General features: G+C 40.5%; 2 protein-coding genes and 2 long non-coding RNA genes across 19 annotated transcripts; 1 reads left to right on the forward strand and 3 right to left on the reverse strand.

The window, feature by feature from the left end:
* Positions 1 to 46,871: 46,871 nt before the first annotated feature.
* On the reverse strand, positions 46,872 to 61,050 carry LOC119491957. The gene is made up of 2 exons (XR_005207687.1): positions 60,914 to 61,050; positions 46,872 to 47,094 (listed from the first exon to the last, which is right to left on the reverse strand). It is a non-coding gene; the product is annotated as an uncharacterized LOC119491957 (long non-coding RNA).
* Positions 61,051 to 70,280: 9,230 nt separating this feature from the next.
* Positions 70,281 to 81,208, reverse strand: LOC119491015 (protein sel-1 homolog 3). The gene is made up of 23 exons (XM_037774578.1): positions 81,076 to 81,208; positions 80,525 to 80,990; positions 78,986 to 79,112; positions 78,777 to 78,898; positions 78,570 to 78,685; positions 78,411 to 78,472; positions 78,181 to 78,313; positions 77,963 to 78,098; positions 77,714 to 77,851; positions 75,865 to 76,070; positions 75,594 to 75,773; positions 74,877 to 74,996; positions 74,520 to 74,660; positions 73,643 to 73,705; positions 73,337 to 73,510; positions 73,126 to 73,253; positions 72,949 to 73,032; positions 72,764 to 72,854; positions 72,597 to 72,684; positions 72,413 to 72,510; positions 72,168 to 72,295; positions 71,967 to 72,069; positions 70,281 to 70,852 (listed from the first exon to the last, which is right to left on the reverse strand). Exons 1-23 carry the CDS (start codon positions 81,127 to 81,129, stop codon positions 70,763 to 70,765), a joined length of 3,048 nt encoding a protein of 1,015 aa, XP_037630506.1. The 5' UTR covers positions 81,130 to 81,208; the 3' UTR covers positions 70,281 to 70,762.
* A 290-nt stretch (positions 81,209 to 81,498) lies between these two features.
* Positions 81,499 to 113,800, reverse strand: stim1a (stromal interaction molecule 1a). Of its 16 annotated transcripts, none has more exons than XM_037774991.1 (16): positions 113,561 to 113,800; positions 113,086 to 113,220; positions 112,679 to 112,811; positions 107,591 to 107,721; positions 104,304 to 104,418; positions 102,313 to 102,424; positions 101,720 to 101,835; positions 98,051 to 98,228; positions 91,470 to 91,647; positions 90,533 to 90,568; positions 89,869 to 90,036; positions 89,388 to 89,488; positions 87,243 to 87,472; positions 86,233 to 86,313; positions 84,777 to 85,173; positions 81,499 to 84,361 (listed from the first exon to the last, which is right to left on the reverse strand). In XM_037774991.1, exons 3-16 carry the CDS (start codon positions 112,797 to 112,799, stop codon positions 83,860 to 83,862), a joined length of 2,466 nt encoding a protein of 821 aa, XP_037630919.1. In that variant the 5' UTR covers positions 112,800 to 112,811; positions 113,086 to 113,220; positions 113,561 to 113,800; the 3' UTR covers positions 81,499 to 83,859. The 16 variants fall into 16 exon arrangements, with proteins under 16 accessions (XP_037630919.1, XP_037630924.1, XP_037630920.1 ...); XM_037774996.1 differs by lacking the exons at positions 113,086 to 113,220; positions 113,561 to 113,800 and adding an exon at positions 112,911 to 113,036 and having other exon boundaries at positions 84,777 to 84,887; positions 85,110 to 85,173; XM_037774992.1 differs by lacking the exon at positions 113,086 to 113,220 and having other exon boundaries at positions 112,679 to 112,801.
* On the forward strand, positions 92,481 to 117,264 carry LOC119491221. Its single transcript, XR_005207563.1, has 3 exons — positions 92,481 to 92,720; positions 93,020 to 93,258; positions 117,176 to 117,264. It is a non-coding gene; the product is annotated as an uncharacterized LOC119491221 (long non-coding RNA).
* The last annotated feature ends 26,915 nt before the right edge of the window (positions 117,265 to 144,179 follow it).

Raw genomic sequence — 144,179 nt, forward strand, 5'->3', positions numbered from 1 at the left:
AGATACTGGATAATCTACTCGCTCGCGGCATTCCTAATCCAACCATCCATCCCCATTCACTCCGCCCATGTGTGTCCCAGCACAGGACAGGGGTGTAGTTTGGAAGTCTATAATGGAATAGATTTGGCTGTTTGTCTCTCTTGAAATGACTGTTGTGCAGCAGTGAAATGATCATTTCTCCCGCAATTTTAACCTCTGTGTAATGATTAACGTTCTAATTATAATCAGAATCAGAGCCCAGCAAGTTCCAATCAGATAATCAGAGGTAGAACCTTTCTTTTGTTAGCAGGTGAATGCCGTCTTTTCCCTGAATTCTTACTAATATTGGCACAGCAAACATATCAAAGCTAGGACATCCATGCCAGTCGGTTTGTTTGTGTTTTTATTCTAACTTTCGCTCAAAATGTACAGATTATGGTCGACAAAGCGACACACTTGAATAGAGCACTACTCCCAGTATGGCTCCTGGCAACCACATGCTATAGATCATAAGCAGATTATGTCTCTGTCAGCCAATTCAAATCAGTAAACAAGCCAGACTAGAAAGGGGCATTGCTTGTAGAAAACAATTAGTAAATATGATTGCTATGTACATACTGTATGTGCCTGGCTCGTCTGTCACATGACTGATCACTGTGAAAACTGGAAAACATAGCAGCTTGTAAAGCAATCCATTAAAAATATACTGCAGTTTGATTTTGATTAAAGGTCATGCTAATTCTTAATTACAAAATTACATAAACAAGTTAACTATCCCTATACAATGGACTGTTATATCATTTTTAGGGCTGTCAAAGTTAATGCGATAACGCGTAAATGCAAATTCATTAACTGCACTAATTTCTTTAACGCATTAACTCAACTGATTTTTCGGATGTCGTAGCGGGCGAATTAATATACCGGCATCATATGAAATTAGAAAAACCTCAGGAATCCATCGGTACCAACCATCTTAAACTAGCTTGTTGCGAAGGAGGTTAAATAACGCTCCAAATCTGTGCCAAATTTTGGCGAGGAAAAACTTTCATCGTCATTTTCAAAGGGGTCCCTTGACCTCCGACCTCCAGATATGTGAAAGAAAATGGGTTCTATGGGTACCCACGAGTCTCCTCTTTACAGACATGCCCACTTTATGATAATCACATGCAGTTTGGGGCAAGTCATAGTCAAGTCAGCACACTGACACACTGACGGCTGTTGTTGCGTGTTGGGCTGCAGTTTGCCATGTTATGATTTGAGCATATTGTTTTATGCTAAATGCAGTACCTGTGAGGGTTTCTGGACAATATCTGTCATTGTTTTGTGTTGTTAATTGATTTCCAATAATAAATATATACATACATTTGCATAGAGCAAACATATTTGCCCACTCCCATTTTGATAAGAGTATTAATACTTTTAGTCTCCCTCTAAATCTCCCTTTAAGGTACATTTTGAACTGATAAAAAAATGTGCGTGATTAAATATTTGAATCAATTGCCAGCCCTAATAATTTCCCATTAAATCAGTTAGAATTCAACAATTGCTGTGTTTGTAAAAAGGAAACATAGGTGCTCCCTTCAGACTCGATATAGATGATCTCATTTTGTAAACTAATCAAAAATGTATTGTGTTCTGCACCTCCATAACACGTTGCCCTAAACAGCTCCTCCATCAAATTGCCCATACAGGCATCCATATGTAAATTTTATATGTAACCATTCAGAAACAGGCTGGGCTTGTTATAATGTACATGAAAACAGCAATTGAAGTCAAAAGTGTGGCGCAAGCTGAAGGTGCAATTACATCTGGAATAAATTCCTTTACAATCAATCCTTTATACGGCATAAACTTGGGCACAGAATGTGTCTGTGAATGGTCCTGCAAGTCAAAGAACAGAGAGGTAATAAGAATCAGAATGAGTTAGTGATGGCTGTCATAAAATATGGCAGGAGCTTCTATTTACAACCTGTAATAAAACTGCCTCTGCCGCGATTTATGGAGATGCTTGCCCCACAGAGCTAAACCCTTTTTGCCAAGGGCATGTTAATAACCTCCATAGTGCATTCTGAATATATTGGCAGATGGACATTTTGTCTAATAGAGCATTGCAAACCAGAAAGCAGGTGCTAAAAAAAGCAACAGTGTCATGCTTATATGGTATTCTTGTGGCAGCGTGACTCCAGCCTGAGGTTTTCCTCCATCTTTGAGATCCACCCAAACTGCTACTGTGTGCTCAGCTTTTCTTTTGTCATCAAGCCTTTGTCCCCCTTTACATCAATCTTTTATCCTCTCAACAGCCAACTGGCAATGGTAAAACCTCATTAAAAGGGATCACACTCTAGACTTATGGACAAAAATGTCACATAGAATATGGTATTAATATTGATATGGGGTGGACACACATTACAAAGCTGGTGCAAGTTTGCTACAGTCTGGTCAAAGATAAAATGTCACAGTGTTGGTTTAACAAAATTATTTTAACAAAAGGTCCACTTATTAGCACTTTAGAGCTTTCAGCCATATCTTAATTGGCGAGTGGAATTTGCTGTTATCATGGAGATGGCCCAGCTGTTATCCCTTGACTGTAGGAAACATCAATCATGTGATAACAGGTGGTTGTATATAGCATACTGTAAGTGTTTGAGGTGTGGGTATATACAGATACTGTATGCCTCCAGATTCAGTTGTTCAACACCATTTTCATTGAAATTATTTTGAACACATTTGATTTTTATGACTATAGCAACGAGACTACCGACATCACAATCATCATTAGAAATCATTAATAAGCTAATTAAAGATTGTGCCTTTTCAAAACTATAGTAGAGATAGTATATAGATTTTAAACTGCACTGCACTGTGTGGAGGAAGAATATAATCAATATCAATGTATAAATATTAATTTCACGGAACTCAATATCTGCCTACTTATTCATAGTTTTACATTATTTCAGATACCAAATAATTTCTGTTATTTACTATTTCATTCATCATGTTTGCAGTGCATTAGATGTCTGAGGATTACCAATATTCATTCAGAATAATTCATCATCACTATTTCCATTAGTACATGTGATCATGCAATACTATAAAGAGGACTTATTATGCTTTTGTGCTTTTTCCCTTTCCTTTAGTGTATTGTATAGTTTTTAGTGCATGTAAAAGGTCTGAAAACTTACAAAGCCCAAAGTCCAGGCCAAAGGGAGTTCCTCTCCTCCACAGAAACACTGCTCCTGAACTGCCTGAAACGCCTTGTTCGAAGTCCCTCCTTTTCTTCGGTAATGTGGTGATGTCACTAAGTAACACATTTGCATAACGGCTAGTTTGGAACACCCTCAAACAAAGCTAGTTAGAGCGGAGCTGGAGCAGAGTCCAAAAAGAGTAGGCCAGCTGACCAATTAGAGCAGACTGGGCTTTTCAGGAGCGCGGGGCAGGAGCTCAAACAGCGCGTTTCAGACAGAGGGTGAAAAGAGGTGCTACAGCACAGCCGGTATGAAAAAAGTAAAACGTTTTTTTTAACATTAAAGCATGTAAACATGTTCTAGTAGAAACCTAAAATACAAGTATGCACCTGAAAAAAAGCATATTAGGTCCTCTTTAACTGCTGTAGCAGTGCTGTCACCATTTCAGGGCCCTGCACACCCGCACAAGTGTTCACCTGACTCTATGTAGCACTAAGAATGATAAAGGTGTCATTTGTTCTGCCCTAGCAGCTGCAAAAAAAGCTACAAGAAGAGTAAGGAACTTGCCAAACGCAGTCTGTACACTCCTTCACAGTCCTGAGTAGAGAATCAATCAGCCAAAATAAGTGAAAACACAAAAGTAACAGGAATGTTGGACCTTTAATATTGTGATCTTTTAAGTCACATCATAGTATGTCAGACAAAATTGTTACCAATTTGTACCATATTGTAAAGCCTCTAACTATGCCAGGGTTATAATCAGATATTTTTTTTTTTCAATTAAAGCTTTGACAGTCACAACATTTACAGTAGACAAAACCTTCATGTTTTTAAGTTGGTAGCTCGGCAATGAAATACACAATACCAAAATATTTTTAATCCTGTGTACCACACATGCATAGAAAAGATGTAAATGGGAAGAAAGTCTTTCAACAGGTAGCATGAGACTGGAATTACACACAGGGATGCTAAATAATGGCGTAATAGGATTAGTATGATTGATTATACCATAATGGTAAAGGTGCAGGATATTAGCATAGCATTTTAAATACTCATAATCAGCTGTGTTAGTGAACAACAGAGTTTAACAACAAGTTATACCCAAGCCAAACAAAATTTGACCATGTCTACAGGATAAAATCCCAAGAAAAGAAGGTTGAAGTGACATTGTACTTCAGGGGACCTAGGAGAACCAGAGCAGATATGTGTTGCAGACATTAACAGAAATAATTTGTGCCCTGCTATAAGCCATTACAGCATGAACATTGTTTGTTTACAATCACAATGCACAGGCTGTGCTACAATTGAAGTGCATTATGAAACTGTAATGAGAAGAATCAATTTATTGCTACTCCAGTCTCCATTAGTGGGGTGGAGGGGAGCGCTACATGGACAGATACGGACGGCGCTCCGATCCCCATTTCGGCTGAGGAGTTTCACCTGATGACTGGTCTTACTGGTGAAGGTCACCTGCTCTTCAGACCAACAGCACATGTATGCTCTAAATCACACACTCAATTAAATAACAGGTTTCAACATACCCAGCTCTCAACTCTCTCTCCGTCTCTTTTTCTGTGTCTCTCTCACATCTCAAAACACTATCAAATCTCAATTACAGTCAGCTGTGGTCTGCAGAACAAAATTTCTGTGTGCATATGAATAGAAAACAGTAATACAAGTTTGCTATTATTCACTTGTTTTTCACAAAGTCCTGCAAGATGCTGGCATAATGATGCTATTAAAATGACAGTGACATACTGTCACATTTTACAGTATACACCATTATAATCATAAAGCTATCACAGATTGCAGTTATGGTAATAGGAATGATAACTAAATTAAACTAAATAAACTAACCTTCCATGACTGTAATGTGACTACAGGACATGATCCAATAATGGTTTTAAATTGTCCAAATGTTCCAAGAATATAACGTTTAAACGCAGTACAAATTGTACAATGAAGTTGTATTATATTAACCACAGTATTTCAAAATGGAGGAAAACGTATAAAGGGGAAATGCCAAATTATGTTTTGGAAGCATTTCAACTGGGAAGGTGACATGTTGCTGCATTAGCCACTGGACTGTGCTAACAAAAGACAAGTGGCAAGTGCAGCAGCACAGTCTGTGAATACATTCCCCAGCCTGTGATGACGGAGACCCTTAGAAGCAGGGCCAAGCTGTCACAGTCACCACCCTCAGAGGAGCTGTGAAGTTCTGCTTAACTGACCTGCACAGTTTAGCACAACCATAGGTGTGGTAGAGATACTGCATCACTGCATTAGTGGTGGTACTTAACATGTCTTATCAATTATTCTCAAAAATAATCGCAATGACATTCAAAAGTAGTTGTCCACTTATTACAGTGAACGAACTACCGATAACACAGTAACATATGACAAAGATACAAATACTGTATCTGACAGTGCGTACATTATACTGTGGAGGTCTCAGTCTCCACTAACATTAGAGTTTTACGGATATTCAGATCGAGATTTATTCATTTTTATTGGCAAAAGCTGATTGAATTTGCTGGAGACATTTGTCAATTTATCTGATGGTTTCCAGGTAAAAATATGAAGCTTGATAATACTAACGTCTTAACAAGCATCGTGTGGAACTGCTATTTGACCCGAAAGAAAATAACACTTGAGGACGTCATTATGGCTTTGACTTTGCTTTACTTGTATTGTGCAGTGTAAGATCAGTGCAGAGTGCAGAATATTTGCTCTGCTTCTCATTTTAAATCATTAGTATTTTCAAGTTATTGCTAATTATGAATACATCAATAATTGGATTCAGCCCTACGAAGTTATACCATTATATCCCTTACCCTCTGTCGTTTAAAAGTTGTACCATTCATGTTCTGAATTTGATCATTTTACTGCTTACAGGTACACAACACAGTACATGTACCCATTCTACCTATCATATACTGGTACATCAAGTAGAAAAGAACCATGATATGTAATGTTATGGAAAGGTGAGAAATGGGTTGTACTTATTTGAAGTCGGCGTGCTACTAGACATAAATCATTACCTCAGTTCAGCTTCAGGCTGTTGCACAGTCTCATTCATTTGAATACTGTATATTTGCAAACTACTAGACTGTTGGCCAATCGATCATCAGCTGTATACAGTCTGGAGGCTTGTTTGCTGTAAGAATATAAAGTAACTCCGCTGGGGTTATTTATTATCGAACATAAAATAACCGTGGCAGAAATGCCAAAAGGTGGTCTGGGATCAGCAAAAGAAGCTCTCATTATAAAAAACACGCACCCAAAGCATTGTGGGAGTGCTATTTAGTCAGATGGATGGAGTGAGACACAGTCTCTCAGACTAACTTTCTGGAGGTGTTTACAAAATGAGATCCCCAGCTACAGGCAGAGGAGAAGGAGAGACTGCCAGTAGATTGAAAGCTATACACATCCATTACCCCATATCATCAGCAACAATCACATCATCTCCCAGACACTTCCAGGTAGACTTGAGCCCCCTCAAGCTTTATTGGAGCTGCCAGCCCAGCATCCAAGCAGTCACCTAAGCCTACAGCTCATCCTTCCATTTCAGTAACACTTTTGATCTCTGCAAATTGAATGAGCATAATAAGCCAGTCAATATGAAATCCACCCTCTTATATCCAGTTCAAAATATGACTATGTAGAAATAACAGCAGGAGAGAGAGATGCACTCAGACTGTAGTCAGGAGTTTCCATAATGATATCCTTTTTTTTTCCTGCACTCTTTTGCTCTTTTTCTATAGGGAACAAAATATTAGAAATGTGTCTGCTTTTAAAACATTGGTTCCAGAGAGATGTTTAGGTCCGACTGATAAATACCAGTAACTTGCTGAAGTATATATACTAGGGATGCTCATTTTGAAAAATGTTCTTAACTGATAACAGACACTCGTTAACCGATTATTAACCGTTAACCGACAAGATTTGTGCCTCGCATGCAGCGGTGCGCCAGCTGCAGGAGCACAACAGATATTGGTTGACGGGAGTCTAAAGTTCACCGTCCGGGAGCGTTAACTTAGCAGCTACGATGCTGCGTGTAGTGTCGCGGACATGCAGCCACTTTCCCAGTAAAAGTCTCCACCGCACATTTAGTTTAGTTTAGCAGGTTGTCAGCTGTGTGTCTGCCCGGATTAACGATACAGAGTTTCCAACAAACAGTGTGTGTGTTTGTGCTACGTTAGCAGCTCTAGCGTTGCGGGAGGCTTTGTGCTCGCCACCGCACACGTAGTCTGAGTAACTTTAGCAAGTTTCCAACAGACCGTGTGTGTGTGTTGGCGGTGAGTGTGAGGTTGTTGGTGGCGTTCTAGCTGTGATCGTAGGTGTAGCAGTGTGTGTACAGTTTATTTGTCGGTGAATAAATGCTACGAAACTACAACTCCTCCGCTCCGCTCAAGAGAGCCAGAGACCGGAGCCGACTTACTGTATCCCGCAACTCCGGCTCCGCCTCTTAAGGTGGGCTGTTAAGGTGGACCAGCTCTTCTCCTTAAAGAGATGAGCCGCTCCTCTTTTGAGTTAATTATTAACATTTCTTTTAACCGTTTTAACCGATAGCGTTAAAGGGACTATTTGTAACTTTCAGAAATGCTTGTTAACAGCGACACCTGTGGCCGTTAAGTCAACGAAAGTCAGTGTCGGGCTTGCGCTTGCTCGCCCTAAATAGACATGAACGAGCATCGCTCAAAACAGTGAGGCAACACACGTCAGCTAAAACCACAATATCACTCTATATTTCAGCTGTTTGGCAGTAATGTTAGCTGACCAGACGAAGGTCTCTCCATGAATCAATGCTGATCCTAGTGTTTGCTATTCCTGCTTCAGCGTCGGTGTCGGGGCTCTGAAGCAGGAAAAGCGGGTCGCTGACGGAGCTCCGCAGCGAGACACGTTTTCGCCTCCCCAACCAGGTGCCAGTGTCTCCTGACTGCGCCCGCAGGGAAGACACCGGCACCCGGTCGGGGAGGCGATAACGTAACTTGTTGCAGAGCCCCGTCACTTCACAAGACACGGAAAACCTCTGTTGGTCTGGAGGGGCTGCAGCAGTTATTTCTGCACAAACGTCCACTGTACATTCACTAAATAATCTCAGAGCTAAACAAACTCTGCTGCAGTGTGGAGTGAGCGCGCGTTCACGTCTAGAGGTGGAGCGAGCTGAGCGAGAACGCTCGCGGCTTGTGTTAGTGAAGGCAAGCAGGCAGAGGAGCAGTGACTTCAGCCACACGCGAGCGCGCATGTGTCCCGACCCGGTACATTTATACGCTTACAAAGTTACAAACAGTCCCTTTAATCGGTTAAAATGCTTAATGTCGGTTAACAATTAGGCGGTTAATTATTGACATCCCTAATAAACTGGGGAAAAAAAGTTCGGAAACTTGTGTTTGGTGGATTATTTTTCTGTTGTTACAATGCTAATTGGCATTGTATTTTACATCATTGGAAAGCCTGTTTATTTACCTTCACAATGATGTCCAACTTGTAAGGATCATGCATTTGTGGGATGAGCAGCACAGCTGGTTATGTGGGTAGCGCCCAAGAAAAATTTGCCAAAATGCTCTGCCAATGGTAAACAGTGTATTGTCATAAGGCTACCAGGAAGCCTGCAATGACTGCCCTTCACCGTCAGGCCCGTTTGCGCTGGTGTCGACAACACAGACAATGGAACCTGAACATGTGGGGGAATGTCATGTTCAGTGATGAGTCCAGGTTCTGTCTGCCAAAGTTGGATGGCAGGGTCAAAGTATGGAGACGACGCTGAGAATGCTATGCTGATTGTTGCACCGATGGAGTAACAGCTTTTGGTGGGGGCAGTGTCATGGTGTTTCCCTCACTGGCAAAACAAGGCTTGTCATCATTGAAAGCCATCTCAATGCAGTGAGATATCGGGATGAGATTCTGCAGCCAGTGGCGATCCCATATCTCCACAATCTGGGACCTAACTTCATCCTCCAAGATGACAACGCTCGCCCCCACAGAGCCAGGGTTATCACAGACTACCTCCACAATGTGGGAGTAGAGAGAATGGAACGGCCTGCCAAGAGTCCAGACCTCAACCCAATTCAACACTTGTGGGATCAGCTTGGGTGTGCTGTACGTGTTAGAGTGACCCACACAACCTCGTTGGCTGACCTGCAACGAATCCTGGTTGAGGAATGGAACGCCATCCCACAGCAACGTGTGACCAGGTTGGTGACCAGCATGAGGAGGAGGTGCCAGGCTGTTGTGGCTGCGTATGGATCTTCCACCGCTACTGAGGCTCCTGAAGGTGGATTAAATGAATCGTTATGTCTTGTTTGTTCCTTGTTACTGATAGAGAGTTCAATCATCCAATCCACCAAACAACTCAAAACAAGAGTCAACACCAACAGGAGAATACACTGTTTACCATTGACGGAGCATTTTGGCAAATTTTTCTTGGGCGCCACCCACATAATCAACTGGTCTGCTCATCCCACAAATGCATGATCCTTACAAGTTGGACATCATTGTGAAGGTAAATAAACAGGCTTTCCAACCATGTAAAATACAATGACCATTAGCATTGTAACAACAGAGAAATAATCGACCAAACACAAGTTTCCGAACTTTTTTTCCCCGGTTTATATACTGTATATTCTGCTATTGAAAAATGTTGATTGACTGTCAGGTAGCTCCTGACGAAATTGACAATAATGCCAATTGTAAACACTCAGAGCCAGTAAACTGTCAGTGATGTATTTCAAACCATGCTTGTATTGCCATGTATCTAAATCAACAGCATTAGCCCAGTGGTAACACACAGTCTTGCATTGGCTTTCAATAAACAGCCAGCTTCCACACAGTCACTGACACAACAACCTCACATGATCTTTACTGCAGTCTAAATAATCTCTTGCTGCTGGAGAGAATGATTGCAGCTCCAGTAATGAGGTGCATAATATGGAGCAGGGCTTCAACTAAAGATTATTTCCATTATCGATTAATCATGCAATTATTATTGATAAATGAATCAATAATTTGATCTATAAAATTAAAATAGAATGAAAGACAATGGTGAAAAATGTAAGGCTGTCAAAAGTTAAAGCGATAATACGTTAACGCAAATTTGTTTTAACATGACTAATTTCTTTAACACATTAATGCAACTTGCAATTTGTAGGTTAAAGCTAGAGTGAAGATGGTATGTATGCAACTAGAAAACATAAGGAATCCATTGGTACCAACCATGTCATACTAGTACCTGTGAGGGGTCATTGTTGTGTTGTTAATTGATTTCCAATAATAAATATATACATACATTTGCATAAAGCAGCATATTTGCCCTCTCCCACATTGATAAGAGTATTAAATACTTGACAAATCTCCCTTTAAGGTTCATTTTTGAACAGAGAAAAAGTGTTATTAATTTGCGATTATTTGCGATTAACTATGAACAATCATGCGATTAATCACAATTAAATATTTGAATCGGTTGACAGCCCTAGAAAAATGACAATTTCTCCAGTACCAAGGTAATATTTTCTTTATCTTGCTTGTTTTGTTCAACCAACAGTCTAAAATCCAACTATATCAAATTTACACTGGTACAAATCAGAGAAAAGAAGGAAATCCTCACATTTCCTCACAGTCATTCTGAATCGATTACTCAATTCATTGTTTCAGAGCCAACATGGAGCATTGCATTAGTTTATGCAGAGACTTGTCACACTTTCTTCAGCTTTTTAGCCTCAAACACTTAATTTATGCTTCACCATCATTCGTTCATCCATCAGCTGCTCGGGTACCAGCTGACTAGTAACATCCAATCATACGAAAACAGGTGTACATGGTGCCTTTATAACTTGGCACTCGCTGCCTACTCTGCATACACCCTCAGGACAACCCTGTTAACAGGTGCAGCTCTTTTCAGCATTTTATTATTATTTTTTACTTTACAAAAATGTAATGTTCATTTACAGTTTGTGCTTGTTAGAGTAGGATATAGGAGTTCTCAGCAGAATATTTGTTCTGCTCAGATTCTTGGAGAGCTCCCTGAAAGAGAAGAGCCTTTCCAGCTACATCAACCAGTATATCCTTTTGCAATAAATGGTCAATTCCTTTATGCAAGTTACTATAAAAATGTATACAGTATAATAGATAGATTTCACATATTTCAATATTGAAGCTATGAACTTATGCTATTGAGCTACATTTGAGAATATGCAGTTCCATTACTACAGTGAAGGAATACACCATCTATTATGACCTAGTGTTGGTTCCTGTATAGCAGTGGCAACAAATTCCTGACACATAATTCCTATTCAGATCCCTTCAACAGGAAGCCAAGAGGTCAAATTGCTGACCTATAGAAACATTTTGGAGGGAATTCAAGGTCCAGCTCCACAATACCCCCAACCTTGGTCCTTTCACACAGACAGAGAGAGAGAGAAATACACCCCTTGATGTGCTGGGGTTGGCCCATTGCTCTTGGGAGTAGTGTTGGGTATTAAATCTGCCTGGCGATGAGAAAGAGTGGCAGCCACTCAGCTAGGGGGCCTCAAAACACATTTTAAATTTTGTCAAGATGACATGTCTCGTCCATCTCTCACACTGTGCTGACAGGGGTGACAGTTAGCCAGCTTTTATGAGTCCAACTTGAAGGTTGCAGGAGCTCACTTGCAAAGCGTGGAAATGTTTTGGTTTTTTTTACCAGTGGGTTACCTCCGGATCCGGGGGGTGAAGCCAACTTGCATTCTTTCTAATAGCCTTGTTTTATTATCTCAGTAAACATTGTAAACATGAGTTTATGGTCTCAATCGCTAGTTTCAAGTCTTCTTCAATACAGCATGATGTTCATTTAGTAAATTATGGTTCCATTTAGAGTCAAACAGACAATAAAGCAGGGTATGTTTTAGGTTGTGGCTACTTTGTGATTGACAGGTCACTACCACGGAGCTGTCAAGGCTGGGAGTTGTCCGTGTTTTTGTTTTCGTCACTTCTGGTTGCAAAAAAACAACATGGCGACAGCCAAATCCCAAAATGGCAAGACAGCCAAAATGCCGAACTCGAGGCTTCAAAACAGCAGTCTACAAACCGATGGGTGACATCACGGTGACTACGTCCACTTCTTATATGCAGTCTATGGTTTTTACACGTGTTTTTCTTTTTGGACTTCAATGTTTTTGTTTTTATTAAAAAGCTTATATGTGCAAAGATTCTAAAGAAACAACTATGATTAGTATATAAATTCCATTCACAGTAAGAAACTGCCAGACACAAAGCTTACAACAGTGCATTTATCACATGGACTGCAGTGATGATACATGGCAGAATATGAATGTTTTAGAGATAAATTGCTTGTCACCTGGTCATAGTTGGCTGCAAGCCAGCGCTCATCATGAGTCTGTGTTGTGTGTTTGTCCCTGGCTGAACCTCAACTAACTGTATAGAGATGTCAACCAATGTTTCCACTGGTTGAAAGCAACCTATTGTTTGTCTTTCTCCTTCAACACAATATCAATGCAGTATGCTACAGAGAGTGGGGGCAAGAAAGAATGAAACAGGGAGGGCAGGGCTCTGATAAAATACTATGGTAAATGGAGACTGGATGCACACTTTCATACACCAATGGGGGCGGATATGGAAGATATCTAAATCCAAGGACCAGGGTCACACTGCATTGTATTGATAGGTGATGATTGATTCTGTGGATCAATTTTGTATTAAGAATTTATGTTCTCATGTGGTAACAAGCCCCGCAGACACAAAAATCTCTCTATTAACTGCAATGATTGAACTGCATCAGCTAACAGGGGAAGGCATTCGGGGGGGGGTCTCAAGTGCTACAATTCTGGGTAGTCAGCTAGGATGTGGACAGGTGTTCAGGACCCCAGCCTTGTCCAGAGGTGAGAGGTCACAGCAGTTAGAAAGATGAATGAAATCTGGTGGAAATGACTACACTGTAACAGAATGGAAAGATCATTACAGCGAAATAGAAGGATGAGTCTAACCATGCCAGCAAATCATGGTTAACTGATCAGTGCGGTGACGGTTTCCTGGTGCTATACAGTGCCACTGAAGGGAATGTATAAGAAATTCTCGGGAGGTTAAAAGAGCACTATGAAATGTGTTTATCCACCGTTTTAGAGCCGCTCCTTTGACCACGAAATATATCCGATCACTATCCGATCAGGGAGGTCGTATTGAAGTGTCAAGTGTGGACACACATATGCTGACACAGCTGAGCTCCGATCTGCTGCATCCCATCACAAAAGTCACATTGAAAGGACACTTAGAGCCAAAGTTATATATTTCTAATAAAAACACCTAAATAAAAATAATTATACCATATGGAAACAAGTTTATAAATGGTAAATTGATAGTTAAGTATTTGTTAATGATTACGAAATGATTTGTAAACCTTTAAGAAATTGTTTGTGAAATATCTATAACTTAACATAGATAGACCAGGTCGTAACACCTTATTAATGGTTTCTAAAAGGTTTATAAACATTTTTTGAATGGCTATTATAAAGTTGCAACTGATTATTATAATACCGTGGTAAATTGTTAATAAATACTTTGTAAAGCATGAATATTATTCTGATATAGTTGATACTTTGTCGATGTTTAATAATTTGTTTCTGCTCTATCTATCTATGTAATGTTTATAGATTTTTTAAAAGTTTACAAATAATTTGGTAATTATTAACAAATACTTAATATAGTATATAAAATGTTGTGTGCAACAATAAACTGTTAAAAAATAAGTTACTAATGTAATCATAATGTAATTGTTATCGTCTCTTATTTTGATACAATATATAATGTATAAACTAATTATTTCATATTACATAAACTAATGATAAAATAACAGAAATTATAGCATTACTAATAATTAGTAAACATTATTAATTATCAATTAATTGTTTGTTAATGGTAAAATAACTATTAACAAAGTTTAATTAACTATCAATTTACCATTTACAAATGATGGTTGTTATAAACCTTTCTCAGCATAAATACTGTCTTATGATATTTGCAAACTGAAAAAATTAAATAGATAGCAGATCAACGGCAAGCTCTTCCTTCCATGCATTCATTGAAAGAACTTTCTTGAAGGTTAGCCAAATTATTAACGGAAATGTACTAGTGCATTGATGGACAGGGGCATAACATTTAACAATAGTACTTCCTTTGATTAACGAGACAAGCTGGTGTGATTAAGACGTCTCTGATTGTGCTGTCAGTCTTCCAAATGGACAGGACCCCGGTGCTCACCTCCCTGCCATTCCAGTCCAAATGGCTGGGTGTGGAGATGTGTCTCCACATTTCTAGCACTCACTCATTTAAAAGACCCCTTCACTCATCACTAAATCTTCCTTGGCCCATCTGGAGATAGGGTTTTATACAGGACAGAAGTCCACTCAGGCTAGCCATCACCTTTACTGTCCCCACTGATACAGCCCGCCATTAGCATTAACACCAAGGTACGAGCCGAGAAATCGAAGATGAGCTTGAGATACAGCGGTAAGAGAGGTGGACCGCTCTGTATTTGAGAATTGCATCTTAGTGTAATGAATACAATTAAGAGAATATTCATATATGTTTTGATTATTTATGTTGCATCAGTCTTAAGGCATTTCCTATTCCCGCAAGATTTGTTATTCTCAAGTCATTTCTGACCAAGTACCAGTAATCAAACTCAATTGCTTTCAAATCCTTGGCACACAACTGATGCATAAAGACATCCTAACATGCATCCTAACAGATAGATCAAATAAACCAGCACAGATATGATCTACAAAAATGTGTGACAGAAATGTTATCGGTTTGCTTTATGTGCTGCGAGACTATGAAATTGTGCATTCTGTTGTGCTCGAGAGGGCATGCTTCATTTGAAAACGACGCACGAAATGATTCTTCAAGAATGAATGGGCACTGACAGATTAGTCAATTTATTTTCTTTCTCATGCAGATGTGTGGTTAGTGTAAATACTGGCTGATTAATCCACCTCATTGTTTAATTTTTGTGCCCCTCAAATCAAAAAGGTGTGTGTTTGTTGGATAAAAAATGGTAGATAAAGTGTAATTCACTCAGCAAAGTACAACACATATTGGAATATTGTATTGAGATGCACCACATTAACTAGATTTTGCCCAAAGGACAAGTGTCAATGCATCTGTGTATGTTCTGCATACATGTACTGCACATTGGAGTTAAAGGGTGTGTGAAAGATACAAGCAGCGTGTTTTTTTTTCTAATTGTGTGACTTATTACACAATGTTGGCATTAATTATTATCATGCTGTTGTTATTTGAACTATAATACCTGCAGCGTATTTTGTTGATAAATGACATGTCCATATGTTGTTTGTTCACATACAAACTCTGCAAAAAGCAATTAATCAAATTAAGCTGAAAAAGCTATGTCAATTAATTATCATGACATTATGTTAGGTAAGAAAATCACATGAAAAACACTGAGATTTAGCAGACGGAATATGCTCCAGCGGTCCTTATGAAACAAATACAAAATGCAATGTGATGAAAAAGATCATGTATATATAGTCATACCTAGTAATAACTAATAAACAAATTAGAACATTTGCACCAAATTTAGTACATAGCTAGGGGGGGTTGAAAAACACTTCCAAACTGTTTTTCAGAAAAATCTGATCTGACAGCCAATAGTGAAAACATTTGCAATGCAATTTGCAAAACTGATCTCAACTGTATGCCCTGTTGTCCAAGATGAAAGAATATCGAGCAAGCCTGCGGAGGCTTTTTTTCTTTAATCAACCTATAGAGGGACACAAAAGAAAAGTTCACAACCGTGTGAGTGATGAGTCAATGAATTTGAGATCACATTAATGGCCATGACCTGGCTAATGACCAATTGTCTCACAGCATGTTCTTGCCTACACCGCTGCTCCCATAAAATATGAATTGTGTATGTAATGCTGTGTATAAACCAATTAACGAACTGCACGGTGATGATCGTTTAGTAAAAGTTGAGACAGAAATAAGATGAGGGGTTGAAAATTTAGTGTAAACATCCTGTTTGATAAGACATCTAACCCACTGTAAAACTAGAATTTAGGGCTGTCAAAGTTAAAATGATAATGCAATTTCGTTTTAATGCCACAGATCTCTATAACGCATTATCGCAACTTGCGATTTTTAGGTTGTAGCGGGCTCATTTTTAAAGCTAGAGTAAAGTGAAAACCTAAGGAATCCATCTGTACCAACCATGTCATACTAGCTTGTCGCAAGGGAGGCTAAATGACGCTCCAAAGTTACGCTAAATTTTGGTGAGGAAAAACTGACATTTTCAAAGAAGGTCTCTTGACCTCCGACCTCCAGATATGTGAATGTAAATGGGTTCTATGGGTACCCACGAGTCTCCCCTCCAGACATGCCCACTTTATGATAATCACATGCAGTTTTGGGAAAGTCAGATTCAATTCAGTACATTGACACACTGACAGCTGTTGTTGCCTGTTGGGCTTGACATATTATGATTTGCGCATATTTTTTTTTTTTATGCTAAACACAATATTTGTCATTGTTTTGTGTTATTAATTGATTTCCAATAATAAACATATACTGTACATACATTTGCATAAAGCAGCATATTTGCCTACTCCCATGTTCATGTATTAAATACTTGACAAATCTTCCTTTAAGGTACATTTTGAGCAGATTAAAAAAATGTGCGATTAATTTGCGATTTATCACGATTAACTTTGGACATTCATGCAATTAATCATGATTAAAAATTTCAACTTATTGACAGCACTACTAGAAATATAAACCCTTAGAGTAGAAGTGAGACAATGAGACTGTCCTGGAATGAGGGGAACTAAGGATACAGACAAGATGGATAAATACTGTAGAAGGATGTGGTATGTTGGAAAGACAAGCGCCCTAGCCAAGCAGCTACATGATTAACCCTGTACTGGTGATAGAAGTCAGTGAGTCAGTGAGAAGGTGAAGGAGAGGAGAAAGAGTGACAGCAGAGGAGTAGAGGATAGGGACAAAGGAAGTGTCAGCGTTACTTTAGAAGGCAAAGAGAAACACAGGCTGACAGGTGAACCCGTGAGGATTGACCGGCCTACATCCAGCTGTCAGTGAGAGCTCATCTGGCACCAACAGAGCTTATGTGTCAAACAGGAGAAAGACAGGAGGATCCCCGCATATGGCCACACATGTACAGCTGTGGCCCGGCCCCACACTAAGCAGCTTTAATGAGCAACATGTAACAACAACAGAGGACACAAGGACATAAGAGTGATTATCATCTCACACTTGGTGGTGTTCAAGTGGTTGCTATGCCTGCACAGCAAATCTTCTTTGAGAGTGAGCACTGCTCGAAATCTGCATGCAATTCCAATTAACTGGATCTGAAATTTGAAAGGCAAAAAAAAGGCCAAAAAAAAAAGATTGATTAAAGGTTTGAAGTCAACATATTTTTGTATGAAAAATAGATAGATGGCAGGGAGAAATGAAAGTCTGGCCCTAAAACTGTAAATTATCTTTTTCAGCAATGGTTATATTTTTTAACATAATTGTTCTATAGCCTTTTTATGTCCTGGCCGTCACAATACTATCTAGAATTTCTTTAAAACGTGTGCTATGGAAAAATCATAGAAAAGGCTGACATTGTTCATGAAGCTGTTTACCTCACACTTGACAGTGTGCACCTAAATCTTACTGATTCTCAGATTAGGTTGCATATGCATTGGTGCTCACATAGAATAGCACTTCACTTCACTGTTCATTACTTCTCTACAGATCATAATATGCAGGTTTTGTACAAAGATATGAAATGAAAGATGAGTAGGTGAGTAGGGGTGGGAATCTCTGGGAATCTAACAATTTGATTCAGGATCAATGCAGTAAATATAAAAAGCAGCTCTATATTCTGACTGACTTGAGTGCACTGTATGCCAAACCATTCACTTGTGTATTTAGTCCACTAAACTGCAACAAAAAACATACCTGGCAGTTAAGCTAACTGGTCTGGATGAAGGTCACCATGTGACTGAACAAATAAAGCAAAGAAAATTGTGGTAATGGGCAGCTTTTTTATTTGAAAACGTAACCAATAATCTGTAAACACGTTACAGTCTTGTGGCTATATAAAGATAATGAAATTATGTGAATAATAGCAAGAACTATGTCGATTTGAGACAAGAATGCAGCGGTTTCCTAAAAAAAATAGAAACACTTTGTACAAAAACAGAAAAAACTGCAGGAAAAAAATGCAAATTAACAAAAAACAAGTGATCAATGTAGCTTTAAAGTTCTGTAACAACAAACTTGTTCTGTGAACAAACGAGATTTGGACTACGTTTAGCTGAATGAAATGCAATTATTGCCTTTTGACTTACCGAATGGAGTGTAATTTACTGACCACCATTACTGACTGGAATGTCTAGATGCTTTGTGATGCCAGTGTGAAGACAGAAGTTGGTTCACAAGCTCTGGATTGCTCTGCTGTGCTATCGCTTTGTCCCTAGTAGTAGACAATATATACAGACTAGGGGTCGAACGGTTCACAAAATTCACAGTTCGGTTCATATCACGGTTTTCAGAGGAGGTCATGTTCTGATTTCAACATGCTTTTCATTTATTTGGCAAAAATAAGTTAACAAATGTTTGCCTTAACAAAAGTATGGCTTACATAAAGAACAAACACTTCTTCTACAGTAATTAGTGGAAACAAAAAATGCAGCTTTCTTATTTTCATATAAATATGATGTAATTATAGACTAAGGCCATCAACATAAATTGAAGCATAAACTCAACCAGAACTATACTAATAAAAAAAAGAACATAATATATGTCTCAGTTCCCTGATTATCAGCTCTTAATTGAAAGATTAGTTTTTCCACTCATAAAGTGCAGTATTTGGAGGAGTACGGTTGGATTTCTGTACCACTGTGTTATTTAAAAATAATGAATAACTATAAAACACATTACAGGGGTTGTGCTGTTGCCCCTCTCCATTTTCCAATCTGTCACTGCTTGTGTCAGTGCTTTAGAGAGATGCTCACTGTGTTGCTCTCATAAAGGCGGCGCGTCTGTAAAACAAACTTATCTCCCACTCTGAAGTGACGTGGTGGGCAGCCGGTCACAGTTCAGTAATTTTCAGTAGCCCTGGATGTCCATCCGTCTGTAGTAAGAGCTACATGGTCTGTGTTGGACAATTCTTTCACAATTCCTAGTCACGTCTGTTCAGGAAGTACTGTGTTGCTTAAGTGTATAGCGCGGCTCAAGTAACGTTACGTTAATCATATGCTGAAATTCAGCGTCCTCCACGACTGCATAAAGCTGCATATCTTTCACTATAAACCTCCCCGATGCTTTAGATGTGTTTTTTTGTCCTGTCTGAGTCTGAGTCTGAGTCTGAGTCTGAGTCTGCATGTTGAGGCTGTTTAAATGCTGCGTGGAGAAGGAGTTGCTCTTTCCTACCAGACTCTCTTCTTCTTGCGCTATCAACGGACACACTGGAGTGATGTCTTCATAAATGGCTCATCATATTGGAAGTGTTGCCGCTAGCATAAACCACACATGTTGCACGGTGCTCACGCAGTCGCCGTTTTATCCACCACTTTTTTTCATCATTTTCATGGTAACACTAAATCCATAATGCTCCCATACAGCAGAGCCAAACGATGCTGGTGGATCCTCTAACTGGACTTTATCGTGTCCACTTCGTCTAATCCTTCCAAGCAGTTGTGACACATAGGGCGGCTGCAGAACTCACTGAGCAGCTAGGTTGAGGATACTTGCAAAACACATTATGTGTTTGAAGCATAGACTGCATATAAAGATGGACCACCACTCCCCAAAAGTGAAGCCAAAACATCTCTATCGCACCCTGGTGGCTGGCTGCAGTATAGGTCATAAAGTCCGCCCCCAACATGTTAGCGAATGGATGGTTTCTGTCATATTAGGTAGTTCTTATCACGCTGATGTATGTTCAAGTGTTCATTTTTCTGATAAGTTTGGTTTTAATTGGTTATTTGATGATATAAAAAGGGGGTGAGATGTCATGATTGACAGCTGCTCTGAGTGAAGTAGATGCGCAGGTGGAGGCTCGGGAATTGTACGAGAGAGGAGATGTAACTTTAATTTTCCTGGCCGTCACCAGTCTGTGTAATAGAACATGTGTCAATTTCTATGCAAATGTAGTTAGAGAGATATTATGGTTAGTTGTTGTGTTCGTCTAGCTAAACAGCCACCATGGTGCTAACATAGCAGCTAGGTGGCTCATGCTAGCAAGCTGTGACTGTGCTCGGCTCGTGATTGGGTGGGTTGGGTGTGTGGGCGGGACCTTGATACCGCAGCTGCAGGAACCCCAATCCTTACAGCGCAGACTCTGGTTCCAAATGACGTCAAAATCTCAAGATGGCAGCCCCTGTAGCCGGGATATTTTGGCTTCACTTGACACGTTGTCCATCTATACATACAGTCTATGGTTTGAAGCTGTGCAGCCTCTAGTATGTTAGCACCGTCATCACAGACAATTACCAGATCTGTGGTTTTAAGCTGCCGCTCATCTGCAACATGGTGAAATTTTAACTCCTGAACTTTTTCATCTGCATAGCGTTGGTTAATTAATATAGTTTGTAGGCTCCGGCTGCCAGTCATCTGTTGTCATCTGAGTTGCTCATGATGATCACACATTACAGGTGACTGCTACTCTGGTGGTTTTCCTCAAGGCTTCCCTGAACTGTCCCTATGTGTCCCAGTAGAATTGTGTCACCACTTTCTCAGTTCATACCTGGGGAGATAGCATGGTATGACTGGGCTCTATTGTGCGAATAATTCATCGACACCCCACTGCATGGACGCTGATATATTGAAATGAAACAGGCTACGGACCAAGTTATTTTCTTCGTCCTAATCAGAACTGTATGGTAGTTTTGTAAAAAATGCTGCTAATGGAGTTTGCTGCTCCCCCCACTGACATTAGTCTCTGAATGATGGCATACGATGACAACCCTCATGTTTGTAGTATTCCTAAAATACCTCACTGTTTATTCTTGCAAAGCTCGCATATTGTCTGAGTCATGTCAACCTCCTCCTTCCCCGGGAGATTATAAAATCAAAAATGCACCCAAATACTTATCTCATTGAAGACTCTGGAGATTTAATTACATTTTCCTCTCAGATAACAGTGAAAGCTACACAAAAAGCTAGTGTGTGATTTTTGCATTGATGTGTCCAGTTTTCAATTTACTGGATTAGACCAAAAACATACATTTCCATCTGGTTATTTCATCTATAATTCATTTTTGATTACATTTTTAGTAAGCAAAATGTACTATACTACAATATAAATTACGATATACACCCAATTTCCAGTGTATTAGGTACACCTCGGTAAAACTAACGCAGTCTAGCCCTGCAGCAAATCTTACTTCCATTATGATGATCAGTTTTTGCTGAAAGATGTTTAGAGAGTTGTTGAATCATTGTTTATGGTCATTTTAGAGGCTGTAGTTCATTGTGCTGTAGAAATGTATTTTATAGTATGAGGTGTAATAAGGCTCACTTGACTTGACTATATACTGTATAGTATACTGTACAATTTGCATCCTGGAAAACAAAGCTCCAGTTTTGATAAGAGTTGTGTAGGGGTTCTACTTTAGTAGGTTTTGGTTATTAGCAAAATAATTAATAAATAATAATAGAATTATTAATATTAATAAAGATTATCAATAAACATCAATAATAAACGGGGCACCACCCTGGAATCAGGGACCAATGACCAAAACGTTAATATAGTCTCATTATATATGCTAAACTATCAATTTGGAATGTTGATTAATAATTAAATTAATAACTATAACCAAAATAGATAGTAAAGGTTGAAGGATATCGGAGTTCTTGACATAGCAGAGGTTGGCATTATTCACTCTTGTGCAACATTAAAGAGACCAGCATGTATATTCCACAAACATTTATTTACAAGATAATAAAGGTTCAAAACACAATATTAATCTAACTAAATAACTAAACTAAACAAACCAAACAGTGTGTAAGCATGTGTGTGTGTGTGTGTGTGTGTGTGTGTGTGTGTGTGTGTGTGTGTGTGTGTAAGAGAGAGAGAGGGAGAGAGAGGGGGGGGAGACAAGATGGGTTCTTGTCTCAAAATGTCTGTATGGCCTACAAACAAAATGGCGGGCACTGTAAAACTACAAAGATGGCTGAATCAAAGATGGCGGAATCAAAGATGGCCATCAGCATGTCACCACATGGCCTCTTTGTTCTTCTGAACCCATGTGCTCAGGAAGGACAAAGAAGGGGGGTGATGTGGGGGTTAAGATTATCTGAAGCTGTATGTTTATGTTTAACTAATTCACAGTTTCTGTATGTGATCTTAATGTGTGTTAGATATGCAGTGGGTTAGAAAAGATGGTTAGTTTGCATGCAAGACCTTGTCTATGTGAAGCATAAACTAAACACATCAGATGTGGCGAAGCCAGTTACCCAAAAATCAAATACAGATAAATCAACACAGTCAAACTCAATGAATAACATTAAACCAAATCAATACAAGTACTTTCTAGAAATCAAAGTTGGACAGTCTTGCTCAGCCGTGTGCGATTGCTAATGCTAAGGCCCGGTACGTTACCAATCCATGGAAGAAAAGGGTTTGTGATTCCATGTGTTGAAGTTGTGGTTCCAAGTCAAAGAGGTCGTCTTTGCTGTTAGTTTGGTGCTTTCTTTGCTTGATAGCTTGAAGTTAGCTGGTGGAAAGGGCAGAGCACTCGCGTCGTCTGCCGTTTGGTTCCTTGGTTGCAATGGCTGTTTCCTAACAGGCCATTGATCAGAACCAGAACTGTTTGCAAGTTCTGGACTTGAGAGCCGTTCACCTCAACCAGGTCAGCCTGGGTTGAGGAGATGAAGAGCAGAGAGAGCGCAGCAGCTCACCTCTGGCACGTCAGGAGAGATGAGCAGATGAGAAGAAAGAGTCGAAAGGGGAGGAACAAAGGACATTCCTCTGGTTTTGTTCTGTGTGAATTTCACACCTCTGGGTGAAATGTTACTGTAGCCAATGAGAGCTGAGATGAGTCCTGTGGTCAAGGATCAGGTTACTGAGGTCATGAGGTCACTTGAAACCAGCCAGATGCTGGGTCCCTACATCCCCCCATTTGGTCTTTAAGATGTGTAACATCCTTCAAGAGCAAATCAGAAGGTTGAACAGTTCACAGATCCTTGGAAACAACCTGGAGGTTGTACAGTCCAATCCCTGGGGACAACTGAAAAGTTGTTAAATCCATGATTGAAAAAGTTCATTCAACAGTTCATTCCATTTTGTAACGTCTGGGCAGTTCATTAACCAATTGGGCATTGGTTAAGACTATCTATCCTGGCTAAGCAAGAACAGTCCCTAAGTTACAAATAAAACCAGATGAACAAAAACAATAGCATTGTATAAAATACCTAACTATGTTTCTCTGTTATTTATAAGGTTAGTGAAGAACAGGAATGTTAGAGGTGTTAAGTTGTTAAGGTGAGAGGCGGAGTGTCACCTAAAACAATGCGGACAGGTGTATGACTGTTTTTGTACAGTCATAATGTGGTGTCCTAAGCTAGTGTGTGCACTAGTGATCTCTAAACAAGATACTACTAAGGAGTTGGTCCAAGTGTACTTGTAAAGTTGGACAGTGGTGTCTGAGTTGAGTTTTTGCTGTTGCTAACAAACTCAAGTTTTCCCTAGTATCTGCAAAAGAGGAAAGGAAAATTAAGGCACCGTGATCTAGCGTCAGTCTCACTGTTAGCTAGGTGTAGCTAGTACCGTGGGAAGGTAGCTCTGGATCTCTGATGCTTACCTCGTGGCTCAGGGCTGTAACGCTCCAGGTAGCCAGAGGCAGAGAGGCACTCAGAGTAGCTATCACTGTATGCTAGATTATGTCCATGTTCTGAACCTTGTTCAGAGTCTGAAATGTGGTCAGAGATGCTGTGGTCATCGTCAGACCGGTCACGCCAATTCTGGGACAGAATTTCAGCATATGGCTTTCTAACACTTCTGTTGTGTGAATGCCTATCTCTATGCAAATGGGGAACATGGCGGTTACGCTCAGTGTCCTTATGCCGCCTCTTCTGACCCCCCTTCGACCTGTTGTGAAGGTGGGCTTTTGAGGTGGCAGATCTGCTTGACACGTCAGTGTTTGAGCTGGTGGGCTCAGTTAATTTGCCCCCCTTTTTGGAAATGACCAGAGTTTCCCAAGCTATCTGTGTCATCTTCCTTATCTCACACAGTGAGGGGTTACCCTCATGCGTCCTCAGTACGACGTGAGTGCGTACACAGGGATGCAGATTCTGCAGAAATAAGGACTTGAAGAAAGAGTTTTCTTCTAAGCCTGGCGCATTCTTGCCTTGGAAGTATGCATGCCTTAAACGTTTGTAGTAATCTCTAGGATTCTCACTACGTGAATGTTTAATTTGAAGGGCTGCAAACATCGCTGAGGTCTCGTCAGCTGTGGAAGAGAATTCTTCTATCAGTGCATGGCGAAGCTCACAATAGTCATTTCTGACACTGGGAGGTTGTGACTGTATAAACTTGTGCACAGCTTTAGAGCTGGTTTTCCACACAAGTTTAACCTTCTCCCTTTGGGTGGCGTGTGTTAAGTCAATTAGATTGTGATCTAATTCCTTAAAATAGTCATCAATGTGTTGATCACAGTTGCCTGGATCAAAACATTCAATGTCCTTAGCTATGAATTCCAGCACTTCATGGCGTGGACCCTGTAGGGTCCTCTCTGGCTGAGAGGCAGAGGCTGGACAGCTGTCATCACCCTTGTGACAGAGTGGGAAGCAGGCTGAACTTTTGGAGGGAGGAGCACAGAGGAAGGTGTCATTTCTCTGTGGCTGAGAAGAACATGAGGCAGGATATCTTCTTGAAGATAAACTACATGTGTCTTCACTGTCCGTTTCAGAACAATAAGTAGTCAGGTAGCTGTTCACTCTTTCTCTCAGCGGAGGTTGAGGATCTGACTTTATTCCCAAAGACTTTGAGTCGGTTGGAAATCTTTCACTTCTGAGTGGAGAGGGAGTTAAACTCTCATCACGTGAGGAGAGTGAATCTGAGTAGCCAGAATCACAGTGACTGACAGACTGTGGTGGGGAAAGACATTCTAGTCTAAGCCCTAACAATTTTTCTTTGTACTGAAAAAGAGCTAACTCTGCTGAATGCAGGTCTTCTAAGTAACGCATGGCTTTCTTATCAGCTGTCTGAACTTCATGGAGGAGACTAGCACTTTGCGTTCTTAGGTTATCTACCTCTTTTTCCAGGGCTGTTTTACTCTGAATGGCAAGACTGGTCTGCCTGTGGAAAATCAGAAGCAAGCATTTTAACAATGAATCTTTGGATGCGGTCTGCGCATCACACCTGTCTGTGAGGAGCGATTCCACTTCTTTCCTGCACTCACTGAAACTCAACCTGCTGATGAGTTCAGGGCAGCCAGGGTTTAGGCTCTGTGCTAGGGAAGAAATAAAAAACTCAACACAGGGGTTCTCCATTGTTAAACCTGGAATGGAGGGTGAAACTAAACAGGATGTCTAATACAAAACAAAACAATGTTGTTGGCTATGGTGTTGCGTTGGCAGACACCTTGTGGTGTAGTTTGGGAGGTACACTAGCCTAACAACAATACACTGGCATACACTATGGGGGGTAGCTCCCTGTGGAGTAGCTCCTGTGGAGGAGGGGACCAACTAGTGACTCTAGTGGGCATCAAACAAAAGGCCAGTAAAGTAAACAAGGTTTACAAAAGAAGTTTGCTTACACACAACATGCACTAACTGAAATGCACGGCAGTAACAGTTGTGATGATGTTTCTTAAAGGTGACTCAAGCTGGACACGTGGAAGTAACAGCTAGGTTGCAAACTTATATCACAGGGCTGTTTAGCACACTGTGGCTCTTATCTTAACTCAGGCTGTGGAAAGCTTGGCAGTTACACAGCAGGGTACAAGCTCTCTATGTTACACAGGGCCGGTGGCACGCTGTGTCATTAAAGGAACACTTAGATTAACAGCAAAATATGACAACTAGACTAGATTGCATTGAATACGTGGTATTCAAATGCTGAACCAAAATTCTCTCTAGTTCTACAGCGTAGGTCAACTTGAATTAGCAGCAAAAGCAAATTATTAACATTAACACTATAAAGGCTTAAAGTGTTAATACTCAAAATCTCTCAAATAAACAATTCTAACCACAATGTACTTGTTTAAAAGTACAGCTGGACTTCTACTCCTGTGGAAGACTAGTGGTGTAGAATGTAAACACTTTTGGTTTGTTTAGAAGTGGAATATGAAATTTTTGTTTTTGACCAAAAATGATGCTGAAAATTAATATTGTACAATTATGAACATTTGCCAACAAGAATACTATGCCTCACACGGGGCACCATTATGTAGGGGTTCTACTTTAGTAGGTTTTGGTTATTAGCAAAATAATTAATAAATAATAATAGAATTATTAATATTAATAAAGATTATCAATAAACATCAATAATAAACGGGGCACCACCCTGGAATCAGGGACCAATGACCAAAACGTTAATATAGTCTCATTATATATGCTAAACTATCAATTTGGAATGTTGATTAATAATTAAATTAATAACTATAACCAAAATAGATAGTAAAGGTTGAAGGATATCGGAGTTCTTGACATAGCAGAGGTTGGCATTATTCACTCTTGTGCAACATTAAAGAGACCAGCATGTATATTCCACAAACATTTATTTACAAGATAATAAAGGTTCAAAACACAATATTAATCTAACTAAATAACTAAACTAAACAAACCACACAGTGTGTTAGCTTGTGTGTGTGTGTGTGTGTGTGTGTGTGTGTGTGTGTGTGTGTGTGTGTGTGTAAGAGAGAGAGAGGGAGAGAGAGGGGGGGGAGACAAGATGGGTTCTTGTCTCAAAATGTCTGTATGGCCTACAAACAAAATGGCGGGCACTGTAAAACTACAAAGATGGCTGAATCAAAGATGGCGGAATCAAAGATGGCCATCAGCATGTCACCACATGGCCTCTTTGTTCTTCTGAACCCATGTGCTCAGGAAGGACAAAGAAGGGGGGTGATGTGGGGGTTAAGATTATCTGAAGCTGTATGTTTATGTTTAACTAATTCACAGTTTCTGTATGTGATCTTAATGTGTGTTAGATATGCAGTGGGTTAGAAAAGATGGTTAGTTTGCATGCAAGACCTTGTCTATGTGAAGCATAAACTAAACACATCAGATGTGGCGAAGCCAGTTACCCAAAAATCAAATACAGATAAATCAACACAGTCAAACTCAATGAATAACATTAAACCAAATCAATACAAGTACTTTCTAGAAATCAAAGTTGGACAGTCTTGCTCAGCCGTGTGCGATTGCTAATGCTAAGGCCCGGTACGTTACCAATCCATGGAAGAAAAGGGTTTGTGATTCCATGTGTTGAAGTTGTGGTTCCAAGTCAAAGAGGTCGTCTTTGCTGTTAGTTTGGTGCTTTCTTTGCTTGATAGCTTGAAGTTAGCTGGTGGAAAGGGCAGAGCACTCGCGTCGTCTGCCGTTTGGTTCCTTGGTTGCAATGGCTGTTTCCTAACAGGCCATTGATCAGAACCAGAACTGTTTGCAAGTTCTGGACTTGAGAGCCGTTCACCTCAACCAGGTCAGCCTGGGTTGAGGAGATGAAGAGCAGAGAGAGCGCAGCAGCTCACCTCTGGCACGTCAGGAGAGATGAGCAGATGAGAAGAAAGAGTCGAAAGGGGAGGAACAAAGGACATTCCTCTGGTTTTGTTCTGTGTGAATTTCACACCTCTGGGTGAAATGTTACTGTAGCCAATGAGAGCTGAGATGAGTCCTGTGGTCAAGGATCAGGTTACTGAGGTCATGAGGTCACTTGAAACCAGCCAGATGCTGGGTCCCTACAGTTGATTGGACTGCTAATGCAGGGGAGTTCATAACATTGTTATGACAAAGGATTAATAGGTTGTTTTCAGACACCAGCTGGGGGACTTGCCCTCTTGGTCAGTAAGCCATCATTTGAAACAAAGACAGTTGGGCTGTAATTAGGCAATTAATGAGCAATGACAATGGATGCCTTTGTAAGCATTTATACAATGTTAAGGTGTCCTAAGGTCACAGAGAATCCTGTTGAGAAGCTTGACAAGCAAAAAGTACTTTTTTGTTGTCCACCTATGATGGAGAGACTTGCTTGTTCTGTGTGTGGGCAATAAAATCTACAAAAAAAAATTTAATTAAACCTGCAGAAACAACACTGGCTCTGAGCAGATCTCTACACAATCTTGCTGGTTTAAAGGCAGGGTTGACAATGTTCTCCACTACTTGTTCTATTGGTTGAAATGGTCTTTACACCCTGACAGCGATCCATTACTGATGAGCTCGGAAAAAGGACCGGAAAAGAGCCGTCATCTGTAGCTGTAAAAACGTCTACCAATCACTGCCTCGCGGTCCACTCTGAAAGAACCAATCAGATGCATCCCTGCCTCCCTGCTCATACTCTCACCTTGGCTTGCACCAGCCTGAACTCAAAGCGCGTCGCCGCCGCACATTTACTGGAGAATGGAAGAGAAAACTCAGCCCTGCAGTAGCACTGCCGCGGTTACTTGTCATGAGGTAGCGTTGTTGAGTTGAGGTCCTCTCTCCGCTCTGTCTGTGAAGTAGTTACGATGCGGCGGTGCTCGTGCATATGTGTGGGGGGGCGTTGCCTTGGAAGGAGCCCCGAGGGGGCAGGAGGGGGGGTTTGGACGGAGCTCCTGAGGCCTTTGCTACTTTCAAATTATGCTAGCTTTCCAACATCGTCCACCCTATCTTTAACTCCATATATCAAAATTAGATCATTTCCATATTTAAGATTTAGGATTTACCTTTAAACATTCAGATATGTTTTTTGTTGCCGTTTGTTTTTTCAAGGATGGGACTTGCAAGATTTTGTTCAGTTTCTTATGTTCACACTTTGTTGTCTTGTTCTCCTGTTAATCAACAGGCTGTAACACCGGTTCTAACAATGTGGAGCTGAAACACAGTAGGGGCAAGTGTAAACCCATCATCGGAAGTGTCTTGTCAGCTTGAATTTTGCCTGTTACAATGCATTCCAATGGTTAATAAAAGTATCAAAATTATACGAAAACTTCTCAAGATAAAAAACTCTCCTGCAAGATAATCAACCCTCAACTATATGGCTAAATATGCTTCTTCAGGTGGAGATTTAGAGCAGTGTGACTGTTTGGAACATACTGAGAGCATGGAGGGATGCAGGAGCAGTGGATCATGCTGCAGGAGGGGTTTGAGAGGTTTGTATGGCCATTTTGTTAGTTATTTTTCTGCCACCATTGTCACCATTGGAATTAGGGCTGAAACGATTCCTCGAGTAACTCGAGTAATTCGATTACTAAAAATCAGGGATTAAACGAAGCCTCGATGCGAAGAATTTCGAGGCTTTGTTTAAAATAATAGTCGTTCATTTTCAGAGATTTGTCATATTTTCTCTTTTGAATATTTACTATTGCTCCTTAAACCTGAAGTAGGCGAGATTGGAGCAAATACGATTTAAAAAAAGTAATTTTTATAAAACGGTCGCTATATCGTGACAGTAGTACATGAAACAGATAACCTGAAAAAAATCATGTGCCTCTGTGTCCTCCAGTGCCTACTGCCACTTTAATAAAGCAAAAGTATTTTTTATCCAATTACTCGATTACTCTATGGAATAGTAAATAAACAAATAATTGATACCTGTAGCCCTAATTGGATCCATTTTACTGGCTGGATTCAAACCGTCTGTTTTCCCTCAGTAAGAAAACTTTAAATGTACCTTTCAAGCCAACAGGGATAGGTGTTTATTATACAAAAGATAGAAGTTAACACTACAACAGTGTTATTGTAACTGGAGCCGAATAAATTCTCGTATCATTCATGACATAACACATCATAATGCAGACATGAATTTTAGTTTCTCCCTAAAAATTCAGCTGGAAAAGGTACAACTCTAACTCCATCTGCAGATATTGCAGTCTTCCAACAAACAATGTATTTGTGCTGCACCAGCCTCTTTTCCAATGTGCACCATGCTGTGCCAGATTTGCAGTTAAGCGTCTGTTTACCAAAATTGTCAAAAATGAGTTGGTGACACTAACATGCACATGCACCACATGATTCAACTAGCAACTGCCACCAGTTTCAAGTTAGAGGCCATTGCTTTAGCATATGGTAGGGCTGGACCAATGGCCAAATGTACATTTAGACCAACTTCAAACCAAGACTCAAATTTAGCTCAGCTACACTAAGCTACTGTACTGGAAGTGACTATCACTTAAGACTTCAGGTGGCAGATAGGCAGGAGAAATCCTGGTTTAATTACACTTTAGGTGATTGGCTAAAATTAATGTCACTTTTAGCTTCACCTTTTTGAACATATTTTTACAGAACGGTCATTTTATTTTTACCCGTCTTACTTCCATGATTCATGACTTGAGTTAATTTTTCTGTAATCATATTTGAACCCTATTTTAATGCCTAACATTGTTATAGTTTATTTCCTTCTTGTTTAATTATATCTCACTATAAAATCTTGACAGCGCTACTAAAAGAGGCTGTCTCTGCTTTCACTGAATGACAGAAGGACATTGTGAAACTGTTTGTCTGTGCACTTAAAAACTTTGCAGAATAAAAAACTGACTGCACTCAAGAGGTGTTGCTTCTTGTCATCTTCTGTGAACTTTCTCTTCATACTCCCACAAACTCTTGATGCACACAGCCATCAGAGATGAGTTAAAAATGCCCCGCAAACATCCAAACACTGCTATAATCACTCACTCCACTTACTGTAGGACAACAAAACTGTGACCATGTACAGCACGACCATGTACTACAGACAATCAATGTGAAAGACTGAAGAAGCTGACATTTTAAAATGACATAAAGTGAATAATGAACATATAGTGCAACCCGCATTACGTCGTGCCTACACAGAAAAGCTGTGTTTTTCAGTCGTCTATCTCCCACATATCTGACAGAACAGCTAGCTTCTATTTTAGAACCACAGTGATCATGTGTTGGGCTCCGAGTGCTGCCAAAACGCAGGTGACCTACACAATACCTCGCCTAAACGCATCTTGTGCAGACACAGATGGAGCACTGAAGCTGCTGCTCTGCTAACACGCTGTTTAGGACGTCTTTATTTACTGTAGTTTAGTCAAATACCAATTATACTGACACATTATAGACATTCAAGGTATAACTGCTTAGAATTAAACACCTTATCCCACACGTAATTGTTTGTAGCTTTAATATCATGACAAATCCCACCTCCTTTAATGCAGGTTAACACCCATGCCACATATCAAGTACACAATTTTCTTTCCTGCCAGCTGTGTCTCAGTGGGCCTTCACACCAGGATAACACAATCAGACTCAGCAAATCTGTTTACCCAGGTGAATCCACCATCTGGCAAATAGATGTGTGCCAGCAGGTAGTTCATGCTAACTTGTTAACTTCTGCCTTGCATTAAACCATCAGTTACATGAAGAGATGGGTAAGTGTATCAAGTCAGAACATTTCAAGTATGGGGTTTGTGTAGCCTATATGTAACTGCTACAAGGACCACTATCCAGACGCTGGTAGCTAGGTCATGACCACAGGCAAAATGCAAACTAAAATGCCTGAGATGTTGCAAACGTTGCATCTCCACAGAACATTTTTGATTGAAACACTGACTTCTCTCAGCCATTTTGCTCTCGGAACACTCTGAGGGTATGTCAGTGCTCACTGGGGGGGCAGTGCCAGAACTCATTTAATGCTGGTATTTTTTTCTATATCATAATAGCAATACATTTTTTAACATTTCTTCCACTAATTTTATATTTTCTGCCATTTTAAAACAAAACAAAGAAGTTGAAAAGGTTTCGGTTTCATTGCAGCACTAGTAATAAGCCAACATTTAAAGGTCCGGTGTGTAGGATCTGGCGGTATCTAGCGTTGATTGCAACCAACTGAAGCCTCTCCCGTGTGCCCAGAATGTTGGAGAGCTACAGGGGGGCCGACGTGAAAACACGAATGGCCCTCTCTACAGCCAGTTGTAAGTAGGGATGTCACGGTACCAGAAATGTAGTAGGCAATACCAATACCAGTGAATTTCCACAATTCTCGATACCAAAATCGATACCATGGTAAAAACAAAAACAACAACAATAAATCCCATGTAATTTAACACGTATTCTTTTATTAAAAACATTTGAACATTACAAAAAACAGAGGCATGTAGCCTTTAAAGGGACTGCTTGTAAGAATCAGAAATTGCATGTTAACAGCGACACCTGTGGCCGTTAAGTCAACGAAAGTCAGCGTCCTGTTGCTCGCGCTTGTGCTCGCTCTAAATAGACATGAACGAGCATCGCTCAAAACAGTGAGGCGACACACGTCAGCTAAAACCACAATATCACTCTATATTTCAGCTGCTTGGCAGTAATGTTAGCTGACCAGACGAAGGTCTCTCCATGAACCAATGCTGATCCTAGTGTTGGCTTTTTCTGCTTCAGCCTCCCGACCGCGGCCGGAGGGAGACACCGGTCAGAGACGATAACGTTTCTCTCTACGGAGCCCCGTCACTTCACAAGACACGGAAAACCTCAGTTGGTCTGGAGGAGCTGCAGCAGTTATTTCTGCACAAACGTCCACTGTAAATTTACTAGATATTCTCAGAGCTACGAAGTCTTCTGCAGTGTGTAGTGTGCGCGCATGCACGTGAGAGGTGGAGAGTGCTGAGCAGAGGAGTACAGCAGAGACTTCGGTCCTGGACACCAAAGCTACGGTCTCCCCCGCGTACTCAACACTGTTTTGCAAGACGGGCTTCACTAAATATAACTTTGCAGTTTTGGTGCTTCCGTGTAGTTTGTGTTGGAGTCTTGTCTGAAAAGCGTGCGCACACGCGAGCGCGCATGGGACACCGACCCGGGTGATTTATACGTGCAAGAAGTTAAAACAGTCCCTTTAAGGAATAAATAAAAATGATTGACCCATTTTGTTCATTTTGGTGTATCTGCGGCATGCTATCAATTGATAGTCAGACCACGGACACTACATACTGACGGCATCTGGTCCGTCAGCTCAGAGTAGTAGGAGTAGGAGCAGGAGGCAGAGGATTTGTTGTCGAAGTGAAAAAATATGCACCTATTTGGCAATATTTCACGTTTAATCTCAATGCTATAAGGGAACCATAATGTTAATGAGGTTATCGCCGCGAGGTGGATGGAGCTGTCAAAGCCGGTGTGCACGGAGCAGCGGTGCCAGGTAGATCCCCACAGCGGAGCCCCGCAGCAAAAGCGCTACCGGAGAGGCCAGACACACCGCCACCCGACAGTAAAGATCAGAGTCAGCGCTCTGCACATGTTAACCGTCATCTTTTCTTGTAAAATGTCCGGTGTAATCGGTGATACTGGTGTTGTCACAAGTTTATTAACTGGTGGGAAAATGTTCCTCACTGTCACATCCCTACCACTGACATTACAGGCATCGTACGGTACCTTCGGTACTGTAGAAAAAGAGTACCGTCACTTTTTTAGAATTTTGGCATCGACTTGGTATCGAAGTATCGGTTCTTGTTACATCCCTAGTTGTAAGTAGCATAGGAGCATTTGGAGCAGAGCCAGTGCATAGAAAGTGTGTGTATGTCAGAAGTGAGTGGTGAAGCAAGAGAGAGAGAGTGCCGCAGACGGGAGCGAGTAACGTTATCGACCTCGGCCCAAGCAGGAAAAGTTAACAGAGTTTGGTTTGTCCGTTCTGGGCTACTGTAGAAACATGGCGGTGCAACATGGCGGACTCCGTGGAGAGGGGACCTGCTCCCCATGTAGTTCTTAGGTAACGAAAACACAATGATTCTTTTTATCAGGTGATTAAATACTAAAGAAAACATACTTGTTAAAATGATATTCCATTTCTGCCAATAGATCCCCCTAAATGTTACACACTGGCCCTTTAATTGATCCTAGTAAAAGGTATTATCTGTGAAGCTTAAGCTTGATATACCTTATTTCTTTGTGCCATAGACCTCCATTGTGTCCAAAAAAAACTATTAAAAACCCTTCAGTGAGCCACACTGTTGCACTGGGTATCCTGTTCTTCATTACCATAAACACGGTCAATGTTTAAATTCTTACAAGTGCACCAAAAGTGCATTGATCTATTCTGTTGAGTAACCTTTGCTAAAAACTACAGTGCCCTAAAGGAAATTACTGAAATGTAAAAATATTCCTTCCTCAGTGGAAACAAATGGGCTTTGAGCTGAGTGCCAGAGAAAGCGGTAGGGAAGTCAGAAAGTATTGAGAGACAGACTAACACGTTTGTTGGTTTTGTTTTGTTCATGAGATGTGTTGACGATAGGTCAAACACAGAATAATGCGAGCCTTATCCTTTAATCTAATTGACAGTGTTTGAGGCAAACTATAAATGATCGGCCCAAATCCCCGTCCTGTGGATCAGCTCTGGACATCCCTAGTTCTTAGCCCTACTTTCAGATTGTGTTATGACCTATAAGGTTGCAAAAACAATCAGCATTGTGATGCTGCTGATGCTGCTGAGTTACTAGACTGCTTCTGCTCTCAATGCTATATACAGGACTATATTGTGGGCTTGGGAGCAATGAGGGAAAGGTGTCATAGGGGAAATAAGCTGCAAAAGTGAGCTATGCCTGAAGTCAACTTAACAAGAAGCTGTACAGAATTTTCCTCCTACAAATTTATGAGCAGAGCAGACAGAATCTTGTATTATCTCCCAGAATCTGATCTGAACAGCAGCGTTTTCAGTGTAGTCCATGACAGCAGATTTGTAGTAAAGGACAGTTTTAATCAGTTTTTTTTAAATGAGAGAAAACACATATCCAGACACAGTTAATAGAATAGTTTGCTCTGATTTTGTTGTTATTTTATATGACTGATGATGTAAGAAGATTACAAAGAAATTAAACTTTAAAAATAATTATTCTGATATTGGCATTTCTTACCTTACCTAATTTAGGAATTATATTTTTGCCCTCCCAGCCTTTAGTTGGCCCTGAATGCACTCCGCAACTGCACCAAAAGATACTGACTTCTCTCAATTTATTTCATATCTGGACAAATACCGTGTATTTGAAAGTGTATCTCTGACAACTGGAAGCTAGTGATGAGGGTTATACAATTTTCCGTCGGAAAATCCTTGTCGTTCATGAACCACGATGGCTAAAATTCAGTCCAAAATTATTTTTTAGTTACAAGATTTATAATTTGTTTGGTTTTCATATTTCACCAGCTAAAGCTTGCCATATTTTCATTAATACAAACTAAGTCCGACACAGATGGTCGGCCAGCATTTGTGAGGTTTTCAAATATGTAAACATATGTCAAAGCAGGAAGAGACAACACTAACTCAGCTTTAGTTACAAACTGCTGCTCTTTCTTTGCATTTGAGTAGGTAGCTCAACTAAGACTAAACACAAACAGTACGACAGAGACCTGACAAATTCAACAAAGACAACAAAGTGGCAACATGACAAATGACCATTAAATGTTCCAAACAAAACAACATACAACAGTGGACACAATTTCAATAATCCTGCTTTCACTCTGTTAAGAACCAACAGGCGTAGATGGGGGGAGAGGCTCTCGGGGCATAGAAATTGCAGCCCCAGAAATGGCACTATAATCAATAGCTTCCCAGGCCACTTGTTAAAAATGCCATTTCCATCTCCAACTCGCTGAGAGGGCCCTTTACCAGGAAAGAGCCACATATCATTCTCTCCAGACAACTGGCTGGATGAAAAATAGGGGCCCACTGTCACTGACCAATATTGATTATGAGTGAAAATGTGATCATTTTGTATTAACTCACCCCTAGGTGCCCTGTTCTGTCAGGTTTGCGGGTGAAAATTAATGCTTTCATATCATGCTTAACAAAAATATGGCTCGTTTCTCATTTTAGCCTCCAGACAAAGAGGTATATGCCAATCACAAGAATTTAATAGCTTCCACAAGAGCACATGATGATATGAATTAGATTAAAGCCATTATTTAACACATTTGTTCCTACTTTAAAGATATTTATTATTGCCCCTGACACCACTTTAATGAAGCTCCAGATTTGGCATTTAAAATATCAATTTCTGATGATTAGAGTTGTCATAGTTAAAAAGAAGAAATGTGGAAGAGGGAGGGGCTCTGTTATCCAATTGAAATGTCTTTCTCTATAAAAGTCTAGATGAGGATAATGGAGTCTATGTGAAATGGTTTGTTAATGTGTGATACTGACTGAATTAAAGACCAGCAATCAAGAGGAAAACATTTTTTAAACAGCATTTAGACATTCTGGTACAGACGGTCAACTATGGTCATTTTATAGGATACCTTAAACATCTGCCTTAGGGTGCTTTCACACCTAACTTAATTAATACATGTCAATCAAACTTTGGTGCATTTGCCTGTTTGGTTCAGTTTGTTCAGGTTGGTGTGAACGCTGTCAGTCAAACTCTGGTCTCGACTAAACTGCCTGAAAAGGAGGATATCGGTCTGCTTCCAAGCAGACTGGTGCCATTTACTTGCGGTGTGAAAGCAAAACAGACCAACTTCAGAATTTTACAATAGTAGATATGTACCTTCAGCACAAATTCAAAAAGCTATACTACTATTACATCCATCTCTTGGTTGTAAATAGGGTTGTCACAATAACCACAATATTGCAATACCACGCTATTGACAAGCCAACCGCAGGGGATGGCAAGCAACTGCCACAACCACTATATTCACGTTTTTTCTTTTTTTAATTCTTTGTAATGGGAGCGCCGCACATTTACATCATGCTACAATCGCAGAAAGTTGAAAAATTTTAAACGTGGGTAAAACGTTGCGCTCGTCACTGTCACTTTTTACCTAGCCGTCCAATCACAACGGAGGAGGGACAAATACCACAAAGACCAACAGTCACATCCTGCATGTACTGTAGGCTACAAGTGCTGAACAACAACAATGGAGGGGAAATGAATACACATAGAACGGTGGGTCTTTCCTCTCCGTACTCGCTTCAGCCTTCCCTTCATTCAGAGCAAGTACTCTACCTTGTGCCGATATTTTTACTTCTGTGGATATTCCGTATCATAACAACCAGACGAACCAAAGCATCTCAGCTGAAAAATACGCTGTGCCTTATTGCCCTTCTGCGTTCTATTCAATTAATTTTAAAACAATACGCTTATTTATATAGCACTATCTGGATAAATTAAGTAATTTGCAAAAATAAAAAATGCCAATAATATCGCATATCGTGCTGTTGAGACAATCGTTGTCACTGCAGGGGAAATTCCTTAACTGCGACAGCCCTAGTTGTAAACTGTGAAGGAAGCAATCTTATGAGCGATCTGGATAAGCAGCATATACAGTATATATTCATGCAAATCATTTGGTAATACAATTATACATCAGAGAGTAAAATGGAGTTAAAACAAAGATGTGTTGTGCTTGTGTCCTACTCCGTGTATTTTGGCAGTTCCTCATTAAAAAGTTAATTGTACATGAGGCTGAGTTGCAGCCTTGACTAATAATGCTCATAATTGTTTTGGGTTTTTTTATTCGTGAGCTCTTTCTGACACTAGAGAAGATAAATAAACATATAAGAAGCATTAAAATGCTGCATGACCTTCACATGGGTCCATGTGGTGCTAATGATGCAGGATGACAGTTGTGAAAATGGTCCAATTGTCGAGTTATTTGTCAGTCTATATAACTCCATGTTTACTCTTCGCAATTTGAGCCAGTGTGAATAAAAAACTGGACCAGAACTAAAAAAGTAGCAATGTATGATTTTTTCCTTAATCCTGACCAAAAGAACCAAACTACAGGTGTGAGAGCAACCCTAAACAACAAAAGTCAAAAATATAGAGACAATCAAGGGGGCATATATTTGAATTCTATTCACACTCATAGTTTGGTTCTCCCAGCCCCACACATGTAATACAACACACATATTATGTGCACCAAAGGAACTTCATTCCTTTGTTTTACTTCAGAATTTTCTTTCCAAAAGCAGCATATGTAAATCATATTGCAATAAAAGGGAAGCAAATGAAAGGAAAGACTGAATATAACAGTGTCAGCATGACAGGAGAATAAAGGCAGCACCAAACTCATTTTGGATGCAGCCTGACTAGCCCTCTCTCAGCCCCTTCTTAGCACGGTGATTGGGGTTCATAATTACAACATAGCCTACAGACAAATGCACAAACCTGTGCCACTCAATTCTTATTGAAGGCATATTTCCACAAAGGCAAAAAAGTCATAAATACTGCCCTATATGAAAATACCCAGTGGTGTTTTATTAGTTTGAGTGTTTTTTTCCCTTTTCCTATTGAAAATTCAATAAATCTGTACCAATTCTCTCATGCCGTCACACTCAAACTGTCTCGTGCAGCTTATCCTTGCAGGCATTTTGTCCCAATCTCAGACACTGGCTAGTCAAGTAATGGCAACAGCAGTGATATTACACTCTGTGTCACATATCACAGACCTTATCAGGCCTCATAAGCACTTATATTCGAGAAGTAATGCATTAAACATGGAAAAAAACAAGAAGTAATATCTTTTGTTTGTTTCAGAGCGGAATCCATATGAAAAATGTAATATATGGTCCTTCTTGAGGACAGAAATATTGTGTACACCAACAAAAGCACAAATTAATTGAAATGAAAGCTGATGTTAACATTTTCTATCATTTTTCTTACTGAGGATCTCCTCTGGAAAAGAAGTATGCATGTTCACTGAAGGCAGACTATGTAAAACTGTGAAATGATGAAAAAAAGACTGTATATGATAAAGCCTGGGAAAAGGAAGGACACAAGAAGGACTTTAATATTTTGTGAGTTCAATCATTCTTCAGCCTGTGACGGCTGGGTGACATTGTGTTGAAATGTGCGTGGGTGGAGGTGCCGGCTCTGTCAATAGTCAGGTATATCAACTGCACAGTCATAATCCCTCTCAGACTGCTGGGGAGCCACTGCAGTTGTCAGGATGCCGCTCCATACAAATGCACTGGATTACCCAGAGTACCCAGCAGCAGCAAACAGATGTCACCGAACACCGCACTGTCAATTTCTCAAGACAGGTGGGAATCACTCTCCAATCTGAGGTAGTTTAAATCAGGTGTGCTAGTGAATTACACTATATTGAGACAAGTATGGAGGGAATATCTACTGTTTTCTCATACAGTAATGTGCAGCGGAGTGATAGTCATATAGTCATGTTACTATCAAAGAACAATTTGACACAATGCTGAAATATACACTCTGGAGCTCTTCAGGTTCAAGAGTTTGTTGCACATCAAAAAGCTCCAGTTCATATCACACAAGAGATGACAGCTTTCCCTTCTAGTTATTGACAGTTTGGTTGGGCTGGCCTGTCCCTGCACTCTTCCAACTGGACAGCAGGAAAAAAAACTTGATATTGAGACTTTATCTGCTCAGTTTACCTTCTTTCAACTCAAGGTATGAGGAGCCGTCCTCCTAAAACACAATGCATGCCAGGTGGCTAAAACTCAAGGTATCCAGAGCACATATTGTTAAATCTTCAAACCCATTGGAATCAATTAGAAAAAGGCACCATTGAATTCCAGTGTGATTGCCATCCAACAATGATGCCTGGTTGTACTGAACACATCCAGAGAATACTTCTACATCACTGCAACAAGGTGAGATATTCAACCACTGAAGGTAAAATAGAACTAAAAATACATTCAGCTGATGTTTAGTTACTCACTCTCACCAGTGTTGTAGTCAAGACCACCTAAACCGAGACCAAGTCATGACCAAGACCAGAGCGCTCCGAGACTGAGACAAGACCAAGACTTTGAGCGGTTGAGACCAAGACAAAACCAAGACCAGACCAGTGTGAGTCACACACTGCATGACACAATTACGATGAAATGTGGAAAATCCAAAATCAGAGGCACTTCTCAAATTGATCCGAAGAATCCACATTGCCATGAAAACACCCAAAGAAAACAAATTAAGTTTCCTCTTCATTCACCACTTCTATTGCCATATACTGTATATAAATTATGTGTGTACAGATGTGACAGTGTACCATGAAAAATTTCTTGATAAAATAATCAAAAGGCATTGCAGAGGTGAATTTTATGTGTGGAAATAGTCTTTGTTTTCTATGAGCAATCTCAGTAATGATGTTAACAAATAAATCAGTGGCAATTGCACAGGCAATCTAGTGATATCCCCGCAGTTGTGGTCTTGACCGGGCTTGAAATAAAAGAGTCCTCTTCCTCCGAGACAGAGTCAAGACCAAGTAAAAATCAGGTCGATTCCGTGACGAGACCGAGACCTTCAAAAAGTGGCTTTGAGACAACAGTTTATCCGATCGGCTTAACATCTGGAAGGTGTATTGCTGTGGACCCAAGGACGTGCAGTGTCGAGTGCGAGCTCTTGAGATCCACGAGACTTATTTATTAGCAGTGCGTTTTGTACACACTGTGTAGTGACTCAAAGTTAGACTCAAATGCCAGATCGGATATCGGTGACAATGGGTCCAATCTATTAAATTCAATTCTATGTTTATATATGTTCTATATTATATACAAAAATTTTAATTCCTGTTTAAGTTTTGCCCAACTTGTTGCTACATTAAAAAGGTTTACACCCGAATTGTAATTCTTGTTAATTGTGAAGTTTTTTTGCCAAGTTGTTGGTGTATGATTTATTATTCTAATAATAAATAACCATTCAATGTATTTATATCTATGTATTTATTTGTTATATTTTGTTTTACAAAGTTAGGAAAGCAATGTTTAAGTCAAGCCTGATGTTGCCTTACACATTAAATAATGATCCCAGTCACTTCCACACAGTGAGGCATACAGCTCATTAGTTATACACTAGTATCGGATCGGTACTCGGTATCGGCCGATACCCAGCGTGACGTTGTTTGGATGAACGGTTCTTGAGAAAGCTGCAATCGGTCCTTTCTGAACGGGAACGTTTTGAACGGGCACTGCACTAGTCAACTCTAAAAGCATCATTTCATAAGAGCTGAGGAAAACTCGTATGTCCCCTGTTCCATGCCTAGAGGATGTCAGGGCAAAAGTGCCCAGTCATGACAGAGCTTCAAGTCAAGCCTCTAGCCTTATTGGCCTGAGAGATTATATTGAGCAGGGTCTCACTCGCACATTCACCAGCTTGTGTAATATAGGCAGCGTTCAGTGACACCAAACTTAGATGAACTCATGAAGCAATGGATAAGCTAGGCCATCTTGCTGCAAAATGACATCAGTGGAGCTCTAAGATCTAACATCTGCTTTGATAGAGTCGGTTGATACCAAAGAGTGACATTTCTGGGTGGTTGAGAGACATAAGGAGGCACGGCCGATGAAATGCTCAGTGCCACACTGCACAAATCGCAGGCTTAAAATAAATAAATAATGAAATGACATTAAAAATGTCATTGTTTGTGTGCAAAGTCTTAGCTTTGAACAGAAGTACAAACTCTACAATGACAACACTATCAGCAACTCACCAGAATCTCATGAGCCCATCACAATCTGTGACAATGAGCTCTTGCCAAGAATGTCAGGCTTTTTTTTTTTCCTCAGTCCTTTTTTTCTCTTTTTTCATTTCATTTGGCTTGGCATGCCATGAAGTAAAGTCTAATTAAACAATCAAACCCATGCAGTCCCATTACCCCTCTGTCCTATTGACTTTGTCACAGCACTCATCCTCTCCCCAGTATAAACTCCCATGTCTAATGCCAGCCAGGGAGAAGGGCTGTTGTCACACACTGTTTGTCCTCCTATCTCTCTTCGTCTCTGTGAGCACAGAGTCAGCATCAAAGCAGCGGGCGTACTGAGCACTGAGTTAGCAAACCAAAGCTTTGAGTGTTGAGTTTAAGCTGAACTGCTGAGCACAAATATAACTGAAGTTGTATTGCCGACTTGCATCTCTAAAAGTGTCTTTAAATGACTTTCTCTTGATGTGGTGGATGCAAGAAATTAGCCATTTGACACAGCACTTGCTCATAACAGGGTGCAAGGATATTCAACCTTATACACAGAAAAGTAAACTATTCTATAACTATTCAATAACAATGTCACAGTATATATAGATTAGGTCTGTCAAAGTTAATGTGATAATAATGCGTTAAAATGAGTTTGCGCTAAAGCCACTAATTTCTATAACGCATTAACACAATCGATCTGTCGGAGGTTGTAGCGGGCTCAGTTGTAAAGCTAATGAAGATTCTGTTTCATCATATGAAACTAGAAAAGCTAACGAATCCATTGGTATCAACCATGTCATACTAGCTTGTTGCGAATAACACTCCCTCTGCTAAATTTTGGCCAATTTCAAAGGGGTCCCTTGACCTCTGACCTCAAGATATGTGAATGAAAATGGGATCTATGGGTACCCACGAGTCTCACCTTTACAGACACGCCCACGTTATGCTAATCCCATGCAGTTTGAGGCAAGTTAAGGTCAAGTCAGCACACTGACACACTGACAGCTGTTGTTGCCTGTTGGGCTTGAATTGCCATGTCATGATTTAAGCATATTTTTTGGCTGGACCTCAGTGGGCCAGCCCTACAAACGCAAAAGTCTGTCACTGACTGACTGACTGAGTGATGAAGTTACAGGATTGGTCGGCCGGCTGTTGGAGTTTCCTCATTGGTCGTTGCTCTTTCAAAATGAAAAGGCGGAGAACAGTTCTGTGTTTATGTTTTCTGGGGAGCGTGTCAGTGATTCAATGTATCATTACATAGTGCTGTTGTTGTACATGTGCTGTTGTTCATGTTCGTTTAAGTTACGTTATGTTGTGCGCAGTGGCGGCTGGTGGATTTTTTTTTGGGTAGGGCCAATCAATTTCAGCAAACATCCTAGTACGATTCAATGCAAAAAAAGGTATCAAAAACGCATTACTACTTTGCAGTTACATTTTTATCATTTATTCCAACACTGACATAAGGACATCTTATTCATACAATTCAGTATGTTAATATAACATACGACAGATCATTTATAAAGGAACTTTGCTCTTCTGTCCTTCTGAGTGGCAAACCTCTCAATGACCTTCTTATTGAAGCCAGGCATGTTCCTGACAAGTTTCTTCTCCATGGAGAGCATAGCCAGAGCATTAAGGCGATCCTGTGTCATGGTGTTTCTCAGGAAGGTCTTGATCCTCTTCAATGTAGAGAAGCACCTCTCGGATTCAGCTGTTGTCATGGGTGTGATGATGAGGATGCTGAGGAGACTGACAGTCTCTGTGAAGGTGCAGCTGCATTGCCATGTTCACTCTGCCTAGCATAGCTAGCTTCACGGAGTTATCTATGTGCATCCTGGTGTTCTCGTGTTTTCTTATTTTTTCAGACAAGTGTTTCATGTCTCTTACTCCCGTCTCTGCCCATGCTGAATCTGACCCTGTCGACTTAAAAAGCACGCATGGGAAGCAAAATACAGCATTAGCTTGACTGCATCCAGCTAGCCAGGCCTTCCTCGTGTACCAGTCTTTACAGAAGCTCCGCATGTGTGGCTTGCCTTGTACGCCGGTCTGTTGTTTTATGCTGAGTCCAGGAGGTTGATCTGGGCCCAGTTGTTTCACCAGGAGTTTCTCCGCCAAAGTCCTTCTCTCAAACGGGTCTTGGAGGAGAGATTTGATCGAGTTAAGGTTGAGTCTTGCAAGAGTAGCGCTACTAGTGCTTGGCTGTTCCATTGTCATGCCGTTAAAATGGGCTGTGAGAGAAGAGAAGTGGAAAGAAGCGAGAGACGAGAAGACAAGATCACGCGAGAACTGACATGAGCCCTGACGAGAACAGAGAGAGACACACGTGAACGTGCGCGCACACCATGGGCCAAATCAGTTTGGCCCTCCCGGAAGTCTTTTTTACGGCGCTGATTGGATGAATTGTATGTCATTCATGCTTGTAATCATATATCTTTAATCAGTGATTGGCTGTACTGCTTATTAGACCCGCCTTCCTTGGGCCAAATCCATTTGGCCCCAGAAAGTGCACGTGCAGCAGAGCAGCTGAGAGGTGCACTAGCAGAGAGTTCAAGGAGGAAAGCAGATATTTGGCGCAGTTATCCTATTTTACAAATATTACGGGTATATTCCATAGGTCAAAAACACACATATTGACAATTTTTAGAATTTTTAGAATTTTTATAATTAATAATTTTATAATTTTTTTTTTTTTTTTTGGTGGCTCAAGGTGGGTGGGGCCAGGCCCCGTGGCCCTCTATTGGCCGGCCGCCACTGGTTGTGCGTCATATTGTGTTACCGTGCATTCACACCAAGCCCAAAGCAAATTTTCGCCTCGCTTTCCTCTATTTCCTCCATCAGCCATGGAAGAAATAATCACTGTTACTGCTTTGTACATGTTGTGGAAATCCCAGATATGTCAGAAAAAAAAACGCCGTTGTGTCTGGGTTCATAATGTCACGGCGGCGAGTTGTATTTACATACTGTATCTGTATCTAGCAAGCCACACGTCGCTACTGCCGTATGAACCCAAAATAAACAGACTGTGCTGTGATTTAATTGTAATAAACGGATCAAAATGATGCCGAAATAACGACATTATGATGTTGATTTGTAAAAAGACCGAATTCATGCTTTGTCAAATCTCTCCACAACACAACAACCAAACAACTAAAAATGCTAATTTTCTGAAAGGAGTTCAGATCAATCAGACTCAACACTCAACATAACGCCATCTAGGCATAAATACGGCAGCGACGTTGTTGTAAATGAATTAAAAGGATGCCAAAATAACTACATAATGATGCTGATTAGTAAAAAGTCTGAATACATGCTTTGTCGGGTCTGTTACCAAGACAACAAGCAAACAACTTTTAAAATGCTTGTTTTCTGAATGGAGTTTGGATCGATCACTGCCAGGCTATGCTAACATTGTAGCTGCTCTATTAACACTCCATCCTGGAATAAACACGGCAGCAACAACGTCAGTGATGACATAAACTTTCGCGAAGTATGTATATATTGTTACACCCCACTTATATGATGAATGTTTTTGATACACATGCTTTAATAAAAAACTGAAATACTTTTAACCTTGCATACTGTATGTCATGCTAATACCTTTTCACCTCGTATAAAATGTAGCCTATAATATACTGACCAGTAAATGTTACCATTTACTATTACTGAATGTCATTTGCTTCATTATAAGTTGTCTTTCAATCAAACATTAAAATATAAGTGGAAAAAAACTGTTCACAAAACATTATAGACATGACCTCTGACTATTGGTGTAACAATTTAGCCACAAATTCACATACTGATCATATACGGTCCAGACATATATTCGGTTTTGACCGAGTCTTGTTTTGTTAAGTGCATACCTGTGAGGGTTTTCCGGACAATATTTGTAAAAAATAAAATATAACATTAAAATCTAGAAGTGACAAAGTTGCAAAGGTTTTAAGGCAGGGGTGAATAAACTCCAAGCAAAGAAGTAAGCACAGCATTTCTAGCGATACCAACTGTTCAGACTGTGAAGACACAATATTCTTTCAAATGGAGGTTATGCAGCATAAGTCTACAGATAAGACTGAATTGCTTTTTAAATATGGAAATTCTGAAGTGGGAGAAGGTGGCATCAAAGTGTACTGCGTTAAAATGTTACAGACATGGTTCAATATTATTATTTCAATATTTCTACAATGAGTATCTGTCGTGAGGCTTTGAGGATGGAGGTGTTATCACGTCGGTGGGTCTGAGATCATGGTCCCCGGGAACTTAAACCAGTCCATCATGTAAACAGTCAAGCTTTTATTTCTCATGGGAAATTTCTTCAGCAGCTTCAGAACGATCTACTCTGGTCGGTTCAGAAAGCAGTGAGAGCAGTTCCTGTAGAGGATACGTAGTGAAAACATGTACTGACAATAAGTCAGTCTTGTGAATTTTAAGGACTATAAAAGGTGGTGTCTTGTAAATGTAGCCATTTTTAAATGGGGTCACTGATGACATCCATTTAACAGGAGTAGATAAAGTCCATTAGACAAGGAGTATAACAAGTCAGTCAGAAGTCAGGAGCATGCAACTTTGTGGTGTGCTTATGGTCACTGATAAAAAACAAGAAAGATAGGCACTCAGTTTGCACATATGACTCATGTCTTTCAGAAAATCCAAGATGTAATTGCAGATAAAAGATAAATGTACTCAGTTCGCTGTGCTCTGCGGTGACTGTGTTGATAAAAATCTACAAGAACATGCTGACGTCTGTGTTGATTGCACCATTGTCTCAATGCCATAAGGTGAATTTATGCTTTTTCAGATCAAGGTCAGAAGGCACGTCATCCGCACTTAAAAAAACAAGGTGTACAAAGAGCAGCAGCTTTTAAAGCGTTTACATTTGAAGATGTGGCAAGAAGCTGGTTGTCATAGTGAGATGGGGATTATTCATTTGTAGGAGAGAATGAAAAACAGGCTAAAGAAAAGAAATACTGCATTTATAGGTAGCACACACTTGTGGACAGTGACGGAATTAGGACTAAGAGGGTTATGGAGAAAAAAGTTTGCACAGAGCTTGTCTGAACAAATCAAATATCAAAATTGTCATGCATCAAAACTTGTCAATAAATGCTTGGTTAGATTCTTCATCTTGTTTAAATATTCTTTGATCTGACATTCTGATCTTAATAATAATAACTTAAATACTTTCTTGTTTTATTTTTTATTTAGACAATGTACTTTTACAGAAAACATTGATCACAAAGGCATTACCCAATTTGGTATCTTCACCAAAACTTGGGTAATGCAAGGAGGGCTGCAGGGATGACATATGTTTGTAGGCCAACCAGGAAGTTAGCATCGCCTTGGTTCCCTCGACAAAAGGCCAATGGGGTTTTTCCACTTGAATTATTGCAGAAAATGAGCTCTGTGGCAAACAAACATTTATGTTACTTACAATTTTTGTTCAGCAAGATAATTTTTACAAATGAACACCACTTTTATGATTTTTGAAGCGTGAATGCAATCACCAGAAGTAAAAATGTTAGGCTATAAACCAAATACACCACAGTCACATGAGCGCGAGTATACACAACGAGGCTGTTAAGACGGACGAGTCGGACTGATGACATTTAGTAGTCTCATTTAGCCCCCTGTTAGCAACCGCCTTTTTTAAGACACATATAGGCTTAAAAATTCATGAGTGGGGTATTTCCTGACATATTTGATGTCGTAGAACAAAATGTTAAAATCTCTTCAGCTTGTGTTAACAGTAGACCTTATTTCAGGCATCTAACTAAAAACCCATTGACTTCCAGACAAGGGAACCAGAAGTGCTAAAATGCTAACTCATTTCCCGGTTTTAGGACTCATTCCTGTAGCACTCTTGGAATCAATATTGAAAGACTGTCATGCCCTCTTGCCGCCTGGTCTCTGCAGGTATCTTATCTGTAAACTGCTCATATTATACAGTATATCATGTGTTGTACATTAGTACCAATGCAAAACCTGGATCATAACTCCCCTACGATTCCCTGGTCAGGCAAAAAAAGGGATAATCTTGCCTGAATACCTTGTAATCTAAACCCAGTTTGAAAGATCATGTAAGGGCCCTGACACTCCTGCCAAACTGCAAGGATCAGCCAAGACCAAATCAGAGGTCAAGGGATATGTACTTTAAATAATGTTACATAGCAGTGCAATGAAGCTTTCAAACAGACTCAAAATTCATAATATTGATATCTGATGCATGTGCTTACTTGGCTCATTTCAAATATTTGTACAATCATACAAATTAAAGGGACTCTATGTAAGAATCAGAAGTTGCTTGTTAACAGCGACACCTGTGGCCGTTAAGTCAACGAAAGTCAGCGTCCTGTTGCTCGACCTTGTGCTCGCTCCACATAGACATGAACGAGCATCGCTCAAAACAGTGAGGCGACACACGTCAGCTAAAACCACAATATCACTCTATATTTCAGCTGCTTGGCAGTAATGTTAGCTGACCAGACGAAGGTCTCTCCATAACCCGATGCTGATACTGTGTTTCCTGTTTCACCCTCCCGACCGCGGTGAGAAGGAACAGGGAAGACACCGGAGTTTTGGTCGGGGACGATAACGTTTCTCTCTGCGGAGCCCCGTCACTTCACAAGACACGGGAAACTTCTGTTGGTCTGGAGGAGCTGCAGCAGTTATTTCTGCACAAACGTCCACTGAACATTCACTAGATATTCTCAGAGCTACACTAACTCTTCTGCAGTGTGGAGTGTGCGTGAGAGTGAAACGAGATAGCGAGTGAGAACGAGCGCGGTTTGTGAGTGAAGGCAAGCAGGCAGGCAGAGCAGCATCGACTCCGGCCCTGGAGACCAGGGCTACGGTCTCCCCTGTGTCTTCTGGCCGTGATCGGGGTGCCGGAGCAGGATTAGTTGACACTGTTTTGCAGGACGGGCTTCACTAGATAAAACTTTGCAGTTTTGGTGCTTCCGTGTAGTTTGTGTTGGAACAGCGTAGCCACACACGAGAGCGCATGGGACACCGACCAGCAATGATTTATAAGAGTGTAAGTGTAAGAAGTTACAAACAGTACCTTTAATGAAGCATTCATTAGTTATACAGAGGTAGCACTTAAAAGTGTCCAATTTTTCCACTGTGGTTTGGTTGCAGCTACCCGGCGGGCTCGCAGCTTGCAATGACTGCTAGTTAACAGGTAATAGCATGTTGCCTATTTTTTCAACTGATGCTGACTGTGGCTGTTTACGGTTTTGAATGATAAAATGATCAGTTTAATAATGCAGCGCGGGATCTTCAATCCACGAGTGATATAAACTGATACGCCTAATCTGTTTTTCCACAGTTTTCAAAGTATTACCAAGACATTTGCATCTTTTATACACAAACTTCTATGTGTAAGACCAAATCAACTGTGAGCGAAGCTAGTGCTCACCATAAGGTCCCACAAGGTTTACTTTTTGCATCTAGCTTATCAGCTTGTGCTTCCTATTTCCTGGTATACTGGTAATTGTTCCACACTGATCGTGAAACTAGTCTGAGCCGCAGTGGGAAGGAGAGGCGCAAATGGTGTACTGTGCAATCTTAATGCAGCATGATGTGACATCACATTCCCAAGCTACAGTGCTGTAGGCTGTTTACCTATGCAAAGCTATGTGTAAACTGAGCGCCTCCTACTGACATTGTACACATGTACATACCGCAACCGCGGAAAAGGTGTGCCATTCTCACGGTAGGGTGGGACACTTTTAGGTGCTACCACTGTACAAGAGCAGTAATCCAGGTGTTGTTTGTTGTTTATGTAACAGCGTTCATGATTACTACATTTCCCCCGTCAGCTGTCACAGTTTCTGCTAAAAGCATGCAGCGGTTGCAGACCACACCCTGTCTCTCTCAGCAGTGGCGGTGAGTATGCACACGTGCCAGCCCTGGGCATCAGCAGAGAGATGGGGTGGAGGGCTGAGAACACTCAGTCGTACTACTCAGGATGGATGTTTCCCATCATGCAGCTCAATCAGCCGCCCAATGATTCATTTCACAGACACTTGGGTAATTATAGGAGTCTGCTCTTCACCTCTGGGGATGAAACTGCATGAGCGCAGCCATGGTGGGGAGTGGGGGTGGGTGGTGGTTGGCGGAGGAAGCAAAGACCGAGTGAGAAGTGAGCGAGTGAAAACAAAGAGACAGGAATGACGAGGGTGAAGATGGAGTAGGAGATGTAGTGAAATTCATTTAACTGGTGTCAATGGTCTTGTTCAGGAAAAAACAATATTTTCAGCGACTCCACGATGAAGCAAACTAATCACCGCTGTGAGAGCCCCGCAAACCATTTACAAGTGATGTGACATAACAAACAAAAGCAATGACAATATACAGCATATGACCTTTTAAGGTGGAGAGCAAAACAAAGGCTGTAAAAAAGGGCTATATGGTGAGGCATGAATAAAGATGTATGACAAGAGACTAAAAAGAGCTTGTGAAGAACACAGGTGATGGCAAGTGTGTAAGCTCCCCCTATTGGTGAAAGTGAAAAAAGCATATTTTTCACCACATACCTCAGTACAAGTCCTAAATGGACATTCAGTGGCATTTTAGGCTCATTCAGCAAAACTATATGGTATGTTTTGTATATGAAGGATGTTTCTGAATCAAGCAGCAACTAAACAAAGAAAAAAAAAATTCTCATGAACTCAATAGTCTTTAGTGAGTTCAATGGAGTGTACAGCATATTGATTTGGATGACAATAATTGCATGGAAAGGGTACAGGGAGACTGGTTGAAAAAAATTAAGTTGTGGGAGCGGTTTCAATCGTTGGTGCAAACGATGTAAAGGGAGCCCATTGATTCTGTTGTGTTTGTTTCCAAATGTGAATAATTCATAGTGGATATACTGTATATCTAAATGTATCATATTGAGCTGGCTGGCTAATTCTGCTCAGTGGACTGTTCAAAGCTGTTAATAGTCAAGGATTTCACTTCCACAAGAATCATGTGAAGCCATTACATTTGCGAAAAATCATATTGCACGAGATGCTAACACGAAACATCCGTGCCCGATATTTGTTTGGAGCATGTAGCTAGATCTTACACATTGCACCTTAAAACATTTCCTATCCATGTTGTGACTCTATTTTTTATAGCCCCGAGTGCTGTGTTCAGAAATGTGATGCTTTGTTAGAAATTCCAAGGCTATGGAGAGCAGGTGCGGGGCCATTGTGACAAGCACAATTTATTGGCTGCTCCCAAGCAAGGGAACACATTCAATAATGTGCTGGGAAGATTAATCCATCCCCCACACGGGGCTGGGCTCACAGGGTGCGGCGACAGAGGTAATTTACACATGCAGGTAGCCCAACTCAGCAGTTAATGCCTTTGGAGTTGTAAAATACCTGTATATTAGCAGTTCCAATCCATTTAATTACACTTTAAACTTTACAATCTGACACTGTCATAAATTGAAACTACAAGTCTGCCACACAGACCATACATTATGACTTTTGTACATTTTTAAAAATATTATTTGTTCGAAGACATTCCACAGATGACTCTGCAAACATGCTCCTTCTGTACACTGTGTCTCAACATAGTTCATTATATGAGGTATGTCTCTGTATGTGTATGAATAAAGGCTAGGAGAAAGATGGATGGCTTTACAAGTGAGTACAGTACTCAGGATAGTTGGGATATTTCACCAAACTTGTGCTTTATCCAGAGTTAAATGACAAACTGCTCAACCACATCAAATTGTTTAAGTCTGGGAGTAAACCATGGGAGTCCGTCTTGCTGAAGGCGACAATGCCAGTTTCAGGATAGGCTATAGGAGGGTGGATCATTGACAGGCAGGGAGAGCAGCAGGCAGTTAGACAGACATGATGTACAGCCCTGCATAATCAGCTCTCAGCCCCATTAATCTGTGCAGACTGCAACACTTGATGAGACTGTGATGCATTTGGTGAGAGGTCCCTCCCTCAGATGTCATTTTGAAGAACAGTGTCAATGCTACCGCCAAAGCAGCCCAGTCACGCAGCCACACCCCCTTACCACAACACATCACGCTCAGAGGACAAACACTCCGAGGACATCTGGATTTTTCCCACTCCGGCAGCACGGCTAAATTTATAATCACACCGGTGAGCACATAAACAAAAAAATCACATGCATAGTCAACATCACCTGGTGCAAGCACAGGCACTGGGTCTCATTTCAAATATCAAACAGATCTCCTTAATGACTGTCTCTCTGAGGGCATGCAGTTGTATGCCTAAAGCCTGAGTCCACAGCTGTTATAGCAACAGGATCAGGAAAGAATGCGATCTGGGATCATCTCAAGGGAGAAAGGGCATTACACGAGAGTACACAATGCAGGGGTCATTGTGTAGGATGACAAGGTGCACTGAACCTTTTCGTATGCAGCTTTAACTCTTCCCCTCAAGGCAGGTCAACCCATGGTAACATGTTCCATTATAACTCTAAGTGTTTATTTCAGATAATCTAATGAAATCTCAGCTGCAAACTATCCATCTAGTTTTCCTTGTTAGGGGTATATGGCTGACCTTTATTTGGACGCCATGACAGGGGTTGATAGTGAGTGTGGACAAAGCACACTTCGGACATTTAATGGAAAATATATCTTAATGCATTTAAAACCTAAACCTTAGTGCTGAGGAAGATGAAATGAAGAACAGCTACTAAATGGACCATGTGGTAAGACTGTGAATGAATTTTCAATCCCAACAGAAACGTAAGCCAACATAAACAAGAAGTCCATACAGGAGTATTCCAGTGATTTAGTATTGGACTAACCCTACAAAGTTGGGAGGCTTGCAACGGACGTGTTAATTGACAAAACAGAATATAAAAACTGAAGCAGCAGAGGCTGACTTTTATTCCCTAGTATTAGTCGAGCTGAATAAATGCTGGATCCTACATTGCCCATAATGCAACTCAATAGCATCCTTTGTTAGACTTTCCCTGCATGGTAAACGCCAAGTCTTTCAAACTTCACGCCGCAGTTTGTAACGCAGGCTTTCTGTTAAAGATGTGTAGTCTCCAAGCCCAAACTGAGATAACACTGATAATGTCATCAGGGTTATTCTTTTCAGACTTGAGTAGTACTGAAATATATATCTAAAGTTCCCTGACAACTGGGTAAACTTCATCTTGAGACTGTGTGATACAATCAAAACCTCCAGAACTGCTAATAAACGGACCTTTCCGTATATATAGTAGGGCTGTGCGATTAATCTAATTTCTATTATAATTATGATTTTGGCTTCCCAAATATTATGAAAATAAAATAATCAACATTCCGTTTAGCAATGATGATCTTGTTTTGTCTTGTGTTGTGTCATAAATCTAGGGCACCCCTTTCCTATCCAGCAGTGCACTTTTGCCCCGCTTGTCTGTAGGTCAGCTTGGAAAGGCGCAGGGTGACAGCACCCCTCGCCCAGACCTCGCCGCTTAGTGCTCGCTGTGAGGCGTGTTTACCTTGCTTTTGTTGTGGGTGTGACTTTTTTGTTGTGTCATCACCATTCTTATTTATACAACCAATTTGTTCAACATTAAATAGTTTACAAGAGCACAAAGTTCATGGATATAGCCTCTTCATTTTGCACCATATCGATGTATTTCACTTTAAAATGTAGCCTACAAAATTTCCTAATGCTTGATGTTACCAAAGTCAATGAGTAATTGTGTTAAATAATCGTGATCTCAATATTGACCAAAATAATCCGGATTATTCTTTTTGCCGTGATTGAGCAGCCCTAATATCTAGTCACAACAAAATATTGATGTCTCTCCTCCCTTGAACTTCTGCCTACTGTTTGCCTGTGAAGCTGATGATCTAGTAACTGAACCTTTTTGTCGGTTGCACTCCCTGCAAGTTGCTCTGGGTAAGAGTGTCAGCTAAAAATGTATTCAAATGCAATTTTGTTGTTACAGCAGTACTCTCTAGTTCTCCAGGGAGACAATTTAAAAGGGCACAACCTCATAATACAAACTGTGTGTCACAGTTATATAATTTTTCTCCTGTAAAATTGAATAAACATTATTGTCACAGTGATTTTAGCTGGAAAAGAGGTGCTGCTACTGGGAAGCATAAAGCCAGATAGTTAGACTTAATGGGCCTTGCTGTGTGTAGGGAGTCAGAGGCTGTGACTGTGACACAGTCCGCTGGGACTTCACTCCCCTTATTCTGTACTGGGTGGTAGATGTGCCATGGCTTTTATGGCCCTCTGTAATATTTCATGACCCTATACATTGGTAAATCAGAGCAAAGCAGATGAAAAGCACAGCAGCAACAGCCATGGTCTTCTAAAATAAACACTGCCACGAAAGCTCTTCCAGTTTGATGTCTTTTGGCTCAGTGACATTAAGGTCATCAAAATAAGCAAGTGCAGCCAGGCATCCTAAATGAACTTCCTAAATGGTAGTTCTCAAAAGATGGCTTTCTGAAGTCATTTGTGTTGTAATGGAGCTGCACCCTGCTGTGCTGCGGGGCTTTTTTCAATTGACAACAACAACCACGTTTTTGCTAATGAATCTTAGATGACTTTGACTCCACAATTTCATTAAAAAGAAAGAGGCACTGAACCCCCACAGATCTGGAGAATACAAAAAGCACCCCACTCTAAACAATGATGTTTCTACCAAATAGAAATGTTTTGTTATAAAATCCTACCAATAAAAGGTAATAAAAAGTAGTTTAAATAGTCAAATCTACAAAACCCCTTCCATGGCACAGATACAAATAAATAATAACTGAACTGATGTGAATGGAATGCAATTTATGACAGGAACAGATTTAATCAATGAACGAATATTGTAGTCACTTCATAGTACTTATAATTAATTAAAGCCTATGTCCTTATGACATGGAACCATTCCCACTTTCAAAAGTAAGATGAATTACTGCTTTTAAACAAAGCAATACTGCCATCTAGTGTGATGAGAAATTTGGACATGCCCTCACTGAGCATATTCCCAAAAGATTACATAAAGTTATGAATATATACGCTTTGAGAAGAGAGAAAGGGTGGCCGTGTCAAATATTATGAATGCATAGCATCCCTTGTCTGCCTAAACTGCCTTATTAACAGCTCTTTGTCTACTTCAAAATAAAATGAAGGTTTATTATAAACATGCGTATGCAGGAATAACAATCTTATGGTCATAGTTTTTGCCTTGAGAAACATTGTTCTGCTATTTGAGATTTTTACTACGTATATAACTAGAGATGAACTGCCGATACTGAACCCATTAAATGGATCAGCCCGATGTGACCAATCCACATTAAACACATTTTTTTTATCAATGTCATTACAAAATCTGGTGTTTCCACTATCACTATCCACTCATTCAGTCCCTGGTACATAATACTGCCTTACTTATCACTATACGCAAGGTATCCGCTTGGTTCTCTGTAATGCCAGACATCAGGAGTTTAGGTACTGGAATCAGCATCGGGAGAGAAAAAGTTGGATTGGTGCATCCCTAATAATGACAAAGATGCAAATATGTTTGACTGCAGAAGCATGGAGATAGACGGGGAGTCAGGTATGCAAGGTTCTGTGTATTTTGTCATTTATGATCCGCCCCACAATGTGGTGCCTGTGGGTCGTGCCAAATGAGGCAAGGACTCCCACTCGCTTATTACAGATGTTCTTTCAGGAAGGCTGCGGTTCTGTTTCCTCTATGCCACCACACTTCCACTTTGAATGTCTGCCGTGCTCTCTCAAGGTTTTTGAACGTTGGCTCAGGTGTCAGGATCAACTAAATGCCTGCAGTGACAGACGGCATGTCTCCGTCTGAGCCCCCCGGTATGTTTGCTGGATATCAGCACATCTTTACTTTACTTGGAGCAGACAGTGAGCTGTCAGGAATGTGTTATGGAAAATCATCACCACACTCTCCAACCATTAGTTACATGAAGCAACATGATATGTTTAACACTTTTAATGCAAAATGGGTACTGTGACTGTTATAGCATCACAATGCGTGAAGGTTTGTAGCAGCTCTAATGTATGATACTTTATTAACATATACTTTGTGTATTATAGATATGGGCTTCATATAAAGTGACACAGTTTACAGTTTTATTATATTACATTTAAAATAGGGCTGTCAAAGTTAACGCGATAACACATTAACACAATTTATTTTTCTTTAAAGCGTTAACGCACCTTGCGATTTTTAGGTTGTAGCAGGCTCAGTCTTAAAGCTAGAGGGAAGCTTTCCATCATCATATGAAACTAAAAATCGAAGGAATCCATCGGTATCAACCATGTCATACTAGCTTGTCAGGAACGAGGCTAAATAACGCTCCAAACTTGCGCTAAATTTTGGCGAGAAAAACTGTCATGGCCACTGTCAAAGGGGTCCCTTGAACTCTGTCCTCAAGATATGAATGAAAATGGGTTCTATGGGTACCCACGAGTCTCCCCTTTACAGACATGCCCACTTTATGATAATCACATGCAGTTTGGGGCAAGTCATAGTCAAGTCAGCACACTGACACACTGACAGCTGTTGTTGCCTGTTGGGCTGCAGTTTGCCATGTTATGATTTGAGCATATTGTTTATACTAAATGCAGTACCTGTGAGGGTTTCTGGACAATATTTGTCATTGTCTTGTGTTGTTAATTGATTTCCAATAATAAATATATACATACATACATTTGCATAAAGCAGCATATTTGCCCACTCCCATGTTGATAAGAGTATTAAATACATGACAAATCTCCCTTTAAGGTACATTTTGAACAGATAAAAAATTTGCGATTAATTTACGATAAATCGTGATTAACTGTGGACAATCATGCGATTAATCACGATTAAATATTTTAATCGATACAAGCCCTAATTTAATACAAAAATAGAGCATGACAAATAAAGCTGTACTTACAGAAGGGATTGAAAAAATATGACCATTGCTAGTGTAATGAGTCTCTCAATGTTCCTACTTGCAGGATCAGGCACTTTTCATTGTGTAAATGTAAAACACTACACCTAATAGAATCAGCTTAGCTGTCAAACTGTACTTTCCCACACAAGACTTAAATACATTAGTGTCTTCATTGCCAGGTCACTCCGTTACTCACAGACTCAATATCCATTTATTCTTGGTAATAAAAAAATCAATCTGCAAGTTGGTTGGCAGGCTTCCACAGTTGCTGATATAAGGCAGAGTTGTCTGTTGGCACATTACAAGCAGCTGAAGTGCGTACAGTGCTGCAGCTGTAACCAGGGTTGTTCAGTGTATCTGATAAATTACTTGCATATCATTCACATTGATTGTTTAATCGGAGATCGTGACTTGGCAGAATTACCATAAACAGATGTATGAGGGTTGTATGACAGTTTAGTCTGGAAATCAAACAAACCGAATGCTACAAAGAGTGTTGGGGGGGGGGGGGGGGTTCAAATCAATTACAGTGGCCAGACGAGAAAAGTCATGATACTATGGAGAAAATCTCACACAGATTCACAATTAATGTGCATTTCTCTTTTTGTGGTTGGACTGAGGACTTACTGGTGTCATCAGTGTTGGATTAAGGACAGAATTAAAGGTACCATTTTATAAAAAGTGAAATTGTCATGTCTGCTATAGTATAAAGCAGGTTTAAGTGCTTTATAAATACTGTGAAAGTATTGAAACGTTCAATATACAGAGAAATACGCACAGCCCATATTCAGAAATTGTGCGTTTGAAACAAGCCGTCAGGATTTCTGTCCATTTGTGATGTCACAAATATACAATATTTAGACCATTACACGGTTTTAAACGTAAACATTCTTAATGTTTCCCCTGTTTATTTCCGGTTGCAGTGTATGTAAATGACATCAGTTGACAGGAAGTAAACTTGGACCACAACAACTGTTGCCGAGCAACGCAATTCCATTGCAAATCTGTTGAAATGAGCTAAAATGGATAAATACAAGAATATTCAGGCAGACATGAGGAAAATATTTATTTTTTTTACATTACAGCATGTAAACATGTTCTAGTAGAAACACAAAATACAAGTATGAACCTGAAAATGGTTCATACTTACATATGAGCATAATATGGGACCTTTAAGCTGCAGAAAACAGTAACTTGTATATGCATTTCCTGTAGTTGCCAGAAAAGGTGCACATTAAAAGATGAATCTATTAAGTTTATCCATAGGTTACATGTTTTCCAAGCAGCATCACTCACTGATGCTGTTAAATGTTGTCACCATCATGTAGAGTACAGTCTCATCTTTGTTCGCTTAAAAGAAAAGCAGATTCCTGGTATTGTAATCTAAAGCCCTGTGGGAGAAACCTTTTGAAAAGTGTCCAACTTTACTCCCTCGAAAGATTGATGAATGATTCTTAATGTTTGTTGGATGACGGCCTTGCATTTTCACTGGTGTTTGCTCAGCAGTTGAACTCTGAAAATTTAACTGCCCACCAATTTATTCCAAGAAGACGGGAGGGGAGGAGGACTTCTAATGGCCACACCTGTGCAATTTTCATTATTGATTTATTTCCTACCCACCAATCCAAAAAAAAGAATATGACTGTTTGGATTTACAAAAATGTGACAAATAAGGCAGAATGTATGCCATTAATATCAAAATAAAAGCATCACATAATATTCTGAAAACATGACAGTTATGTAATGTCACAATTTCTTTTGAAGCTCACATTGCCATGGCAACTACTGTATAAAAAGGTATTTATCTCTGCCACTAACTGTCAAGCACACTGGAAAAGCTCACTCTCCTGTCTGTGTCTCTGCAGCAGATAGTTCCCCTTGACAAGAATACCATATCCTCAGCAGAAGGCATAGAAGCATGGGAAGCAGAAAAGCTAATAACCAGATGTCGGCCACAAAGAAACTCTTATATTTTCCACAAACCACAGAGCAGTAAAAAGAAGTAAAACCGTCTGAGCATATAAATACACTTAAATTTGACACTAAATGCAGCGAGTGGAATTTAAAGTGTAAGCACATCACTCATTCTTGTAATACTGTATAACCTGTAGTACTGACAGCAAACTCCTGATCCCATTTGTACACTGACAGTGTATTCTGACAGTTATTCAGTATGTACAGGTTGTACTATGCAATGAGCCTGCTTCTTGTTTTCACTGTATTTATGTTCACTTCTCTGCCTGATCACTGAAATTAATTTCCATACACAGAGATTCAAGACACATCTGAATTTTAACTGGCCACATGCATCTCTGACCACTCCCAAAGATACACTAAGTAGTGTTAAAGGGTCAGCAGCAGTTCACCTAATCATATATCACTACATGTGGAATGTGCAAACTGATGGGTAAATGGTTCAGTAAATAAATGGATTGATAAACAAATCAACAAAATACAAATTATTATGGACACACTGATGAATTACAAATGAAATCAACTGAAAATTAAAGAAACAGCAATAACCAACAAACAGCTATAGCCTATGCAAATGAGGAACACTACATTACAGTTTATTACAATACATCTTATAGTATACTGTTGGTGTGCCATGCAAGTGTACAGTTTGTGGTTATAAAAATCATCCAAGAGAGTTTGAGAGACGGAAATGATCAACCTGCCAGCCCTAGCATTATCACTAGGCAATGTAAAAAGGGATTTTCCCTGCTGAATCTTGGCAGCCCAAAATGATCCCACCCACGTCCTCGCTCTACTCTACATCTATTACAGCACCACTGACAAACACATTCAAATATTTATCCTCAGTTACCTGCAATATTAACATTAATAAATCTTTACAAAGCTTATGTTTAGCTTGTGAGTGCAGTTATCAGTGCAAGACAATTAAATAAAACAATTACCAAGTTTCCGGCTTGAAGGGTAAGAGTTTTGGGGCCTCTTTTCTTTACCTGTCAAAGGTCCCATATCGTGCTCATTTTCAGGTTCATACTTGTATTTTGTGTTTCTACTAGAACATATTTACATGCTATAATGTTAAAAAAAAAACGTTATTTTCCTCATTCTGTCTGCCTGAATGTACCTGTATTTACCCTCTGTCTGAAACGCTCCGTTTTAGTGCATTTCAACGGAATTGCAACAGAATTGCATTGATAGGCAACAGCTTGGGTCCATGTTTACTTCCTGTCAGCTAATGTTATTTACATACACTGCAACAGGAAATAAACTGGGACACATTTAGAATGTTTATGTTTAAAACTGTGTAATGATCTATATATTGTATATTTGTGACATCACAAATGGACAGAAATCCTGACGGCTTGTTTCAAAAGCACAATTTCTAAATACGGGCTGTGTGTATTTCTCCATATATTGAGCATTTTGATAGTTTAACAGTATTTATATATCACTTAAACCTGCTTTATAATATAAAAGACATGAAAATCTCACTTTTTACATATGGGACCTTTAAATAAATATAACTTTAACTCATCACACGTTGGAATAGTTCTCAATACTTATCTAACAGAAACAGCAGTCGAGAGGATATTTTCAAATCAGGCAACATAACTGTAAAGTCATTATTCTAAATGCCAGGTAAATGTTTGATATTTGTTTCTAAGGATGGCTCTTATCTTCTCTGGCATTTGCCCTACCCTGTCCTCCCACACATTTCGCCCTGGCATATGCCACAGCTGAGGCCCATTAATCAGAGCTCATTTTATAAGAGCTGAATACACTGCTCCCAATTCTCGTGCATTAACCTTGTTGCTGCCCCTTACCACCCCTGAAAGTTGGCACTGGTGTGCTGCATGTGTGTTCTTGTGTGAGTGCGCATGTGCACGTGTGTGTGCACATTTGTGTATATTTTGAGCACTTGTCACTTGTTAGTGTAGCAATTCCTGCCATGCTATAAATAAAACCAGTCGCAGGGAGGGATGGAAGCCAGTGGAGTGCTTTGACAGCAGAGGGCATAGTGGCCTTGTCTCCGTAGGATATGAGGTTTAAATCTGGTCTACAAACTGGTAGCTTACTACGTACCTCATACACTGTACCTTTGCACATTAAACACCTGGTTCCAATTATTTATGAAACATTTTACTTGTTAAATAAACTCACTCTGTATCCTAGTGTTGATGCTTTGTGTTATGCTGTGTTTCACACATTATGCACAGGCTGTTTAAATATAGTTTTCATGTTGTTTATAGAGTGGGAGTAATAGTATTTATCTAGTGATGTTAACCCTCTTCCTATGCATGTTCTCTGTTTTGCAACCAGGCAAAAAAAAAAAACACAATAGAAAACATTTCATTCTTACCTTGGGCCTGGGCATCCAGTAGGCGTCCACAGAGAATTAGAAGGAGCTGGACGGTGAAAGAAGGCACACCCACTGGTAGCACTCTGAATCCCACACTGCTCTGGCTCCTTCTGGCCATGGCACCATTGGGATCTGGGAGAAAAGACGTATACAGATAGAAACAAGCTATTAAAATATTGACAATCATTTCCACTCTCCTTGCACATTTATTGATATAGTTGGAGAAAAGGCTCATTAAACACATGATGTGAAAAAATACAAGAAAATATGAGACTACTGGGCTCATGAGGCCCAACAGGAAAGATAAATCATCTGGCAGATATTAAATTCACCAGATGTTCAGCACTAAATATTAGTCTCCGGCCAAAGTACCACAGCTATTAAAAACAAGCATTCACTACCAATTTATCAGATTCTAATGAGACATTGAAGAAGAAAATGTATTGTATGGCAATTACATTTTAAAAAGTACTATTTCTTACAACAGTCAAACAAATATACAGTAACTCAACTAGAAACAATGTACAAAAACAGATCAAAACAGCTGAGATTAATCAGTTACAGTAACAGATGAGATTTTACACCGATCTAAAATATGTGGATATACTGCAATAAGGTCACCTTAAAGGGACTGTTTGTAAGAATCAGAAATGTGGCCGTTAAGTCAACGAAAGTCAGCGTCCTGTTGCTCGCGCTCGCTCTACATAGACATGAACGAGCATCGCTCAAAACAGTGAGGCGACACACGTCAGCTAAAACCACAATATCACTCTATATTTCAGCTGCTTGGCAGTAATGTTAGCTGACCAGACGAAGGTCTCTCCATGAATCAATGCTGATCCTAGTGTTGGCTTTTCCTGCCTCAGCCTCCCGACCGCGGTCGGAGGGAACAGGGGAGACGGCAGAGTTTTGGTCGGAGACGATAACGTTTCTCTCTGTGGAGCCCCGTCACTTCACAAGACACGGGAAACCTCTGTTGGTCTGGAGGTGCTGCAGCAGTTATTTCTGCACAAACGTCCACACCATTCACTAGATATTCTCAGAGCTAAACTGTGCGCGCATGCATGTGAGAGTGGAGCGATAGAGTGAGAACGAGCGCGGTGTGTCAGTGAAGGCAAGCAGGCAGAGGAGCAGAGGAGCAGAGGACAGCAGAGACTCCGGCCCTGGAGACCAAAGCTACGGTCTCCCCCGCGTCCTCCAACTGCGGCCAACACTGTTTAACAGACGGGCTTCACTAGATACAACCAAGAGGTTTTGGTGCTTCCGTGTAGTTTGTGTTGGAGTCTTGTCTGAACAGCGTAGCCACACGCGAGCGCGCATGGGACACCAACCCGCAATGATTTATACATGTAAGAAGTTACAAACAGTCCCTATAAAGCCTTCTCTCACTTGACCCATGAGTGAGGGTAGTTTGGCTTAAACCTAAAACCAACTACATGAAGAATAAATCTGGAGTCACTACTAAACTGACTTCATGAGCCCAAAGTGATCTTTAAGAATTGCAAACAATAGACATAAAATGTGTGTGTAAAAAGCTCCATCCTGTCACTCTAATAACTGATGCAGACTGCGTGGCAAAGTTTACTAAGTGCTATCATTCACCCTGACATTTCACAACAGGCTTCCGAAGGAAGAATGAAATTAATGGGCCTACACTTTTTACGCACTCATCTATATTCACATCTTGACACCCAAGAAAGAGATGAATTATTTGGCACCATTGCATCACTGTAAATAAAAAACAATCTGCTTTGCCTCCAAATCCAAAAAAACACCATGCAAACAACAGGAACTATGTCTGATCATAAACATTACATCTCATCCACGAAGTCTAGCAGCAAATTACCACCATTCAACAATGTTAAATAAATTAGTATTGAACATTTAAGTCCACCTCAAGTCAACATTACAATTATCAGACTGTGTAGTCTAAACATCAAAACCTTTTTCTGATTATGATTCTGTCTGGGTTTCAAATAGGATTTCAATTCTGTGGTCAGTAGCGATTGTTTCCCCAGTTAGAAAACTACAGAGCCAATCGGAGCTTTACAGGCAGGCAAAATAATGGGCACGTCACCTTCCTGTGCCTGTGATCAACACAGCTGTACAGATTGTTGAAATTTACCAGAATTACCGCATTGCGGTTGTATGCCTCCACCAACTAGTCAAGTTGTAGTTTACATCCATGTCTGTCCAAAATGTCATCACTTCATCATTATATCCTTTTAGACATTTGTGTAAATAGACATAATTAGCATATGAATTCTTGAGGTATGGCCAAAAAGGTGTTTTGTGAGGACACAGTGAGATTGACCTTTGACCACCAAATTCTAATCCGTTCATCCTTGAGTCCAAGTGGATGTTTGTACCAGATGTAATACAATTCCCTCAAGGCGTTACTGAGATATCACTTTCACGAGAATGGGACAGACGTAAGGCCACAGTGACCTTGAACATTGACCTGTGACCAAAATCGAATCAGCTCATCCTTGAATCCAAGTGGACATTTGTTCCAAATTTGAAGAAAGTTGCAAAAGGCGTTCATGAGATATCACGAGAATGGGACGGACGTGAGGTCTCGGTGACCTTGACCTTTGACCACCAAAATGTAATCAGTTCATCCTTGAGGCCAGGTGGATTTTTGTGCAAAATTTGAAGAAATTCCCAACAGGGGTTCCTGAGACAACGCGTCCACAAGAATGGTACGGACGAACGGACAGACAGACAACCCGAAACGACTGCTGGAAAACATTAAACATTACTTTGTAGGCTGAGAAAAGATGTCAATGGGTTGGATTCTATATGTCACTCACTACTGATTGGTTTAGGGGGGGGGGAATATCCCCAAATCCCCAATATTTATCTTAGCGCTGAAAAAATGTATCGCAATATCAACTAAATAAGTCTGACCAGAGTAGCGATGTCACAAGAACCGGTACTTCGGTACCAAGTCGATGCCAAAATTCTAAAAACCAGACGGTACTGTACGATGCCTGTAATCAGGATCCGAAATTAACACCCTCCAAGCGCCAAATGTGGGTTGATTTTCCGTTTGGCGAGCAACTCTCCAAAGGCTTCTGTCCTCTGCGTGTTGGAGCTCGACACACACACACGCACACGCCGAGATGTTGGGTTTGTTTACTTTTTTAGAGATCCCTTATTGATTTGTTCGAGAAGAGGACTCACTCTTGTGGAAATACCTGAACTGAAAAACTGATCTGAGATCCGTTATTGAATCGCCTGAGAAGAGGACCCACTCGTGGGGGAAAAAACTGAACTGAACTGAACTGAACAAACTGAACCTCTATCTTTTCTTGTCCACTGTTAAATCTCTGAAAAGTGGTGCTTTTTTATAATCATCAAAATATAACATTTGCATTTTAAATGAATATTTAATGGTGTAATGGTCTGTCACCATGTCAGTGAATTCAAACTACTGCTTGCAATCTGAGGATATATATAGAGAGAGTGTGTGTGTGTGCGTGTACAGCCTCTGCTGTTCTATTACAGTCATTGAGCTATACCTGAGGAATAAAGTCTCATCATTTTCCTTTTTTTCTTTACCGTGGTATCGAATTGGGTATCGAGAATTGTGGAAATTCACTTGTATTGGTATCAACAACTAGATTTCTGGTATCGTGACATCCCTAGACCAGAGTGACTTCTGACTGTTCTCCATTTTTTTCAAGATAAATCTCAATCTCACTCTAAAGTTACAGAGTGTCTGCGCAGGAGACGTTTCAGTCATCCGTCTCATGTGCTTCTGACAGAAATGCTCCTATTTGAAATTAATCCAGCCAGGCCGTATAACGCCTCACGTTTCACGTGCGCCATTCGTTGGTAAGCAACCAGTAGCATATTTTTGATCGTTTCACACTCGTAACAACAGTGTGTTGGGCTCCGAGCACTGCGAAAACGTAGGTGATTGACCTTCACTCTATACTGTGCCTGAACGCATCGTGTGTAGACACAAACAAAGGACTGAAGCTGCTGCTCTGCTAACATGCTGCTCACACTACACCTCCTGTGTAGACCGAGCCCCCAGACTTTGAAACAAATTTGACATAGTTGGACAAACGGTGGAATTACAACTTCTGGGTCCGTCACGTGATGCCATTGGGCTCAAAAATACTCTTTCCCATAGACTTAGACTGGAAAAGAGACATCTGTAAATCAGTGGATAATTTTATTTTTAGGCGAGTCAACTTCCCAGTACGAACACTGCAATAGCCTTTATTTAAATCAATAGGACCACAAAACAACCGAATCCAGAGTTATTTCCCTTCCTCCGTTCATGTGAATGAGACCCAGACTGAGGCTGGACCGAGGGCTGGGAGGCCCGGTTAAAGGAAACGCTACTGCACTTGCTCTACAGGCCCAATGAATGCGGAAGATTACCGGATGATCCGGGTCATTTTAAACTCTGAAGTCTAGCTTTTTTTGCTTCAGGCACCACTGAGCAACTTTCTCAGGAATGAACAGGGCCCCGCCTCCAACGCTGTGTCCAGTTCTCTTTATACATTCACGGTGTAGACACGATGTTACCTTTTCAGCTAGCGTTGATTGCATTGTTTGTATTGTTACACTGATCACATTTGATCAACTCTTGTACAACTGCCAAAAACATTAAATTGAGAGCATACGTTTTGCATCATCTGCTTTATATTGTCTAATAAAATAAATGGTTAGGTTTAAATCCAGACACTCCCATTTCTGCAGCAATTTGGATTATTTATGAGTTATGAGTTACTCACAGCAAAATATTAAACACAGCTGAAAACCATACAACCATTCAGCCAACAAAACTGAATATTCAGAGGAGAAACACTGGTCACATAATAGATATGTCATTCACGTGCAGATTAAACTTAATACAGTTACATAAAGACTTCACTTTAAACAATGAAGACAGGTGGCAAACACTTTGTCTACACATATTCAACTGAAGTCTTCACAACCTCTGTCCCTGAGAAGGACAGTCTAAAACATGCTGTAAGTCTTCAGTGCTGCAGTGAAAGGCTCTCATTCTTTTAATAACAAATCCTGAAGACTCATGATATAGTGCTTCAGATGACTGCTTTACAGCCCCATCCCCCAAAGACACACCCACACACACACGTAGTACCTGTACTGTGTATGCACCTCCGTGTTGTGTTTCTGCTGTATATCCCACGAACGAGTCCAGCTTCCACTACTGCCCGACTTTCTTCCCTTTGCCTCCGCTGTACACTCAAAACTGGCACAGCTCTCTTCCCTTTCAGTGGCCAAATAGCCCATCTGCAAAGGGAGACAGAGGGAGGGAAAAAGAAGGGAAAAGGAAAAAATAGAAAAGGAGAGGAAAACCAATGGATGTGAATGAGAAGAAAAGGAAAAGAGAGACAGATTGCTTTGATAATGTAGATTGTCAGGAGCTGCATTCTTGGTAAACCAATGTGCACGGAGTAAAAATCGCAGAGTTAAACTAATTTGATTTCACATTCCCTCAGTGCTGCCGTTTCCTTTTCTATTCATTTGTTCGCATTTCAGCTTTTGAGCTCCGAATCACAAGCCGGGCTGCTGTGCACTTAAATCAAAATCTCTGTAGGGTCTTATTGAAGCAGTAGACAGTGTACCCTATAGCCTTCCAATGCACAACGTAATACAACACATTTGAAATTCACAATAAGACGCAGGAAAAACAAAAGGAGCATGGAAAAACTAGATGCCACTGCCTTAAATCAATCAAAAATAGCAGGTAATAACACAGGGCAGCAAAAAACGACATCTATACCGAGCCAGGCCGATATTGGCTTATCTCACATATATCAGTGTATGCATATGTGTTGGCCAATAAACAACAAGATATTGCAGTGCAGAAATGCCAAAGACATGTTTGAAGTCATTTAGAAACGGTGTCTCGATTACATCATTTGTCTACCCGAGCTGAAGAACGGGTAATGTATCGTTCTCAGATATTGATATCTACCTAAAAAATCATGTATTGGTCAGGCGACACAAAAAACTGCTGTTCAAGATACTTTACAAGGTGAGTAACTATGTTGAAAACTGATGGGCAATTGAATAACTTCTGTCAAAGTGCCCTTGTGGAAGCCATTAATTCTCAACTACTCTAACAGAGCTACATACTAGAAAAAGGCAGACTGTGGTTAGACTGGGTTGCTCTTAAATGTATACTTTACTTAGGTTCTCGTCATTTTTAAAACAGTGCTTTTGCAATTGAGGCACACATTTGGCCTGTTTGAATGCCGTCAGTTGTCTCATATTTATAAAAGATAACAACGTGCTGAATTTTTTACTTGTTTTACTGCTGATAAATGTGTCTTGAATAAATAACTTGACCAACCATTTTAACAGTGTTTGTATCGTAATTTAAATCACGTTTGTCTTTAAGTCCTTATCAATGATATGTTGACATTATTTCAGCAACCCTCTTTCACCACGTCACTGCCCTTGACAACAGAGGAAGGTCACAGAAGACCGAGATCAGCTTGATGCCCCTCGAGGTTGTAAGAATTTAGCAACTTCCATAAAAACATAATGCTGACACAGGGACTTGAACCTGGGTCTACTGCTGAAGGACACTCTCCCTGCTGACTGTACACCCTGCTGTCCAAAAGGTACATTAGTCACATGCCAAGTAACGTCACCTTTGAAATCACTGATCCTTTCCTTAAAATAGAAAACTCCATGTGACAACACTTTAACACCAGTTCTAATTATAGTCACTGTATATTCAAGCCTGAATTAAACATAATCAAAATAGTAATGCTGACATTAGGCACCCCATAATGTGACCTCTCTTAATACTGCTCACATGGGTTTGTGTTGAAATAAACAGTTGTAGAACATTGCACAAAGATTCAGTGGGCTCATGAGATATAGACAGATCGCTTAAATGCTTATTGTTGCCGTGTCAAATCTTCATGTACAATAGGTATGAATGGAATAGGACAAATCTTAAATACCCTTGAAAACGCCAATGAGTTTTGCCTTTTGGTGGCAAACTACCTGTACCTGGCTAGGGTATTTGGCTTGATAGCTTGTCTGTCTGTGTTGTTTTTACAGGTAAATGTGCATCATCCAATATAGGTGGCTGTCAACACTAAATTGGCATTCTCATGACCTACAGTATACATATACTATTTTGTACAGTGTCTCTTTAGTCTCTTTATAAGACTAATTCACCTCTCAATTCCAGTTTACAAAACAAGTGGTGAAATACTGAGATCAGAAGACAAATTATTGATGCATGATGAAACGAAAATTGAATTCTTCAACTGCAATCTAACACACTGTGAGAAAGCACACAGTTCATTATCAATGTAACACCATTTCTACTTTTCATAAGGTTTAATCCAGTGGGAGGATTCTCTGCCTCAAAAATGTGGATACTAGTAAGGATAGGAGATGAAGAACAATCCACAAGGTAACAGGTGACTGACGTTTTAGGAGTCCCAAACACAAAATAAGTCAAAATTGGGGAACATTATATTCCTGAAGGCCAGTACCACCAACACAGAGCCAGATCAACTGGATTTGCCACAGAAGATGCATAGAAAAGTCTTTAACTAGACCAAGCACAGATTAAATCCCTAAAATAGCCTACAGGCTACTGAGATTGATGTTTCATTTGAGGGGTTTACTAGCAGGACTGTGTTCCATATCCAGAGGCCAAGCCACAGTATTTAAACACCTGCTGAAATCAGCAGCAAAACCAGCTAAACAACCAACACACCTGCTTTCAGTGGCATCATCAGTGATATTAGCTAGCTAGCAAACTGCTTTTCCTCTTACTAAGTCTCCACCCCGTCACGCAAAATATGCTAGTCACGTTATACCCACATTTTAGTGTGTTCACCAACTTCTTACCTTTTCTTGCTGCCGGTAGAAATATAATTTGATCTCGACACGCTAAATTAATGGAAAAAAGCTAGCTAAATTGTTGAGGGTGCAAAGAACGGTTACCGCCTGCCTCGCTCGCGCTCTGATAATTGGCTACGTCATGCGCAGGGCGTGGCCAGGAGTGTTGGTAGAAATACTAACGTCATGAGTCACTTCCCATCATCCCATCTCCTACCCCTAAAAAATACAATCTCCAAACCCCTCCTATGAAATGTTGACCAGACACCAAAAATAAAATGAAAAAAAAATGTTAAAATGATTTACATTTATTGATGTATTTCTTAATTAACTTAGCGGTTCAATTACTCTTTCAGTACATTTTCCCCAACATAACTGTTTAGAAGCTCTTTCATACTGCCAACGAATAAAATGTCTATATGGAAATACTAAACCATAAGGCCAAATTAATTTATTTATATTTCGTCTTAATGTAGTGAAATTTAAATATATTGCATCTAAACATACTGGAGACTGTGACGGAGTGTAAGGGACTCTCAAGTATAGCAGTCACAAGAATAAAGTCATAAATTACAAGATTGAACTCATGATATGAGGATGAAGTCACAGTAATACAAGAAAAATAAAATAAAATGTTGTATGTCGTGATTGGCCTGGATATACTTGATTAGATGTTTTATGTGCCTGTTCCCTGACAGTTCATATGTATTGTAGTTACCACTACATCGACTTTATTCTCAGAATTCCCTTTATTTTACTCCTGACAGTAGCCCAAATACTCTGCCATAGCAATTATATTACAAAAACACACCATGTATACAGTATGGTTTTATTTGTAGAATGTAAACTCCCCTCTAGTTGCTACAAACGCCCCCCCTCGATTTACAGAAAAGATACAGAGGTTTAGTGACCTCGATGGTAGCTACAGTCATGTGATGGCAGATGGAGCGTATCTGGAAAATGATTGTCAGTGAGTCAGGAACAAAGACATGGTTAGGAGTCAGGACGGACAGACACCCAGGCTAAAAATATGGAACCACAATTACTATGCAAGTGTTTTAATGAGCAAGTGTTTTTGATGAAAATGTGCTCCCATCTGCCATGTGCATTCTTTAATTAAGATCATTTTATCATCTTGATCTGTATATATCTTACATCTTGAAAAAAAAAAGGTCTATATTTAGTCCAGCTCAATGGCACTGATACCACGTCTATTTTTGTCTGATTACAAATTTCTATTTTTATCCCATCCTTACCATCATTAGCCCCAGCAAATTCCGATTCATTCCAACAAACAGAAGCAAAGCAATTAAACTTGTCTGCCTGGTGTTAATGAGATGTTGACTGTTGTATGGATCTGGTCTCATGAGAAGTGTCTGTAATTGCTTGCTTGATTTTGGTTTGTAGAATATGAGTTGCTGGAAATTCTCGGGCATACTTGTTTTCATATTGATGAGCAGCAGTGTGTTGTGTGCAAATTGTACATAATAAAAGACAGATTTTTTTAAACAATATATTTATTATGATTTTCAACAAATAAACAACAATAACATCTGACTTGTGAAGACTTAAAATCTCCCGGTCTTCCCATATCTTAAATCAATCAAAATCAATGTTGCAGTGTATTGGAGCCAGGGAGGACAATGGTTTTGAACGACCTTATAAATTGTATTATTGCCTGCCAGGCTTGCGGACTTCTAATTGTGATGACACAAATTTGCCGTTAAGATTGAATTTTGACCTTTTAAACAGTGGGAGATCGGTCCAGACAAAAGTGATTGAAAACTGGAAAACTGCATCAACAAATGTGTAGGTTGAAGATTGAAGGTCTATAACAGAGGAGCCTGGAGTCCATTCACATTTGTTCTTTACAGTGATCCCATAGTAAACAGATGTAAACTAATACAAAATGCTGTTGCTGTGCAGGTTGACTTTGCTGCTTAGTCCCTGAGTTTGTTGCACTGAACATCCTTATTAAGAATCTTGGCTCTAGTTGCGAGACAGGCCATGACTCCTGAGCACACCGAGGACGATTAAGAATATCGTTGGAGCTGCAACCACGACAACAGCAGTGGAGAACTGTGGGGAATAACATGACCAAAATGTCAGCAAGATGTTACATCACAATAATGCCGCTGCACTTTGGCCAGTGGTGGAAAGTAACTGTAGCCTACTTTTTTCTACATTTCATAGTGAAATATTGTGCTATTAAACTACATTATCTGTCAGCCATAGTTTCTTTAAAATTACGTTTTTTTTTCTATGATTGGGTTATACAAATTGATGCATTCTTATAAATTTAAGGTGCTAAATGCAAGATTGGCATTTTTATTGCCCCTGCCCGGTTCTCAACATGGCGAGTGCTGAGCCAGCGGCTCACAGCTAATGGTGCTTATAGCACTAACAGTGAAAACAACAGTGTTGACCTGAGGGAGAAGCAGATAGTGGGAGCTACGTTTCCGCAACTGCACCGTCGGTCGGGACGGTGTTATCAGCTGTAACTGGCCGTGAGCTAGCCAGTGGGGCACGCTCACATGCACTAAAAGCCACGTGCAGCCGGCCCAGCTATGACAACAAAGCACGGAGAAGCTCGGATTACAACAGACACAGACTTCATTCTCTGCTCAGGTAGACATTACTCCTCTTTTCATAGACAATAGTTATTTGCTGCTATATTAATGCTCTGGATATCGTATAGAGCACCTTTAAAGTACCCAACGAAAAGGAAATATAATAGTTAGTGACCAGCTACAAAATGAATTAATACACTAAATATTACATACTGCATTTGTTTCAACCTAAATGTTAAATGACAATGTTACAAATGTTACAGATTAATGAGTTGATATGTTGAAGCTTCTATAGATGAATAGATGATAATAATATTAATTATCAGCAAGGTACTTTTATTCATATAGAACATTTTATTACAAGTTATCGGCATGTGCAAACACTCAACCACCCAAAGACAAAAACTAAAATGCTATTTACATTTTAATGCACCAATAATGATGATAAAATAATATAACTGAAATTATAAAATACACTTTGAAAAGTCCTATTTTGCAAAATTAGAACTTTCATTTGTGATACTTTATGTATTGCTGATAATACTTCTGCATTTTACTTGAGTCAAATATTTACTTGTTGACTTTTACTTGTTACAAATGTATCTTGAGGATATCACACTGACCTTAATAGCAGCCCTGTAGTCCCTTTGGAATGATTGAAGATACACATTGAAGAGGGCGAGGCTGCACGGCAAGTATGAATCTGTATTTTCTGAGTCTCTGCATCTTTTGGAAGAGAATATAGAACTATTTTTCTTACAGATTTACGTTGAAAAAAGTACACTGCACCGAACTTACACAGCTGATATACACACACAACCCACCTTTTGTACAAAGCACTCAGGAGCAAACTGTTGTCTGCCAGGTACAGCTCTGAAAGACCAAGGTCAATCAATACCGACAGTGGCAGCCTGTAACCCTCCTCAGCAAGGAGGCCAAGGTTGTACCATCCCTGTGGAAGAACAGTATGGTTTATACACACACATACATCCACGCTCAATTATGAATAAATACTAGCTTGAAAAAAAAATATACACACAGCAAGAAAATCAATTTAAAAGAAGCAGACCTGTGGCTCGTTCCTTACTGCTGCCAGCGTGTACATCACTGCTGCAGAATACAAGTCTTTCTGCCCCTCGCACAACAGGTCACCCATCCTAATGAAGGCTGGAGAGGTTGCAGAATTAGAGGTTAAAAAAAAAGAAGCTCTAAAGTACGAATGTTTCCACACAAGTTTCCAAATACTTATTTACCATAAGTGTCAGGATTTTGACTTTGTATTGTACGGTTGTAATATCTCCACATACAGTTTGATGCAACAGCAGGATCCAGAAAACCTAACTAGGGACATCCAGAGTGAAAAAAGTTTATTTTTTTGTGACAAGAATTAATAAAACCACCACTAATAGAGTTAACTCACCGTATTTTGTTCACATAGATATGCCACATTGAATTGAGCAGGTGAGTACCCGCACTCAGCAGCCATGAGGTAATATAACAGTGAGCAGAACCTGTTGAAAAGCTAGAATGTTAATTTGCTGCAACTGTAATTGAGTGGCTTGATCATTCAGGATCGTGACAAGTGTGAATGGAGAAACAGATTACATGTCACTCTTGAGATATGAATCCAAGGCCTTCCGCAAGATGCTGCCCAGGTATCCGTTGTGCTCGGCTGCCCACTTTACCCACCTGCAGTCAGTTAAAAAGTGACTTGAGTCACGACACAATGTAAGGACAAATCATACATGTGAAGTGAAATAAATAAAAGGGTAAGCAGCTAACAAAAGGGCATCTGATGGACGTCTGTCGACGCGTCCAGGTATCCCAGTGGTCCAGATGCTAGCGAGGTGAACTGCTCCCCTGATGTGCCCTCTTTCTGCAGACTTCCGATAGTACTGATAGGCCATGAACTGTCAGAAAGACAAATTAAATCAGCATTCTAGTCTGTAAACCTAGTAGTAGATGATCACAGAAAGCATTCATACTCGCTAACCTGGTCAGCAGCTTTTCGCGGATACAGACCCTGTGAGTGCATGACACCGAGATTCAAAGCAGCGTCTGGACACTCGAGGAGATCAGCCCGCTCCCACAGCTGCACCGCCTGCTCGTAGTCCTTCTCAAAATGCTCATAGTACCAGGCTAGGGCATTGATGGCAGGAACAAAGTCCTGTGAGACACAATATTGTAAGAAGCAATATAGGGAGTGCAAACTTTAAATGTTTTTTTTGCAACAGAAAGTGGACTCCTAGTGTTAAAGTATAGATAAGAAATTAGTAATTAACATTTAATCATACAAAACCTGGTCCATTGCTTTCTTCAGGAAAGTGAGAGCTTTTGGAATGTCCTTTTCAACCCCATGTCCCTACAAAGAAACAAATTAATATTTTATAATAAAAGCTAATACTAAATGATAAATCAAAGGAAGGAGTACTCTTTAAGTAGATTAAAATACACATCAGAGCCGGCCCTGGTTGTAGGCACTAAGGGCGCCTTTTACTATTTTTACTAATACTATTTTAATACTGTTGTTTTGAAATATTACCAAAAAAAAGACTGCGTTAAACACTACTATAGGAGCAACAGCCATCAGACGGTGGCTAGTGGTACCATGGTTTTTGCACTCTGCGGCTCACGTTACAGCAGTTTCACAAGCGTGTCGGAGAACAACGGTGGCTTTCAGGTAACGTAAAAATGCAAAAGGGCTCTCTCTAGAGCCGGTGTTTAGTTTGAAGAGGACCCCCCTATGTAGGGCTCATTCCAAGCTAACGAAAACACTGATTATACAGTGATGAAAACACATTTATGAAAATGACATTCCATTTACTCCCCCAGATCCCCCGAAATGTTGCACCCTGTTTCTTTAAAGAGGCCCTATTTTCTGAGCTGCACGCAGCAACAGAATACTTTATTGCATAGTAGTTACTGTTGAAGCAGAGTGCTACTAGCTTGCTTTGGACAATAGTAACGTTCACTAATTTAATTAACGTGTGATCTGCATAGCTTAGACTCAAAGTTAAGCAGTTTCTGAGTGAGTGTATGAGCACAATGATTGGTGGTGGAATTGGCAGCGATGTAAGGAGCACCAGCTGAAATCTTGCCTATGGCACCAAATTGGTCAGGACTGGCTTTGATATACATTGAAATGTTTCTCATTGTACATCAGGTGTAGTTCTCACCTGTAGTAGGACTATACCATAGTCATACATTGACACCGGGTCCTCCCACTGGACAGCTCCCCTTTCATAGTGTCTCACAGCCTTCTGGATGTCTGGAGACACTCCCTGCTGACCCCAGAACAGCATCCGGGCAACCGTTTGCTGCAAAACAGTTGCTGAATTATTACTAAAAAATGACACGATAAAACATTGTCTGTGGCCATTTACTTTCACCCTTAAATGTCTAATTTGAGACACAAACCTACAGTCTGAGGCCTCATTTCTTCTTCTTGTCGCATTTGTTTTTATCTGACTTTCTGTGCTTGTGTATATAGTTAGTTGCAGCTTAAAAAAAGCAAAGATGACCGAGCAGGGTACCTCAGCTTCAGCTGCTCCCCTGCGTGCCTGCAGTTTCAGCCACTGGAACAGATGATGGTCTTCACTGGTCTGGAGATCCAACACCTCATCATTGTTTAAGTAAACAGCCTCAACAAATGTCTAAAGAAAATGAAAAAAAAAGAGAGAAAGCACAAGTCAATGGATTTTCTTTTCTTTTGTGTCCTTCCTTCCTAAAACAGTTGCAAATAATCCAGAAATGAAGCTCTGTGCTTTAAATAAAACATGAAGCACTTTTGAGCACTGTAATATTACTAAATTTATCAATCTGCTATCTCTCTTGGTATGGAAAACAGTGACAGCAGTACACTTATTGATGATGGAAATCTGAAAACTATAGCCACAGAGAGGGGAGCAGAAAATGTATTAACATATCACAATATCAGCTCATATGTTGTAATAAGCCCACAGCTATGTGTCCTCCTCGCCTCTGCATTACAATTACTGTACGTCTGACACTGCCAGTTATTACAGAACATATTGTACACATACTGTTCTCTGATATTTTGTGTTATATTTTCACAAATATATAATATAATATGACTCACATACTGTAGAAAGGTGACAGATATGAATGTAAAAAAGAACTCCAGTGGTAAGCTTTTGGTTCAACATACAGTAGAATTGTATTACTTTTGGATTAAACAAGACATGTGAAATGAGCACACCAAGTCATCTAGTTACAAACACACACATTACCTGCTGTGGTGTGGGATTGTGACGGTCTAAAGTTGTCTGTTTAGCAATGTTTGCATAATATGCATAGGCCAGGTCTGAGTCTGTGGGGAGGCCATGGAGGCCCTCGTGGTGCAGGTGCCCGAGATGCAGGAGTGCTAATCGATCATCCTTCTGGGCTGCCAGCAGGGCCAGGAGCCAAGCCTGTACCAAACACAAGGGCATGAGAGAATACTTTTAAAACAAGTGTTCACCCCAGGCAGAGCTCTGCTACATCTGACCCAGTAGCACACACCTTATTGGGCTGTTCCTCGACTCCCAGGCCAGCACTGTAGAGCAGCGACGCCATGTGCAGAGCTCGGTTATCAGCTAAGCAGCCGGCTTGGAGCAGCAGTGGTAATATTGTGCTGACCACGCCGGTGCTGCTCGCTCTGCTCAGCTTATGGAGAGATAAGGAATACAGTGCTCTGCCCACAGCTGGCAGGCTTGCTCTCCTTTCTCCTGCAAAGTCAGGAATTGAAATGATTTCAGTGCTTTATAAAAGTAAATAACGCACGAATATCATCAGTCTGCATCGGTGAATTAAACCTATTCAAATTGTTTACTCAGCCCCTTCACAGGCAAGTAGGTCAGTCAGTCATTATACAAACTCATGCTGTGCTGCCAAACTTTGTTCAACTTTGTTTGTTTGGAGAAATGTGTATAAGATGATTTACAACACATTTAGAGTATTTCCACTTGATGGAATGAGTTTGACTATTTAATTCAGTGTAAAGATCAAATAGCTTCAATTAAGAGCTGGAACAAGCTAATACAGAATATACTATATATGCAGTAATACTCAGCCCAGGACTGTGTCATAGGGTGATTTTCACAAGCTTAAAGGGGACATATTGTAAAAAGTACGATTTTCATGTCTTTTATATTATAAAGCAGGTTTAAGTGCTTTATAAATACTGTGAAAGTATCAAAGCGCTCAATATACAGAGAAATACACACAGCCCGTATTCAGAAATTATGCGTTTGAAACAAACTGTCAAGATTTCTGTCCATTTGTGATGTCACAAATATACAATATTTAGACCATTACAGGGTTTTAAATCTAAACATTCTAAATGTGTCCCAGTTTATTTCCTGTTGCAGTGGATGTTAATGACATCAGCTGGCAGGAAGTAAACATGGACCCAAACTGTTGCCAGGCAATGCAATTCCGTTGCAATTCCATTGCAATTCCGTTGAAATGCACTAAAACAGAGCGTTTCAGACAGAGGGTAAATGTAAATAAAGGGCATATTCAGGCAGACAGTATGAGGAAAATAAAGTTTTTTTTTTAACATTAAAGCATGTAAACATGTTCTAGTAGAAACACAAAATACAAGTATGAACCTGAAAATGAGCACGATATGGGACCTTTAACCAGTCATACACCGTCAGTAACCCTTTAACACCAAATATCCACTGCTGCTGTTACAGATTATAATTCTTACAGTCTTTAATGCACATTTTTAGATTATAATTTACAGTCTTTAATTCACATTTATTGTAATATGTATATCATGTCACTTCATGTACATATTGTAATATGTACATATCTGTCACTGTAAATATAAATCATACTCACTGTACATACAGTATATTGACATATTGATTATGTACATGTTGCACATAATCATCTACTCCACGTATATCCATCTGGTATTTATTTATTTGCTCGATTTGTATTGTTACATCTTCCAAATACTTGTATGAACACTTCTTTTTTCTTTTTATTATTGTGTTCTTTTATTCTGTTATTTCTATTCTGTGCAAGTACACTGAGAGAGCTGCATAACAAACATGCACATGTATGTATCAAATTCCATGTCTGTAAATACTTGGCAAAATAAACCTGATTCTGATTCTGCTTAAGGGAAAATTAAAGGGGGAAACTGGATATTCAGGAGTTAAGAAAATACAAAAGATCCTCTATTTTAAACCTTACTTGTTTAAACTAATAATACCAGTGGAAGTAGAAGTACTCACTGTGAAAGATGGTTCCCTTTCACAGGGTTAAATCTGTCCTGTAATATATTTCAGTGTTGTAGAAGTATCTCATATTTTGTACCAATTCAAGACAAATTCATTTTGTGCGGCTTATCTCTTACCATATTTGAAAGCCAGAAACTTGGCCAGTTTTGCAGCTTGTCTTCTATGAGGGACAGTCGCCTCCCACAGCTCGCACTGTGACGTTGATGGCAGTCTGTCCTTTACCATCCACTCACGGAAAGCATCCAAACAGGTCCCTGAAGAAAACATCATAGACAGTTTCTTTGCACATTCATGGGGCTCTGCAGAGAATATTTCAGATACATTAACTCTAACACCATCTAGTGGATATATAAGCTTACTACTACCAGACTCTGCCCCCTGTTCGGACTTGACAAAATAGCCACTGATTTTGACATCCATCTCCAGACGAAATTCTTGACAGGTCTGCAGCCATCCGGTCAGGTTCACGGTCCTGATAACATCTGGAAGAACAACTTCAGGCTGGAGAAGAGGAGAACAATTACACTCACATGTAATAAATAATCGACATAAACAATGACCGTGGGCAGGTGCAGTACTTTACCCTGCTGTGAGGTGGTATTCTGTTGCGGTAGTAAACCAATGGCCCAAAATAACCTTCCACACCTCTTATGTATTTCCCTCCACCAATCACAAAATATCCCTCTGTGTCATCCAGCACGACATTATGCCCCATCCTGTAAGACACAATGCAGACATGTTGAGAACAGATACACTTCAAGTGCATTTTTGATTTCTTATGTTAATGTACTTTAATGTCAGAAGTAGACTTACACATGCTCCATTGAATGAACCGCTCTCTGCTCCGTATTCATGCTCACCATGGAGGCAGTCACCTGAGACGCACACACACAACAAGGACCACTTTATTTTTCATTGTCACCATTATTTACACACTGTAAGGACATCTTCTGTCAATAAGAGACTACTCACCACTCTGCCGTGCAACATCACACTGATTTGGCACCACTCACTTAAAGGCACCTTGAATGGAGGGATGAACGCAGAGGATCCCTCAGACTCTCCATCCATCTGGATGTGTAGCTGGCCTGCATGTATATATGAGACAATGACTAATGGAAGTTCAGATAATGGCAACGTGTTGTTACAGGATGAGAATATCTGAGAGATGAGAGAAACCTGTTTTTTTGAGGAACACTGTTGGTGTGACATAGTTGTTATGAGAGTCTATATGGTAAAACAGTCCACACATGTTGTCCTGGCAGTATCTGGTCACGAAGATCCACATGGAGAACATGCACCTGGCAAAAATGCAAAGTACACTTGTTTAAAATAATATCTGCATTACCAGAAGAGAAAGCTAAGTTATATGACCTTTGTTGTCTTACCATGGAAAGGAGATGGCTTTAACACGCATATACTCCAGCACCTCATTACTATAAGAGGCCAGTGTCTTCGTGATACCAAAGCTTTCTCCAGTTGATGCATACATTGCAGACAGGAAATGCACCGTTTCTGAATGACATGAAATGTTTTGGATGAGATTTTGAAGACAACAAGATTTTTATCCCCTAATCATCTAAAAACACGATCATCCTTTCCAGACCACTATAGTGTCCTAAAATCATTTGCATATCTGAGGACGGTGTTCTCTGCTCCTTAAAGTTAGGGTTGGTAACATTCTTCAAAAACATTTTTTGTTATATTTGTTGAAATTCTCTTTACATCCCGACAGCAATCGATAAATCAAATGCTCTGACAAAAAAGGGAAAAAAGAAATCCGGTATCAGTGGCCGTAGCAGGACTGTAATAAGCCTGTCCAATCATTTTATTCGGCCCAAATGAAATGATTGGACGGGCTACCTGTCTGTCTACCTGCACTCACTCTCTCACTCACCGCAGTCTTTTTGGAGGATAAAGGTTAAAAGTGCCATCCGCTGGCTGTTTACTGCAAGTGTCAAAAGATAACACAAAACACTAAACAGTGATTAAGATTCAAAAGCCAAATTGTAGTATATATGATATAGACACAAAGGTAGGCTTACGTTATGGGTTACATTTTGCAAGATACCGGGTTAAATATGCAATAGATTAAATATGCAGTAGATTAAGTATGCAGTAGATTAAATATGCAGTATTAGCCAAAATTTTGTTGGTATTCCGTTAGCATAACATTAGCTAACTTATCTTTGTCCGAATGATTGTGTAGTTGGCATGTAGCTTGTAGATCTGAAGGTCATATACTTACCCGTTTGTAAATTGGACATTGGCCTCCAAAGATTTACTTATTTGGAACTGCTGACAGGTGTTCACTAATGCCAAAACACATCAGTGACCGTAATGGGTGACAAACTGTCGAGGTCCTCCTAATTCATAAGAATCAATATCATTAACTAACTTCAATTTTATAATAAATTATAACGCCCCTTTGCCTGTCAGCTTCTATTTATGTGGGTATTCATCTTTCGCACGTACTTTTACATTTCTTATGATGAACGAATGACAGATGACAGATGAATCGACTAGTGACGGATAATGATGGTCTACCGTAGCTCTGTGATATCCATTCCCTATAGCCATATTCATTGTATATGTTCATTAAGATCATTTTTGGGGGGGTGGCTTTGGAGGGAGGCCTGAAGGGACGGGCTGTCAGTGTTGCTAACTTGGTGACTTTGTCGCTAGATTTAGGGACTTTTGGAGCTAGTGCTGATAGCTGCTTTCAGTGGAAAAGAGCTGGCAACACCGGGCTGGGTTTTTCTGCTCGGATCATTTTCAAAAACCAACATTACCAACCCTGCCTTTAAATGTTGATGGAAGAAATTTTGGATTTTTTCAATGCTCCCTTTAAAATATTTGGGATTTTTAGGTGCCTTTGTCCACATGTGCAGTTTATTGCAGCTTTAAATTCACTCCTCCAGCCTTACCTTGCTCCAAAGGGCATTGTTTTTTTGAAAACCGTTGAGTTAATTGCAGCATTTGTGTACTCCAGGAAATGCACAGTTGATGCTGTTTGACAGGTCGACTGAAAAAAGGTTTAGGCTGCAAAGTTGCCACATCCTGAGCTGCGACAGTGTCATCAAATCCACTGTATCTGATGGACGCTCGGAGGATGCAACTCAGCATCCACTGGGAGTCTGGAATAATCCCATCAGCTTGATACACCAACCAATCTGGCAAGTTCAGCTTCAGAGTCTTTACTTCAGGGTCACCGGGGACGCAGCTCCACTGTTGGAGCAGGACTGTGGAAGTGATGCCAGTTTCAAAGGATACGATACAGTCCAGCTGTACTATAGCAGGTTCATCACAGGAGTAAAGTACTTCCAAAAGATGGTCTGGAAGAGGCTCCTCTGGAGGATTCAGGAGCGTCACCTCGTCTAAACCCCGGACGATCTGTGAGAGGCAGAAGACACATATTAGCTGATGAAATCTGTTAAAAGCAGATCATCACAGATCATGAAGGAAAAGCTGCTCCTACCTGCATACTGAGACCAAACACACAGATGTATTTGTACAGTGTATGGAAATCCATGGTTGATAAAGTATTTTCATTAATCTCTCCATTAAAGATTTTCAAGCTGCAAAGAAACAAGAAGCCTCAAGATCCGGACTTCATCCTGCTCCACCTCACTGCTGTTGAAGCATAAGTCAATATTTAACAGCACATAGTCCCACCCTAACTGCTATACACACAAAGCAGTTAGGGTGGAGCTTTGTGAATTGGGTTGCATACCAATTTATAAAATAATTATATTATTTGTTTTGGGACAAACAACGAGTACAGTACACTGCCATCTTTGAGAAATTATATTTAAGAGATTTTTTTTATTTATAAATGAGATGTGGTGCCCTGAGTGTTGTGCAGCATGTGGTGTAATGTCTACAACAAAACCAACTCATCTTTCATTCAAAATAGTTTATTGCTATCATGCAGGAGTGCCATAAAAGTCTAGACCATCACAGAAGATGCAAAATTATCATTTTCTCTGTACAAATATACTGTGTGTGTATTCATAAATAGAAGCTCAAAAGAAAAAGAGAAAGAAAAAGAGCTTAAGCTGATCCACTCTTTTAACCCAATATAGGTTTTGTTACAGCAGTTGACATGCATCAACGTTACAGTGCATTATACTGGGAGCAGACGGACACACACGCTCACGCACACACTCGCGCACATTCAGATGGAATAATCCATTTACGGCTCTGTCGTGCAAAAGAGGTACAAACGACACTTTAAAAAGTACCAGTAGGAAATTGATTTTGTTTTTCTTTTAAGTTGGTTTCTAAAATAAAATATTCAAACATGTGTTGTACATCCAAACCACCGGTTACATTATGAGGCTGGGGGAGGCCGACTGTGTCTTCTGCAGCACTTTTTGGTTGTTCATTTGTCAGGAACACCCCGAGTGTGCTGGCGTCCTTACTACTTTAGTAATCATCTACAGCTACTGATGCATAGTTCTGTGCTCATATGAAGCTGTCAATATTAAAACTGGCACATTGTTCTTTGTTGTGGTAATCTGAGGATAGAGATTATCTGTAACAAATGTAAACATACTGTACTGATAGTACCGTTACAGAAACAATACCCTTGGACATTCAGGATATACATTGCAGACTGTATACATGTCACGTGGTTCTGTGTAGAGGGGGCTCACAGGGCCGAACACACCACAAACACAAAGGCCTCGGACAGAAATGGTGATTTAGCACTTTGACACAATTGGTCTTCTGCTTCCGGAACTTGTTGAGCTAAATCTTCCAAAACAGGTGGATTACAAAGTTGCTACAACTTGAAAAATGTCTATCTTGCACAGAGCAAATGATTTTGCCTTGTAACTATAGCCCTTACCAGCACCCATCTCTTACTGACATTGTCCACCTAAATAGTCAGAAAACAGAAACAATACGACGAGACAGCTGGCACCAAAATCCAAGTTAAACTCGCACCTATTCATCAAATTAAGTGTAATATGTTTAGGTTTTAATCTTTTAAAATAATAATTTTCATAAGCAAAACAGTTAACTTTCTTTAACAGTTGAATAAAAAAGTGCTTCAAGCACTTTGTGTTAACATCTCTGATAAATAGATTGTTTTTTCATGGTATATACTGTACACTTACTCCAAAGTAGGATCCTCATTTTCAAATTGAAATACAAAGATAAAAGTTCATCGTCACACAGTCTCATTGGTATTTATGTTTTTGGTAACTGTCTAATGATAATCCAAGATGGACATTTAATCCAGGAAATTCAATCACTTGATCACTTCCTGCTCCGGGAGGATGAGTGTTAATCCAAATATTAGCCGGTGGTTAAACTTGTTGACATTGTTTAAAAGCTGGACATTTAAGCAAAGTACTTCTCTCTCTCTCTCACTGTCATGTGCTCAACACCTAAATACAAAAAATAAAGCTAATGCTGCAGATCCTTTTGTAATTGATGACAGGGAGGTGATGTCATCCTGGTGTTCTTGGATGAGATCAAATGAAAATTATTAAGCGTTTTTAATCTTTATTGTTTTTCACTTCTAGGGAGTCTAAATCACATCAACTAGCTGCTATTGCTGTGCTCAAACTGCACTTAAAATCCATTTTTGGCTGTCAAAAATGTATAAAGTCGCTAATATACCAGTCCAAGCTGGTGTATATATACACTCGTCTGTCTGAGGATCTCCTGAATGCGTCATTTGCTCTGCCAAGAAGAAGACAACAAAAGACAGAAAAACATGTAACCGTCAATAAAAACAAAGTATTCAGTGGGGGAAGGGAAAAGGAGTGCACATTCACTTTGGATTTGTGGGCTAGGTGGTTAGATAGTAATAAAAGAAACATCAAGTGTTGTCTACTCAGGTTAACAACAAGAACCAAGCAAACACTAAGAGCATTCGAGTATCAGTCAAACAAAAGTGAAGACATGCAAAATGTTATAGATTGTAGAACAAGAAAGAATAATCAACTGGGAGACACGTTTCCCTTTGAGACCGGCACAACTTCCTGCAGAATAAATAATACTTTACATTCCAATATACAAACCTACCCATTCCCCACATATTCAACATTGACCAAGTAAGCAGATAAAACTGAACAGCTGGTTGCTCCCACAGTTTCTTAGAGTAGGTGTCGTACCTACAAAAAGACGCAACGGCAACAAATTGTGCCATCGTTTGACCATTAATGAACCCACAAAACATTTTTTTTTTTTTTTCAAAAACAGACCAGAGGAATCAATCAGCTTTGACAGCCGGTAGTTCATGTAGCCCTTATTTCCTCTGTTTCTTGAAGATCTTGAAGGTATGTTTCTTGCGGCTGGCAGTGGAATCTGTGTCTTCTCCCGTAGAGCCGCTGTCCTCCTCCAGCGGGCTCTTCTTGGAGGACAGCTGCGGGATGCGGGTGTTGCCCTTCGGCCCCGGCTGCCCTCCTGTAGGTGACGGTGTGTCAGGTTCAGTGGAGTTGGGGCTGAGGGAGCGGGACGACTCTGACAGACTGTTGATCTCTCCCACGCTGGGAGATTGCTCCGTGCCGTACACCTTCTTCATGAGAATGGGGCTGTCGGGGACAAGCTCTGAAGGACTGACCTCGTGAATGCGGTTCCCTCCGTTGGGGGTGTGAGCATGCAGAGAGACGGTGTCATCTGCGCGGCTCGACAGGCCGTGCATGAGAGAGGTGGGCTTGATTAGGTGGCCTTTGGAGCTGTAGGCAGATAGCCGATCACCAACTTGGGAGAGTGACAGGGAGGAGTCGGAGTCAGAGCGATTTAGGTCCCTGTAGGGGTAAAAAAAAACACAACTTAGAGGAAATGAGGAAAAAAAAAAAGTTTAAAGTTGAAGCCCTTCATGCTGCGGTTTATCTACACTATGCCTGCAAAGCCATGGACACACGCCGGGCACAGACTGGACACTGGAACTCCACACTTGTTAGTTGTGCAGGCAAAGAACAGGAACACTGAGAGGTTGAAAAAGATGTACAGGATGCTTATTTTCTGTAATGCCTCATCAGGTGCAACGATGTGGAAACAAAATGAATGAAAGAAAAGGAAAACTAAAGAAAGCACGAAAAAATTAAATGGACAGATGAAGGTACCTCAGTATGATACACGCGTTCAAATGAAATGACAGGTGGTAAAAATACACATCCACGCACATGCGATGTGTGTGGAGAAGTGGAAGGAGACGGGTACCCGTGGCTGTCGCTGTACAAGGGGTGCGCGTTGGAGACATCAGGAATGGGGTCCATGGGCTGGAAATGATACATATGGGAGGAATGAGGGGCTACGAAGCCGCCCACAGAGCTGGGTAAACAGGAGGAAGAGGAAGACTTGGAATGAGGGTTTAGGTTTAAGGAAGCACAGATGATGGAGGGGTGAGACACGGCCGAGGAAAGAGGAGACAGAGGGAGACACTCGAGCTGCCCAAACGACTGGCTGCGGGACTGTCTGAGGGTAGCCCTAGACCTGGATGGATATGGGGTTCCCTCCCCCTGCTGCCCCGCCAACAGGCAACTCTCTACCAACCTCTGGGAGCCCATGGCCAGCTGGGGGTCAATGTGGCGTTGACGCAGGGACATCATACTGGGAGCTGTGGGCACAAAACAACAGCATTATCAACAACCACTTGTGAAATACAGTGTGCCGGACAGGGGGAGACTTACGAGGAGGTTAGTGGAAAGATGCTCAGGTGCTGGGATACTTTTCTCTCGACTTAAACCGACTTCAAACACTGGGATATGATTAAAGGTAGGGTGGACGATGTTGGAAAGCTTGCATAATTTGAAAGTAGCGTCACCTCAGGAGCTCCGTCTAAACCCCCCCCCTCTCCTCGGGGCTCCTTCCAATGCAACGCCCCCCAACACACATGCACGAGCACCGCCCCATATTAACTACTGCACAGACACAGAGTGGAGAGAGGACCTCAACTCAACAACGCTACCTCATGACCAGTAACCGCGGCAGTGCTACTGCAGGGCTGAGTTCTCTCTTCCATTCTCCAGGAAACGTGCGGCGGCGATGCGCTTTGAGTTCAGGCTGGTGCGCGCCAAGGTGAGAGAACGAACAGGGAGGCAGCGAGGCATCTGATTGGTTCTTTCCAGGCGGACCGCGAGGCAGTGATTGGTAGACGTTTTTACAGGATTACAGCAGCTACAGATGACGGCTCTAGTAGTGTATACTGGAGAACATCGTCAACCCTGCCTTTAAGATAAATCCCATTCACTCATTTGTCATTATTACATTATGATAACATCCCAACACCACTGTTTTACCTCTCCTTCTCACAAGGAACAATATTATATCAAACAAAAGGAGAAAACTGAAGGTGTTACCAACTTAGACATCTTGTTTAAATAAAAAGAAAAAACAATATTTAGAAAGTGCCCATTTACAATAAAAGTAAGTGACAAATCACTATGGGAAGAAAGCAGGGGTGCACTGGGAGGTGACAAGATTTGGTAAAGAGGGGGTAAATGTGGCAGGCAAGCAACTGGTCAGATCAACGCAGCATGGAGTGGTTTCTCAGCTGTGTCCATCTGCAGCGTACTGTCCAATTCAAACATATTACAGCTCTGTGTGGCTTTGAGTCAAGGGGAGAGACAGAGGTGCCAAACTGAGGACTGAATTGGGGCATGAATAAATGGCCAACCGGGATATTTCCACATGTGCTGACAGTCTGAACCGTCGGACCACTGGTCGCTGGCTCGCCGTTCCAAGAGTCGGGTGCAATCTGTAGTTAGCCCAATGAGGCAGCAGAGGAAGCCAAATGCCAGACAGGTGGTGGAGGGAGAGAGGGGAGTGAGATAGGGAGTGCAGTTAATTATTAAAAGACTTACTCACTATTGCGGTCGGAATAGGATTCTGCAGAACAAGTTTCGCCTGCAGTTAGTCAAACCCAAACCTTATGTGTTTTACCATAATAATAAGTCAAATATAGAGTACGTAACAACATGGTTAGACAGCATTATGGTCATTAGAATTTTGTATTTTGTTGATGAGATAAAGATGTGTGAGATGTGTTTAACCAAGACTCCTGCAGTGAGAATAATAAGAGGTTTTGTACATAAGGACCTTGTAAAAATGATGGGCAGATTTTGTCTTATATTCAACCTAAATAATAATTTAAATTGACTGCATTTAATACGCTTCCTTTAGTTGCAGCTCTTTGACCAAAATGTGATTCAAAAAGGCTCGTAGCACGTTATTAGGACACAACCACTACAAATAGGTCAGCACAAAACTTGTTCTCATCAAGAGGTATATTTTTCTTGACATTTCAATTTCCAGAGGAAAGTCACAGGTTCAGTCTCCCATATGGACTGAGTCAAGTCAACACGTTTTATCCAAAATGAGAACAAATCAACAAAAGGCATTAGCTTGAATTGTGTGTAAAAGAACAAGACAATTGTGTGAATTTACATGATACACGTCATACAAATGTAAAACAACACTCGTTCAATCATAGACATGTGTGATCCTCACTACCTCCATCACCAGGGAGGCCACAAGGACAGATTCAGCTTTTTTGTAGCATAAAAAAAAAAGGTCCAAATTCTCATGTGGGCTGATTTTTGGATTTTCCCAGCAGGGCCTTGGAGGGTTTAGGGGTTCGTTTGCTAAAACCCCCAGAATGGCCCAGAGATTCGGTCGAACTCTTACATTGCAGAGTTCCAGGCAAGATATCCTCATCCAAGTCGTCCATGTCGTCGGTCATGATGAAGTGCTGAGGTGTAGCTCTGCCGCCCATGAAGCTGGGATCGAGGTTGAGGGACGAGGCCAGAGAGGGAAGGCCTGGGTTGTTGACGATGGTAAAGCCTGTGAGGATCTCTATCTGCTGCCAACGGTGAAGCCTCTCCCGCAGAGCCGCCGTCACCTCACCCAGGGCTTGTCTGTGAAAGATGAGGGGAAAGTAGGAGACGAGAGATAAGTCCAGAGGAAAAGTAACTTATTATCACTTTATAAAGAGACATGATATCCAAAACTGAAAGTAAATGTTTTCGCTAATCTGATAGACGGAAACATGTTAACATCCACACGTAAGCCGATCTGGGAAGCAATACCACAACAAAAAGAAGAACAAAAAGGAGAGAAAGAGCTCATCAAGTGGGCTGCTGTAATGTCAGACTCTCGTGGATCCAATGAGCCCAACTACATTCATGTGTGATGATGTTAGTCCCCAAAGTAGCCATTTCATTGTAGTGAGACCATTTTCTTTTTTTAATTTGACCTCCCTGTATAAAATGACCCGTTGTGACCTCTAGGGTAATCACAGGCTCATGAAACTTTACAGCCACAAATCCGAGACGTAGACTCCAAGTCTCTAATTTGTGGTCCTAGAGCATTCAGAGGATGGATGGCTTTCCTAGCCAGACTGACAATAAGGGGGTTTCTGAGCAGTTTCCAGAACACAAGTGTGCTCACCATCTGATTGCCGAAAAATGCAATTCTTGCCGAAATCTCCAAATGTCAAAAGTTTTTGATACCAAATCACAGTATGGCTTTTTCTATGGTATTCCTCAAGGTCTTGGTGTCTTAATGTGGTATTTTGGAGGGATTTTCGACCATTATCAATTCTTGAGTGGCAAGAAATGGTTAAATCTATCTATGGTATCAACCCCCAAACATGTCTACAATAACTTATGAGACTTACTAGAGCATGGGCTTTGCCATCACATACTTCTATCATAATGTTCTTAGCCCTTATACACTTTCACAATTTATTTTAATTAATGAATTACTTAATCTTTTTTTTTTATTATTTCTGATTTATGACTAGAACAACTTGACACACAGTGCTGAGCTGCATCTCAAATTAATCTTCAGATGATGTACACCACTTGGTTTTGACATATCCTGTTGACCTGCTATCTCCCCTTAAGGACCCCCTGTAATCCCCCAAAAAAGACAAAAATTGGTCTATGAAAAAGAGTGGAGGAGTGGAAAAGGTTAAAATACTGTCCAGAATGAGTCAACTTACAGAAGAGCACAGTGAATATTTCATTACCCTCCTCCCCCTGTGATGTTAATCCTGTCTGAATGGGGCTTAAAGCTGCAGTAGTCAGTATATTTTTGGCATCATTGGGCAAAAAATCCACAATAACCTTTCAGCATATTGTAATTCAAGTGTTCTGAGAGATAACTAGACTTCTGCTCCTCCTCATGGCTCTGTTTTCAGACTTTAGAACATCTAGCCCGTGACGGGAGACTTTGACCAATCACAGGTCATTTCAGAGAGAGAGCGTTCCTATTGGCTGTGCTCCGATCATGTGACCGGAACTTGGCGTTCCTTCAAGCCATCTCAACCTGATCTCAACATGGATGCCGGGTCACAAACGTTCTCATTCTACAGCTAAACAGTACACTTCAAGATGATTCTGAAACATTTGAGGAGAGAAATAGACATTACAGTAACAGAATATTGATTCATATTTGATCAGCGCTGCCTAGTTTGAATGTTTGGTCCGAGTTTGCGAGTGACAGCCGGCTCTCATAGACAGCAGATGGACAGCAGATCTCAGATCAGCTCTGACTGCTTGTTTTCCTCCGGTCTGTGAAACCTTGCAGATGCCGTTAGGAGCACCGGAGAACACAGAGGCACATGATTTTTTTCAGGTTACCTGTTTCATGTACTATTGTCACGATATAGCAACTGTTTTATAAAAAATAACTTGTTTTAATCATATTTGCTCCAGCCTGCCTACTTGAGCTTTAAGTCACTTTTTTTTTCTTCAAATGAAAATGCTGTTTGTTTGCTGTCTGTTTGTTTCGATGAAACGTATTCCACAATTACAATCTCAGACTTACTTTGCTGCCAGTATTTTGTGGTCCACATCATCCAGAGAGGAGCTGTGAGCCACATGGAAAGTCCCAAAGAGTGTTTTTCTCTTATTCTTTATCTTCTCTGCCTGTGAAAACAAATGACCAAACATGTATCTCTGCTGTACTGACGTTATCCACACACTGTGTCAAAGAGGAATCTTGTTCCAAGGCACAACAACAGTCCAATGAGTATTCAAGAACATGAACGGCTGTTTCACAAGACCATAATCAGGAATACTTAATGAGGCTGACTTCATTTTTACTGCCTTAACAACTTACTGTATATACACCCAATTTCTCAGGGAAGATATTATTGAGAGGCTAGTCTCAAATCTTAGGTGCCACAGGTATCTTTGTAAAATAGGTGCTTTGGAAAATATTCCATATATTATAAATATATGCTCAAATCAAGGTAATAACATCAACTCTTAAAGGACATCCCCCTTTAGGTTTGTTACATGCTTACCCCTTCTTTGGCCACCAGGAGCTGCCGTTCAGCATTTTGCTTCTTGATGTTGTAGTACTGCACTTCCACCTCGTGGGTGAGCTGCAGCCACTTCTGGAGAGACTCTGGTGGTGACCAGCTGCTCCTGGACTCCAGCTCCTTCTCTGCCTTCTTCAACGCCATGCGCACCTGCAACAAGTGTCAAACATTAGGTGACAAATTTAAACAGAAAACAACACACCTATAAAATGTATATTATCTAGCAACACATTCTTGACAATGATTATTTTATTCGTAGGATTTTCTGATTTGTAAATGGGAGAATTACCAAAATGTAAGTGCTACTATAAAAAAAATCTTTTACTATTGACACACAATTTGTTGAAAATGTTTGTCTTAATAGCTGTAAGATGTCGCAAAGCTTTAGAACACACACATACAAAAGGCTGGCACGTCTCAAGATCATTTAAACTGTGTTTATAGTTGAGGACTGATGGATCATGGCACTTGCCTCCTGGATATAGGAGAGTAAGGAAGTAAATCGTGAAACTACTGAATCTGAAAGCCGTGCATGTTTCCAATTTATCACCGTGTTTCTGAATGGAAAAAAAAAAATGGTGACAAAGGTGTCTGAATTAGATCACCGTGATAGTCCTTCAACCAAATACTCATGTGTTTTACTTACTTGTGTGGGATGTGCTGTACTGTTGCTGCCAAATTCCTAATGGACAAAGACTGAAGTGGGCGTATGTACTGTATACTATAGCCAGTGTGAATCTGATGAAACTAAACATACTGTGCAGTTGCCACTTTGGAGGTTCACACCATTCTCTCAGTCTCAGTGCTTCTCCTTTGTGCTGAACTACAAACTCCAAATCATGTTCATCTAGGGCTGTCAATCGATTAAAGTATTTAATCGCGATTAATCCCAAATTAATCACACATTTTGTATCTGTTCAAAATGTACCTTAAAGGAAGATTTGTCAAGTATTTAATTCTCTTATCAACAAGGGAGTGGGCAAATATGCTGCTTTATGCAAATGTATGTATATATTTATTATTGTAAATCAATTAACAACACAAAACAATGACAACTATTGTCCAGAAACCCTCACAGGTACTGCATTTAGCATAACAAATATGCTCAAATCCTAACATGGCAAATTCAAGCCCAACAGGCACCAACAGCTGTCAGTGTGTCAGTGTGGTGACTTGACTATGACTTGCCCCCGAACTGCATGTGATGATCATAAAGTGGGCATGTCTGTAGAGGGAAGAATTGTGGGTACCCGTAGAACCCGTTTTCAGGTCAAGGGATTTCTTTGAAGATGGCCATGCCAGCTTTTCCTCGCCAAAATTTAGTGCAAGTTTGGAGCGTCATTTAGCCTCCTTCACGACACGGAAGTACGACGTGCTTAGCACCAATGGATTCCTTAGGTTTTCTAGTTTCATATGATACCAGTATCTTCACTTCACTTCTAGCATTAAAACTGAGCCCGCTACAACCTAAAAATCGCACATTATTGCGTTATAAAAAAGTAGTGGCGTAAAAAATTTTTTTGCGTTAACGCGTTATTATTGCGTTAACTTTGAAAGACTTACATTCATCACTTTACAAGTACCTGATCGAGCTCTTCTTCAGCGTATTTCTGTCGACTCAGTTCATTCTCTGTGCCCTCGCGCAGCTCCCTCAGACGCTGGGCCTCCTGCTTGGCTGCGTTGATCTCATCCCTCAGCTTCTGCTCCAGGTTCACCTTCTCTACTTCTACTGTACGGTGCTCCTCCTGGGCGATCTGCAGCCTGAGAACAAGGAGCAGTACAAAGAGAGACAATTATTTTCAATTGTCTTAGAAGCAGGACATCAGTGGCTGCTTACTGTAATAAGGCCAAACAAAGAAACAAAGCGTAGTAGGTGCCAGTGTCTGTGGGCAGGCATGACGTGTAAGCATGTGAGTGCAATGTATGTGTGGAATGTAGGACTTACATCAGCTCTGAATCACCGGAAACAATGGCTACCATGTAGAAAGCAGAGAGCCACAGCCAGCTGCTAGGCAGCTCACAATAAACTGACATCAGAGGGGGCAGAGCGAAGAATGGGAACAGCTGCCACCATGTAACTTTAGAACAGTACAGTGTGGTACCCAATGCTCCTGTAGTATCCTATGTGTTGGTTTGTATGAGGGATATTTTTAGACTAGCCTCCTATAAAAGAAGAAGGGCTTGTCACCAATGACATCATTTTATATATAAATTATATATATATAATTTATGCAGTTACTATAATCTGTAAAAAGAGCTAATCCTCAGCATAACTATTGTGATTAACAGGTATGCAGGAATAGAATATTTATCCAACAATTTAAACCAAGAAATAAACAGTTTCATTTGATCTGTACACCTAATGTGGGGGCTCTCAGGTAATGATACTGACCTTTACCTGAATAGTCCCTCATCTGGCTAAGCAGTTATTGGGACTTTGGAATTCCATTGGTACATGTAATACTGCAACTTATGACAACAAAACTACAACAGAAAAATCTTGCTTTTAGTCTCCAGACATTAGAGGGCAGGAAGCAGTACTACATTTCAGTCACCAGGGAGAAGCACTCTCCTCTTGTCGGGCTGAACACAACAGCAGAGGGAGCAGCAGAGAAATGAAAGGTGATCCAGAGAGCCAGCTATGGAAAATGTGGGTGGTGGGCAGTCCTGCTAATGCTTTCGACCCTGACCTCTGCCATTCTCTAGCTAAGATTCGAGGGCACTGGCAGAGCTACAATGCCCAGCGTGAAGACGACTAATGCTGTTTCACCTGACCTGCCTTGCAAGGCTCACAGGACGTAGACTGAATGTCTCTGCACACTTTGCAGGCTAAGGTAAATAATAACCCACAACTTTTTGTACGCTAATATATTACTACATATGTATATATCTTATTTCCCTAATGCTTCCCTGAGCTGATAAAACGTTGAAAGAAAAGTTATTAAACAGTAAATGGACTTGCATTTATATAGCACTTTTCTAGTCTTCTGACCACTCAAAGCTCTTTACACTACATGTCAGCATTCACCCATTCACACACACATTCATACACTGACGGCAGAGACTGCTGCCATGCAAGGTGCCAACTTAAAGCCTATCACATGCAATGCTGTTGTCCTTGTCCCTTTTCCAGGATGTCTGTCTGCACACCACACCCCAATCCAAATGGGGGGTGAATTAGCACAAGAGCTGACATGTTAAGCAGTCATGCTTATCACAGTCTCCCACCAGTGAGGCAGAGGCTGGGTCAAACAGCGCTGTAAAAGGCACCCGGGAAATCCAGCTCCAGTCAAAGCCTCCTCCCACTGTCTCCCAACAGGGCAGCCACGGCTGGGCCAGGCTACTTGATACCACCACAGGATCTGCTTGAAGGTATGGAAAGACAGCAGCTGGCAGCAGGGATCAGAAAGGAGGCATGGCTACAGACAGAGGACATACCTCTCTCTCTCTCCCTCTCTCTCTCTAACTCTCTCTCAGCTCCAAACACATGTAACTGTATGAGACGAAGGTCTCTTCTTGTTCGTCACACTGACCTACAATATAATATAATATCCCTTCCCACGGTTACAGTGCTTGGCTGTCCATTCAGAACACTTTAAATGTCTGATGATCTTAGTCATGTGCTTTTGGCAGTAGATACATAGGTTAGCTTGACTGCTTAACATTGGCTTTTGATTATGAATACATAAGATTAATACACAAGCTACTGCAAATCCTCAGTATAATGAATAAGTATTTTAAAATGATTACGCTTTATGGGACATATTCTACTTTATGAGAAAAGGCACGAGACAATTGGTTTGCTTGGCCTTCCTCTGAGCTCTCATCCACCACAGATTAGATTTAAATGTGGTTGCACAACGCTACTATTACAGCAGATGAATTATACTGTAATGCTCAAAGCGTAGCAGAACTTTGGGATATGAGATAGAACGCAATGTCTGCACTGGTCAAGGTACTGCATGTGAAGCATCACAGCGGAGTCCCAAACAGCCAACAAGATACAGTATTACAATCTGCGATAGTAAGTTTGCGTATCTGCATAACACGATGAATAATGTCTGCACTTTTACCTTCAAGATTTATTAAAAGCTGCAGAGGAGAATTAAGTATGAGCAACTAGCTTAGCGAGGAAAGAAATGTCAGAGCCAACTTCAAAGTTGGCATTGGCAGGTATGTTTTCACAAGTGATCCAAGTATAAAGCCACAGAGGAAACACAGACAGAGTTTGACCTCAATGGCTTGTCCCCACTGGAGCAGTCAGTGGCTCTCTTGATTGGTATTTAGTAGGCAAAAAACCCCCACAAAAATACTTTCCACTCCCTTATTGTACTTCTCCAATAAAGAATTGCACCTCATATATATTATGTAAAATATGCATGCACAGGAGCCATGACTGAGCTACTACAGTGCAACAGGTAGAGGTGTTACTGTACAGAAAATGAAGAATCCAAGGCTGACACTAACACCAATCTCAGTCTGTCTTTACAGTCCATTTGCTATGTTCATCAGAGCAGGTCATGTTTCAACAAGCTGTGTCTCCTAAACAGCTAGCTGATACAAAGAGCAACTCATGTGGGCAATAAGGGTAGAGTGAAAGTTGTGATGCCTACAGGCAGGGTCTGAAATTAGCCCCTCCCACCTGCCTATTGCACCACTTTGGCAGACAGGGAAAACGCTAGTGATGGGAATAGAGAACCGGTTCCTAGTTGTCCAATTCCTTGGTATTTCATGCCTCTGTGAATATCCTTCCTCTTCCTCTGTATTGATAATTCCCCACAGTTATGTATGCACAATGACGCATAAGCATGCTGTAAAAACAAAACAGACCTGTGTATGAGATGAAACTGTGTTTGAGTATCCTTTAAAGGAATAAGAGGAGAGTACAGTACCCTCCCTGCCCCAAAGAATAGGGCTCCCCCAGAAGCTACGGTGAAATTTGAACACTTTAATTTACCATGTATATAATGTTTTTTGTGTAAAATATATTAAGCATTGAATTACATCAGATCTAAAATGTTATTCCTTCATTTAGCGCAGTGATTTCAAAAGTGGCAGATAGAATTTCTGAGTGGCAGACAAAAAAAAATACTTGCCTGCCACTGTGGCAGGAAGTGAAGAAAGTTAGTTTCAGACCCTGACTACAGCACAACAGCTCATCTCTCCCTGTTCAGTGTCCCCAAGCATCAAGACAGGAATGTTAAACAGTCATATGGCAACGCCTCTCACTGCTCCCCAGAGGTTAAACACTTTCCATTTTGGACACTCGCTGAGTTTTGCTTTACGATCAACCTCAGGACAAATTGAACTTTGTACACAATGTCAAAAACGAATCGACAGATATTTATGAAAAATCATGAATAGAAGATGAATCCTTATGTTTTCAATGACAACATGAGAACCAGCAGGTGTAGCCTCCATCAAAAACACCATCACATCTCTGACAACAATTGTATCTGGCTGCCGTTCAGACACTGAAAAGCTGCAACTTCGCAAGTACAAAATGCAATTCATTGCGATGCATTTGTGGGACAGAAAAATACAACTACAGTGAAGGCAGCTCACTTTTCATGTTAAGTTCTGCCTGAGTCCCAGTAACATATTTTAATCAGTAATACTTAGAATTACAGATGCAAAACATCAGCAGCAAAAAACAAGAGCCATTTCATTGTGACTTTAGACAATTTGATGGCACTATCTGTCTACCTTACTAATGCCTTATCCTTTTAAAAGAAAAAAAACAGACCTGTGTATGAGATGAAGCTGTGTTTGAGTATCCTTTAAAGGAATAAGAGGAGACAGTGCACGCTTAAAAGCACATTCCGAGCATTCTTTGAAGTATTAACAGGACCAAAACAGTTACATTTATCTTATAACCTTCCTGACTGGACACTGAATTTGGCTCTATTTAGGGTGCTTTATTTCAAAACATCTCTAGGACTGCCCCCTCTAGGTCGATTAGTCGACTAACTGGTTGTTTTGGTCTTAGTCGACTGTAATTTCTTTAGTTGAGGAGTCATTTTTTCATGCTTTTTTCATGCTGAATGACTTATTTCCAAGAAACTTGCATCTTTGGTAAACAAGAATTAAAGTGATGCTTTTGCATGATTCTTTGTGGAGAAACTCAGTTTTACATATCTGTTGATTAAATCAACTAATCGATTAGTCGGCAAATCGTATGAGTGTTAGTCAACTAAGAATTTGTTTAGAAGGACAGCCATAAACGTCCCTTTTCAGAACATTTAATCATTAAGGCAGCAATGGCCTGATTATACCAGGTGTCAGTGTGCAGTATCCTGTGATACTGCACACTGCAACCAACCACCTCAGCTGGCTCCTCTCACTGTGAAGGAGCAGCAGCTCAGTAACAAAAATCATTGAGCTCCACATTGTAGCATCAGACTGAGGCTAGCCACCTAGCAGAGAAGTCTCATCTTGACTGCTTGTGTCTACAAGGTATGCTTTTGATCACTTGTCAAAGCTTACTGTATGATCACAGGTAAGGGCTGCAAAGAAAATTGGTTGCTAAACTGAGATCTAAGGGATCTCTTCACCACCACAGTCAGATACAGAGTTTGTATTACTCCAGCCAATGCTACCAAATATACTCAGTGTTTCCCAATATATACAATTAACTTAAGAAGCCTAACTGCATGCCTTGATCATATGCATCTAGGGGCCTCACAGCAGCAGGTAACCACGCTGTCCTGTGATTTTATGGTCATGCTTGGGAGCCGGCCAAACCCTGATGGTCTCCGCACTCAGCTGAGCTGTCATATGCAGCAGCATTTGTTACTGAGATTAGTGCCGGTCCGCTATTGTTTAGTCAAAAATTGATCTAATGAATTAAAAAAAAAAATTGTGCCATATCCATATCAATGCCACCAACCCAAACTTGAACTTTGCATTTGTTTTTTGCCTTTTCAAAAGTCTTTGTGGAAATGCAATGCATTTAAATATTCAATGTGGAAAACATTGCTCTTGGATGTTAGCTTGTCAATGCAATGCTGAGTTGCAGCTGACTCTTAAGTCAGATGTTGAGGCTTCCAACTAATAGATGAAGATGGCCCTTTGAGCTACAAATGGCACCTCCTGTTTGGTGAGTTGTACAGACCTGTCAAACCAGCTTAAACACCATTCCAGCTGTTCAAACGGCACACCCAAACTCAGACTGCAAAGACTGTTCCTTCAACCAGTCTGGTATCTATATTATATAAATCTTGCCATAAAAAGGTTTTCATCTAATTTAATGGATAAATTGAATTGAAATGTGACTTGTTGAAGTCGTCTATAGCCATTATCTAAAGGTCTGTCCAATGAATCATAGTGCAGCTCTTCCAATCTTTCACTTCCCATTTTAGAACAATGTGACTCTGTACATGCAATCCTGTGAAAGTTATGACGTATGACTGAGGTGATAATTACAGTATATGTATATATATATATATATATATATATATATATATATATATAGGATTGAGAACCACTATATGCAAATTCTTATTTGCATTGTAAAAGAATTGAGACTGATAGGATGCCCTGCATGCTGCCTCCTTTGAATGAATCCTTGCTTCACCTAACACCAGGAGAAATACACTTTTGTGAAATAAAACCGTAAGATTCAGGGGGGAAAAAAAAAGGGGGGGGGGGGGGGGGGTTGCAGGGGTGCCATTTCACACACCAAAGGCTTTATAATGAATGAGGAAGGCTGTTATCTAGACCATCATCATCTGTCTCAGTTGATAGTGATCAATTAATTTAAGATTAAGCTAATAGTGTCGGGCGAAAAATAAGTCAATGACTATGGGTGCGTGAGAGGAATAACTTACTGCACATGTGGAACATGTAAGCAGCGCTACCAGTCAACACCAACACTGGCTGGCTGATGTTAGTTTTAAGCTTCATAATTATTAGTCATCAACATACTATTGAGTTAAAGTTAGTTTGAAGTCAGTTTAAGGTTGTGTTTGAGACCTACTGTAGAGAAGAATATGGTTGGGTATAAATGTATTTGTTGCATGTTCAAAAGTTCTAATGTGAAGACAAAGAAAAGCTGTGCCCCATTTAATACTGTGTTATGTGGAAACCAATGGTATGTGTACACAATAGAGTACTTGTAGAGTATAGCACGGTTTGTTGTGTGGGTGGTGGGAAAAACCCTCACTTCTGCTGTAGGTCATGCAGACTCTGTTCAGCTCTCTGCAGGCCCTCCAGGTCTGTCATCATCTTCTTCATGTGGTCCTTCGAGTAGCGGTTCTGGATGTAGGCAAACCAGCAGCCACCCATGCCTATGACTATTGACACCACCAGCATGAAGTCCTTCAAGTGGTTATGTCTGTTCACTGATATAAAGAGAAAAAAAGAAGAGAAGTTACATATCCGCATGGTAATTTACATCAAAATCAAAATAACATAAACCTACATGTCTAGAAGCGGATCTGTATTTCAACCAGGCAATATAGATCAAGATCATTCGATAAAGCTGCTTCTAACAATGAGCAAGCTTCACCAGGATGTGGTGAACAGCCTAGTCATACTGCAAGTGTTGGAGTGGAGAGACACAAATAGAAGAGTCAGTAGCACAAGTTCAGGTTGCGGTGAGAGAGGCCTAGTGCAAAAGACCACCATAAAGCCAGCTTAACACGGCCTATTTCAGGCTGGTAACCAATGCTAACAAACATGCACAGAAAACCAAACAATGGCAACTATAACATTTTGGTAAACACGAGGAGCTATGAATCAAACCCTAATAATACCTAAAGTGCTGTCATGTTGTCATTGTGAGGGATTCCTAGCTATTAGAAGTCACAGCAGCGAGAAAGCAGCTATCCCATTTGTAAGAAGCCTTAGATCAGATTGACTTTCAGGTGAGGAGAATTTTAACAATCGTAAAATTAAACCCATAATAAAGTTTGGGTTTAAAAAGTCCATTTGTCATTTGATGGTGTCATGCAGCATTTGACACACAGCCTGAATTTCAAGCCACACAAGTTTATTTTGCGAAACCTGTTGAGGGCTGTGCGGGAAAGAGATGTCAAAAACACGACTTCTACTTCCTGGAGTGAGACAAAAAGGAAGTGAAATTAGGAGGAAAAAGTCAGTACAGGCTTGTTTCTCTTTAGATATAATCAGGAGGACATTCCACCTTATAACATTGTTCTTTATAAACATGTTCCTGTACCACTGGCTGTTATTGAAACAGAGCCAAGCCAAGTCACACCATGAATCCAACAACTCTTCACATGAACTCTCTGTATGGTAAAAGACACATCACCAAGTCTCTAGCTTGTGCTAAATGATCTTTCAGGAGGGCTGTGTATATTCCTGTAGAGTTGCTTATAAAGTCCAGAACAAACACAGGTTCATCAGAGTCGAGGAACCAGCTGTGCTCGTTATTGTGTCAAAGTAACAAACCAGAAGAGAGCAACAGAAAATCTACAGGACAGCTCAGCAGTGAACCACTGCTCCTGTCTCTTCCTAGGCCAGTATAAGCAGACCATTACCTCTTAACCAGGACAACTCCCCAAAATCAGGTCACAATATTTAACTGAAATGCACGTTGGGTCTGCATTGTGACTGAGCACAGATGGTTAAAGCAGCAGTAGGCAGATTGGAGCAAATATGATTTAAAAAAAGTTATTTCTATAAAACGGTCACTATATCCTGTCAGAAAATGAGTTTGTGATCTGGCCGCCATGGGAAATACCAAGCACCACCCACCAGCCAAAGCAAACTTTCTCATTTTAAAGCTAAACATTACACTACAAGATGTTTCTGAAAATATTTTACGCAAGAAATAGACATTACAGTAACTTTGTTTGATTGAATTACAATATGCTGAAAGGTTATTGTGGAATTTTTACCAACTGATGTCTAAAAACATTCTGCCGCTTTAAAAAGGAAATACTGTGCATTATCTCTGAGATAAAATAAAAGAATTTCCTAATGCTACACTGTTCTCTTGGTTCTATTTACTGCTCTTACAAAACTATCTGTCCTCAGCAGGAAACACAGTTGGCTTTCTGTCATCACCCGAGTTGCACACAGTGAACACTACATTCACTCTCTTTCAGAAAAATACCACCTGGAGAGCATAAAGTGACATTTAATTAACCACAAAACTGGAAATGTGCTTGGGTTAATTATTATTACACAACTGTCCACTAGATTAGGATCACCCCATTGTGAGATGTGTCTTAAAAGGCTGCTGCTACACACAGTGAGTCAGACTGACTATTAGTGGGACCCCCTGGCTTTGAGAGGCTGTCAAAGCCAGACAGCGCTCGCTAATGTCTCCCTTCGGGTGTGACTCGTACAAAACACGTCCACAATGACACATGCCAGACACAGACCACTACACACTGTCCCCCTGTGCAATTTCTTTCTAATGCAAATGACTGCTTTATATGAAGGTTCATTACATTTCTTTTCTGATGATCACATACTGTACATCCGCCTTCATCGGCACTCCTTTTCCAAATATGCACCGTTCCACCCCACTATTTAGCCATCTTAGTTGTTCTCCAGTAAAAAAGGATCGAACCTCAAGGCTGGGGAAGTCTCTGTCCACCATTACTGTTTTGTGTAAGCTCTAAAGATTCAGATTTTTCACAACACCTAGTCCAGAATTTTCCTGACTTTCTAGCTCAGTAATGCAAAATATGAGTATTCAGCTGTCAGACTGTAACTAAGCTTTTAACAACAAACATGTTGTTTTTCTTGAAAAGAAAAATAGATATGGCAGCCATTCTGGGAACATGTTATCCCAATGTCAACACAGGTTACGTAAAGAAAATATAAAGTACTGCCAAGAGGTACGACAACTGAGATACACCCCATCCATTGTGATGTGACGCACCCCTAAAGGGAAAAAAAGAAAACCTGAAGGACTACAATCTGTAGTTACAGAAGTGGAGCAGTGTTACTGGAGAGCGAGAGGATGAGCGGTGTGTTCATTTGTCTCAGTACGTAGAGGGGAGTGTCTGGAATACAGAGCAGTGTGGTCTGACCCTCAGCTCATTTTCTCAATCCCTGAAACTGATACAGGTGGTAACAGGATTTACCTTACGTATCAAAGGTGGGCCGACTAAAGTGAGTAAATGAGTACACCAGTGAGTCTGTGACTGACTGAAGAAATTAAGGAAACACAACATGTCACAGAGACAAGGTGCTGATGAAAAATGAGAGTAGTAGACAACAGTGGTCAGGATGTTGGTAAAGGGGGTAGGCTGTTAATACAAACTCAAAACTCCCTGCAGATGTGTCACAGTAATATTCTTCCAATTCAAAAGGAATCAATTCAGTTTTTCCATGACGTGTTGACTTAGTCATTTGGTGTTTTATGCCTCTCTGATGACCAGCTTTATGCAAAAGAAACAGTTCCAAAATATTTACAGAGTGAGCAATGCCTTTCTTAGGAACAACCACAACTAAATATGTTGGGTGCACATAACTCTACTAACTAACCAAAGATGCACAATCCTCCAAATCTGTTTTGATGAACAAAAGTTTGAAATGTTTTATTTCAATCTGCATCTAGATCAGTATCTCAATGAAAAGAGTAATAACAGAAAACTACATTATGTAACAGTGTTTTTAGCATCCAGGTAAGTTTGACTGGATTCTGTTGACACTTTTGAGATATCCTACATAATAAACAGAGAATAAAATGGGACTGAAGTCTAAACCTCCATAAAGAGATAATGAAACTGAACCCCTCTTCTCATCTCTATTTTAGGGTTTTAAAGTATCCAGAACAAATCCACTAATATTGTATGAATGACAGTGTGAATCAGAACTGCAAAAGGAATTAAAAAAGAAAAACATCACATACTCAGGGGCGCTCCAAACAGCACAGTGTCCAACGATTTGAGATGCAACTTCTGCACATGGCTGCGATCCAGGATCTTCAGAATAGAGAGTGTCAGGGTGGTGTTCTTTACGGCGAGCCTGAGAGAGAACAGACACACGGTCATTTTACAGGAACAAGGAAGGAAGAGCAAAGAGTGTAATCCATTTTGAGGAATGTGTAATGTGACCCCTTAACAAATCTTCTAAATCCATCCACTCAAATTTAAAAACACCAATGGCCATTAGATACACTAATTTAAAATACATGTAATAAAGCAGACACTGACTGATCAGAATAGGGAATGTAATGACTTCTAAAGACAGTAATGTAAATGGGTTTTAATTGCTGGCACTAAAGAAGTTGCATCAAGTCAATTGTGTTGGCATCATTCCCACATTGTGCATCACTGTTGACTTGTCACAAATACACTTTGTAGTTTGAGTCTTATCCCTTTCATTGAATTATTAAATTCTCATTTCTTAGTACAAAAAGTCTCACCAGTCTTATATAAACCACAACATATTTGTGGCACATTTTTCATTTGGAGAAGATAGAAAAGTCAAGACATCCCTTACCTTGGCATGACACTCCCATTAAAATTCATCCTGCGAAAGGCGTCCACATATTGTGGCAGTTCCACGTAGCTGATGAGCCATTCCACCACCTCATCCACTGTCCAATTATACACTGAGGGAAAAAATACAAAAATAAAACATATAGTTACATTGCACATCGATTCTCATATATCCAATACCTGCAGAATTCAGTAGTGATAAAGCTACAATATGTCTCCTGATTAAACAGCTAACTTGTATCTGTAATGATGTTTGAGGGTGTTCACATCTATATGGAGTGAACTATGTACTTGTAGACCTGAAGCTTTTTAGCCTCTCATTTTAGAACAGTGACCCTAGACAAATCAGAAAGAGCAATTAAGAAGTTGTTCTTGGGACCAAGCAGTCAGTCAGCTGACCTCAGTCCAACTGATCATGTGTTTCACTTGCTTAAGAAGTGACTGAAAAAACAGAGAGAATTGAAGATGGCAGCAGTACAGGCCAACCAGAGCATCACCAGGGAAGATACTAGGGCTGCACCATTTTGAAAAAAAATCTAATTGGGATTATTTTTTGACTGATATTGCAATTGTGATATGATTTGCGATATTATAGGGAATGATTCTTTTTAAATTTAAACATTAAAATGATTATGGTGTGATATTTACAAGGACCTGTACCAAACAAAGATGTTTTCTTAAGCCTGTAGAATATGAGGCGTAGGCCAGGAATCTCTGCACCACAACAACATTCATTTTAAAATGGTATTTTGACACACATTTCACCTTTAACAAATATTGCGATTTCCCCCTCATCCTGCGATTTGAAAATTGCAGTAGGCCATATTTCAATTTTGGTCAAATTAATTGTGCAGCCCTAGAAGATACCAAACATCTGCTAACGTCTTTAGGTAGTGCACTTCATGCAACCAGTGATTACAAAAACCAACAAATATTAAATATGATAACTGTAGCAAAGGTTGTGTTAACTTGTCCAAATACTGTCCATCTCTTAATGTCCCTTTTCTATCTACACTGATCTGAAATGAATGTACCGTAAACACCTTCAAATTAAAGCTGAGAGTCAGCTCTGACCTCATAGATATTGTTTGATTTTAAACCCAATGTTCAGAGCCAAAACAACAACAACATGTCACTATCATTACACCTTTTAACTGCACTGTATATACAGCTTGACACATGAGACATATTATATGACTACGTGCAGCCGGATCCTGAATGATCTATGAGGAATCCTATAGCATAGCATACATTGGCTTGCCCACAGTAATAACTGGGGAAGGAGAATACACTCCCCAGCTCCTGGCAATACGTCAACAATGTGGGCTGACTGTGTTAATGTGTTGTTCTCTTGAACAAAAACCCAAATTCCTGGCTCCGAACCTCCAGAGACTTGTCAAGAAAACTGCAATGCAGGATGAGTCAGTACAATGAGCAAAAAAAAGGGGGAAAAAAAGGCAGCCAGAAAGGCTGTGAAACGACATGCGTGCCAGATACAGCACATGAACAGTGCTCTCAAAGAGTACAAGATAGCCCAGCCAAACAGATAGACAGAAGGAGGTGAGAGTGTGGATGTGAATTTTGTGCTGACAGAGTCAATGACGTCCCGCTCTGCCACTGGCTGGAGCTGATAAGTAGACTGCACTTTGCTTGACATGCCATCTGATCAACTGCCTTGCTCCTTTGTTGGGCGAGTGAGAAGGTCAAGCAGGGGTAACTTGTGACAATTTGTGACACAAGGAGAAACACACACTCTAATTTAGTGGCTATTTAACACACTAGACCGACAATCAGAGTCACAAGGAGTGTTTCTACGTCCAATATCATACCGTCGGTAATGGCAGAGCGTATCGATGTGGAACATAGTGCACAAAACAATGTTCACGCAGCCTACAACTCTACAACTATATGTGCAGACACTGCTGTTGTCTGCACATACAGTACAGCAGAGACCAGCACTGCATGTGCAGGAGGGGTGGGGGGGGGCAGTACCTTCAGAGCCCTTCCATGCATTCCACAAGTCCTCCACACTGATGAACTGGTCATCCCCGTGGAAGCTGTTATGCTTGGCCTTGGGGTCGTGGTAGTTTAGATCTTCTCTCAGGAACTGCAGAATGACAAGGAGTAGTGGTTACAAAGAATCCAACTTCAAAAATAGTTATAACACTTGGCAGGATTCAATCTTACAAATTGTCTTTTGTGAGAAAACTACATTTCTAGCTCCATTACTGACACAATCAGCAAACAGAACTTTAGTTAGCTTAGTTTGACCAACGCTGCAATGAAGAATTTGAGTGTACCACTCAGTGAAATGTTTTGGGTTTTCCCTTTCACCTAATTCAGGAATTAATGCCCACATACTAAACAGCACAGACCACAGACCATACTTCTGAGTGGGGGTTGGTTGTCCCTTGACCTCTGACCAAAAGATATGTGAATGTAAATGGGTTCTATGGGTACCCACGAGTCTCCCCTTTACAGACATGCCCACTTTATGATAATCACATGCAGTTTGGGGTCAAGTCATAGTCAACTCAGCACACTGACACACTGACAGCTGTTGTTGCCTGTTGGGCTGCAGTTTGCCATCTTATGATTGGAGCATATTTTTTTATGTTAAATGCAGTACCTGTGAGGGTTTCTGGATCAATATTTGTCATTGATTTATTTTGCTAATTGATTTCCAATAATAAATACTGTATATGTTTGCATAAAACAGCATATTTGTCCATTCCCATGTTGATAAGAGTATTTATTAAATACTTGACAAATCTCCCTTTAAGGTACATTTTGAACAGATAAGAAATGTGTAATTAATTTGCGATTAACCACAATTAACTATGGACAATCATGCGACTAATGGTGAATAAATATTTTAATCAATTGACAGTCCTAGTATGAATAGCTGGAGGACAAATACATTTTCAAATGGCGTTGGAAATTTGCTGTTGATGGGTTTGGATGACACTGTGACCGGTTTCACTACTGTGGTATTTATGACCTCCACAAAAAAAGAAAATGCAATTCACACTGAAAAACAATAATGCAATAAAACACTGAACCTGGAAAATGATACTTTTTACTTTTACTTTCTCCTCACTCGTGTTAATAGTTATTCTGTGTTGATCACCAATACCTAAAAGCCAGACAGGGTTGTTATTAAAAACCAACAGAGCTATGAACATCAAATAGGATAGGTTTTGTTATCAAATGGGACCCATTCACCACAAAAAAAAATTAACTGCTTTTATCATTTTTAGACCAGCCACTTGTCCGTTATGTGGGTAAATTACCTTGAGTGTTTAACACAAATGTTCTGAGAGGCAAATATTCAATCTTTAGAAATTTTAGCTGGTGACTGGTGGCTGAAATAAGTGAGGCTGATGGCAGATTTCAGGAGCTATAGCCAATTGATTGGCTGTCTTGATGGTTATGTAATAGTACAACATTTTATTTGCTCTCTTGCCGAGAGTCTTGCCGCAACTTCTCACGTAAAAATGCATAGTATTTTTTTGCCTTTAGTCTTTTCTTCACTGTGAGGTTGCCAGGCAACCGGCGTAGACTCCAGGAAGTTACTGCTCCCAGCCAGTAGTCTGTCACTTGATCCCCAGCAAAACCGCATTTTTAAGCTACATTTTTTTTTTTGTAGAAATGAATCAAATGAGATACATGTATAACGTGTGAATTAGTGAGCTATAGAGGTGCTGGTAGAGCAGGAAGAGCCAGGCTAGTCGTTTCCTGTTTCTAGTCTTTATGTTGGTCTAAGCCAACTGGCTGCTGACGGTAGCCTTTCCCACAATGTTGAACTTTTCCTTTAACTACACTCAAACATGTACCTAGCTACAAGTTGAACATAATAAACATTATGTTGGTGAGTTACACCTTTGGTGGGGGGAGGGAGGGGAGGAGGGGGGAATATGACATTTGACCAGCCAAAGACATGATATTTCCTATAATAAAATAATGTATTTTCTTTTATTGTTAAGGGTAGTATAAACAAGAAAAGTCTCAGAATTACTTCTTGGTATCTCCATTTGAAAATGAGAACCCTGCATGCTGTACACAAGCCAGCATGGTACACAGAAAAATAGCACCTAAATCCAAATTTTTGCACTCTGAATCCCATTTTCGCCCCCATTGCAGTGGTCAACTATTGGCCAATGGAACCACACTACTGGTTGCCCACTATATTGTAGGCTAACTCAGTCACATGCATAACAACTTGCACTCCCACAAAAGCCAACTCATGCAACATGGGTGGAATACCGCAATAAGTCATGATGCCTTTCTTTCTTGATAGATTTGTGTGGGAGGATTTCACGACAGGGTAGAGAGATGTCTACACTGCGGGTGAAATATCATGCTACTGACAGTATATTCAATAGAAAATTAGCAGGACCTGTATAATATGGCCACGTCCCGAAGCTTTTTCTTAATAGCCAGGTGCAGACTTTGATCTTGGTCATAAAGAAATCAGCCTTCCTCTTTATTTAATCACTGTATGATAACAGGAAGTCGGACTACTGTCTTGAAGTGCTCTTAATCGTTTTGAGCTTTCTATTTCTCGGCTCAAAGCCACTACAGATGCTCACTGTACTGCACTCGATACTTTGCCTTTGGGGTATTTGCATGCCAAGTGCCTCTTCTAAAAACAGAAACGGCTTTGGTCTGGCCTCAACCACATGCTGGACCAAAGTGAAATGAGGCTCCAGAGGAGGCCTCCTCAAGGCCACAACATGGAGTTTAGACTAGAGCTCAGGATGTCTTTAAGGCACTAGTGATGTCTGAGAAGTAACACTCGACTTCTGATAAACAGCTGTAACTGTTTATACTGTGCTTTCGTTATGTGCAGCTAACACTATTCGTCAAGCATTTCAAAACTACAAACCACATAGTCTGATCAAAGGTACACTAATATTCTTTGTTATATTGCGTTTGTACAAAGGTGTCAAAAAAAAACATGCACGCCAGTTACAACCACACTTAATGTGAATTAGGTTAATTAGTGACAAAAACTTCAGTAAAAAAGGGCACTGGAGCGCCAACAGGACAAATCCTCCAGTTACTCAGAGTGAATTAAGGACATTACAGGGCTATGATTAACTGACCATCTTAGCAGTAAATCCTACGACGAGTCAGACGACAGAGGATTATGATAATGACACCTGTAAGCCTCTTCAGACAGAATGAAGACCACCTCTGTGACTGTACAAACCAGAATACCCCCTTCAACAGAGCATCAGCTCTTGTTGATGAGGAGTTTTTAGGCTGATACTTACGCCGTCTGTCTCTGACACGTCTACATTGCCGTTTGCGTCATCATCCATCTGCTTGTGGATACTACGGATAGCCTCGTAGCTGAGAACTCCATTCTCGTCCTTGCATAGTGGTTCATCGATGCGACAAAGATCTGGTGGAGAAACAGAGACATGATGGTGTTAACAGACAACTTTGAAACTCATGGCTACTGCTAGTACAACAACAAAGATGACAAAAACCAGAATTGCCGCCTTGCGGTTATATGCCTCCACCAACCAGTCAAGTTGCAGTTTACATCCATGTCTGTAAATGTCATCACTTCATCAATTTATTCTATTAGACATTTGTTTGAAACTGTCATAATTAGTATACAAATACTTGAGTTATGGCCAAAAATGGGTATTGTGAGGTCACAGTGACCTTGACCTTTGACCACCAAATCTAATCAGTTCATCCTTGAGTCCAAGAAGACATTTGTGCCAAATTTGAAGAAATTCCCTCAAGGAGTTCCTGATAGGGATGCTAATTTTGAAAAATGTTCTTAACATAACCGACCCTCATTAACCGATTATTAACCGTTAACCGACAAGATTTGTGCCCAACATGCAGCGGTGAGCAAGTTGCAGTGTATGAGCACAACAGACAACGGAGTCCCCAGTTCACCCGTCAGGAGAGTAGCAGCCACGATGCTGCGTGTAGTGTCGAGGACACATGCAGTCACTTTCCCAGTAAAAGTCTCCACCGCACATTTAGTTTAGTTTAGCAGGTTGTCAACTGTGTGTCTGCCCGGCGTAACTTTAGAGAGTATCCGACAAACAGTGTGTGTATTTGTGCTACGTTAGCAGCTCTAGCATTGCCGGAGGCTTCGTGCTCGCCGCCGCCGCCGCCACACACAGAGTCTGTCAGCGGGGCGTAACTTTAACGAGTTAAAATAGGATTTTACAGAGCATTTTGGTTTCATTTTAGTTACCTTGATTCTTGAAAACACCATTAAGTCTTTGAAACTTTTTGTAGTTTATTTCCCTATGGTACTTGCTCTATCATCCGGAGTCTCCAAACAACCAAAACCATTCCCAAACTTGCGTGTGTCTTACAAGTGAGCAGTACCAACAGTGTGAATGAACACTGTTCAAAAGATGTTTGAAGGAAATCCTAGTCATGGTCCTTCCCGTTGCTGTGCAATATTACAGAAAACCATAGTAAGTCAGAAGTTTTTAGATTTCAGCACCAAACGTGCAATTTTAGCAATGTCAGAAACGTCCAATACGTTTTTCAATTAAAATAGACACAACACAGGGCCTCGTAAAGACAGATCAATTAAAAAAAAAGATACATTTTGAGGCATTGAAGTGATAATTTACTCCAAGTATTGATTTTAGCTCATAAGCTACAATAAGCTTCTTAACTTCAACTAATCCGTGATGGCCATAAAAGGTCATGACTTTTAACCTTTTGCAGAAAATCTGAATACAAAGTCCCGGTTGGATTGCCCTCACTCACCCTTTCTATCTAGCTAATATAACTGAACTGCAAAATTCCTCGGCTGAAGACAAGCCTTGTTTATTGTAAGCCTTTCACTCAATGTGTCGGATGTTACAATGAAGCCAGATACCATGACGTCAGACCTACTGTGTCAGACCAAAAACAGGCCATGTCCCAAGCAAATAGCTTTAATAATAATGGGCTTTCAGCCTGTTGTTTTTTAATCCATTGTGTAGAGCTCCACAATTAATTGTGTATAAATCAGAAATGTATGTTTCCATTATAAATGATCATGCAATTTAGCAGTCTGTAAATTATCCAGTGAAGCCTGTCTGCCCTCTGTTCCCTCTCCTTCCTGAGGGATTAGAGATCATCTGCCATAGATCAAAGATAATGCCGCCACTCCCACTGAGAGGAAACCTTATTTGGCATGTACTGTAGACACGGGAGTTGTGTGAAAGGGCATGGCAGGCTACCTGTAATAATAACAGTAAGTTTAAACGTGAATTTCAATTCAAAGTCAGCATGGGTGAAGGAATTCACAAGAAAATACTATCCTGAAACCTTCAGAAGTGTAGATTTATTCAATTCAATTTAAGTCTGTCTGTCTGCGAGAAAATGAGCCTAGTGTTGCCAACTCTTTTCAAATTAAAGTAACTAGCAGCACTAGCTCCTAAAGTCCCTAAATCTTGCATGAAAGTCACCAAGTCAGTAACACTGACAGTCCGTCGCTTCAGGCCTCCCTCCAAAGCCACTCCCCCAAAATTATAATTATGAACGTAAACATATCATAATGAACGTGAATGGCGAACATGCTATTGTTAGTACTCACAGCTGTCGATCTAGCAGCTTGTGGAAGTCTTCGATGACGCACAATGAGTGCATAGGTAGATACACAGGCAGGCCCGGCAGGTAGCAATCACTCAGCCCAATGGAATGATTGGACAGGATCTATTACAGTACTGCAAGGCTGCGACAGCCACAGATACGGAATTGTTTTTTCAGAGCATTTGATTTAGTGATTGCTGTCGGGATGTAATGAGAATTTCAACTAATACAACAAAAATGTTTCTAAAATCCAAACCTGCCTTTAATACTTGGATAAAAAAAATCCCAGACAGACGTTTTATGTTGCCTACATCATCCTCACAACAATATGGTGCAGCAGTATAAAAAATAAATAAATCAAAAATCAACCTCACTTCCCCTTTCATAAATGGCTGAGCTCATGTCCATATATCTCAATTGATACTGCCTCATCATTAATTATTCACCCACACAACAGTGCGTAATCAACTGCCGGCATTTGGTTTGCATTGAGCTGGCATTTACAGTGTAATGCCCCCTCCCACGGATCAATGTATCATACCAATCCATGTTCTCTTTATTCCCAGAACCATATGTAATGACAGGTTGGCTCAGCGGTTAGAGAGATAAAACAGAGAGTAAACTATGTCACAGATTAATCTCCTCAACGGTCTCTGTGTCCATGAATGTGTCCATGAACTGTTTCGTAGTTGGCAAATTGTGCCTTATATTTCTATACATGAGCAAGGAAGGCTTGATGCACAACGTACACTTCCGTGTTGTGAAAAGTTAATTTTTGAGCCAAAGTATGCAAGCATTCAGCTTCAGAAAACCTGCAAAGCCACATACCAAAAAGGCAATTCCTCTCACTCATTCCCACTCACCATGTTAAACAAAGAATGACAGTTAGCCTAGTGAGAGTCTACCACCTGAAACACTCTCATACGCCCAACATGGCCCCTTCCTCATTTGGCTTGCAAACCTCTGGACACTCAAGATAAGATATTTACATACCAGTCAGCCTGCCTTTTTTAAGAGCTCAAGTTACGCAAGTCATTCTGTGTGCCTGCATGTAGATGAAAAACACACTCCGTAACTTTGCGGCTTCATAACTGCAGCAGTTACGATGTCCTACTATTTTTTCCCACACTTTGGCCTCTTGGGACATGTGACACACAGTAAAAGTGCGCTTCAAACACAAAATGTATATGAGTAACTTGGACAATGTGTCAACATTTCCTGTTTAACCGCACTGTTCAGCAGTCCTAATAAAAAGATCACAACTGAGCAAGTTTGTAGTATTGGGTCTTTGCCAAATTGCTGCTAAAGAAATATATATACAGTTATGCCTTTTGTAAACAGATATACATTCTTACACTAGCACACTTCAAAAAACCCTGAGTCATGGTATGTCATAACTGGCAAATACTTATCCCGAGTAGACTCAGGTTTCACAGTTTACAGTCCGTTTTGTAGTCTAAAAATAGGCTTGACAGATGCAAGCACTGTTATCATTCATGTGAAATCACTTCATGGATAGAGGCAAGAGATTATCCCAGTGATTGAGGACCTCATCTAACAAGATTAGTATTTTTACAAGAGGAGCTTGTTAAATTCACTCAACATGTTTGAGCTTGAAATCAAATATTCCTGCTGTATAATGTAATGCAGTAAGTCACTGCAGGAGTATGCTGTTATTAGAGGCTCCCATTGCCTTTAACGTGCGAGTCTACACATTAGGTTTTAGAGTTCAGAATGTTTGTGATGATAAGAAGTGCAAATCAATGATATGAGTGTCTACATAATATCATTATGGAGTCCTCTGTAGTACTATACATTTAATAATTTAATGATTGCATAGACCTGTGCTAGGCCAATGTTTGTCTACATTTAAACAATTAAAGTGTAATAAAGAATAACAATTTATGTTATATGGATGCACAGATACCAAATCGGCTATCGGGCCGATACTGACTCAATTAGCTGGATCGGATATCGGTAACAAATATATACTGTAATTTTATTTCCAGTTTATGTTTTGACCAATTTGTTGCGGCATTAAAAAGGTTTACACTTGAACTGTAAATCCTGTTAATTTTGAAGATTTTTTTACCAAGTTGCTGGTGTACAATTTATTATTTTAATAATAAAGACCAATTAAATAAATTTATATCTATGTATTTATTGGTCACATTTTGTCTTACAAAGTTAGGAAAGCATTGTTTAAGTCAAGAAGACACATTAAAGAATAATCCCAGTGACTTCCACACTATTATTATTATTATTTAATTAAACACTGGTATCTGATTGGTACTCAGTATCGGCCGAAACCCAAAGCCCAGGCATCGCTATCAGTATATATGTATATATATATATATATATATATTTATAAATATATATAAGTCGGATCGTGCATCCCCATTATGTTATAAATATTGTACAGCCAAATGTTGGGAAATACTTAAAATGTATTGATTCTAATTTATGATTTAATGGAAATAATTTAACATGTTGAATAGTACTACCTGATTCAGAAACTACTTCTACCCCAGCTCATGTGCTCCACTAACCACCAGATCAATTCCCTCCTGTTTGACAGTGGCTGGATCTGACTTGGAGGACAGGACTAAATGGAGAATGCCAGCTGGACTATTCTCAGCATAGCTACATAGTGCCGGCACAATCACAAAGATGTGGCATGAACAGTAATAATCCAACTGCCAATTTATAGTGTGTGTCATCTTAGCTTAGCAGGTTGATAAAAATAGACTACTGTATTAAAATGCTACAAGAAATGAATGCCATGATTGATTACTCACCTGACATCCCATTTTCAACAATCTGACTGTCCGGTGTAGGTGAACTTGGTTTTTCAGTCCAACTTTCTCCAACGAGACACAGACACAATATCCACAAGGACATCGATTTGTTGAACTCCATGACTGGTGTGTGCTGAGGAAAAGACAGCAGACTCATGAGACCCTTGATCATTCATCAGTCTGTCTAGGTTAATCAATTAAACATCGCTCAGCATTAAAACAATGCATCTACTTTGTCTCTTAGAACACATGACACCTGAGCGAGGAGAGGAAACGGCATTAATCGGCTTACAGCACACCAGGAAACATGGTTAGTTACTGAAAGATCTGCTGCGGACACATGCCTAGCAATTCCTCATGTACTAGATAGATAGATAGTAAGATAGATAGAGAGATAGATAGTCTACCTCTTCTTCCTCAATGAATGAACGGATCGTTATATTGCTAACACCTGGCTGTCGCTGAGTCAGTCTTTAAAGCCCTCTGTTGTCCGTTTAGCTGGGCTTCGGGCTTCTTCACGGCATGTTTGCAAACACATGTACCTTCAGGGAGAAGAATAATGAGCTTAAGCTGGGGTTAAAGCAGGCTACCAGCAGTCTGGTGGGAGGAGGTCTGATCAGACCCGACTAGCTAGCTACACATGTCGGCTAACTAGGAAATGAAGTGAAATATCCAACAAAGGAGGAGTAACCAGTAACATGACAGAGCCCTCACACTCACACTAACGCTTCCGTGTTTTCTTCACATGTCGGTGTCGGGCTGACTGCATTCTCTACAGCGGAGCAGCCAGCAGCCCCCGCTGCGTCTAGCTAAACAACACACCGCAGCAGTAATAAAGAGCAGTACAAGGTAATGTTAGCTTCGCTATATGTCTAAAGTTACCTGTGATGTCTGAGAGCAGCAGATGATCCAGTCTCAGCTCTGTGTGAGCATCGCAGCAGACTGCTGGTCAGCGCATTGAAGCACAGAGAAGTCCACCTCCTGAAGGAGGTCTCGGTCTTTCCCCGACAGACCGAGACTGGACCGAGATACTGACCCAAAAAGCCGCAGAATGTGGTTGACAGTGGCTTGTCTTCCTCTACACCCCACGTAGTCACTGGTTATTACCGGGAGGGTCGCCCCCTAACGTCCGGAGTGTGTACTTGAATATATTAAATGTAAACTGCTGAGGTGCGCATCTAGCGGCTAGTTTGAAGCCTCCACACTGTGACGCAGCAGGGCCCTTTCATGGATGTATTAAGGCCCCTTCATGTTATAAAGAACAACTAGACAATGCATTTCCCGCAGAAAAAGCTTTGTATGCTGAAAGCTGAAATAAGTTGTAATGATTACTGAAATGCGAAGAAATAACTTGGAAAAGAGGGATTGTCAAGTCAAGTCAATTTTATTTGTATAGCCCAAAATCACAAATCACAAATGTGCCTCAGGGGGCTTTACAATCTGTGAGTCATTCTATAACTACGGGTACATTTCATATCAACCAAAAAGTGAAGAAATCTGTTTTCTTTTTTGATAAATAATTTAGTTGTTTCCTTAACATACCCCCTAACTGTGCTAAATTCATAAAGTTCCAAGCTTAAGCTCGAATGACTTTTTAAATATTTGAATGAAAATAAACATTTGATACATTATTTTGTCAACTGTGTTACAGACAAATGTTGTGTCATATAAAACATGAATGAGGTACTACACATTTGATAACACATTTGTATGAAAGTGTTTGAGTCTATTCACCAGGGGTTTTAAGGTTGTCTGTGTAACTGATTTGAAAATATGAATTTTGAGCTTCATAATGGACATTTTGTGGGATGCTATCAGGAAGGATGAATATTTGTTCAACATAAATCCACATTACACTGAATTTAGATCCTTAAGTAAGACTTCCCTTTCTAAAGATATCCCCCATCTTTTTTGTTACAGTTTAGCCAACATTTAAAAGATTTATGACACAAAAAACACACGTAACACAGTTGACAGACAAAGTAACACAGTTGACAGGAATAACACAGTTGACAGGATGCATTAGGAGAACAAGAGAAACCTTTCTTTAAGATAAAAACTTTATTTTGATTACACAAATTTAAGTGTCATATGCAATTAAGCTGATAACTTCAATTTCAATTAAACAGATTAAAAAACATTACAACATTCAAATTTTGACAGAATGTTTATGGAAGCTCAAACATAGCAAACCTGTACATTTTTAATCCATAGTTCTTAACAGAAAAAATAAATAAAATGTTTTAATAACAAATCTTTTGAAAGGACAGAGGGTGTCGTATCCTGTACACCCTCTGTACTTTACAGTGTGACCCTCTCATCGGATAAGGAAAAACTCCCCAGCAAACAAACTTTTAACAGGGAAAACAGAATAAAATGGAAGAACACTCAGGATGAGCAACAGAGGAGAGATCCCCTTCCAGATGGACAGCTTCCAATAGATGTCCTGTGAACAGAGTAACAACATAATGACACTGACACAGACAACTGTGGAGGGAGAAGGAATTATCTCTTCTTCTTCTTCTTCTTCTTCTTCTTCTTCTTTGGGGTTTTACGGCAGCTGCATCCTTTGTGTTGCATTGCTGCCTCCTCCTGGTTTTATCCGTCCTGTACCCTACTTCTACTCTACTAAGTCTCTTAATTATCCAGTTTTGATCAGAAACCTAAAATCTCCTTCCTCACCTCCAGACGATGCTTTTTCCCTCCAATTTTGCAAGTTTTTATACTTCTTTCGACCTGCTCTTTCATGGTCGCCTTCCTTTGCTTATTTATCTACCTTCTGGTTTCCTGGTATCTTAGAGTGTGCTGGCACCCACGTGAATACTATGTCCTTCCTCTGTCTGCTTATTCTTGGAGTTTATGAACAATATTTCATACGCTAGTTTGGTGGTATTTGGATGATCTGATTTAGTGCTTGACAGTGATTAAACTGAATCACCACAGATGAGATATTGTTATCTTCTCTTTATCCTCTCACGCCCCACTCCAATGCTATACAGAACTGCAACTATAGTTCACCCGCATACACACTCAAGTAATCTGATGTTCTCCTCTTAAACCCATCTGGTGGCGGGTATCACACTGCTTGCCCCTGTTGCCTCTGCTGTGGATTCTTCGATCCATCTGTAAAAATCTGTATATGATCACTGTACCTTCCTATCCCTGTGGTTTGTAATACTCCTGGACTAGATCTGCTGTCTTATTCTGGTTTAATATCAGTATTTCCATGTCTACATTAGCATTTGCAGATCCAGTACCGGTCCTCTCAGTACGGTCTCTCAGGTCTCCCACACAATTGGACAGAATTCAATCCTGTGAATTTCATTTTTTCTGCTTTGTTGCCTATCCATCCAAAACTCTATAACTGAGGAGAGATGCTGGACAGTGCTGGCGAGCTAGCCAGATGTATGGTGGACTGAGACAGCCGGAAGCTCGGCTTGAAAGCCCGTCTGAGGACGACCAAATGATATCAATTCCGATAGTTGTATTATCACTCTTTTACATCCACTACTATTGGTTTTGTGTTATTAGTCCTACTTGTATTAGTTATTACAGCTGCTGGGCTATTATTGTGGTGGCTTCTCTCTCTCTCTCTCTCTCTCTCTCTTTCTTTCTCTCTCTCTCTCTCTCTCACTCTCTATCTATCTATCCCCCCATCCTGTCTCGGCAGATGGCCTCCCACCCAGAGCCCAGTTCTGCTCCAGGTTTCTTCCCACTAATCGGGGAGTTTTTCCTGGCCACAGCGCGCTTGGTGGATCTTGTTGGGTCTCTAAACTATGGTGTACGGTCTATAAGACCTGCTCTATATATAAAGTGTCTTGAGATAACTTCTGTTGTGATTTGACTCTATACAAAAATAATTTAATTGAATTGAAAAAAATTGTTTTCTTCTCCCTTCCCCTCTCCCAACAAGCCTCCAAGACCATTTTAGTTGGATGACACCCATTGTGTCTCCTCAGATTTAACTAATTATTGGCCATCAGTTGCTTCCTACGGATCCATAGTGGCATCTCTCCTGCCTCAACTTGAAGAGCACACACAGGTGCAGTTTTCACTACACCTAGGCACATCCTCAGCGCCCGGGCTTGAATAACATCGAGGTCTGTCAGTACAGATTTTGCTGCTGACCCCTACACAACACACCCATCATCAATTCTTGTCCTGATTAATGCTTCATATATCTATATCTCAATGATATATCTCATCTGCTCCCCATTCCAGCCCTGCCAGACACCTCATAACATTAGTTTCTTTCTTACTTTGGTCACTATACTCATTATATGCTCTCTCCATGTTAACCTGGGGTCAAAATGAACCCCCAAAAACGGAAAGCATTTTACTCTCTCTAACTTACTTCCATATAAACTCAGATTCATTTCTTCCTTTACTTTCTTGTTTGTGAAGAACATGACTTTTGTGATGATTCTGTTAGTTTTGTTTTTGGTTGTTGGATTTCTGTGTTTGTGCTCATGACCTGTGTTTTTTCCTGTGGCGCAGATCATCCGGTTTGCCTCGCTGCTCTGCTGCTTCCACAGTCTCCAGTGACTGAGGAATTCCCATGTGCTCAGTCTTCGTGTTCCATTCTCTACTTGCCACGAAGCCGGCCAGCTCCTTGGCCCTCTGCTTGCGTTTTTCTCTCGTTTGAAAATAAACTCTGTTATTTTTTACTTACCTGAGTCAGTCTCTGCTTTGGGGTCCAACCTACAACAAAACCTAACAACTTTAGTTTTTTCCACCGAAAATTTAAAACCCCATTCTGTTCCCCATCTTTCCACTTGTTTAATTCCTTCTTGTAGTTTCTTAACTATATGCCCAATATTCCTTCCCCTCTTCCACAAAGCCCCAGCATCAGCAAACAGAGACCTTCCCATCTCTGCCAGAATACCTCTAAATATATAATTTATCATAATTGAGAATAATATAGGACTTGTAACACTCCCCTGGGGCGTACCATGTCTACAACATGGCTTTACTGAAAGCTCTGAGCCTATCTTATCCTGGATGGCTCTTCACCTAAAAAAAATCCTATAATCCAATTAAACATGTTTCCCTCAATTCCCATTTGATGTAGCTGGATCAACAACCCTTCTCTCCATAGCATATCATACGCCTTGTCCCCATCAAAAAACGCTGCCGCCACTTATTCTTTATTAACCTGGGCTTTTCTGACCTCATCCTCTAAACACACCACCGGGTCCATTGTGCTCCTGCCTCTCTACAACCACCTTTGGTATGCAAGCCACCAAGCCCCTCCTTTAAAAAAAAAATACATAAGCCTCTCATTAACCATATGTTCCATTCATTTACAGATATGTGATGTTAGGGCGATGGGTCTATAGTTTACCGGCTTGCTAGGATCTTTTCCATGCTTTATGATTGGGATTATAATTGCTTCCTTCCAACTCACAGGAATTCGCCCCTCCTTCCGAACTTTATTGAATAATGATAGTAGCTTGTACAACCCTCCTTCACTTATATGCTTAATCATTATGTAGCATATTCCATCTTTCCCTGGTGCACTCTTTCCAGTTTTGGCTAATGCCTTCCTCAATTGTCCAATAGTAAATGGAAAAACAAATTCACTCTCACTATCATTCTTTCTTTTTAGAGCCTCCACATTTCCAGTTTAGTTTTTTTCTGTACCTCGCTTTCCTTCCTCATTCATGTTTTTAGAACTGTGTACCGCAACAAAGGAACTAACCATTAGCCTATAGACTTTTCTTTATCTGTTATTACCAGTTCATCTCCCGAGCTCAGAACAGGTTAGCTCCAGTCTCTCCTATCACCTCCCATTTTCCTTATCATTCCCCACGCTTCTCATGAAATTTTCCCAGTTAGATTTTTGAAAATCCATTTTCCCACTCTGCCCTCTGTGGTCTGTGTTGTTGCTATACTTATCTTACAATATACTGGATAATGGTCACTGCCAATGGACTCTTCTTGCGCCACATACCATTCACACAATGGTGCTAAGGTATTGGTCACTAGTGTCAGATCTAGAACAGGTTAAGGAAGAATCTCCGTGGTGGAAAGAAGACTTAAGAGGCGGTTCATAAAAAAAAAGAGAAGAATTGCATCAGGATCACATGAAAAAAAGGGCAGTAAGTCAAAAGAAAACCAAAGAAGAAGCAAAAGAAGGAACCAATTAACCGAAAATAAGCATAAGGATAAGACTAATTGCTGAAATCAGAGGAATTTAATGAATGTTGCTTAAAAAAAAATGGATGCACTGGTTGGAATATTGGACAGTTTGAGGAAAACACAGAACAATGGAGTTCATAAACTGAGAGATTTGAGTATTTGTGCTGGCTAACAAGATTAAAGGGGATGTCATAGTGGCCAACCATCTTAAGCATGATGGGAGGAAAAACATTCAATCTGCTGCGCACTTATTGCAACCTGACAAGCCAGGAGACAAGTCCTGTGACCAATAGTGACAATATTAGGAAATCATTACTCTCCCAAGCCGCTGATTATTGCAGAGAGGTTCAGATTCCATAAAGAACCAGGAAGATGGTGAATCTGTTGCACAGTTTGTAGCAGCACTGAAACGCTTATCTGAGCATTGTGAGTTTGGAGTTTCACTGAATGACACCATACGTGTCAGATTGGTGTGTGGTTTACGCAGTGAGGCTATTCAAAAACGACTGCTTACTGAGGCTTACCTAACATTGGAAAAGGCCATTGAGATAAGTACATCGATGGAGATGGCCGCCCGAGAAGCACAGCAGCTAAGTGCATCAACTCAAGTGCATAAGTTGTCCCTTGAGCCCAAGAACAGGGCAGCAGCTAGCAAGCCATGCTACCGTTGCGGAAAAACAGGGCACCAAGCATCAGAGTGTTGGTCTAAGGACTTAGACTGGCAGAAGCTGTGGTAAGAAAGGCCATATTGAACGTGCCTGTAAAAAATAAAAAGACCCAGACATACAAACATCTCACTGAGACAAAGAAAAGTTGTTTTCTTCAGAAACAGGAAGAAACATGTGAACGAGATAGGGCATAGTGACTGTGAGTCCGATGATGAAGATACAGTACATGTTTTATCTATGACTGACAGTGATGATGAATACTGGGTCACACCTTTGTTAGAGAGCCAAGCAGTTTGGATGCAAGTGGACACCAGGTACATGTGTATCCATGGTTTCAGAAGCTGTTTACAAGGAAAAGCTACAGCACTTCACTCTTCGAGAGACAAAGTTGAAGTTACGGACCTACACTGGTGAGCACTGTCCCCGTGTTAGGAGTTTGTGGATGTAACAGTGGAACACAACAAACAGAAAAGAGTCTTCTATTGTACATCATTCCAGGAAACCGTCCAGCTCTGCTAGGCTGCAGATGGCTGAGAAAGCTCAGATTGAACTGGCAGGAAGTGCTTCTAGTTAATGATGGAGACACAGGCCCGCTACAGGAGATCTTGAGAAGCACTCCAAAGTTTTTGACGGAGAACTTGGCAGCATGAAGGAAATCCCAGTCAAGCTTGACAGTCAAACCAGAAAGCACAACAAAGTGTCTAGAAGCTAGGCCTGTCCCGTATGCCATCAAACACAAGTAGAGAATTAGTGCAGTAGTGTCACACCATCATGCCATCAGGGGCAAGAGAGGCCAATCACCTTTACATCACGGACAGTGAGCAAAGCTGAAAGCAATTATGCACAGACTGAGCGTGAAGCCTTGTCTATAGTGTTTGGAGTGAAGAAATTCCACCAGTATCTCTTCGGTAGGAAATTCACGCTACTGACTGACCATCAACCTCTTACCTCTATCTTTGGTCCTCATACTGGTATTCCGTCGCTCGCAGCCAGTCGCTTGCAGCCAGTCGCTTGCAGCCAATCGTATGCAGCGATGGGCTCTGTTATTTTACGTCCACCAGTATGACATCAAGTACAGGAAGTCGGACCAGCACGACAATGCTGATGGGCTCTCAAGGCTTCCGTTGCCTGTCACACACACTGAGCCAACACGAGCTGAGCTCTTCTACTTCAAGGAAGTCACTGCTGCTCCAGTAACCTCGACTCATGTTAAGAAACAAACATGCACAGACCTCATACAGTCTTGTATGAGGTTTTGGACATCGTCAGTAGTGGGAGGAGAGGGTAATTGACACCGAGTTTGAAGCCTTACCTCGTGAGAAGAAACAAGCTCTCGGTCCAGTCTGGATGCCTATTGTGGGGCTATCGAGTCATTATTCCACCACCACTGAGAGAGAAAATGCTTGGCGAGCTCCACTCTGGAGACTGTGGGGTCGTGCAAATGAAAGAAGCAGAAAAGAGTTTGTTAAAAGTTAATAATAAAAAGAAGATATCCAGTCAATAAGGACCGTGACATTAAAGAAAAGAGTGCATTTGAAGCAGAGACTTTTAGGAGAAGATACTGTGACAGTGAAATGTTTTATTTTTGTTAGAGGGAACATCAAAAGTAAAGGGGGAGGGATATATTGTGTATTGACAGCCTAAGTTTGTCCTTTCTGAGATACCGTCACGCCCCTCTTCTTGTGTTGTCATTGTAATCAGTCTTGAGTTGAAGCTAACAGGAATACAGGCCCAAGTGCAACTCTCCCTGGTCTCGTGTGTCCTTTATTGTTAGTTGTAATACGAAAGAGTACACAACAAAAAACGGCCTTGTTGTGTCTTCATCGACAGAGTAAGAAACCAACAAGATAAGAAGATAGATTTGTGGTCTTTTTATTTACTTATGCCTAATAACATCGGACACTCTCTGTCCACACACCGTTAAATATGCACTTCTGTTACGCCATGTACACAAACCACGTACCTACTGTACGGACAATGTTGGAGCCTTAATTTAGTTTTTTGTTTGTTTTACTTTTATCTGTGGATGACACAATTAATGTATGACTGCAGTTCTAGCACTGACCACAGGGTGTAACATGGACATGAAAGTGCATATAGGTAAGCTCTCCTGATTAGGATCAGATGTGTGAGATGGTGAGCCGTGCCATATGTAACCTTGTTGAATTAGATTCCGCTGAATGGAAACAGGGGAAGAACATGATGGAGAGATGTGAAACTGTAAATAAATATAAGTGATCCAAAGTTATACAGCGCACTGGACATTGGTTTGTTTTTAGAGCACGCGTCCGAACAAGTTCTCCCGTCTGCCCCTCAGTGGCTTATAGATTTTGGTATTTGTTTGTTAAAAAGTCACTACAATTAAGTAAAAAACTGGCTTTATTTGAACTCGTGTGGATCGTCGTTCACGGAAACAGCTGATCGACTCGACATCGTTGGATTAAACAGCTGATTGACACCACGGGATTGAACAGCTGATCGACTCAATATCGTTGGATTAAACAGCTGATTGACACCACAGGATTGAACAGCTGATCGACTCAATATCGTTGGATTAAACAGCTGATTGACACCACGGGATTGAACAACTGATCGACTCGACATCGTTGGATTTCTTTGTTTCGCTCGTGGATTAAAGTTGGACAAGGGACCACCAAAGGGACACAAACTACTTTTTGCGAACCAACGGACAGCGAATGGATGGAGGTATGTAGCGCTACAAACAACATTACATGGCCAGTGATTAAAGTTGTGTGCACACTTTATTTTGAGTGTAAATCCAAAATGCATTGGTTTCCAACTTATATGCCTAAGGTAAAAATTGTAGTTGTGGTTTATATGTGAACTGTATTTGTTCGATGATGGATTCAGATATAAGGGTTCAAAATCATGACTATTGTTAATGAGCGGTTGAAACACAGTTCAACGTGGGCGCTGCAAATGGTGCAATGGAAAAACAATCTGTCACTAAACGTTTTATTAAACTAACACAAAAGGCATTAATGGACAAACTGTACAAGCTACAAAAGGAGAGGAAGTCCAAACTAAACAAAGCATCTAACCTAAAAAGGACAATTCAAGACCTAATGCATGACAGAGCATATGAAACGGAGGTGCATTGTACTTTTGAAAAATACAAAACGTTGTGCAACGAAGTAAAGGAAACATGAATCTCTGCCACAACTTTTATCTCATGAAGAAAAGAAGAAAGATGAGATATGGTTCAAGGCAAAAATGTTGAGTGTAAATTAATTTACTGATGCTGTGAATAAGTGGTTGGTAAGTGCAGACATTTCCAAACCTGCTGAAAATGAGGATGGAAATGAGAGTGAAGTAAAACCCAGTGACAGCATTTCCAATGTTGAAACAAATGTTTCCAGTAAAAAATCAGGCCGGAAAAGTCACACCAGTTCAAGTACCAGACAATCCAGCAAATCCTTTACTTCATCTGCACGCATTCAAGCTGAGGCAGAGAGAGACGCATTTGTAGCTCGCGCTGCAGCATTAAAGGAGAAACACGCGCTAGTGGAGCAAGCAGAGTTGCTGAGGAAGAGAAAGGAAGAGCTGGAGCTTGATACAGAAATGGCAGCTACTGCTGCTAAATTAGCAGTGTTGACAGCCTCCAGTCACCAAGCGTTCTCAAATACACCATCAAATGGAATAGAATCATGCTTTGAAAAAGGAGCAAAGTTAAAGGAAACCTCTACCACTCTCAGCCAACATGCCAAAGAATATCAACCAACATCTGTGGACTCACAGCAACAACAACATGCATATAGGAATGCAACACAAGACAACAGTCAGGACAGTCAACTGAAAAAAACATTAAAACAGGAAAAAACAAAAAGCAAACCTCTCTTGGACCACCCTCATGTGCAGCTAAAAAATCCAAATGTCATTCAGTCTCAACTTTCTCAAAGAAATGATGAAACATCAGCTCTCTACAACTTACTGCAAAGACAAAATGAAATAGCAACATTGCTAATACAACAAACCTCTCATTTACTACCACTGAGAGGTATTCCACTTTTTGATGGGGATCCTTTGCAGTACAGAACATTTATCAGAGCCTTTGAACATTGTGTGGAGCGTAATGCAAGCAACAGAGGGGACTGTCTGTATTTCTTGGATAAGTACACACGAGGTCAACCAAGAGAGCTAGTGCGTAGCTGTCAGCATATACTGTAGCTCCAGACAGAGGCTACGCTACAGCTAAGAATTTGCTACAGGAACACTTTGGGAATGAACACAAACTCACTGCAGCATATATGGAGAAAGCCCTCTGCTGGCCAGTAGTGAAACCTGAGGATCGTCACCTTCCTAAAATAATGGCCCAAGTCATTTTTAGTTGATGATTTTTTTGCCTAAATCATCTCCTCATGATGCTGACCACCTCTGGTAAAATCGCCTACATCCTCAGTTGAACAGATCATGCGATTCTACCCCTGTAGTATAATGGCCTATGTCAAGAGTGTGACTTAGGCCGTTTTATTTTGCCTAAGTCAAAAGACAATGTGACTTAGGCAATTTTACAAGCTTTTCAAGATGGCGGCTGCGTCAAGGAGAACGAAAATCTGCCTAGCCACTGAAGTTATTTCCATGATTCAGGGCTCGTCCCCTATTGCTAAGTGATGAGGTTTACTATTATGTAGGCTAGGCTATAAATATTGCGTAATTATTTAGTCTTTTTATTCAGTCTTTTTATTCAGTCTTTTTATTCAGCATTTTAGTCAGCAAAATAGCTAAGTCCATGAAGCCAGCATTTAGCAAAGAGGGTAAGGCTCCAGAATCTGTGGCTGTTACAAGTGATAGACTTTCTGTTAGTCTTTTCAAACATATTTCATCTACAGTTTTGTCTCATTTTTTCCACATTACATGATCTAATTAAGAAAGATTTGAATACCATATTGTAATCTAACAGCTAGAAATTATGTTGTATAACTAAAAAAATTACAAAGGATCCTCTTTACTTTTGTGTTTTATTTATGAAAATCTCCCTTGAAGATAATATTAGTAATCATAACATAATTTGACCGGTATTATAGTATGCCTGTTGTGCATTGTCTAGAGGCAGCTTGTGCACCCCTAGGGGTGCATGCACACCACTTTGGGAATCCCTGATGTAGCTTAATACAAGTGACCACAAGGCATTGAATGTTTTTCAGAATGATCTCATATTTGTGACCGTACACCTCAAAGGGTTGAAATGTTTTTCCTTTTTGGTAGGAGATGCACTTGACAATTCTGACATCGATCAGGCCTCATCCACTGAAAATGACAATGAGGACCGTCGTTGAAGAGATGAAGCAGCATGTACCAGGCCAGACTCTGTTTCAGATGGAGCAGGACAATACCTTAAACACTCCTGCTGATGTTGTTGAAGATGCCAAGCAGATGACACATCCACACCATGAGAGGACATATCTGATGATGATGATGTCATCAGCGATCCAGACTACCTACCCCATCCTGTGATGAGTCCTCTGCCCCTGAAAATGAAGACAGCCTAACCATGGTGGCAACAACTCCAGAACAACAGGATGAGGAAGGGGATGTTGATTTAAACAATACAAAAGGAAAATAAATAAACGCCTTAGTCCGGGAACATGGAAGCAAATTAATCCAAGGAGAAACGTCTCAAAGGAATGTCATACAAGAGCAAGGTGGCAAAGAAATAAGTGCAAAGGCATCTCGCCCCTACTATGGGTCCTCCCTGCAACTCAAAGTTCTGTCAGCAAGTCTCAACCCGAGACTGCCAAGTCATTACAGAAGAGCAGCGGCAGTGGATATTTTCAGTAAGATTTTGGCAATTGCCAAACAGTCCAATAGAAACTTTTACATGGACGACTGTCTTAAGAGCTTGCCGTCTGAAGAGGAGGCTGTCAAAATGGTCAGGAACTTGACAGCTGTTTGTCGAAAGGGAGGCTTCCATTTGACAAAATGGATTAGCAACAATCGTGAAGTATTGCTATCCATTCCAGAAGAGCACATATCTAAGAACCTGCAGGAGGTTGGATCTGGACAGAGACCAACTGCCAGTTGAGAGAGCCCTTGGCCTGCATTAGTGTGTTGAGACAGACACTTTTAAGTTCAAGATGGCACTCAAGGAAAAGCCCCATACTAAACGTGGGATTCTATCTGTGGTCAGCTCAGTTTACGATCCTTTGGGATTTCTGGCGCCACTCACATTTCCAGCCAAGCTCATACTACAGGATCTGTGTAGGAAGAGGTATGGATGGGATGACACGATTCCCCCCAACTCTCCAACAGCAGTGGATCAAGTGGTTGAGAGACCTGGAAAGAGTGACACCGGTGTTCTCAAGTTTATTAACCAATGGGAAATATCCTCACCGTGTCGTCTGTACTCTGAAGGCAATAACCAGGGCTCCAGAGCGACCAAACATCTATCAACACATCTCTCTCTCTGTCACGCGACCACACACACTCGCTACGTGCACATTACGCTCCTCTTACTGTATACCAACGTAATACGTAAACATGCAGATTGCACTTAAACCCCAGGGCCATGGCCATTTTCACACGGTAGTACTGGGAGTATCAAAGCTTGCACGTTTCGTAGCATTTTACCTGTCGTTTACTTCTCTCGTTCGTAATGTGGGACAAAGGGGATATTATTGCGGCACCAAAAAATGTGGGTGCACCTAAATTATTTGCTGGTGCACCTAAATGAAAAGGTTAGGCACACCAGTGCAACCAATTTAAAAAGTTAGTCTGGAGCCCTGGTAACAAATTGGTGAATATGAACAAAATATATTTACACGGTTCGTTCTTTTTTGTCACAAATAATCTTTTTTAGAGACAAGATGAAAATGAGACAACCTCCATTAACGAGTTCTGGAGTCAGACGAAGGGCCCCGCACTTCACTCGAACAATGACTCCATGACATTGCTCAAGACTGTCAGTTAACATCACAACAGACGGTAGCTATAACACAGACCCCTGTCACAACACCAATGACAGCGATAGCAACAACGACTGTCACACCATCAGTGATGCTGATGGAAACAATGACTGTGACTCTAGAGCCTCTTCTCAGGTGGAAGATGTCTTCACACAGACATTCAATGAGCAGAGGGAAGAAATTGTTTTAGAGTCTGATGTAGAAGATTCAGATGAGCATGCAAGCCTTTTCTGATTTAGATGTTGGTATGGTAATTGGGTTCCCGCTATAGATTACATGCACCTTGCATGTTTAGGTGTAATGCGTTGATTGTTAAAGATTTGGCTGAGGGGTCCTTTGAAGTTTTGTTTGTCCTCTAGTGTTGTTGAGAAGATTTCAGAAAGTCTAACTCAGATGCGTTTGTATATACCAGCAGAGTTTGCAAGGAAACCAAGATGTTGTTATATACAGGTGTTTGCATCCTTGTCAGTCCACAGCTCTGCTCGGTATCTAGCAATTATGCAAATACTTTGCTCACCACATTTGTAAGTCATTTTGGGGAGCTGTACGGCCGACATGCTTTAGTGTATAATGTGCATGTGTCACAAAAGTGTGAGGTTCTCCCATTGGATACCAGCAATGGAAGGTGTTTCCACTGTTAAGTAGAACCCAATGCAATATAAACAGTTTAAAAAGATTTATTTAAACTGCTAAAACTAACACCATAAAACTGATAATAAAATTAGGTAAAACAGTGGCAATTGAGATAAAACTACAATAAATGTCCTTAAAATGGGGGTGCTAAAGTCCAATGGCACAGCGGGCAATATAATAGTTTAAAAAAGGGGAGTATTTAAGTCTCAGTATATCAAGGGGGGAATGGGGGTCCTGAGTCTGTCGAATCCTCTGCTCCGGCCCTGCAGCTCTGCTGGACCCTCGACCATCGTTGGCGCTACGGAGAGAAAAAGGAACCTCAGTGGCCAGCGCACACACAGTAGCAGCTCACACGCACACACCAGAGATTGCTTGGTTCACTTTCCTCTACTTATCGTTTAGTAGGCGTTGAACCAAGTCTTTTCACTTCCGTCTGGCTCGTCCCGTAGCGGTTCGTCTGGTCCCTCGTCCTGGCCGCCCTGTCACTCTGTCGGCCCATGTCCTTGTAGCAAACCGTACCAGTGAAGCCGCCTCGGTCCCAAACTCACGTGTCAAGCTCCGCGTCCTCGTTCCCTCATGCCTGCTGATTCTCTCCCTTTGTGCAACTCCTGCGCACCTGTCCACCTGTCCACAATCAACTTAAAAGAAGCACAGCGTCTCTGTCCGCCAATCCGGAGCTGTCAGGGGTGTGTGAAGCTGTTTCTCATCAGTTAATCACCTTGTTCCAAATTACAAACAAATCAGTAAAACCAGATATGAAATATAAAAAGTCATGCAATAATGAAACTGGAAAACATGCAACACCACAACATCAATAAAAATCAATATTAGAAATACATGTACACACATGATAAAATCCATAATAATAACTAAACATGCAATACTTGATCAAGTGATTCAAACAACTATAACTCACTGTGACACATGCTTTGGTCCACCTATCTGCAGATGTACAACTACATGGTTGTTTGGACTCTATCTCGGCTTTTCCATACGAAAATTACCTCGATAAGCTGAAGAGGTTTGTGAGAAAGCCAGAATTTCCACTTGCTCAGATAATAAGAAGGTTATCAGAGGCTCTAAAGATTTGCAGTATTGAGTTGCCTTGTAAAGGTTTAAGAAAGCAACATTATGTTGGACCCTGTTCCTGATGGCATTCAAACAGAAGCACAGTACAGAGAGCTTCATATGGAAAAATGGACAATGAAAGTTTCCACAGGTGATAATGTTTTTGCTATAGGCAGAGATATCTGTTCTGTAAATAACATAATTCAATCTATGGAAGGAATTTATGAAGTATTTCAAGTTTTCACAAAAATTAGAAAATTTCTTCAACTATCCCTTGAACTCTGATGTTCCCAAATATGTATTGTCTCTCAACCAATAGGGCCATTTAAGGGTGGCTAAAGCATCAGAGATCTCTCATGAGTGTGTGCTCCTACCTTATAAAGATAGATTTGTTGTCATGCCCTTCTTGCATAGCCATAGTGATAGGGCATAGGTGTGTGTACGTGGCTTTAGGAAGTGAGGGTGGGGAACTGAGTAGTGGGAGACAAAAAGACTGACTGACTTGACACTGCTGATACCAACAGAAATGAAGAAGAGCAGCTTTACTCCACAAAGGTTTCTGGATACTTGTGGAAATGTTGAATGATGTAAGTATCCTTCATAAATATCCATAAAACTACCAAAATGCTACAAGGGATGACTGATTATTAATCAACAATCGATTAATTGACATTGATAACTTGATTGATAGAACATAGGTTAGTTAACTAACAAGTAAGAGATAACGAATGGTTGGTGAGTCAGCCAGAAAATGTAGTGTTGTTGTTATTGTTGTACCAGAGGCCTGTACTACGAAGCGAGTTCAACATACCCAGGGTATCTTCTCGTTATCTGGCTTCACTAACCCTAACAACCGAGATCATACTAAGCGGTCCTACGAAGCTGGTTATCAACTCGTTAAGTCAACCCAGGGTTTCTCAGTCTGGCTACGAGCACGTTCACATGAACAGGGTGGTGTTTGCAGCATATGACCAATCACAGACAAGTCTTGACAGGTTTGCAGATAGACAGGCAGAGCAGCCCTTTTTCCAAAGGAAGAGCGAACTATATTAGACAAATACGAAGAAATTAAACAAATAATTCAGGCTAAAAGTAACACAGTTGAAGCTGCTAAATGCAGGAAGGACAATTGGCAAAAGAAAAAACTCACGATGTGTGATTAGCTTTTAGGAGTGCAATGGATGAAGGGATTACACTTCTTTATACCCTGTGGCCAATATGTGGCGTGTATGACTATTAATAAATGAATCCTGTTTCGTAGTGCAGGCCTCAGGTTGTGTCAATAGATGGTGGTATGGTATCCCTTTCTGTTAGTTGCGATTGAGTAACAAGTGTGTGTTGTCCTGCTGTGCTCTCTGCAGCGGTACTGGACATTAAAATGACACTATGGAAATCCATACGTAATCGTTGGCTCTTGGCTTTTGTTAGGCCAGTGCAAGGCATTTGCAGTCCAGGTACACAATTCAAATGGGGGAGAGCGCTGCTGTTGCTACAGTGCTCACACTGTTCCCTTTTGGCACGAGCCGGTCCAATCACAACGGGTCCTCTAATTCAAGCAAGTCAGAGACGTGGTTTCACCTTGTCTGGAGCTGTCATGTCTGTAAAGGTAGGCGATATGGCCCGCTAGAGTACATGAATGCATCGTTTCTTGTATGCATTGTATGTATGTGGAATTTGAGCATGAAAGACAGAATCTGCCATTAACAGTAAAAAACTACTAGATGGAGAGATAATTACTGAATGTAAATACATTGAATGGTTATTGCAGAAAAAAATGATGAGCATGGATAGTATAGAAAAAGGGGTTTGAAATAATGAAAATTTTAAGTATAATTACTTTAATCTGTAACATTTTCTTTTTCAGATGTATATAGTTGTGGAATTTACTGAGGCCAAGACTGTAAATATTATATAAGACTCGTGGTTTGAAGATGGTGTGACTTGGTGGCCAAACTATAAGAGTGATGAACACATCAACAGAGCTGTCCAAAAATGTAAGGGGAGCCAGGACCAGACTGGAAATGGTGTGATGTTCGAGTCCTCTCAAGAGCTGGTAAGGATGCATTTAGAGATGTAATTTAACTAAATTATACACTGGGCGAGGTGTTCCAGGAACGACCAGCTGGGAGGAGACCATGGGGAAGACCCAGGACTAGGTGGAGAGATTATATCTCCACACTGGCCCGGGAACGCCTCGGGATCCCCAGTCAGAGCTGGTTAATGTGGTCCGGGAAAGGGAAGTTTGGGGTCCCCTGCTGTAGCTGTTGCCCCCGCGACCCGACCCCGATAAGCAGTTGAAGATGAGTGATGAGTATGCACTGAAATGTACTGATTCCACAACTATTGGGCCTATTAAGTATTAAATGATCAAATACTTGCTTACTGAGTTTGCAAGATTTGGGCGGGTTGAATGAATGATCTACAAAAGGGGGGCCCTGCAGAAAAGGTTTGGGAGCCACTGCATAAGCTATACCCGTTTATTCCTTGAATGGGGTTGTGGGGTGCTGGAGCCGATCCCAGCTGACATTGAGTTGGGCAGGGTACACCTTGGACAGGTTGTCAGTCAGTCACAGGGCCTCTCTTTTGGTCTATATCTATATTCGATGGTTCAACCTGGCGTCTGATCGGGGAGGTGGCCGCAAAGATCGTGCCAGAGGGGCATTCAATGGGGAAAATTTCAGATATAGCATTGTACTAGTCTTACACAGCAACATTTCATATTTCTGTGTTTTTAACTTCACAATTGGTTGTTTAGGTATCACAACATTCCACCGTGGAACAGTAGCTGACTTCTGAAAAAGGTACTGTATGTTTTACATATATATATATATATATATATTCTACATATCCACTGGTCAACATACAGTGGTGTCAAAGAAAAGTAGTGTGCAGCTGCAAATATTCCCTGCTACACATTTGTGTCACATGAATCACATTCAAAACATTTTTTATCTTTTTGTGTCCCATTTTACAATCAGGGATCAGCAAACCCGCTAGCCTCTCTGAACTTTGAGAAGGAAAGAGTGCAGTGAATAGGCTACTATGTAGATTAATTAATACTAGGGCTGTCAATCAATTTAAATATTTAATTGTGATTAATCGCATGATTGTTCATAGTTAATTGTAATTAGTCACACATTTTGTATCTGTTTAAAATGTACCTTAAAGGGAGATTTGTCAAGTATTTAATAGTCTTATCAACATGGGAGTGGACAAATATGCTGCTTTATGCAAATGTATGTATATATGTATTATTGGAAATCAATTAACAACACAAAACAATGACAAACATTGTCCAGAAACCCTCACAGGTATTGCATTTAGCATAACAAATATGCTCAAATCATAACATGGCAAACTGCTGACTTGACTATGACTTGCCCCAAACTGCATGTGATTTATCATAAAGTGGGCATGTCTGTAAAGGGGAGACTCGTGGGTACCCAAAGAACCCATTTACCTTCACATATCTGGAGGTCAGAGGTCAAGGGACCCCTTTGAAAATGGCCAAGACAGTTTTTCACGGTTCATGGTTGGTACCAATAGATTCAGTAGGTTTTTCTAGTTTCATATGATGCCAGTATCTTGCGTTAATACTCCCCCCAGTTGCATTAAAACAAATTTGTTTTAATACATTATCGTGTTAACTTTGACAGCCTTAATTAATACATACATAAATGTAGCATGATGATTATGGAGGACGGAACCTGCCAAAATAAGAAATTGATGAATAAATAAATAAATGACTCGATAAATAAATACAGACTGCAGCTGTTATTCATGTGCAGGTGTTTGTTAAACAGGTAACAGGCTACAGAGAGAAAACACTGCTGCTCTGACACTGAGAATAACTGAGTGTCTGTATTAGTATTATTAGTACAGTTCAAACATAAACTCCATCTAAAGTCTCTACAGCTGTTAAAGCTGACTGACAGCTGATCCAGCTGTAATCAGCTGCTGCTGTCATCAGAAACGGACGTCGCTTCACGTGACGCTTCAGAGGAAACAACGTCTCATTTCTCTTAAAACATATTTCCTTGTTTCCTCTGTCCTTGCATCTCTCCATACTTCCCTGGTGGGAGGGACTAAGACGCAAGGAAAAGACGCAAGTGAGGGAAACGTGGATGCAATTAAGCGCTTTGGGATGTACCCAAGGAGAAGAATGGAGCTGTATAAAATCAGAAATGGGAAAGGCCTAGTGACCCGCTGTAGACTGGAGTGATGCTAGCTGGCTAGAATATAGTCGATCTATGCACTCTGACCCCATGATGAAACATGTTGAGTGACAGCCTCCTCATTTGCATAATGAGGCAGAAATGTAAAAAGAAATGTAAAAAGAAAAGAATACAGAAATAAATAAGTTTGGGGAAATAAATAAGGGCTGAAATGCAAACGGAAAATAGTGCATAAATAAATAAATACGTAAATAAATACATACATTTAAAAATTCATGTAAAATAAATAGAATGTAAATGAATAAAAAGCTAAATTAAATAAATAGATTTAAAAAATTAAATAATACATGAATAAATAAAAGGGAAAATTAAACAGAATGGTAAATAAGGTACATTAATACAAAGATGAAAAAGAAGCAAATTAAAAATATAATACAAAAATGAATAATATAAATACATTTATTTATATATATCAATTTATCATCACATTTTATCATTTAATAGCTATTTATTTTCAATTTTATTTTTTGTTACATTTAATGACATAATTTATTTATTTATTTATCGAGTCATTTATTTATTTATTCCTTTATTTTTTATTTTGGCAGGTTACATCCTCCATAGATGACTGTTTCCAAATGTCATAGAGTAAAAGTATTGATTTTTCTCCCATAATATACTCAAGTAAGAGTGAAAAATATGCATTAAAACTACTTCAACAAGTACAATGTAAGTACATATAACTTATTACTAGTAACTACACAAAATATTATAGGAACACTGTGGAAAAATTTAAAATTGTTCATGAGGGACAAAAGAGACATCAGCGATTATAAGAACTATGGCTGTTTGCAAAGCATTTGGTGGAATTCTGTGGCTGTAGTTTTTTCTCCAGCATGTTGGTCATTCATTGTACATTTCCGTCAAAAAATCTGCAGTTAAGCATGCTCTACCCATTGTGTATTAACCTCAAATGCAATATCATGTGAGATTAAATCTCAAACTCTATAAACCATAACAACAATGCAATATTGGGCTTTCCTGTGCATAGCTCTGTGTAAACTGAGCACCCCCTACTGATAGCACATTATAGGGGCTGCTACAAACACAACTATTGCAAAGGCGGCCTGGGGTGTTCTCACAGACGGAAGGGGCATTCATTAGTGACAACACATGTGCTTGATTTGTCAGAAAGAAGTTTGATGAGGTTTTAGATTTTAACTGTATTTCCCATCTAATTGAAATTTTGTTAATATTACTAATCTCTGTTAATTTAATGTCACTTTTAATTGCGATTTTCAGTCGAGTAATCGCTCTCTCTTTTATCCTTTGCAGAATTCCAAGCACTGTTCACTTTTCCTGCTTGAGCCGGAGTCGATACCGTTACTCGCTCCGGAGTTAACCCCCTGTCACTCCACTCAGGAAACAAGACACGGGAAACCTCTGTTGGTCTTGAGAAGCTGCAGCATTTATGTCTGTACGAACTGCAACTTCCACTGAACTTTCACTTGATATTCTCAGAGCTAATATCTCTTCTGCTCCAGTAGCTTACATTTTGCTCTCTCTCTCTCTCTCTCTCTCTTGTTTCACCACTTACTTCCCACGTACATACACACTCTACACACTGGTTCTGCTTTTCTCCAAATGACATACGTTACTCTACCAACAGCTCTAGATAGGGCCATTCACGTTTTCATGTTGGCCACCGTTGTTCTGCTACGCGCTTGGCATACGGGATGCAAGATGTTACACACTGTTCGTCATGATGTGCTGGGCATGTTGATCATGTTGGTCATGTTTTATTAAAAATGAGTTTCACTCATCTCTAGTTCCATCAGTTTTTGTTGAAATTATGTGGGACAAATCATGCAGTCTTTGTAACAAAAACGTAACAGTAGCCTTGACTGTCTATGCCTTTTACTTTAACAGAAAGAAAAGTAATTAACGTACAAATTTAGATTTGATGGAAAAAAACATATCAACAGATTAATTGGTAATGAAAACCCCGTTAGTTGCAGACTTCCATCCCAAAATTGTAACAATTCATGGTCGTTTGCCTCCTGCTATGAGTCATGTGGTTGAAAATATCCCAGCAACCCTTCAGGGTCCTCAGACAGAAATGGGATACCTCCACTGGGATATCCAACACCAGCACTTGCTGATCCATGCATGCATACCATCTTATGACAAAAATGCTAACTATACTTTTAACTCACTTATTTAAGGACATTATTGCCCTTCTGTTGAAACATTTTTTTAAATCCATATTTTTGTTTAAGGTTTGTTTTGTGGTTACAGATAAAGGTTATGGCAAATGCCACAGGTGGTGTGGATATAGCCAGGAACTAATCAGGTACAGCCCATATTTGAACCAGATAGCTACAAAATGATCCTCATCACATCTGGAGCTGCCGATAGTGCCGGTCCGAATGTGGCCCGGGTCCGTTTTACAGATCTGGCGCAGAATTTACGGAGGCTCAGGGCCAGATCCAGTACAGAACTGATCAAGATCTGGCCCAAAGGTGGACCAAATGACTACAAAATAATCCTCATCTGTTCTGTGAGTGCTGGTCCAGAATGTGAAAACCGGATTCATGCCAGTATGGCCCGCTGTGCCAAAGGACACCGGCCTGGGTCCATTTTTACAGATCTGGCCCAGAACTTACGGGGGCTCTGGGCCTGGATTTGGGCCCACATGATTTTTTGCTATCTAGGTAACTATACGCAATGAAACAGGAACTCTATGCTGAGTGCATTGACACCTCCCACAAGACTCTACGACAAACGGTTCATGCGTTATGAAAGGGGACGGGGCTAATGTGTAGGGGGCGAGGATAACCATACCAATGAAACAGGAACTATCTGCTGAGTGCAATGACATTTGGAAATGTATTCTTTAATATTAAGTTTGACTAAGTATTCACATTGGAATTACATTTTTCTCTGAACTACATTTTGGAGGCGGTAGTTTTTTCTTTTAAATTATCATTAATTTAATTTGGTATTTCATATGTATTCATTTTGTTTCATTTATTTATGTATTTATTTGTTAATTATTTATTCATTCATTGATTTATTTATTATTGACAGACTGAGGTGGCTGACTTGACTGTGTTTTTTCGAAAGTGGAGGCCTGGCCTGACCGCAGTTCTCGGTGGCGACTATTAACCGGGGCGGTTCATAGATCCAGCCTCGTTAATTTTGCTCTCAAAGTTCACCAGATTAATGCATTTAACCTTAAAATGTTCAAAATTCCTTCTGGGGGAGCATGACCACGGACCCCACAAGAGAGTCTGAGGTCCCCCACCACAGTCTCTCAAAATCCTGTGGAAAACACTTTATTAACTTACGTCATCCAAAGCTGGTTTGTCTTGAACATCTGTCCCAATTCATTGTCTATGGAGTTCTACACTTTATACCCTATGACATCACACGTTTGACTTTTAGCACTCTTAGTTTTGGGATTTGGGAGAGAGTTGTTGATGTTCTACTAATATTTTTTGGACTGTCTTAGACCATAGGAATAATATGTATGAATTTTGAAAATGGCCATATTTCCCTTTTAACAATGGAGAATATGTTCAAATGTTCATCATTTGCTGTTGCCTAAAAGTTTATTATTTATGACTTTTTGTGTTTTCTGTGAATTTTTATTTTACTTTAATGTTCATGTTCAAAGACTATATGGTGGATCAGACCAGCTTTTTTAATGTACAGAATATTTCAAACACAAGGGGCACACTGCCACCAGTTTTACAAGCGTAGTAAATGGACATCTCACAGCACCTATTCAACATACTTATTATACTATCAAACCGTTCACCGTATCAAGTCATCTCAGATTCTGTGTCTGCAACGAGGGACCATTGCCCAGACCTTTTGTCCTTTCTATCAACTTTATAGGAGGAAAGCGTTGGACAGCTCTCTCAACACATATGGCCCATAAATGTGTTTCTCTAAGATCAGAACAGCCAGCCACAAACTGGTGTCTGAAGAATCTCATAATGTGATGAATGAGATTAGGCATATTTAATTTACTTATTATCGTTATCATCCCATCCTATATGTACACAAATATCTGATGATGCTTTTTTTTTTTCACTATTGTGCACTTGCTTGTAGCCTTATCCCATGTCGTTACGACTCTTTAACCAATGTTGTTAAAGTAAAAACAGGTTTTCATACTTATCTATGCTTTTTAGAAGTGTGTTCTTCTAATGTGCAGGAGGAATAGGTTAGTGCTTCTTTTCAAGAACAATTTTTTTTTGTTCTACCTCTCTCTATCAGACTGAGTGGCCGCAATGACTTGAGCCCTTCAAAGCAGGGATCTCAGGTTGAGGGCAGAGGGGGGAGAGGAAGGTAGAAGGGGGCAGTGGAGGTCAACGCCGGAAGCGTTTCTGTTATTACTAAAAACCGAGCGGCCCTCTAGACCTTTTTGAAAGACATGAATGTCTTTGATCCAAATTCAATTACCCTGCAGCTCCGACACCGATGGCATACATAGTTTTCTCCACCAGACTTTTTCTGGCCGGACCAAACGGGAATTCTGATGAGACTCAATTCACTCACGGCTGCCGTTATATGTAGGTAGTATGCATGACGTGGATGTCATTTGACCATGAACTTGCCCACCATATGCCAGATCCTGCATCTGTCCGATTCCCTCACACTGAGGGCAGTGATCGGGAGAGGTGGGGCCGACCCCTGGGGGATCTGGGATGAAAGGAATGCAAGCTGAACGCTGCGGGATCTGAGCTGTCACAACACTGAAGACACAAACACACCATGTCTGGACGGAGAGAGGGATGTAAAGACTGTGGGAGGAGAGATGTTGTGTGTTTGGCAATTTTTGAAGTTAGTGACAAGAGCTTTGAATAAAAAATGTTATGACATGCCACATAAATATGTAACATTTTCCACGAATCAGCCATGAATGCACAGAAACGGTCTTGGATGCTCTCTTACAATAACAAAGACCCACTTTGCTTTGAGGTCCAACAAAAGACAACAACAGAAGTTTTTCAATAGATTATTATGTGCTTTAATAAATGACTAAATTATATTAAATGTGAATGAAAAACATTTCCTCAAATGCAAAACAAGCCCTGCTTTGCGCGCGCTGGTGGTGGGGGGGACGTCCCAGTCCTGTCCAGATGAACTCGTGCTTCACATTGCTGGCATGTGATGTCATGGCCAGCAGAGGGATGGCGTCTGGGAGAGCAGAGCACCCACCAGCTATCTGCTTGGCCGAGAATGTCAGAGTGAGCTAATGAAATTACCACAGGCTTTGTTTAGCTACACTAGAAAGTTTGATGACTAGCTTCCTCGCGGGCCACTCCAGTCCTGGAGGAGAGGCTATTTCAAAGCCAGCTCAAGTGTGTGTTGTTTCAGAAAATATGGTTCATGGCAGTAGGTCAATCCTCGCCTTATCCTGACAATTACTCAAGATCGGGTTTCACTGGTGTACACATAGCACACATTTGTGCTGATCCTCCTCTGATGGCCACTGCGAGACACCATACAGTAGTGTGGAGGCCTGCTATCTGATATAAACACTCTGAAGAGATAGACACAAAACTCTCATAAGAGACCACAGTTAAATAATCCACCTAAAACTCTCATTAAGGATTATGAAAAAAAGTCAATGTGCAAAAACTTGATTCAAGAAAATGGTAAGCAGGAAATTAGTATTGGACAAATAAGTATCAAACCGAAGAAATATACGCACAGTGTAACCAAATAAAGGCAAGAACAACTAAGCAGCTGGTAACTATAAAGAATGATAGTTGATGCTTTACACAGGAGTGTGTGTGTGTGTGTGTGTGTGTGTGTGAATGAGGGGAACGGGGGGGGGGGGTCTTCCTGTAAACCTTTTAACTTAATGGCAGTGAGACATTTCCAGGTTGAAGAATGGCAGCAGTCCCATCAAAACAGCATCCAATGATCTGAAGAGTGTGAGCAACTACAATATATCACACAGCGGTTAAAGGTAAAGACCTAAAGTCCTCAAAATCATATTTAGCAAAACAAGTGAAAAATAATCTTATCTAATCTTCTAATTTCTAACCTTTTTGTTAGACTGTTCTCATACACCGTTCTTAGCTATATCTACGAAAAGTTAATGCAGTCAAAATCAATTTGTATGCAATCGCACGTAAATTGTGAGTAGTTTTGTTGCCTAAACCTAACCAAGGTCACATGTTGCTGAACATTCACAGGAAAATGCACCGAAAAATGAGGACTAACTTTTCCTAAGATATCCTATATCCTATATGAGGATACGTTGCCCATTGGCAAGTGTTGTTTATTTTTTAGGAGTTATAATGGATAAAATTACTTGTTAAAATGGAGATTGTGTTGACTATATCAGTCCAGTTTGACAAAATCAAAATACATAAAATATTAAAAAAATGTGCTTATCATGAGCAACGTTTGTCCCGTTACGGCTTGTGCTATCAGTCTTCTTAGTGTGTCCTTTTCCCTTTTCCCTGTGTGCCCAGTCACCCTGTCTGTCTCTGTGTGTGTGTGTGTGTGTGTGTGTGAGGCTCTCCTTCCCTGCAGACTCTCTCCCTTCCTGATTGAATCAACTCACCAGAGCAAACCTGTCCAGCTACTTGCCATCATCTCATCAACCACAGTATATCTACCCCGGGTTCTCCAGTCCACTCCTGCCAGATCGTTTGCCTCAACTCAAGTGGAAGTCCTCGTCTCAGCCGCTCAGCTCAAGTTTTGTCTTGAGTGTCTTGTTTCCATTGTGATTTTATTCTTGTATGCTAACATTATTCTCCTGTGCTTAGGATCATCACCTGCATGCTGTCTGCCCTCCTGCCTGCCCTGCTCAGCCCCAGCCTCGTCATCCCCACCTTACATTCCACCATTCCGCTTTTGGCAATAAAGCCCTTTGTTCAACTTCCACTCAGTTGTCTGTGTATGCGTCTGGGCCTGATATCAACAAGAAGTACCAAAGTCTGAATACAGAAATAAAATATTTTTCCAACATATGATAAATGTACAAGTTCACCAGATACTTTACCAACAACTAATATTCATGTTTGTTTTAATGATTGCCATTTAGTTTTTTTTCTCACTTTTCCATCAAACATGTTTGTGTCAAACCTGAAAACACATTTGTGCTGCCGACTGTCCCCTCTGCATTATAGTCTATATTAATGAGCAACTTTCTTTATTTTGATTATAGCCAATAAGTCGATTTTTAAGACTTTGTACAAAAAGCAAAGTCCTCCTGGTGAATCACAAACCACATGCATGGCTTCTATTTAAGGGCTGGACACAGATAACGGAGGACCATGCCACTTTAACCAGAGGCTGTTGGAAACGGAACGGACAGCTGCACGTTGAGACAAGAACATCAAAACACCAGCCACAGATGTACGCAATTAGCAACATGCGTAGACATTTGGGGAGCAAAGGTCCATAAACTCGCAAGTTATTATGGTTGATCTAACATTGCTGGAGGGAAGCTGAAACTCAACAACACTAATGGGCTTTTAGTTTGGGTGAAACATTCCACCATCCAGAATTTAATGTCAAAGAGGGCTTACTTACTTCTCTGATAACTAAATCTTATTCCATTTAGTGCATGTATAAATGTGTATGTGTTGGTAACACCAATAGGCTCAATGTGTTTCCAATCATTAGGAGATTCTAAGCTTCCTGTTTGTGTAAATATTTTTCTTATTTTGTTTTCCAAGAGAGCAGGGTAGAAATATCAAGGCCTGACCTCTGTGCCCTCCTGTTTCCTACTCATCACGTGGACGCGGCTCACCTTCTGCGTCGACACGCCAGATACCAGAGGTAGGAGCCTGTTGTGACCCGTAGCTGGCTAGTGGGAGAGGTTAGTCAAGAATGGATGGATTCACCTAAAGGTCATGAGCAACAGCCATTGATACCAATGGATAACAGCTGTGGGGCCAGTTTGAACTCAGCCAACTTTTAAACTCCATGCAAAGACAAAAATACCGATCGCATACGTTCAGATCTCATTAGATGTGCTATCATCCCATCATTCCATGGATTGATAAGGTATAGTTGGCACAATATACAGCATTTGAAAAATGAGTTATACTACAATGGAAAGTATAGAGATCACTATAACATCTCCACAAACCTCTTCCAGATATAGCTGTCTGGCAACTTTGAAATATGACATGATAAATATTTCAGCCCCGTATGTTTCTTAGCTTTTTGGAAACAACGCCCATAAAATCTCAGTATCCATTGCATCACCTGGCTTTCATCTTTCATTTATATGTTGTCTGTGTTACCAAAGGTACTGACAGTTTGATTCCTCAGTATTCCTCCCTACGAAATAATAACTTTTGCAAATGTTTGGAGGCACCTGTAACCAAGACGCCGTCTGCTCTGAACTCTGCTCTGCTTGAAAAGTTTGTGATCGTCATCCTGCACTAATGCTTACTCTAAGGTTACTCTACCGAGCGGCGGAGCAAACTATTGTTCATTTTGTGATAAAAGTGCCAAATTTGGTATATATATATATATATATATATAGCTTAATATATTTTGAAGAAATTTGGATATTGGACCATTGCAGATTGCATTCTGATGACCATGGCAGCCATTCCCCCCCCCCCAAAAAACAACGTGTTTAATTATTTTTTTTTACTAGCTCACTAGCCCGACATGGCATTTGACTTGCAATCCTTATTGTTGAGCCTTGCTACTACTAAAGTTACTATGTTAATCAATGAGACGTCAACATTCTACCTAATTATTGGTATTTTATTTACATGCTTCTGTGCATTTATGAATAAAACAAAAAATACAATGTTTGCTCCAGTATCCACCATCTGCCAAAATAACACTACGAGAATTGTTTTTACTGATTCACAGCACTATATAATAAAATTATAGATTAACTAAACACTTTGTAAATATCTAGTTTTGATGTACTGTTTATATCTATATATAATATATCTATGAACTAAGGGCTGTCAATCAATTAAAAATATTTAATCACGATTAATCACAAATTAATCACACATTTTGTATTTGTTCAAAATGTACCTTAAGGGGAGATTAGTCAAGTATTTAATACTCTTATCAACATGGGAGTGGGCAAATATGCTGCTTTATGCAAATGTATGTATATATTTATTATTGGAAATTAATTAACAACACAAAACAATGACAGATATTGTCCAGAAACCCTCACAGGTACTGCATTTAGCATCAAAATTATGCTCAAATCATAACTTCGCAAACTGCAGCCCAACAGGCAACAACATCTGTCAGTGTGTCAATGTGCTGACTTCACTATGACTTGCCCCAAACTGCATGTGATTATCATAAAGTGGGCATGTCTGTAAAGGGGAGACTCGTGGGTACCCGTAGAACCCATTTACATTCACACATCTAGAGGTCAGAGGTCAAGGGACTCCTGTGAAAATGGCCATGCCAGTTTTTCCTCGCCAAAATTTGGCGTAAGTTTGGAGCGTTATTTAACTTCCTTCAGGTCAAGATAGTATGACATGGTTGGTACCAATGGATCACTTATGTTGTCTAGTTTCATATGATGCCAGTATCTCTCCAGCTTTAAAACTGAACCAGCTGAAACCTAAAAACTGAAAGTTGCGTTAAAGAAATTAGTGGCATTAAAATGAATTGGCATTAACTTTGACAGCCCTGCTGTCAACACATCTGCCAACTTTGGTGCTTTTATCACAAAATGAACAATTTTTGTTGATATGTTGAGCCGTGCCGCCCCACTACTATAATACTGGTTTAATACAGCTGATTTTCTCAGTTCAGTCAGAGACACTTGTGTCAAGAAATTGACCATTTCTAGCAAAATGTTTCTACTGTTAGATTTGGCTGAAATGGTTCTGCTGTTTAACCAGCTTCTCAAAGACTTTATTTTTGCCTCCCCTCATTCTCTCCCCTCACCTCTCAGAGCTCGAGCTCGTCTCTTCAGTCCTCTGTATGAGGCACCGATGTGTGAAGCAGCTCTCTGAGGAAAGGCTAAACAAACAGGCTGGCCCAGGCACAAAGAGTCCGCCACTCAGAGACATGTGGCAGCGAAACCCTCTCAATCCACGTCCACCCCCCCCCACTCCCCCACCCCCAACCCCCAAGCCACAACTCTGAACCCCTCACATTCCTTCCAGAGCCACACATAGGCTACCCTGAGCATGGAGCCAAGAGAAGGAAAAGATGGAGGAGGAGGGGGAGCAAATTCTGATTCCTATTCACTGAATGTCACCACCTCACAAAGGGGACCGCATGACACTGCCACTAAATCAGAGGTAATGGACTCCTTTCTCAGTCCTGCGAACATGACAGGGGGCGTGTGTGTGAGAGTGAGGGGGTGTGGGAGAGGGACGGGGGCTGGTGAGGGTGCCTGTTTGCCTCATTGAAGGGGCACATGGGCCAATGAGCCTTGTGTGATGTAGTGAGAGCAGATTGGCGAGGGAAGTGTGTTTTCCAGGGACATTAAACAGCCCAATGGAAAGCCCCGCGTCTCATTCAACACTTATTTGTTTTGAGCAGTCCATAATTCAGAGGATATACTGCCTCGGTGCTTTCTCTAAATTGTTAGTGATTTAAAAAAGGTGAATGTTAATCATGTGGTTTGTTTGACTGTTCTGTCACGACTCTTTCGGCACAGCTGATTTGCGTGTAAGAAGCAAAACAACATAACATCAATCACAGGCCACTTTAACAGTAAGTACTACGCTACGCAAACCATGTTGGCGCGAAGGCAATCCATCAAACTGCGAAAGCGAAGGTACGGAACACCATCCATGGGCTTGTGGGGCGGTTGTCGATTTGCATGTGAACACTTATGTGAACACAATGAGGAGCCGGACTGGGGGACAGGCAATTTGGGTAGCCGTTTGTTATCTTCCCAACAGGGCAGAACCTAACAGGACTGAACCCCTCCCACCCGGCAGCCTCGCACCACATCCCACACTCAAAAGAGCACGACTTGGAGGCCGTTGGCGAAGATGAGTGAAGATGGCATTGGTGTCACTTGGCAGGCATTCATAACCACCGCTCCCCCCCCGCCTTCGACCGCGCAGGGGAGATGCAGAGAGACAGAGGCGGAGAGACACGGAGCCCCAGGTACCGACCTCATTAGCAGATAAAAGCAACCTTTCCCTGTGACCCCTGACCCCGGAGGTTGCCATGGAGCCTTCCAGTCGAGGCATAGATGGAGCATGCTGGGGTTGCTCCCAGCAGGGTAATGAATATGGGCTGCTGTGAGAATTATTAAGACCCCCCCTCAACGCCCTCCAACCCCCCCTCCTCTCTCATACACAAATCCATATTCGTCCACTTCAGGCTCCTCTGAACTGAAGTTGTGCCGGAGCTCATGTGCTGCCCCCCCCCCTCGCATCCTGCTTTGTTTCTGTTCAGTCGTCTTAATACCAGTCAAACAGTTAAGCTCATTACATCCCCGAGTTCACCTTTAATGTGCATGGAGGACAAAGTGTGATAGTTTACATAAGGATGAAATGAAAAGAGTAACCGCAACCTTTTTTTTTTCTCCGCTTGTTTCTTCTCAGCACAGTGGCCATGTACTACATGGTGTTTGTTTTCAAGCTTTACTATGTTGCATTATTGTTGCTGTTTGTTCTTGTTAGTTCTTGAGGTGCAGAAATAGTTAACATTTATTGTATTTAATCCTGGAGCTTAAGGAGATTGTGCATCTGCTGTCAGAGCTTCCCAGAGGTGGGGCATCATTGTTTTGCATGTCTCAAGTGTTTGTATTCAAGTCCACTCAAGTCCAAAACTCACAATGTGCTCTTCACCAAATGTAATACCATTCTCTCTCTGTCAGTCATTTTCAACCTACACATTTTGCATACTGCAATTTGTTTTTTTTGGCATGGCCATTTTCAAAGGGGTCCCT

This window comes from Sebastes umbrosus, chromosome 7 (genome assembly GCF_015220745.1).
Source record: "Sebastes umbrosus isolate fSebUmb1 chromosome 7, fSebUmb1.pri, whole genome shotgun sequence".
In the NCBI taxonomy this organism is placed as follows: Eukaryota; Metazoa; Chordata; class Actinopteri; order Perciformes; family Sebastidae; genus Sebastes; species Sebastes umbrosus.

What these genes read in the sequence shown, in the direction of transcription:
- LOC119491015 (XM_037774578.1), bottom strand. Translation starts at nt 81,129, where the DNA reads ATGGATTTCCATACACTGTACAAATACATCTGTGTGTTTGGTCTCAGT. An exon ending in CAGTAAGGAACGAGCCACAG is followed by an intron (nt 72,296 to 72,412) that starts GTCTGCTTCTTT and finishes GTTCTTCCACAG; the next exon opens with GGATGGTACAACCTTGGCCT. An exon ending in ACTACAGGGCTGCTATTAAG is followed by an intron (nt 70,853 to 71,966) that starts GTCAGTGTGATA and finishes TATTCCCCACAG; the next exon opens with TTCTCCACTGCTGTTGTCGT.
- stim1a (XM_037774988.1), bottom strand. Translation starts at nt 112,958, where the DNA reads ATGCCGTTTCCTCTCCTCGCTCAGGTGTCATGTGTTCTAAGAGACAAA. An exon ending in ACGTGTCAGAGACAGACGGC is followed by an intron (nt 104,419 to 107,590) that starts GTAAGTATCAGC and finishes GTCATTCTGCAG; the next exon opens with TTCCTGAGAGAAGATCTAAA. An exon ending in CTGCATGACCTACAGCAGAA is followed by an intron (nt 91,648 to 98,050) that starts GTGAGGGTTTTT and finishes CCTTGTTCTCAG; the next exon opens with GCTGCAGATCGCCCAGGAGG.